Raw genomic sequence first — 127473 nt, forward strand, 5'->3', positions numbered from 1 at the left:
CAATCGCATGTTTCCCCTGTTGTTCCTTTGTTTTGTTAGGGCTCATTTGCGATGGTATTCATCTCGCGAAAGGATGCAAATACCTGGCTCTTGTCTGAAAGAAGAGTCATTTACAATCATCTACATTAACAAAACTCTATTTTACCATTACAATAACCGCACACAATAGCATTTATTTTCCTTGTTCAGTTTTGTGCCGCAAATGAATAGCCTGCACATGCTTTCGATGTTCTAAGAAAAATGCTCCACATGCATCACCATCTCCCCTTGCTCTTTATGTAATTGATAATGAGAAGATGTTGATATATTTCACAATAAACTATTCTTTTCATTGCTAATCTCTTTTCTTCAGCATTGTGATGATCACAATTGTGGGATATTATTTCTCATTCAGTACACAACAATGTTTTAACCACTGACAATTCAACCCTCAGATTACCTAGGTTAGACATGGAGGAGGATGATAGCTCTGCTCGGTGGCTACTGTCTTACAAGACTCAGAATGGCTCAGACTACTAGAAATAAACTCCCCCTAAATAGGCACAAGGTTTTCACTACACATGCTACTCAGATAACACTTAACTCATTCAATTCCAAACATGCATGTACATGTCTTTGTGACCAGACATTCAATCTCATTTATTTTATTTTTAGTATTAGTAATTATTTCAAATGTAAAGGTAAAGGAATGTCTGAAAATAGCTGTCATTGAATGTTTAAAAAAAAAAAAAAAAAGCTTTCTGTCATATTTGTCAAAGTTGTCTGCTTCAGAGATGTGTCATGGTTGTTAGGCTTGGTGGTGAAAGGTGCAGGAAGGTGGACCCAAAAGTAACAAATAAAATCCGAAGCGACTGCAGGGAGACAGCGGCTAAGAGGCAGTGGAACACGTTTGACACAACATACGCAGACAATAAGACTAAGATAATGACCCAATAACTAACTGGAAATAAACTGGGACTTAAACACACTGCACAATAATTAGGAAAACACAAAACAGCTGGACAGGAGCAAGAGGCAGGGAAACTGATTGGATGAGACATAGGGGCAGGTACACACAGATGACAGGTGGAATAGATCATATTAACGAGGACACACACGAGGAGAACAAAACAGGCACAAGACTTGTGAAACTAAATAACCCACCATGTGAAGATACAAAATTTAAAAAAAAATGAAAAAAACAACACAAACCCAAGTAAGTTTTGCAATTCTATTTGACCTTTCAGTTTACCAACTGCTGTTGAGTTTTTTTTTTAATTTTGCAAATGATAGTACCAACTTGAAACCTACTACATCAGTGTTATGGAATGACAATATGATAAATAAGTCATGCCACCAGTATAGCAGCAGCGGTTAATGTCGGCTGGTTTGAGGTACAAGTCAGTGTTGTGGGGGCAATGGTGAAAAGACGCTACATTGAAATCTTGCGAGCAGTTTGGAGACCGCAGACTCCCTTCTTAATTCACTAATTATGTACTCAACCCGAGTACATAAGTAATAATAACAGTAATATTTAGCTTATAAAGTTCATATTCACTAATCTTTCATTTTTTTACCACACGTGTACCACAGTTCTCTGACACTCCTCCCTGAATGAGAAGAGAAATGACACCTCAAAATGATCTTTCCTACTTTTCTCTTTTTATACGCCTTGCTTTAATACATTACTGTCTAATAAGAACTTTTATGATCTCGGCATATGTTGCCTTTTTATAGGTGAAAATAATTGTGTTCTTAGGTTCCTTACCTATTCTTAGCATGCGAATGAGACTAGCGGAGCTTAGGAAATGGCATAGTTTCACAGTGTCTGCACAAGTACTTCTCATTTGCTTCGTTACGCCTCCCGCTTTCTTTCTCTGTTTCATGATACACCTTCATAAGCACCATCCCCCGTTCGCCACTCTCCACTCCACTCCTGCCTGGAGAGGCCTGCACTTGCATGCCAAGAGGCACCCTTCAACCCACAGCCTTCCCCACCCCCAACATCCACACACACAGTCTTGTTTTTGAGTTCCCATTGAACTGTGACACACAGCACTTGACAGGTGACACAGTACACTAGATGTTATCGGGTCCGGCGGAGAGATTTATCCTCTTGAGTGATGAGAGACTGTCACTGCATTGTTTATCTACGCTACAGGATGAAAGTGAGGAAAGCGACAGTGAGGGGTATCCTTTCTTTGTTGCTTTTTGTAGCATGATATAGATTATACCGCCAAATTGGACTAAAAGAACACTTGGGATATTTGGTCATGATTTAACATCTGATCAAACAAAACCATTTTTAAAATTTGTAACATAACACAAAAGGTTTGTCCTGCGTTGTTTCTGTTGGAACTTCTTTACCGAGTCCGCGTCAGATTGGATGCTGCGCTGTTTTGCCTGTCGCTGTCCACCCAATTCTGCCCTCAATCATGAACAAGACCCCAAGATTCTTGATCTCCTCCACTTGGGGGAGAACATCATTCCAACTTGGAGAGGGCACGCCACCCTTTTCTGATTGGCGGCCATGGTTTCGCTCTAGCAAAGGTTAATCCTAACCAACTTGCATGAAAAGATGGCCATAATCCTATACAACAGCAATATTTAAACCAACAGGCCATCAAAGACATTCACTCGATGTAATAAATAAGGGACTTTTTTGTGTGTGTGTGAATAAATCATGAGCATTAGCCCGGATGTGTTTGTGTGTGTGTGTGCGTGTGTGTGCCTTTTTGCTTTTTCTATTTGCTGCACTGACCTGAAACATTACGTAATTCAACATAAAAATGCCCAAGTGATCAGGATTAAGTTATTTGAGTTCCTTATGCAAATAATAATTTGATCAAAGGAGCACTTTTTGTAGTCCATTTTCATAAAAACATATCTTTATGCCAGATGTCGGTCGGGGCAAGTGGAGTCTAATTCATTTTAGCGCTAGAGAATATGGACCAAAAAAAAAAAAAAAATCTTCCAGCTTTCTGGACAATTAGAATTGATATTAATCATTTTATATTTGATTTCAATCAATATCAATCAAAATAATAAACCTAACAAACATTTCAAGTCATTTGAATAAAGTTTAATTTAATAATAATGGTGTTAGTCTATTAAAAATAATTTGAAAAATTGATCAAAAGTTTTCCCATAATTCATCAAAAAAAAATATTTTCTACAAAGTTCATAACAGATGATTACTTGAGTAAAACTTAAAAATAACAATAAACATAATAACATAAAATACCACAATAAACACAAAATAACATAAAATGGTCAAATTAAAAATATTTCCTTTATTTAAAAAAGTTGTAATAACTTTCATTGATGCACTTATGCTTATTTTCCTGTAAAATACAACAGTTGAGCAAATAAATCTGGTATGTCATTAAACATTTTTTTATTGTCCTCTCATGAAATGTGTTCTCAAAATTTCCGACGTAGGTTTAGTTCTGCCCGTCAGCATCACACTCCAGCAGCGTTTGTCAGGCCCTGTGGAAGTAACTTGAGCACGCTGTTTTGCTCTGAGATGGTCCGCCAGAGATGTACAAGTAATATGGTGTTTGAACAGCTTTGCAAAGTGTGCACATTTTTTTATATTTCCAATGAGCCTTTGAGTAAATTTTTAAAACTAAAATTATGTGAACATCCCTTTTCGTCGGTCTTTGTACTGGTGACTCTTCTCTGTTTTGTTGCAAGGTAAGCAAAGTTCAGCAGCCACAGGAAATATATATATATTTTTTTCAACACTTTAGAAAATTTAAATTAATCTCCAAATTAAATGCATTAACTTTGACAGTAACATTAAAAAAAAAAAATAAAAAAATCTGTAAAAACATGTTCAGAGTACAATGAAATATATGTCCCGGTCTTAAATTAGTCTTAACATGAATTTAGGATTTACATATTTTGCAAAAATCAGATATTCATATTGTCTACATAATTTGCTTGGATGTCACTATCTTTAGTAGCTAGTAACTATTATAAACATATCTTGTAAAACACACATCCAGTATTCTGCCACGTGTGCAAAACCTTGATTTCACGATTTAGTTTTTCACATAGGCGAATTTCGATATGAAAAATGAATTGATAAATTTGATTTATTACTCTGCCCTAATTCATTTGCATAAGTGTTGTCCTTTCCTATGTTGGAAAAAGAATCAGTCATCTCACCTTGATCCGATGAAATGTTCCACATCAGTGAAAGAAATCTTTTTCCGATTTTTCCAAGAGATCTCTGTATGAAGAAGCTTTCCATGTAATTAAAAAAAAGGTTTCTTTGACTACTTCCTGTTCACATCTACCGTATATTGCATACTCATGCAGCATTTGTGCAACCACAAAGGATAAAGCAAACGGACAGGGCTTATTGTTACAATAGTTATTTATTAAAGTTAAAATATCTTTAGCACTGGTTAAAAATTAGACACATCCTTCTACCATGAGCGCCTTGAAATTGAATGTTTTAACAGGATTGAAAATAATCACTCTTTGAAATCACACAACCCAACATCCTCATTTTCATTCTCAAGTTATTAGGGCGGAGACAAAATTTACAGACAGAAAAAAGGTGTTTTAGAATAGAAATTGAAATCATGAGATTTCTTGAAATTTTTGTGAAACTGCCATAAGCGCAGCTTCTTTTTTTTTTTTTCTTGTAGTATTGCATTCTTGTTTCAGAATTACACTTTTCAAAATAGCAGCACACTTAACAGCTGGTGAGTTTTTTTTCCTGACCAAAGAATCCATCTTTTGAGCTACTGTGTTCCATTGCCTTTTATCATTTGTAAGACTCTAAGGACCCACAATTATACATCAATTGTAAGCATGTTGAGATAAATGTACCCCCCCCCCCCCCCCCCCACACACACACACACACGCACACATTTTCAACCAAAACATGATTAATGGTCCTTTCTTGCCTCAGTCCTACCTTTACGAAACCTACAAACATGGATTAATAATACAAGCAGAGGACTGTAAATGTCAGACCGATGCATCAGTAAGAAAACATTAACAGTAAATACATATCTTCTTGTTTTCATCATTTACAAACCATATGCTTTTTAATTTTTCACATTTTTTTCTTATTTTTCCCCCTTTCCATGCCATATGAGAATCTGGATTACAAAAGTACCTGAACAAATTGCTTGAATATTAGCATGCATAGGCATTTGATATTTACATACTTTTTACATATGTGAACAATGAAGAAATGGATCTGCTGTTAGTTTACCTTCCTATGTTTCAAATATGATTTTTAAATGGAAAACAATTGTGGTTTGTAGCGTACATCGTACATGCACATTCAGTAAAATAGAATGCGTTGATGATCTAGAAACTTGATTTAATCCTCTATTATTACAAAAAAAAATACCTTAATTCTGTTACAGGCTATGGATTTGACCAGTGCCACAACATTGCATAACAGACTTTTTTTTCTATTTTATTTGTCTCTATTACACGCCAGTCTCTGTGTGCAGGGTACTTGGAAAAGTTAATTTATGATGTTAACTGTGCCGTGAAGGGAAAAGCAAATAGGAAAGAGCATGCACAGCACCAGGGAAGGACATTAAGCTGAGGCCGTATCTTTCTCCCTCTGTCTGTCCAGTGAAAACATCATGTTTTAAGACACATCACCATCCATCATTGCAGACAAACTGAGAGGGTCTTTCGGCGGCGATCTGACTCTTGGCAGGTATGCGCCTCTGACACCGTATTCATTGAAATGCAATGCGAGAAAAAAAAAGGCATCCTTTGGAAAGTTTTCTATACAAAAAGTAACAAAGAAAAAAAAAGATTGTTCATTTAATCAACAATAACAGGGAAATATAATACATTGTTATATTGATATGTACATTTAAGCGTAAGGTACCATCTTGGTAAGAAAAGGAAGACGTGGATATAGTCAGTCTGCAGACATGGTTTAGGATTCATGGCTAAGTAACCCCATCGGTTATTGCAGTAACAAAAGATATTGCTCAGTAAGTAAGAAAACACATGAGCATCATATTCTCTGGTCCCCCCACAAGTACAGGTCCATTGTCCACACTCAGCCTCTCATATAGGCAGTATACTGTGTCCTCACTGGGGGTCCATAAACACTCGATTTCACATAACCGCCTTTGATAAAAGGAGGCTAGTGACTCCAGGAGCATGTTAATATGCTTTCCCATGAAGCTTATCTCAGACTGGGGTCACAGAGGCCAAGTGGCAAGGGGCTGATCGCCATTGCAATAAGACCCTAGAAGCTGTTAGTGCGGCTTACGACCCCTCAGACGATAACCGGGCCAGCCCAGGGCCTGCTTTTTTGAATAATCAAAGTCTTCATTCAAGCCCATGTGGGAAATAATATCCACCTTTACAACAGTATAGGGCGTACTCAAATTAACCTCTGCTAACTGAGATGGGGGGCCCATTGTGATGTGATATGAGAAGACGCAATTGTCGACCAGCAGCAGTTTTTACACTAACTACCGTCCACACTCAATTACCTGCTTCTTTGAGGCTGTGGTGTTTTAATGAGTTTTAAACTGCACTTTATCATTAAAAAAAATGTTTAACAAACATTCTGGATCGACAGTAAACTTTTATACAGCCCCGCCCATCCACATTTTCACATCTTTTTTTTGTCAATTTTGCATCACTGCCAAATATTAGGAATTGTGATTGAAAGTAGCACTGCAACCCATGATTTTTGTTGTAATCGATTAATCGGTCAAGAAATTAAAAATAACAAGTCCCATCCCTTTGTTTAAAAACAAATTGACGTTGCACAATTTTTGTGTGAATTGTTTGCTGCTTTGATCAATCACATATCAGAGCATTGGCCAAAATGTTGATCATTGTTTTCCAATGTAAAAAGAGGTGTTTTCAAATGTTTTTTATTCAGCATCGGGCTGCAACCGTTGAATATTTTTGGTAATTGGAAACACTAGAAAAAAAAAAGTTTAAAAAAAATTCTGGATGGACAGTAATCTTTAATACAGCCCCGCACATCCACATTTACACTCCTGATTTACACTTTCTGCTGTATGGGAACAAATGAAGGGATATCCTGCGCAAAACCGTCTTGAGTGCTACAAACGTTTCACTACTCTTAAACTGAAGGATTATGCCTTGTTCTCAGCAGGAAGAATAGCATGGCTCCTTCCCTATCCTCTTAAGCCACTTGACTCTACATTTTGAACCCTGATGTCCAGCCAGCAGTCGTAACTGACTCTGTTACCTCTGTCTGAATAGGAGCAAACCATCTTTGCGTGGTCTTTCATAAGTCTGTCTCAGCTACCAGGAAGTCCATTTGATATATTTTTTTTTTAAATACATTAGCTTCATCAATTGTGCTTAAAAGCATGCAAATAGCATAGTAAATCAAGCCTGTCAGAAAGTAGACTATACAGCTAAACATTACAGGGTGGAACACCACCTGTTTACACCTTCTGGCCATTTATTCATATCAACAGCAGGATTGTACATATTCATAAATCCCTCTCTTTCTTGCTTTGAACAAACACAATATGTTTTTGCCTTGATACTGTAGGATTCTTTTATATGGGTTCACAAACAAAAAACATGCATTTAAAGCATCTGTTTTCCCCACGATACCTAATCAGAGGCTCAAGATTTGGTTCAGAACATTTATCAATGACACTACTCTCAGGTCTGCCTAGAGCTTCTTTTTTTTTCTTTCTTTCCTTTTTAGTTAATCCGATTCTCTTTATTCCTTCTTAAATCTTCTTGGGTGATCACATCTTAGCGAATGGCTTGATGGTGCACTGTTCATACAAAGCACAAGCTTATGTGCTGGCTAGAAGAAGATGGGAGGATGGGCTTTAAAGACTGTAATATTCATCCCTGTCATTAGCTGTACAGTATGACATAAGGGTGGCTGCTCATTCTTAGCTGCTCTTGGTCACAACAATACAGCTCATCTACTGTTTCTCTATCTCCTCGTTTTGTGTATTATGACAATATGACCGAGTGAGTAGCAGTGTAATATATGATGTAATGGACAGTAAATTGTGTTTCAACAGGTGAATAATTTCTGCAGTGGAAAAATTTTATTCTCAAAATCGGGGATTAAGAGTACAACTGTAATCCTTTGACCCCGCTATCTTAAACATGTCTGGCTTCTGGTCACGGTTAATCGTGCCGCCACACAAGCACGTTGCATCATTGTGAGAGCAAACAAATTTTTGTTACGATGTAAGCTTGGTTTTACAAGTACTTTTGATTGCCAGTAAAACAAAAATAAAGTCGTCATAAATCCACCGAACAATTTCTTAGAGTTAGATTTTAGCACCGTGCAGTCAGTTTGCATGGTATTGTTTTAATTATCCTCTACTTTAAACATACTTTTGAATTATTGCCCCTAGGTTTCACTGGGCCAAAATCTAAAGAGGAATGACAACGATGGGATATTTAGTCAAATAAATAGACATTTAAACTGGGTGAAAGAATGGACAAGTAATCCAATATAGGCCACAAAAGTTAATTAGCTAAATGTGCAAAGGGGGAGACAATTCATGCTCTAAGTGCAGTTATATTCATCTTTAGTAAATATGATCACACTTGGGTTAGTCTGATGAGATGATAAACCGGTGACTTGCTTTACTGATAGTTAAGTGTTTGAATTGTGTTGGAAATAAGCAAGTAGAAATTGTAAAAAATAAGAAAAGCATCTAATAAAGAGATGGATGAAGCCACTGATTAAAAAATAAGAAAAGCATCTAATAAAGAGATGGATGAAGCCACTGATTCAGTGGAACACAAAAAAGGATACAGAGCATAGAAAGGTAGCCTAGTGGGTAACTCTGCATCCGCACAGTTCTCGTTTATTTGCAGCCCAATAGCCCACCCTCCCACCCACATATCCATCATGTTAATATACCTACAACATGGCCAACTGGGTAATATATCTTTGACCTGTGATTACGCTAACAGTTTATTGTTTGCACACTGAACAATCCCATTATGTTGACGATCTGTTTACATACTGCCTTGCTCTTTAGATTAGTGTGTGTGTGTGCCTGTGTGTGCTGTATTCATATGCATATTCTATATATTTCTGCTCTCCCCCTTTGCATGATGACAATAATCTTGTATCTTGGTGACAAAATACTTGGCTACATCAGGTGCCCTCTACTTATATTTTTAACTCCATTGTCTTTAATTAAACAGTAGCGAGAAAAACAAAGTGTTTTAGATCGGAATCATACACAGTAGAAGCCAAAGGTATAGAAACACCTTCGCATCAAATGGTCTCAACACACTTTAAGATATTGATCAATAAGTGTACCTTTGTCTGTCTGTCTGTCTGTCTGTCTGTCTGTCTGTCTGTCTATCTATCTATCTATCTATCTATCTATCTATCTATCTATCCACACAGAGAGAGTTTGTAGAGAAAAACCTGATGGTTGTATCAAAACAAATGTATAATTGATAATTAAAAGGAAATTATTTGTCAAGACAACAAGCATGCAGCAGCCAGTTGACAGCCAGTCTCTTCATAATTGTCTCCCATTCAATGTGTGAAAATCTTGTGGTCAGATTCTGACTAATCTGACCCGGTCTCGGAAATTTCCAGTCAATACTGATGGTTTGAAGTTCATAAATTGTAAATAATTAAAAAAAAAAAAACAACAACCTTTGAACCTTTGAAGGGTGTTTCCAAATATCTGACTAATAATGCACTAACCTAATTTCCAAGCATTTGGTTGATCTGATGGTTGTACTAAGCACAAATTAAATGTCAAGCAAGACAAAGTTATAACAGCTGGGAGAGTTATCAACGTAGCACGCTACCAATTTAATATCAAGGAGGAGATTGAGCTCTTCAATGTTGCTGTTGATCTCAATTACTTTTAAGGTTAACTGGGCCAAGAGTGCACTTGACCAAAATGTGGACGCTGTTTACTTTCCAAACTCCACTTTGGTTTTGGACTTCTCTGGCAGAGGGTTGACTCGCTGAGATGGACAAATCCTTTTGACGTTGGATGAATGGACAGCTGCTGGCTGGTTGCCCTGTACCACTTTGTAAGCTACCATTTAATTGTCGCGCCCCAGTTTGCCTGCCTTCTTCTCTCCCTCCACCCACGCTTACTGTTGCCAGATTCTGTGGGACATTAAAAGTGAGGTTACGTGTCCTTAAAAAACTGACCTATCGACTCTTTCTGCCTTTGTGGATGAGTAGCAACGTTCACTGTTGGTGAGCTAAGAGTGAGTTGTGTTACTTGTGAGGAGAAGTGATGAGGTGTATGGAGTGATCAAGTTCAAACTCAACATGCAACATCTCTGGCTATACATTGTGGAAATACTGTACATATATACAGTGGTGTATTTTAGCATCGCTGTGTTTTGTTGTGAAACACTTAGCATGTGCTAGCTTATTTCACTGAGCGCCAAAGTGGACAATTGTTTGATTTCTTCTAGTGAAATTTTCACCTGGAGTATCCAACAAAGAGCAAAGTTCTCCTGGCGTCATGCGACAGGGAAGGAGATCGACAGAGTCAGAAATATGATGGAAGCCTCTGTGCAGATCACTCAATGAGAGGTAGGGGTGTTAAATGTTGGAAGTGCCATGTTCAGTTCCCTGTTAACCACCCTAAAAGATCCTGCTGAGGTTGTCGGTCCACTGATTTGGCATCTTGTTTTTCAGTCCATTTGATTATTGTAATGTTCCGAAGAAGACAGACGTGTCCCCGTTTACATTGTAATCAGTGAGGTGTTCCCATCTATTAGGTGGGCAGGGCCTAGAGGAACGCTTACCTAGGTCATGAATGAAGGAAACGTCTGAATAAGAACTGCATAAAGAATATTTACCAAGCCATTATCAACACATGTAACACAGACATTTCCCTTTCACCATGGTTTCGTTTTTATAGGTAGAAATAGTTTGTTGTTTTACTTTGAAAGGTCACAAGCTTGTCTACAAATAGTTTTATCTATTTCTACGAGATTAATGCAATGTAGCAAATACACATTGTTGTGTTTTAGAATGTCCATTTTTGAAAGAAGTAAAGTTTTGTGGGAAACCATTTCTAAAATGTCCACATATGGATGTTGAGCTCTACAATATCGTACTGAAGATCTGCAGTGATACATTATGTCATGGTTAGTGCTTCATGCTTTTGTCTTTGTCTCTCTATTTACATGTACTAAAGCGAAAACTGGAGGGGCAGGACCAGACCAGTGATAATTGAAAACAACTTTTGCTTTTTTTTTTTTTTTTTTTTTTTAAAGGTCCCAAACGAGAAATGATACTGCAAATGATAATTACATGGTGTCTGGAGCAAGAAGGATGGTGGCTTCATGTGGAAAGTGATAGACTATGAGGACCATACACAGTCATGAAGGTTTATGGGATGGTGAGAACGACTTGGTATGTGGCCCGCATTAGGGGTGTGTGTAGGATTTTATTATGATCTATTTACAGAAGCATGCATTGGTGAAGCTCCTGCTGATGGGGAAAACAGTCCTCCCGATGTCACTGTCTCTTAAGTTTAGTCTTTTTTTTTCCCCCTTTTTCGTGTTTTGTAGAAAAAAAAAGCTGGAGGTAAAATGTCAGGGAACGAGTCAGAAGTAGCAATCTTGAGGGATTTAAGCAGGTCTGTCTTTTGTCCCTCTGGTGAAGAAATTTTTGAATGTTGTGCTTTGTTGATGCCTTCATGCGATTGGTCAGCCGCTCTGTTGTCCTAACTGCTCAGTTGTGAAGTTGTCTGAGAAAAGAAAGAAGGGAGAAGGGAGGGAACAGACAGGAAAAAATGCGTCGTTACTCAAGTGCGATTTAGACACCCACGCTCACACATACGTATAGTACTTCCATACAACGGCTATAATGTTGCTCATGAGAAACTGAAGACCGCATTACAAACTGTATGGCACTTTTGTCTCAGCATGCAGTGTGTATGGTGACACACCGTGAGTCACGGTCACATTATATAAGGGGTGGGATGGGCTCTGCTGTCACTGATGCCAGTGTAAAAACAAAAGCAGAGTGACCACCCTGTGAGTGTACATGGCGAGCCCACTTGGCAAAGATTCAGAGCGACAGCGTCGTCTGTATGGGGGCTGACTCTTCAATCAGCTTCAATTAAGGCCAAAGGTAGACGAGCGACTTGAATCTTGGTGCTATTCCAAGGTGTCCATGAATCACATTGTATCTGTTTTTATTGTTTTTTTTGTTTGTTTGTTTTTTAACTAGGTCATGCTGCACATACTATATGTACGTGTTTATTAATTGGAAACACAAAATAGCGACCATATATTTGAGACTATAACTTAGTTGTTTTTTTTTTTTTTACACGTTTGGCTGGTTCTGCTACTTATTCAGAAGTTCAACATAATCCACTTTCTACACCATGTAGGTTATAATATTATCAGGTGCGATTATGGGGTTCATTCTTCTTCTCAACCCTTACATAGGGTGGACCATATTAACAAGCACAATGCTCAAGCATACAGTCTGCAATAAAAGGCAATGTATGTAATGTTCTTTGATTTGTCACCAGTTTATCAATCCCAGCGTTCAGAATATTTTCTGATTGGTGTATTGCTGCCAGCACATGTACTGAACTTAATATGTAATGTTCTATGATGGTTTATCCTTGCATAAGTATGCACTGTACGTAATGCGCAATGTTCTTTAGTTGATTTATTGCTGCTAGTATAAGTAGTGTATGTTTTCCCTTCCTTTGTCAGCAGGAAATAGTCTGACAGTCAGTCAAGTCAAGGGCTTCCAAAAATTTGAGAAATAACGTTTTACAGATTTTGGGACTCAATGCATGCACAAGGTGCACCGGATTGTAGGGCACACTGTCTTTTTTTTTTTTAGAAAATTAAATCTATTTTTTTAAATCTGTGATTAGTAATTTTTTAAATTATATTTTTATTTTTCACTGATGTAGTACATGTTCAACTCTTCCACTACATGGCAAAAGATACATTTTAAAACTGCATCGCCGCATTTTGCGTTTTTATGGCCTATTTTACCATATTTTGAGTTGACAACAAAGAATAGACATTTTGTTTTGAAATGCATTATTTCCACCGGCCACATTAATAGTATGGTAAACAAAGTGGTGCTAAATCACCAAAATTATTTGCGAACATGGAAAGAAAAAATACAAGAGAAAAAAAGCCCATAGTCACATAAAATTACTTATTTATAGTATTTCAAGCAGCCATTCTTCTACTGTTTTTTATTTTTATTTTCTTGGATTCTTTTTCTCACTATTATCCTACACATGTTCTACTGTAGCTTGATTATTATTCTTTTTTTACTTATTCTTGTGTTCTTCAATTCATTAAATTATACTAAACTGTTTACAATGGAAAAAAAATCGAGTAGCAATAGGCACAATAACCTATGCTGCTGTTTGCCCATAGACATACAAATGGAGATTGTTCAAGAAGTGAGGCCACCAGCGGGCATTTTACTCTGCTACTGTTATGACTTTTTTTTTCTGAAAATACTATTATCAATGCGTCTTTAAAAACAGAATCTAATGAATGTTTCTCAAAGAATAACATCAACTGTTTGAGTCGACTATTCAGTCACCTAACGATCTGAACATTAGCAATGTGATATAGCCAATGATGGCTTTGCTTGTCGCTACAGTGAGTTAGTGGCTTTGTTAGAGCAGAAATGTATATCAAATTCAGTGCTTTGGTCAAAATGCGGTTTTGTGTTGAAGTAAATCCATTTGTAATCTACCATTATGGGTGTTTGTGCGTGTTTTTCGTTGTTATTTGAGAGGTAGACCTGTGAATACACAGCCCCGTTATTAATGTTACAAAGCAATCAGCTGCTCAGAAGAGCTGATGCTAGAACTACTTCCTGCATCGGGCTTCTCTTTGGAGTATTTTGAATAACAGAAGGGACCATTTTAACAACCTTCAACAAAAATAGACTTAAACATTGTTTATTTGTTTACTTGTTTGTTTTTTTGTTTTTCACAACGCATAAGTGATTGACTTCAACTACTGAGCTATAGTCCGTAGAATGCGACATTTGTTGCTGTGTCACAGACACAGTCATTACCATTGTCACTCTCCATGTGACAATACCCTTTAAACTAGAAATTGCTACAAGCGCTACACCGCTGCATTGTCCACCTTTTGCACAGCAAGAGCGCCAAGTGAGCCAATAACCTCACCGCAGAGATCAGAGCCATTGCCCCGGGCATGCTACATCCACTCACGCAGCAGCAGTCAGGACTCCGCAGCTCTTCAAGAGTCAATGTGGTCCCAGGGTGTGTGATAACAGAGTATGTGATGGGAATGCAGGGCCATTTGGACCTGCAAAGCCAGGTGTTAGCACTTCAGCTCACCGCCTCATCAATAATTGACAGAAGCAAACCAATCAGAACAATTTGCTCCCCACAGCGAAGTGCTAGAGCAGCCTAACACTGGTGAATCATTAATGAGGCAATTAGCAGAAATGGTTAGACAGTTCACCCTCACCGGCAACGCTCTTGTGACGCGACTGCGACAAGTCTCTTTGCATTGGCGCTGCCGATGATGGAGTGACGTGGAGGCCAACCCAAGCTGATGCAAAAAAAGACACAAGATTGCTTCAAGACAAAACCAAGCCACCTCAGACTGCAGCGTAACTTGTGGTGGTGCCAGTTCTCCATCTGTTGACCACAGCTCAGAGCGCCAATAATGGGAACAAACCCAATTGGCTATTACCATGGGAGATTGACCTTTATTGGTGGTTGTTACCATTGCAGAGACCAGCAGATGCTGTCCCCTGGGTGATTCAAGTGTGGGAGAGCCTTTATGGACATGGATAAAATCGACCTCGGTGACATCACTCAGACATGAGGGGGAAACAACAACAACAATAACAGCAAAGATGGCGTTTGCCTTTGAAGAGCAGAGATCCCCGATTGTTCTTTGAGAGGAAAATCAAAGCCTCGAGGGAGATCCTCACAAAGCCTCTTCGATTGACCGTATTGGAACCATTTTATAGTTTATCGATGATCCTCCGCCTGCTTTCTCAGCTATGGGTCTAGTACAGGCTCAATTAAACCAGCAACCTTGATCTCTGGAACAAACCGTAAAAATGCAAATTGCAACTAGGATATCGGCAAATCATGGACCCTTGCTCAGGGTTTCCAGTCTGTACACAAATATGTGGCTTCCAAGTTTGACTCACGGCATAGAAAATTATTGCGCACTGTGATTGGCTGGTTATGAAGCCAGGATCTACCCCACCTCGAACAACCATACTAGGGCTGCACAATATATCGAAGAAAGTATTGTCATTGTGATTATGGCCCATGGAACATATGCATCGCAATGATGTGCAATGAGTTTCATTTTGCATAGAAATCTATGCTTTGTCTGACTGACGAATAAAGTGTACCATTCAATGTGCGTTGTCATGCTGCCATGCTGGGACACAATTACCGTATTTTATCTACTATAAGCAAAAAGCCTTCAATTTTGACAGGGTGCCTTATAATCCAGTGTGCCTTATTCAGTGCATCAACCTCGATTTTTCATTTTTCGTGGACGAAAAAATAAAATAATGACCATGATGTAATCACATTTTGTTACGTTTCAATTCTTTTTAAAAAATTCATTCTTGCAAATTTTTGACCAAACCGAAGAGTAAAAATGGACTTCTCTCTTTCTTGATACAATGCAAATGCTTGAATAAACTTCCTATTTAAAGAAGTAAAAAAAAATAATAAAAATAAAACAAAAAAAAACAACAACACACTTTTCTGTTCTCTTTGCATCCTTTGACTTTGAAGACCTGCTGCACACCATTGATAAGAAGCTCAGTCAGGGTGTATTGCTGATATTGACACTTGTGTTTTTAATGGTTGCCTTCCCCTTTTATAGCCCTCTCTGGATGCCGTTGGGGCAAACAGGAAATTTGGAGGAGGACTTTAGAGAGCCATAACCCTGGAACCTTTGTGTTTTGAGATTACCATATAATTAAGATAGTAAATCAATATTTATTAAATAGTTGTATAAAACAATTGAGAACCGAAGTTTTTCATCATGCGCTTAGTCAGAGAAGCTTTGTTCGAAGTGGCAGTGAGTCATTTATTTACTTTGAGTAAACAATCCCACCTGAATTGTACATCTTTATACAAAAACAAAACCACAACAAATATGCCTATAATAATATTATTATTACATGATAAAATTAAATATGTCAATACTTTTTACATTTTACACAAGAAACGCTTAGCTGAATCAAACATTGGTTGACCTCAATCATGCATTGAAAATAAAGTTCTAAGCCACTGGTTTAATTATTGATGCAGGCCACAAGAGCATGTTGCCAATGGGTTTTTACTCTTTTGCTGATGCTTTATTTTGTATTGATAATTTTTCATCTAACAAGCCTCCAAAGTCTTGATCTGTGAAAGATGGAAAAACACATCAGGGATATTGGAAATCTAATGCAACATTACAGGAAGTGGAAGCTCTTTGGTTTCATTGACAGCCATAATGGGAAGATGAAAACAAAGGAAACATGTTTGGGGAGATTATTTATATACTCATTGGTGTTTAAACAAAGTGAATAACTATGATGGTATAAAGTACTTTTCCCCCCAAAGCTGAACCCATTCTTATTACATTACAAAAAAACTAAAAAACTTTATATTTAAGTCAAGAATATTTACTGATTTTCTCAGGAACTTCAGGACCCTGTCACTAGAGGAAGATCAAAAATTGATTTAAGACAAAATCAGTACCATATTTATTTCCATCAATAATTGTCAACTGAAAATAAAAAGTCGCAAATACAATATCAAAAGGTGAAATAAAGTGAAAGAAAAAAATATGAAATATGTTATGAAATGACTATGTAAAATAAAACTTAGAACATTTGTTCAGTTTTGGCCAATTTATGCTCATGCCTTGCCATAAGATTAATAAGAGCATTTCAGTTCATTGTAAATTCTTATATGGCTACCACATACGCTGAGATACACATTTTCATAGCTCCTCTACAAATAACTCAACTCTATCCTTCTCACTTTTCATTGTCTGTACATATAACCAACTTGCACAGAAAAAAAAAAACCAAAAAAACATTGGACTTTAGATTTGTGAGGAATTCAAAGATTTTCTTTGACATAATTAGGGCACACTTTTTTGTTTGATGTTTTTGTAGCAGTGTGTAACATCATTGGTAATATGTGTCGGTTTTGTTTTAGGCTAAATAATTGTCCCTATTGCTTATCCAGGTTCTGGTCATTATTCATGAACTTTAAAAGGTATTTTTCTTAAATAAAAAAAGAAAAGTGCATTTTTATATTTTAATAATGATGCCTCTGGTGCATGATATGTTTATTTAGTGCAAACAAAGTACTAACCTTTTTTTGAGAGACCTCAAAAATCATTGTGATCGTTCCATCAGATAAGTGCAGTTTTAGAGGCCACTGGGTCAGGTGGATTGTGACTCAGTGCAGCATTGCGGAAAGCAGTTATCATCATTTAATACCCATCTTTCATCTATGAGCAAAAAGCACTGTGGTGGAAACTCTAATCGGATACACTGCACACACATCATTATTTATCACTTATAGATAATACAATGTGTACATTATGATGGACTGCGGAGGAAATTCCCCATCAAATCAAAATGTTTCACTACTAGTTACAGTACACGCTTGAGAATTAAACTGTGGAGAGTCCCAAGTGTGGAAGCACCTTGCACATCCTGGGGATTAACTCACAAATCAAACAACGGTTCTGCCCTCATTTAGGGTCTCACAACGCTGACCTTGAAAAGGTTTTCATGTGAGTCAAAAAAAGAAAGAAAAAGATACAAATGTCTTGTATTAATGACTGAGTTTGAAGGATTTCCACATTTGTTTTTCAAATATTACTAGTTACTGTTTTGTTCAGATATTTTTCACAGTGGTTAATACAAGTAAAATGTTAAATATCAATAGTACTTTGTCTGCAAGTGTACACATTATTTTAAACACTGTGCCATCTGTGAGGGAGATAAGTGAGAAATGTGACTGAAAGTGGAGAGGTGACATTTTGAGCGGGCATTAAAAACGCTCAATGGATCATCTGTCAGGTTTAAAGACGAACAGGTTGAGCGAGACGGACAAAGATGAGGCGTTCAAATGAAGAATAGAAAGATGAAACGAGCATGCCTGTGATATACAGTATGCCATGAAGCATTGTGACTGCTCTGAGCCCGCGGCCGGACACAATCGTGTATTGAGAGTACCTCCTTTTCTGAACACAACGTGCAATTTCTCTATGTCAAGCAAAGGGGACTTTAAGTGGAATTTTAGACTCATATAAACATATTTTTTTAGGTTCATTTGATCACCGAATGGCACATTCCATCCATCTTCCGAGGTAGTGCCACTTTTCCCCCCACAATAAGCAAGTGGTGGTCACGGCGCACTGTTAACCATCCCACTCCTCCACAGCCAATGTTGTCGCGTGTGGGGTGTACGCCTGTCCTCTCCTCTTCCAGGGTTCCGCAATGTTCACCTCTGGAGATCAATACCCATCAGCCTGCTAAAACAAATACATTTATCAAAGCCTGATAGGTGTGCGCTACACCTCGTTGCTACAGCGTGTTACACCTGATTGCAGGCCCAGATACAGAGGTGCAAGCAGCAGCTGGAGAGCCCAAGCCTTTCTGTTAAACTGGTCACATAACACGCAGCTTTGTTTTTGAGCGAGATGATGACAGGCATTATGGCCTCGGCTGGCATAAAAAGAGCTGATTTTTCCCTGCGTTCTCAATCAAGAAAGCTCTGTGGCATTTAAAATTTCATCAGAGGGAAATGTTCCTTATGTCCACCCTCTGCTGCAGATAAAGAACAGGCGTTTGAGTAATTATGGTGCATTATCGCCAAGGAACATTTCATTGCCGCGTTTTAAACTGTGTAGTGAGCGGTGACAAACGAACGACCATTTTAATTCCTATCAGGAGGGAAAACACATTGCCGGAGCCAATGAAGTCAACTCTCACATTCTGTCTCTGACTGAGACCATCTGGACCAAATAAAGTTTTTCCCCTTTGAATCAACATCTGTTAGAAATTACACAACAACACTTAATCTCTATACGTGCCTCCTTTTATTTTTGCACTTGCTCTACAATCAGCTGTGTTTATCGTACAGTTTAATTTTTATGCCAGATTTGATCATAGGAAATAAAGGAGCGCTCCAGTGGTGCGTAGCCCTCCACCAAGAAAAAAATAAATCACATGAAATTGTAGACTTTAATTAATATCATGAATATTTATCCAGCGCGTTGAACCTTAAAGAATTTCAAACATTTTCCGCCATTGATTTGACATAGCCCAGACAACTAAAAAACAAACAAACAAACAATCAAAACAGGAAGAGAAAAAACACAAACATTACTAAAAATGTATCTGGACATCATGTATCTTGAAGAATGGCATATTTTCTGAAAATTATATATATATATATATATATATATATATATATATATATATATATATATATATATATATATATATATACAATGAAGTTTCACATTATATTTTTAGTAATGTTTGTGTAATCTTGTCAACAACAAAGTTTTAAAAAAAAAAAACATAACCTTCCTGGCAGCATTCTGTAGCTACCTCCATCTCCCCTCCTCCTCCTTATCCTCTCTCTCTCTTTCTCTAGCTCGTGGTGATCGACGGCTTGACCGTGTCCGTCAATCTGTCAACAGCTGACAGTTTTACAACATATGCACTATACTGATGGTACCATCACTCAGTAACGATTGAACTCTGCACTAAAATCTAAATACGACAGTGAAAGACCAAATAAACGAAAGAGAAAAATCCTGTTTGTGTCAACAGAAGACACACAGGCATGATTGGTCAGGAAGTGCATCTCAGTTGTACGTGCGAATGTATCATTTCAGATATTTGTCAGAATGTCTCGAGCTAACGTTTCCGCCTGTGGAGGTGGAATCATTGGTTTTGTGTTTTTCCACTGGCCAGTGAATAATTTGTTCCATTCCAGTGGTGAAACCTAACATAATCACAGAGTACAATTACGGCAAAGCAGAAATATTAGATCAGATCCGACCAAACGAAGCATCTTGTCAATGCTTACTTATTTACTGGGCTGATATCAGCAGTTTTGCAGGTATTTATTAATGAGGACACTTAGAGTGGATGGAATATTTGACTATTTACTGGACATTTTTTCCTCTGGCAAATGTGAGCAAACCTGATTTTAAATGTACCATTTTGTAATGAATCTTTTTTTTTTACATAATTAAACATTACATTTTATTTACTTGTATACTACTTTAACATGGCCCGATAGTGAGTGACTGATTTTCAAAATAATTTGAGCCATTTGAATTTGGAATCATTTGAATTAGGAAAGGTTAATTCATATAAGTGTGTCAAATGAAACAGAAATGGAAGTCCCCCATTAAAAGCAAGAGGCAAAGCTGTGTCGAGAATAACAGAAACGGAGCCAATCTGCTTCTCTGTTTGCAGTGAACAGAAAAAGAAGCATCCTGCCACCCCACACTCTCATATGGAAGCCGGGCTCCCGCATACTCAAGCTTAATGACTCGATTTATTCACTCTGTCACCGTCTCTTCATTTTCTTCTGCTCTCCTTTGGCCAACTGTTTAACCCGGATGCATTTTTTCAAGCTCTCGTTTTCATTTCTCAACGAAACCCTGATTTGAATGTGGAAATGTGTTTCTTGCACAGTACTTCTGCACAATCAAAAAAAACAAAAAACAATTCCTCCTCTTTCGTGCCATTCGCGAAACAACGTTGACTGTCGTTCAAGCATGTTGCACTCTGGAAAGCTATATTCTTAAATCTATGCTGACAGGTGATGACATGATGGAGACAAGACTGCGCAATTGATTGCGTCTACTCCCTTTTACTTCCCTTTCTCTTCTCCCTCCTCTCTTTGTCCAATCACTCTCTGCCTTATACGTTTTGCTCCCCCATCACTTTCTGTACTCCTCGCTGCCATGTGTTGAGCGCAAGATGTCAGATTATTTCCCAGCAGACACCACGCAGTGTGACAGAGGACTGGAGCATTATATCACTAGATGACACCTCCTCTGCCTCCCACCACCACCACCACCACCACCACCCTCCATCGCCCCGCAGACAACATCAAATATCGCCAGGCCCTTTTGATCACTTAAAAGGCTTGTATTAAGAGAAGAGCCGCTCCTTAAACAAAAGCAAACACAGTGTTTCATCTGTCATGTTTGTCAGTGGGCCATATGTGTAGTGTAAGAGCTTTTCCATCAGAAAGGCCCTAAACCACATAATATCGTGTATGGGCCTCCAAAGGCTCCTTATCAGAGTTGAGTATTTTGCATTTAAATACACCCCTAGCCATACCACATTTAAACAATCTAGCAAGAACCAATGCAGGAGCTTCTTAGCATTTTTGGTTCAATCAAACAAATACATTAATAGCGGGGTGAACGGGGTCAAATTGTGTTTTGGGAGAGAGTCACATGCCTTATGTATCGTGTTCTGGGGTTTGAAGTATATGTCCAGTGTTGAGTTCTAGTGCTCATCTTATTGTGTCGAAGTCCACTGTCCCTACAGACTAATAACTCCCAGGTCCATGCTTCTTAAGTGTACATGGCCACATACCACAAAATACAATATTGAGGATCCGCCAGGGATTTGTACTGCAGCCACTCGCACGATTTATAGCATATTAGGAAAGAAAGGCAGAGAGGAAGAGGAAGACAAACAAATACTGCTCACTAAAGTGATTAGCTCAATAAAAGAAATTATGCATGAGTAGTCCAGCAATTATTATTGTGTTTCTCATCTCATAATGACTTAGAACAATGCTGTTAATGGTATTATTGGCCGGCCCCCAGAAGAGGGTGTATATAAGCTTGATGAAGTTTTTTTTTTTTTTTTTTTTTAAATCCATAAATCATTTCAATGCATAATTATTTTGATCTATGTGTTGTAACAATACAGTAAGTTCCTTGTTGCTTTTTCTTTTGTGATTGATCGTTTTCATCATAAACATATTTTACATATTTGAAGGTCAGCAAGTTTTTGGATTTAATCCTATCATTGCCCTTATTGGGATTGCCTGCTAGGATTTTTTTTCTTTCAAAATTGGTTATTACCCATTTTTGTCTTATGTATTTATATATTTTATATTGGCACCATATTTGTCAAGTCTATAAAGTGCACCAGATTATAAGGCACTGTCTGAATAGTTATATTATTATATATTATTTTATTTATTATTATTATTATTATTATTATTATTATTATTATTATTTATATATTATATATTATTTTAAATGTCCATACATAGGATGCGTTAAGGAGGAAAAAAACAAAATAGCCAAAAACTCTTATTTATTTTGATCACAATTTTAAATGAAGTCCAGTAATCTAATAAATAAATTTAATTCTATTACCATAGATTTTTGGTAATATGCAATTACACTGTATTTATAGTACCACATTTTTGAGACCATAACATGAAAGTAATTGAGGAGTTTGATGTAAAGATGACAAACTGAACAACCGATCTTCCAAGGTAGCATGTGGCGAATCCAATTATAATCAGGTGGTTTATTCAGTTGCTCGCAAGATGGAACATAACAGGAGTATTCACTCTCAGCAAAAGAACACAGGCGCCGTTTTATGGTCTCCTTAGAAAGCCATAGAATGAAAAGTTAGCTTGACTTTGTTTTAGGCGTCCGCACCGACCTCTCCTAATGTTCTTCGTCCTCCTCCAGTGCCTCTTCCTCCTCCTCCTCCTCTCTCTCTTTCTCTGACGGCTCAATAACAGGTGCCATGCTAAGAGAGCTGTTACAGCCGTCCCTGAGTGGTTGTGTCAGCAGCAATGTTGGACTTGAGCTTTCCAACCTGCTAACCATGCAGGAAAAAGGAAAAGGAGAAGGAGGGGAAAAAACTCTCCCTGGTCCCCAAATGATGCCCGTTGGGAGCCATCGTGTGCTAAATTTCACCGGGTGGTTCTCCGCTGTTTTCTGTCTTTTGGCTTCCGGACTCTGATTAACAGACAGAGCCATATTGGGACTTTCTGCATGGCAGAGCCCCAGAAGCTGCGTTCAGCAGAAAAAAAAATGGCAGCACATAATAAAGAAACATAAACATTCCAACTCAAAGCTTTATGGAGTTTTCATGGAACCAAACTGTACAAACTTTAGCGTTTCAACCTCATTATTCCCCAAAAATGTTTCGGATGATCCGGCAAAATGATTGATAGCTTCAAAAGCGACTCTACTTAAGAGCTGATCTAGCGCAAGTTGATAGGCATATCGTCGACCTTTAACGCAAACAAGAAGATCCGTTGTGGTGATTGCTTTTTAAACTCTCCTTCAAGCACGCCTCAAGATTTGAGAGCTACGTGTCCAAATCTATGCAAATGAAGCTGCTTTGTGAAAAGACACATCAGCGCGCATGAAGCCAGAAGCGGGAAATAATCACTGACGGATTGTGCGCAAACAAGAGCTACTAAGCACCTCTGAAAGCCACAATAAGACGCAGCAGACACATGGAAAATACTTCTGCCAGGTGATTTTTTTTTGCTGATAAGCAACTGAATATTTCACTTCATCCCAGCTTCTTAAAAATTGTATCTTCATATTATGTTTAAACAAAATGCATTTTATACAAAGTCTTGGGCCACTAACTTTGTTTTAAAGGCATCTGTTATATTTTCAGAATCATGTATGTACAGTGCTTGAAAAAATACTTGGGCTGGATATGTGTCTCAGTGTCTCAGCACCTTTTATTTAGGAACTTTGTTGTCGTGGAAGGCAGGAAGGGTAGAGGATATTGGCATATAGGTAATCTAAATTTAGCGGCCATACCATCACGGGAGCGTTTCATTTTACACGCACACAAAAAATGATAAATTTCAAAGGTGACCTGATGGCTTCACTTACAGCTGATTGATCGACTTTTGTTGGTGAGGGTGGCACAAAATGGACAGGGTAGACACAGAACACCTTTGAGAGCCTTTGAAGGACATGCTCTATAGGCCGTCTGACCACAGCAAAGACATCGGACATCTGGGATTTCTGCTACTAGTCGTTCTCAAAGGGGGGTAGGTGAGGACTCTTCAGGGGGTATCTGAGATTTGAACGAGGTTTCTATAGGTAGCAGCAAATTTAGTTGTTGGAGTTGCTCAATGAATATATATCTAGACAAAGTTGTTCTAAAGTTTAACTCATTGAATTTCAAGGACATGTTTTTTTTTTTTTTTTAAGAGTCCAGACATTCAATCCCATTTGTGTATTTTTTTCCAAATCTGGTTAAGGACTTTGTAAAACTGGCTGTCACTTTATTAAATAAAAAGTAAACTTATCACTGACTTTATACGTTAGGGTTAGTGTTGATGGTAAGTAGATATTATTGATTGCTTTTTCACCTAAGGATACGCTGAAAGTTACGTAAAGTAATTGATTACTTTAGCACGTCATTAACCAAAGCAATTCATTTATTTCATACTTCATTCATTACTTAAATCTCCCCAGCCATTTTAAGGCACTCCTACCAAATTGATTAAGTACTAAAGTAATCAATTGCTTTGAGTGATTAATCTATTACTTTATATACCAAAATGATCAATACCGATTACTTTAATATTTAAAGTAATCTGTTACTTTAGTGTTTTTAATAACTATTAGTACCTATTATGAACATTTTTACAGTAAATTGGATGTGTAGTAATGGTAGTTATGTAGTATTTTGCCACGCAAGTGCTAATTACTATATTGGAAGTAAATCACAACACCATGATTCCTCTGGAACTGAAGAAAAAGAAAAAGGAAGTACAAAATAATTTACATTCATTGTATTTATTACCCAAATATTGTCACAAAATTATTTGTTTCATTGATGACCTAATGTAATAATTTACAGTATAATAAATACAAAATAGAATTGGTCATTTGTTTTGTATTTATATTTTTGTCAAGCATTATTAATGGTTAAAGTTTGTCTATGATTTGCAACAAACCAAATCAATAATGCACAACAAAATAATATTTTACACGCAACTAAATCAGTGTTTATTTTTATGGCTGTCATTTATTATATTTGAGTGTTTGGGAACAAAGCAGGGATATATGAATGTCTTCTGAAAATGTAAATAACACAGGTAATTCATCTTAAGAACGCAAAAGAAATGTCAAGGGCACGGGAGTTCCTTTTTATTCTTCTCATGTCAAGGTCGCACACAAAACATAAACAGCAACACACATGCACAAACATACACAACATTTGCATGCTGCATTGTGTCCCTGCCGCGCCACAAATAAGTTAAGGCATTGACAAATCACTGAGACCTAGAAGTGGGGCCGAGGTGGGACTAATTGAAATGAACTTTAGTGAAGGGTGTGTGTGTGTGTGTGTGTGTGTGTGCGTGGGTGTGTGTGTTACCTAATTAAACATGAACTTTCTATGCTGTGTTTGTGTTGACATCCCGCAGCCTAAATTTAAGCTCATCTTGTTTAGCCAAATTTTGCAATGTAGGCAAAATTTTCATGAACATGAAGAAGGAATAAGGTCACCGCGTCTCCTAAGTGAAAAACATTTTTTGCCTCATCTCAAGTCACTTGTGACACTGTTTTGGAAAACGTGTGTGGTATGGAGTGTATGGTACTTGTGCCTTCAGCGTGACATATATGTTCTTACCAACAGCCACATATGCGTGTATACACACATGTAGCGGATATAAGGATGTCTAGTTTGGAAGAGATGAAGTTTCCCAGTAAGAGGCCAATTCCTCCGTGGCTGTTTAGAGTGTCTCTAGCAGTGCTAAGTGTTCTCCCTGCGCCCGATCGGTTTGTTTAAGGTCCCCCGAGAAGACGCTCACATCCTACCTCTACTCGCTTCTTTGTTTTTGTTCTCGCTCACGCTCATTTGCCATGTGCAACTCAGTGGACATTTTCAAATGGATTCAAATTGATGTGCGAATCACTCACGATTCCCCAGCATGTGCACTGTCTGTCATCGTTTTGCGTGGACTAAGTGATGCTTTTTTGTACTGCTTGTAAATCATTCGTATCATCATCATATTGCACTTTCCAACTCTTTGTCATTTGGTGCCGAGCCAAACAATAAGTCAATTTGTCCATCTTCGGTTTTCAAAGAGACTGACGTTGTAATGTATGCTGAGAGTAATTGTGTTTGTGGCACACTATCTATTGAATTTATATTACCTCATAAAACAATGCATTAATCAATCTTTTTCAAAGTAAATTATGTTCTGTGTGTTTCTTAGCTATTAAGTGACTGAAGGTGATACATTTTCTTCTTGAGAATTTTGCACTATATCATTTGGTAACGTGATACAATCACGTAAGCAGCGTATCGATATAGCTTTCAAATGACATCTCAAAGATTTATTTTAGTAATTAGTTATTTAAATAATATTCAAACAATGTATTATTTTCATAGCAAATTACGTATACAATTTTGTATAGTGTGTCCATTAGAAACATTTATGTCACCTACTTTCATTGTGAGTTTAGGCTTTCGCACTATGTAGTTTGTTTACCATTACTAACTAATTAAATCCCCATGCTGAGTGGTTTACCGACCATTTAAACCCGGGCTAGTATTGCAAACTGTTAGTTTCCGCTTTACAAACACTTGATTGTGACCTCACAATTTAATAGACTTCAACAGCTATCATTTCACTTTTATCAAGGGCATTTTATTTATTTATTCATTTATGTTTTATCACTTGGTTATTTTTCTGTCCAAAACGTTTTAGCTTTCAGTTTTCTTTTGGGATTGTATTGAGTATAGAATAAAGAGGATGATGCAGCAGAGAGGAATCTTCATGGATTCCTGCTCATCTATACTACTCATCTATATTAGTGGTGGGTAATTGATTTTGCGAAGGGGCCACGTAAAAAACTGCTATGCTAGCAGAGGGACAAACCAACATGCTAAATTTATGTTTAGTGTGTTTAGAAAAAATATTGTGTTGTTTCAATAAAATGTTACATGTGTAGCTATGGTGGCCCATAAATTATATGCACTCCACAAACTCCACCTTACATTAGGTATTTTTTGCCAGGACTCACGAAGAAGCATAATTTTAACGATAGTAATGTGTACGGAAGTGACTTCCATCCAATACGTTTAATCAATGGAGCTGTAGATTTGCAGTGAGAGACTGGGGGTGGGCCAAATCTAGCACCTAAAGGCAAGTTAATGATGTGCACAAAAAAATAACTATAATACTTTAATCTTATATGTAATATTGTTTAATGGATGGCAATTAAAAAATACAACTTTGTGACACTCATCGTGGCCAGCTTGAATACAACATGTATGGACCATGCATCTTTTCCAACCAGCTATGAACTTGCCAGGACGACTTTCTATCGATACTTTCTAATTGACTGTTAAAGGTTATTGGTGATACATCATATCCAGTGTATGTGAACACCCCCAGGCCTATGTTTATAATGTTCATTGTTTATAAACCTGGTGTCATTTTTTACCCAAATTTGTTTCCCCTTGATTATTCAAACAAAACTCATCACTTTTTGTCCTCCACTTGGGATGTGTGACTCATCTGTGAAGGTTATCCTGCTGACTATGTAGCTAAAGGAACTGAGACGCTGTGCGATCATAGTCTTTGTCTTTGAAGGCCGCACGCTGCGTTCGTATCGCTGTGGCAGCGTAATTGATACAGTCTCATGCTGTTGAGCTTAACGGAGCCTCGCCGCGGCCTAACACTCAGATCTCGCACAGCTGTAGGGCTCGGAGCTCTCGTAAAATCGCACAAGCGTGTGCCGGCGTGCGAACACACACACATCCACCCAGCCGGCTTGCGGTGAGATCACAGCCAAGGAGATCCAGAGTGGGGCTGGTTAGGCGGACACTAATGGAGATGAGCTGCCTGGTTAGCTCAATGGAAAATTGAGCAGAGTTGATGCTCATTTCATCCCAGCAGCAGTCCGCTCCCCTGGGAATACAACTGATTTTAAAGCTCTTGAAAGGAAGAGGAAAGTGAAAAAAAATGAGTGTGAGGAGGCTAGATGGTGCACTACAGAGAAAACTTTATCATGTAAGGTTTTACACGAAACTGCATGGGATAGACGATTGTCTCATAAGAAACATGCTCAAAGCACACATTTGTAAGGGCATGCTGTGTTCAATCAGTGCTCCTTCACTGACAAGAAGCTCTTATCATCCGCCTGCTTAGTAGCAAGTGCATTAAATCATGTCACTAGTGAGAAAATGTGTGGCACACCTGAGTGCATGTATCCTGGCCAGCAGCACTGTTGCGTAGTAAAAACTACAGAGGTTCAGCGGAAAGCAAGAGGTGGTCCTCTACTTTTATCCCGCCGCCTGACATTCTGTGACATTTAAGAAGTCGTTAAAGGTGTCAGCATGCGGAGAGTTCCTCAGGCAGAGAAAGCCCCTCAAAGCAGTCACCAAATAAAACCTCATTGGATGAACTGATTAATATTGATTATGGTGTCAGAAAAAAGAATATCTTTTACACCATTGTCATTGTTTGTGTTGCTGTTTACACATCGTTTTTGCTATTATGATCACAAGATGCTGGCGGAGGTGTAAGAATTGAAAATCAGTCGTGTGGGACACACAAAAAAATAGGCTTCGCTGCTCTTATACATGGTCTGCAGTCCATCTTTGATCTGGGCTTGTCCGTAACGGTTCACCATTGTCAGATTGAACTGTGACACAAACACACAGGATCGACAAAAGATAAGAGCCTCCATTTTTATGAGCCTCTTCCTCTTCACCAACAAACAGCTATTAAAGTGCATCCAGATCTGGCTCCAGCTGATGCTGCTGACCGCTAATGTCCTGCTATTTGTCCATCTCTGGCCCCTGTCTTCTAAGGGGCCTTGCTGTAAAAAGCCCCGCTGACCTACATCGTTAGAGCTCGACCCTGTCTTTACTGCGGTAAATGTTTGTTTAGGGGAAGCCCCCCTGATCTGAAGTGGTGCTTAGCCTCTTGTGGAAAGAGTGGCCCTCAGGTTCAAAGCTCTTCCTCTACTGAGAGGCCGTCACCTCCAATGCCAACAGACGTCACAGACACAGAAGCCAGAGGCAGAGCTTTATAAATCCGCTTAAGGTTCGCTACGTCCCTTTACCATCCAAACAACTGTGACAATAAAAGGAATACTACCATTAGACACTGTATGGTTGTCTCTTGGCCCCCAAAATAAACAACAACAAAAAAAACACACTTTTTTGTTACAGTGAATTCAAAACTGCAAATCACACTTGATTAAAAGCCACAACACCTAAAATTATCCATGAAAGTAGTACTTAGTAGTAATAACCGCGGATCCGTGCATTAATAAAATGGATATTTGCAAAGTGTAAGAGCTCACACAGATCGATTTTTAGATTTGATGCACCTTAAGCAACATTAGATGTTTTTTTTCCCCTCAAAAGCAATGCCAAACACATAATGATAACCTTACAAAATTTTTGTCATACGCTCCTTTTGTCTCTGAGGAGTTTAGTCCAGGGTTGCACTGCAGTGATGGCTATATTTATTGCACCTAATTTCCTATGGTCATTAACCTGATCTCATGATGTTTATTTCTGCTCTCAGTTGCTTCTCAGTATTCCCTCGTACAGCCACGCACATTTCTTTACCGTCTCTTGCTCACTCTCTTACTCTCTCATGTCTAACCTTGCGTGTGTACCTCAGATAGCTATAGAATACTCAGGGTGAGAGTGCATTCAAGACAGTTTCATTGGTCCACTATGACATGCTTGGTTATTTCAGTGGTCAGATGTGAAGGAACTGGAATGGGTGAAGCTATTTGTCTGCTTGTAAAAAAAAAAAAAAAAAAAAAAAAAAAAAACGTGGTAAAACTGCAAACATGTAGAAACCTTTATTTTGGGATTCGCCATACTCTTTGACAGATTCCTCCAAAGTTTCAGAAAGAAACTCAACAAGTTTTGGTATGGGCGTTTTGGAAAATTTACTTGAAAGAATGCGGTTGTAAGATCAGTGGTTTCTGCTATCGAGCCTGCGAGAGACCTGATATGTAGCCCAAGCAGCCAGTGCCATTACCTGATTAAATGATAAGTTATGTATCACAAGTGACAGGGTAAAATTATTATGTCTTGGAGATGTACCAGTGTAAAGTACTCAAAAAATAAACAAATCCAGTTGAACTTAATTGTTCACATGAAGTGCATTTTCTCAAGTTCACTCATCACAGATCAGACCCATCAACAGTTCATATTAAACTTCTTTCAACATGTGCCACTTGAACAAAACATTCTTCCATTGTTTATTGTAAAAGCATGTATCGTGACTCGAGCGCAAATAAACAATCTTTTAAAAAATACAGGGGATCCAATGTGCTTCTAATTGCATGGTTTTAGATGCAAATAGAAATCTGTAAAACCATGCAATTAGAAATCTGGCTCTTAAAATCCCATTTTTTTCTGCAATATATACCCTGAGGTGTTTTTGTGATTTCAGTCGATATGTTCATGTATTTGTTATGTTTCTGTAATTAGTCATATTGGGACTTGCATTCTACATACTGTTATGACTGGTTTGTTTCTTGGTGTAACAACTTGCTTGATTATAGGAGTGGTGTATGACAGTATTCAAACTATATGTTTCCAGCGACACATTTTCAAAATATCAAGCTCTCAAGCTGTCACGTTTCTATCCAAGTGTAGTTATCAGTTTAGTTTCTAATACTCACTGTGGTTATGCTTGATTTTTCTGTATAAAGACATTCTTCTTCCACTTCCTTGTCCTGTCTGCTTATGAGTCCAAATCGTGCTCGTCACATGACAAAGTTAATTGTGTCAGGACATATGTTAATTATTGACATTTTAGTTCATATTTCTAATTTAAACTATACTGCTCATTTCGAAGTCTCATGTGAATATACTGTATTTATAAATCAGTCAATGGAAAGCTCATACCTGACACACAATGCAATGTCTGGCCCCATTTAAATAGGTCTATTTGACAAGAGTCAAAGTCGGTCAGGTCGCACTCAGACCTTTATTCATCATTGTGATGTGACAGCTGAAGTTCCGCTCCCCACTTGGGGAGGCCCTGACATTCCCACCACGCGCACAGAGGTACTTCAGTCCCACATGTGTGTCAGGGCACAGACGTGGCATTGAAAAGCGGTGGTGACTGAGTGGCAATAGTGTACTGCCGGTTGACTCATGCCCTAGGTACATGAGTTCCTGCCTCAAATCCGTGGTAACATTCAGCTCCAGCTCAGGTCACGTCTGCCCTTAGCCACATAACATAGAGGGGACCAGGTGGCTTTTTGATGGATGTTAAAAGGCTGATGTCTTGAGGTTTGGGAGTTCTCTGTGGGACCACTTCTACTCTGTCTTTTTGCGGAATCCCAGCTGCTATTGCGCTCCTAAGAAATATTTCCCCCAATCATTTTTTGACACTAGAGGATATCAAACTCTGGCCTGCATGCTTCATAAATAGCTACAATTTAAGCCGTAAAAGTAATTGGTAATGTTTGAGAAATGACACAAAATGATCTCGAGCACTCTCGGCATTTCCATTTTCTATATACACCTATTTTGAAATAATAATAACAAACCAATACAGCAGTGTCTAATTCAATATACACTTGTATACAGTAGATTTCAAAAACGTTGAGGGAGTTGACTGCTTCAGATCCCCCAGCATATTAAGCAGTTGCATTTTAAGTTTATGGACTTTAACCCTGGATGAAATTTAACACCCTGAATGAATACATAAAAGTACAATTTCTAAAGCCCCGTTGGACCTGAACCTGTCTGAGCTAAAGCCCAAACTAAACACTCAGACATCTGGTAGCTGTAATCCTCTTACAACTGCCCACACACATTGTTGTTAATGGTAAGTCGTTGATGACTCTGACATTGTACCATGGAAATTAACTTTAACTTATGTCCACTGTCTACTCAAAAGCAGCTTACACCAGCAAGGGTCAAGGAACAGACTTAAATCTAAGCATTGAACAAGACGGGGAAACATAGGTCAAGGGGCACTCGCATCCATGTGACCATGTGGTGCAAAAAAACAAAAACATATAGACCCTGACAAATCGTGTGTGTGGACACATACCATTATAATTCAAAAGCCTTGTAACACTTAAGAGTCGGCAAAGCCAGCTGCAATATATTTTGACTTTCAACATCACCGTCATTGTCTTTAGATTTGTAGGTTAATTAGTCTTACTCCTTGCATGCAAATTAAAATATGTGACCTTTGCCTCTGCAGCACGGTCTTCAAGCTTTGCATTTTGATTTAAGTTGCTCACTTAACAGATACACACACACACGCATGCAGACACACAGACAGACACACGCACACACACACATTAAATTAATAAGACTAACACCTCTGCACACGACAATGTGCTGTATATGTTTGGGATTCAGACCATTTATACAGGTGGAAATGTTGGTTGTTCTGCATTCTATTTATTTTTTTTACTTGATCAATGCTTCTTAAATATGTTTCATTACCTTTTTTAACTCTCATTTATTGTACAAATTGTATTTCCTCATGGGGAAATTCAATCAGTACATCAGAATGAAAAAAAAATGTCTCAAGCATAAATGCAAGATCTTGAGAGCAAAATGCTTGTTTTTAAATCATAAAAGATGAGAGGAGGGTTCCATTTCTGAAAAAACAAAACAAAAAGGAACGTCGCAGTGTCCCTGAAGTTACCTGTCCTGGTTCAACCATATGTATGACCTTTTTGTAATCACCCATCGTGACATCCTCCATTCCCGTTTCTTGCCTCACATAGTTTGTAAATCATTCCATGTGCTATGTGTGCGAACCTCATGGGTGCATTTAACAGAACCAAATGATCAACAGCAAATCTTTGTTTCCCTTTGGCAGAGTGCTTAGGACTCGCTATTAATGCTTTTTGAAAGAAACAGACTGGAACAATGGTGGGGACTGCGTGCAAAATGGCTTCCTGTTGTGCATGGAGTAAGAACAAGTTCAAACAAACTTTATGTGAGAAGTGAACTTTAAAGCATGGAGAACTAGCACTTGACACACTCTCAATGTTAATCAATTAAACCAAGGCATACAATTTAGACTGTTAATAATTGTAGACATGGGATAATAATAATAATAACAATAATAATAATAATAATGTATAATAAAGTCTCTTAAGACATCCGGGTAGTCTCATTTTGTGTAATTAGTTTTAAGCATGTATTAAGATGCCAACAAACTACAATTGATGTCAGAGATCTTATTTAGACCAGGAGTGTCCACAATTTTTTGCCTGAAGATGTATTTTTCTAGCAGCCAACTTTTTTATTATTTTTACATTATACCTTTACATTATACTTGAGACCAGGAGTGTCCACAATTTTTTGCCAGAAGATGTATTTTTCTAGCAGCCAACTTTTTTATATTTTTACATTATACCTGACATTGTATACTTTTTACTCTTAACAAAAAAAAAAGGCAAATGCAGTGAAATTAATAGCATACTATTAATAACCTGGTACATATGTGCCTCTGCAGTTACCTTTAAGTCTTGGTTTTGGCTATTTTTTTCAAAATGTCTTCTTTTTGTCATGCCATTACTTTCTTCGCTATCGACCAGTTACCCATGATTGACACATTGATTGTTATGCTTTAGACGTCAACAAACGTCCTTCTTATTTGTATTGGGATGTTGTATAAAACAATTGGCTAGATCTACAAAGTTCTTCAAGGATTTGTTGCCAGAGACATGATCCGGGCAGAACGTATGTTCCAAATTTTTGCCGCATATGGTATCAAGATTCAAGGCTTAGCCGTGTCTGCTTTAACAATCCCTATTCATGTAGCTGCTTAGCCCACAACCCTATTTTAGGTGCCAAAACAGACTGAAGGAGCAATATATTAAAACTCTTCCAGCTGTCATCCCAAAGGTAAAGTGTCCCTCGGCAAGCACAGTGAATTTTGGAGCAGATTTTGTGACAGGACTTTCTGTGGTTAAAATAAGCAGTGTTCCTCATTAGCACCATCTCAAGAAATAAATTGACATGAATTCCCTTAGCGAAAATGCATGGGCACTTTGTTGGATCCGGAGGTGCAGAGGAGATTCACCACACTTCTGGTTAAGGGTATTTAAGCATGTGTACACGGCCATAATAATAGGCAAGGGTTGAAATGTAAATCATAGCCATGCCTTTAGGTGTTTTTTTTTTTTTTTTTTTCTCATGAAATTGCTGGCCACCACTTCACTCGACTATGCGCGCCTAAATTGTTAATGTCAGGTACTGTATGTTAAATAGCTGAATGAGACAGGCTGGACCACTTCAATTTTTTTCTGCCATAGCTGAGAAAGAGGAACGTCACAGATTTGTAATATGTACAGTGTGATTGGAAACGTTATACCCTTTCCTGACTTTGAAGTTCAAGTAATATCAAATTGATGGCTCTCGAAAAATGAGTCCATAGCAACTGTATATTTTTCGTCTTCATATACACAGGAAAATGTGATGTGTTGATGTCAAACAGCTTGGTTCACTCGCAAAGCCAACCCCAGGGTTTTGCTTCTCAGAGTGACTGTGGCCAAAATGCCTTATTTTTTCAATAAGCTTCACAGCATCTAACCCAGCTAAAACATGTTTGGGAGTTTGATACACCGTCTATCCTTATATGTTCTGGTTCATTGTGTAATCACTGTTCCGGGGAGATAAACTGTGTGGGGAAGTAGATCAGTGAAGCACTGAAGCGTATCCCTGGACAGGGCCAAGGTACCAGTTAGGAAGAGGAAATCTTAAACCCACACTGAGCATTGAGTATGTGCAGCAGGACCTCTTTGAAGAAAACTATAAAATATTAAGGGAAAGTGGAAACCTCACCTCGTTCTACATCGACATGAGTCAAGCCACACACGGCTCTCCTAAGATAAATTTGCTTTTTCTCTTATCGCACCCTGCCTCTGATTTTTTTTTTTCTATAATTTTTCCTCTAAGAGGGATCATAGAGATTTCGAGTCTATCCAGTATACCACTTTGAATGTATTGTCTCTCATCAGCATTTACATGATTTCATTTTTGAATAAAATTGTCCTGTATGTGTTTAATAGAGAATGCCCTTTTGAAAGGTTTTTGAATCATTTGGCATTATTAAATGTGTGCTCCACTGTTGGAATGACTTACTCATTCCACTTTCCTGAAAAACTCATCAGTCCAACAACTGAAAAAGACCTTTTGATCAGAATGGTAATCGGAGTGCACTATCTACACTATTTGGAAGGATTTAAATTGGAGGGTTTTTTTGTTTTTGTTTTTTTTTTACTTTTTTGTTTTGCTTTTCCTTTGGTCGGTTTTATTGGTAAAACCATCTGCTTTGTTGTACTAGCCTTATCCTAGCTTCTGTAAGCTGTCTGGTGTGTGTGTGTGTCTTTGGTTTGGGTTCCAAGTTTGCAATCTTTGTTTTCTACTTGGATAACATGAAGGGCAACAGCAAAGGATCAAAGGAGGTGATCATGCACTGCCTGATTTTATTTTTTTTCCTTAAACGTTCATTTACCAGCTGTCGTCGGACCGGCCACGTCTCTATTGGTCAATCGTCTCAAAGGCTGGAGCATATACAGTTCCTCTTAGGTTAAACACTGACTAATCTCCCTTTATTTAATTTGACTATAATACCCATACAACAGCTTTGAGTCAAGTCAAGTCAAGTGACACAGTTCAACTCAAGATGGTAGTTGAGGAATTTGAATTGGTGCATCATCAGCTAAATTAATAACCAATCATGTATTCCTAGACTAGATGGAGCATTTCATGAGTGTCTATTTTGTAGGACGCCACATAAGTCAGACCTGTCAAGTCCCTGTGATGACATGAGTCACTCCCTGGCTCCACCTGAGCAGTGGGGTGTGGCTGGAATGATCGCTCTGTGTAAATGATCCACCCTCAATCGATCCAGACTGTCAGCATAGACCAGACATTCCCCTCTGCCTGTTATCTGTAATGAAGCCCGCCTTGGTCATGACGGCGACCGCAGCTTTCCCGAGCTCGTCATCTCCAGTCAAAACCTACTGTTGCCCAGATGAATCAGCGTTGACTCCCAGCCAAGTTCTTCTTTAAAGTCAGGTGTAACTTTGGTGAAAATTAAGAGCAAAGGGATGTCGGTTGGCTTATATTGTATTAATAGGTTAAATCTATGGTGACCTTATTTTTGGTGAAGCGGTGTGATAATTGGAAGTCCTGCACAGCATTGGGGATTACCATGTTTATCCTCCTATAATCCTCATAAACATTAAGACACAGCGAGCTACATGCTGATTAGCTTCAGGCAAAAGCAGTCAATCAGAGAGTGATAAATAGCCCCTCAGCTTCCCGTCCTTGTGAATGAATACCAAGCTTTTACCTTGGATTTTTCATTACCACCTTTGGCACCTTGTAAATTACATTAAAATCTCTTTTATTGAGAGCTCAGTCACACGTGTGGAGTTACCTTCAAAATACATTAAAAAATGTTGCATTTTCATCCGAATTTGGGAAGAAATTTGTAACTTAAATTTGAAGTGTATTTCCTATAAAAGTTATTCAAATAAGCATCCAGGGCTTTCCCTAATTCCCAAGTTGACAATCAAAACAGTAGACATTTATCACAGACCTCAGGCCTGCTCCTTTGGCACATGGGAATCCATTCTGCCGCGTTGCATATTTGCCCATTCAGACTGGGGAATGGCCCAAATTCCTCAAGCAGAACACATTTAGGGAGGCCCCTTGTAAAGACTTCATGTTTGCCAATGACTTGCAACTACACACATAAAACCTGCTACATGCTCCTGATAAAGTGACTTGTTGAAACCCAGACAAGCACTGCTGCTCAGCCTCCCCCTGCCACAAGCAGTCTGGAGAGACGAGCACCGCGCAAAGCGAAAGGAGGTAGATGGAGGGTTGTGGGGGGTTGAGGACTTGTGCATTCTTCATGTCCGTGCGACGCCACGATAAGGAGACACTAGAGCTTGTTTACATGCAGCAATGGGAAAACAAATTGAAAATTCCTGCCGGGCCGCAGATGCATATCAAAGCAGGATTATTTTAGAAATAATCATCCATGCCACAAACTGTCACCCGCTAATCTCCACTTTGTTAGAATTCAAATTACTTTCCCATGTTTACATTGCCATTACTGCAAGGGCAGGGGCCAGATGCTCTATTGGGGCCTTATTTGCACAAGAGTAGCAATAAAATACTGATAAAAATAAACTTTCCATAAATATTCCGGGACATAAAGAATGCTGCGGTTCAATTGGTCCAACAGGAATTTTGAATCGTGGTAGCTTTGGGAATAATAGAGACCAAATGCAGCGCAAGGTGAGGCAGCAAACACATTGTAGATTTAGTTTTGATGGAAATGTGATTGACAGCAAAAGCGAAAGTCAATCATTAAGAAATCAAAAGCCTATCTTTGAGAAGACAGCTCTGTTTGTCTCCATTAGATAACATTTTTGAATTCTAGCATCTACAAGCGAACCAAAGCAGAACTGTAACCTGGAGGTCAAGATGATCAAGACTTTGCCAAGAAGAAGAGAAGAGCATTGAATGAACTCCATCAGTCAGCTCTGCAACTGGTTTCTGGATCAGGTTGCTGGTGTTCATCACCACTAGCTGTACTTGCGCTGTGGGAAGCCACACGAGCCCTCATCCAGCACTTTCAGTCACTGAATATAGCTCTAAATTAGGGATTCTCAAATGAGGGTACCTGAGGGCATTTCACAGGGTACAAGAAACAGGAAATCTCGAGTAATGCTTTTTAATTCCATTACAGAAAGAGCATTTTTTTCAAAGGGAGAACAAATTAATTGGAACTTTAAGCAATTGCTAAACTGTGTTGCATTCAATCATTTGCAAAACAATCACTGCTTTTATATCAATAAGTGTTCATTCAGATGCACATTGTCTTTAGTGACCCAATTTGTGGCAGATAAGCTAGAAATAAAATCGGTAATGTTGTATGATCTACCTTCTGGAGTTGATGAATAAATTATGCCTACAGATACCACTACAAACCAATTTTACCTTCAAATTTCGCACTGTTTGAAGTTGTTTTGTTCCCATTCCAAAATGTTCTGTGCTGGTTACGAGGTACCTAATTGAAAAACAAACAAAAAAAAAAAATAGAGAACCACTGCTCTAGAACATAGGTGAAGCCACAATAAAACCATATTTACTGCAAGCCTAGCACATGTTTGACTTGTACAAAAATTAAGTGAGAACTAAAGTGAAATGTTTTTAAATTTATGGGTTTTGATGTAATGGGTTTGTAGATACTATAGGTTCTTGTTTGACTGGCTTGTATTCACCTGAGGGTCATACTTGTGAGTTTAGATCATGGAAGTGGTCCTTGAGATTGTGCGAGAGATACTATCAGTGTTTAGGTTTTAACTCCCAACTCCTTAGTCGCGGTCAGAATCTATTTGTTGCTTGACCATACTGCCATAGAATGCTGTCTTTATAATTCCCTGAAGAATAGAGGATGTGTCTTGCGGTGTAAACCGCATTGTGGACAGACATAGAGGAGACATGAAGGAGGCAGCTCTCATCCACATCCATTGCAGCATTGGTCACCTCCAGCTACACTCTTTTGACAATTCTTAGTCCTACGAACAGTGGATCGGGGAACTCTGGTTCCCAGAGAGCAGTATCTTGCCTTTATTTCATCACTCTCAATTTCAACACACCTGATTGAAATGATCAAAATGGTTATCCTGCTTTTAGAGACCTTGCTGATTGCTGGACCCTGCCCCCAACCTCGATACACCAAAACGACGATGGAAGTTGGGAAAAGAATCCTGGTGTCGTGAGGCATGGAAAACAAGCAGGGTATGGACCTTGACGAATCGGAGGACCCAGCCCCTAACCTAAAGTTGGGAAGAGAATCTTGGTGTGGGGATGCACCATCTGATTAGTTAAGAAAACAACGTTAGAGCTGTAGGCGTCCTTTAAGGGACGTTTTCTGCATATTCAGCATCTTGAAACAGTATCGGACTGTTGTGATATTTGATCATTCTGTTTGATTGTTTGGTAGTGAATCAGGTGGCAAGAACAGGAATTGACAAATGCAAACAAACAGTGAATGAAGGAAAGCCTTTACAATTTCTTTCAGTTTGCACATAGTCACCGCCTGCATTTTGACGTGCAATGTCTATTTAGACAGATCAGGGAGAAGATGACTGTAAAAGAGATGGGAGTTGTACGACATTACTCCAAGCGGATTTTGAAAAAGTGAAGTAAGTCACACTAGAGCAAGACATGTCGACGCACCGGAATATGCTAGGTAGAATGTATATTAGGATTATAAGATCCTGTGTCTTGATTAGCAAAAAATGTAGCAGTTTGCATTGTTTATGTTTTAACCTCCAGGCCTTGTAAAGACCTTTCTACTTGGCTTTTCTAGCCCTCAGGAATAGTGTCTACTGGTATGGAGGGGTATTCCTTCTCGCACATGCCAGAAGATACTTAAATAGTTGACGTCATTGCGGCGTATTTTTGTCATTTTCCAGTGTCACGTGCCGACGGTTGAGCCAATACCACAGGGTGTAGGTGTCGGTCACATCTGGCCAAAGTCAAACTGGTGCATTTAGGCCTTTCGATCATAAGAAAAGAAGGACAAATGTTGGTGACCATACGCTAATGGAAGAAGTTATTTGGGTCACGTTGAGGGACACTCCCTGTGATATAAAAAGTGTACAGTCTGCATAGAAACAATGGTTGTGTCTCTGGCTCTGCTGTGACTTTGCTCTTATGTTCCCCAGCCCTTGCCTGAGGCTGTAAATGGCTTTGCTCACTTGGGGAGGGAGGAACTGGGCCCATGGTGGCATGGGAGGGAGCAGACAGAGGTAGGTTAGATTAGCTTTGACAAGGTAAGGCTTTGAACAAGAGGAGGTTAGATGATTTATTCTCCAAACAGCTCACCTTAATGGACTTAGCAGCGCTTCTGTTAAGTCAAATGACAATGGTGCTTAGACACTGTGGTCTACTTTTCGTGTCTCATTCATGGCCGCAAAATTTTTGCTGCCCTGCATCATTTGCTTTGTCTTTTTATGACATCTGTGTTTTCCACTTTATGTGATAGGTTTTTGTGTTATGGCCCACCATCAGACATTGGGCTGTCTTGCTGTGCCTCCTTAGATGATCACCTAAGTAGTTACAGTATATAAACCAAACAGGAAGCTTTGTTTGACATATGTGAGACTGACAGATATCTGAGTCTTGAGAACTACGCTGAGGTTATGGTGAGATATAGATGGCATTGCAGGAAGGAGCAGAAACAGAAACAGATACCATCCTTTGTGCACTGGTTGGAAGGTGCAGCTCATACCCTACAACCACCTTAAAAAGACAAACAAATACGACTTCCTAATAGAAGGTGCATGCCATGTTCCTCCTGTTTCATCAAAATAATTCATCAGCAAAAACAAATAAATGAGTGTATATGTTTTCCTTTGATCACATTTTCTTTTCTTCTACAACCTCACAAGCTTAGACTACAAACATCCTTGACCATCTGCTGATATGTGAAACACTGCAACAGTGGAGGAAAAGTTGTGTGTGCAATTTGTTGGCTCATATCTTTATTTTTCCACTACTTTGTCTATAGCTACACACAATTTTTTAAGATTATTAGATAGAATAGTTTACCTGCATTTGGTTTAGTGTTATTTTCTTTTCTGCAAGACGGCTTGCTTTCTCTCAAGTGTAGCATGTCAGCGTTGCTGTGAATGCTTCTCATCTATCAACATGTTTTAATGGGTCTAAGAACAGCTCATTTGAGGCAATTCAATACACTTATTGCAAGGTTTAGTCTAACATAATATTTACATATAAACTGTCCGTTGATTACACATACACAGGTGTACATTTTGCTCAGAGCAACAATAAATACTCACTTCATTTTCTGCGTTACTTTTCAGTTTCCTTCAGTTTCATTTTTCCGTGACTATCAAGTTAGCGACACGGTTTGTGGTGTCAGAAACGTATTCGACTGTGTTAACTTGTGTCTTATCTAAAAAGTTGCACAAGGTGTGACAAAATGCGCTAAACCCATTCGAGCCCTCACTCCTGTGAACCTCAGTGAGACCACCTAAACCACAAGTTTTCGTTGGAACACAGTGGTTTATGCAAAAGGACTGCCTTTGCTGTTTCTTAATTGTACTTGTGACAGAGATGCAAAATTATATATATATATATATATATATATATATATGTGTATATGTAGTATATATGTATATGCTATAAAATATATAAAACCACACAATGATTACGCTACCTAAAGCTCGTATCCTATTACATATGAAAAATAATTACATGTTAATATTATACATTGTTTTATGTCCTTTTACCAAGGAACGTTAGTTGCAGCAAATGCAAAGAGGGGGTGGTTTGCGATAACAAGGCGAAATAACAAATTGCTCACACCTTACTAGAAAATAGGGCTGAAGAGGTCACGGCCCCCATGCTGTGTACTTGAGGGAGGCAAAGTGTGATGTGATGATGAAATGCCGGATGATTCACATTTTACTGTCAGAGGTTGTAAAGGGAACACTTGCTCACGCCTCAAAGAAAACGAACACTGAGGCTTCTATTGACTCACGTCTCAGCTGTGTTGCTTTGGCAGTTGGCTTTTAGTCACGACAGCAGGGAAACACCGTTATTATTCTTATAGCTATTAGTTTCAGAACACAAGGTTTTTTACTTGGATTTTGCTGGTGAACTCATTGTAATTGCCAATCTTGCATATAGATTATAATAGCCTTGTTACCATCAAACAACATGCTTTATTTAGTACAGTATGGAACAGTCAAATGTCAAAAATTGGTTATGGTTCCAGTATCCATACTTTAGGAGTCCATTGTTGCTGCATTATAGTTGGATGATAGCGGAAATCATAATTATCACAATTATTTCGATTGAAATTGGAATCACAAATAATAAAACAATTATTCATTATCCGCGAAACATAGTATTTTTTTTTTTTTTGCTACAAAAACCCAATGGATCAGCCTCATCATCATTTTTCCCTCATGATTGGAGACACTTTAATTATCTTTAAATGAGCTTTTCTTTGCGTCAAGTACACAATGTCCTCGCAAATATGTGAAATTCAAGCCCCTTGCATTTTTATTTTGCTCCATCCACACCTTTGTGGCCTTGTATTTTTGCACACATTCAAATCATGAATAAAAATATCCCTTATCTCACTCAGTTATAGGACTTCTACTAATGAATATTTTAATAACCGATTAATGTGCCAAATCTTGGTGATTTATCAATAAAATCTGATCAAAAAAGATAATTACTATCGTGCAATTCAGTAAGAAATTAGTTGTTGATTAATCTTTGCAAATCCACAGATTTATTAGTCAAGTTATTGTTCTATCTTTATTTTCACAAGTCTTGGGACTTGCTGGGTTAACCTGGGAGTCGTATTTTCAACCGGTTCTTGTGTGTGTTGTTAAAAATAAGTCAAAGTTGGTTCGGGAAGCTGTTGATTGGGTCTGGTTGGTTGGGAATTTATGAACTGAAGAAAAGCCTCTGTCAACAATAAGCTTCAATCCACACAGACATCCTCTATTCAGGCAGATATGCACAAAAAGAAGAGCATTTGAAGAAAGATTCTTGATAAATCCCTGACGTAATGCACATAATTATTAAATTCATTGTTTATTCTGATTCCTAGAATGTGTCTGTTGGCTTTTTCCTTGTATTTCCAAAAGGGAATATCCATGTGTTTTTGACCTGGCAAAAAGCATACAGTATGTGTCTTTTAGACCGAACAGTATCTGTCTAAACATTGATACAGTGATTCACAAATTTCCTTCTGCAACGACATCACCGCTAAAACAAACACTGACCCATCTATCTGTCAGTGACATGCCACAGGTACGTGTACACCAGGAAGTAACCCGTTTCTCAAGTGTACTGTACATCTACTTCTATGTAGCTGTTTTTTGGTCTTTTCACTGGTACTGTTTAGGTACTGCATATGCTATTATAGAGTGTTGAAATTCAATTTTGCCTTTAGTAGTTGGATAAGCTATTTTTTTGTTGCATGGAAAGGCACATCTTAGATAAGAATGAGGTCCGAACAAACAGGCATCCTTTCACTGTCCCTTATGCTATTCTAACCCCAACTCTGAAAGCAACCGGGGGCCTGCAGGGCAGTATCTTAATGGTCCCTCAGGGCACATAAAGCTGCCAGACCCATGATGCAGGACACGCTTACTCCACTGACCATGTCACTGGAGGCGGGGGGCTTCCCCAACCTTCTTTTGAGGCTTCTCGTGTGAAGTGAGGATGGTGAATGTTTTGATGCTTGTCTCTTGCGGCTGTGCTTAAAGATAACAAACAAGGGTAATGCTCTACTTCCATACATCGGCAAGTGAATTACTTTACGTTTTTGCTACAAAAGAGAATGAATGAAGCGAGAAACATGTGAGAAAACAATAAAGGAAAATGTTGTGGTTGTGGGCAGACAACAAAGAGCTTGATCTGAGACTTTTTTCCTATCAACACGTAGAGAGATCTGAAAGTTTAATTTTAGAAAGCTGAGCCAGCTGATTAAGGGCATCACCAGTATACTATTACCATAACTTGGGCACGGTCGATAAACTCTGTCAAATAACTCCAACGCTGACCTCAATTTAAATCAGACAATGACTGTGTTTACATGCAGTAAATAACACTTTTAAAAGATAAATATGCTCAAGATTCAAGTTTTGAAAAACCACATAAGCGGATACAAAAACCCAAACATGATCATATTTCAGTTTTAAAAAACTGAAATAACACCCCTGGGTTACCATTATTCAAATCTTGTATACGTGTTGCCCTTTCCTCCTTTAATCTGTACATTGGGTTGTGTTCTAATCAAGCTCAAGCTGCAATACATTTTGTTCTTTTGAGTACAGATAAAGTTTAACATATATGCAGCGCTTCCATTTACTTCATTCCATAGTTTACTCTCCGTAGCAGGCATTGATTTCTCTATGGTGTAAAAAATGCCCCACCCCAACTCCTGTCAATTTCATTTTGCTTTTTTTTCGAGCAGAAAATTGTAATTGCTGGCCCGTTGCTCTTTCAGCCAATTGTCAGGCCGCCCCTTACTCCCGTCATCAACGCCACCCCCTGCAAATAATTAAACCTCACATTTTACCGGATGTAATCTGTCTCATACACTATGGGTAAAAAGCAAGGGTTTGCTGTGCTTAATTCGGTAGATCATGCTTTTTCGGAGGTAAGAAGAAGCCAAGAAAGAGAATATAAAATAAAAATAAACTAATCGATATTCCTGCAGCTTCTATGATCAATACTAACAAAGAATTGATCCAATCATCCCACTACATAGTAACTCTCCAAAATATAGGCTTCATATTTGTATGCAAAAGCATATAATGGAACCAAGCAATACCAACTGGTGTAAACTCAGACACTCACTACAAATTGCTGATTGGCTTGAAATTCAAAAATGTTAACACTGTTAAAACGTAGACACGTCTTTTTGTGTCTCAATGCAAATATAGTAAATGCACACAATACTCTTTAGTAGACCTTGGACAGTAGTTTTACTAATGCAAACAAACATCTTTATTGCTTTTTCTGAGAGATGACAGGATTTATGTTAAATGTGCACATCAGCAGAATTTCAGGTGCCCTCAACATGGGGACAGATGCAGGTTTTACTGGAGGATGGATACAAAAGAGTGTCTGCACACACTGCCCCTAGTGGCCAAAGGCTGCACATTTACCCTGAAAACCAACACTGGCATGTATGTCTTATTTTGCTTTCAGATTGTCTTTGCTCCCCACTGATTTAAACCCTTTCATTCATACCATGTAAGTCAAAAGACATAGATCCAGTGATTCTGAAAACTTATTTCATCTACCCTGGTAAAGATTAATGGGGCGCTAAAGAAGTGCAAAATATGGGAAAAGAAAAGTGCTGTGCATGTAGTTTTTAAACACAGACATGCACCACAACATCACACGGGTGCACCCTGAGCGAATAATCCTAAATATCTTTCCAGCTCACTTTAAAGTTTAAAAAAAAAAAGGGGGGGGGGGGGGGGTTGGAAAAGGAGCAGTGATTGTGTCTCCCTAACTTGGATACACATACGTTGAATATCACACAGACTGGCTAATGAGCATTAACATAGCTAAGAGATGCACAGGTGAAAAGGCAGAAGGAGGAACCTCCTGAGGATATTTTTCCCAAATGTCTCCCTTTTTTCTCGCCCTCCTTTATTTCCTCCCCTACAGACTATTAGCCAGTGGATACCTCCCACCTCTCCTCCTTTCTTTCTGTCTGTGAGGTGCAATTAGTGCTCTCAATGAATATTGAAGGTATGTAGAAGAATGAGGCTTTTTAGCTGTTTCTCTTCCGCTAAGACCACGGCTCCACTGAGGGATGGCTGAGGGCTTCGACTAAATCAGGATGCCGAGCTACAGCAACGCCACTTAGAGCCGAACAATCACTGATCATTTATTTAAACAGACTTATTTATTCATCGCCGTTTGCTGTTGCTTAGAGCTGTGTTTTTCCTCGCCGAGGATTATTCTCAAGTGATTTTGCTACCTTGAGGAGAGAAACTGCTCTGAGCTCTTCAAATTAATACAAATCCTTAAGCTTAGTTTGCCAATATAGATGATTTTGTCAAGTGGGCTCTTCCAGGTTGAAAAAAATCAATTTCGAGTAGACATTTTACTGCAATCACAATTACCTTTAAATTAAAATGCTCCTAAAGTTGTGCAATTTGGAATTTGACCTTTGTAAAAAAAAAAAAAATGCTGAACACAGTGCCTTTTCCCTTTTTTTTTTTTGTGATATCAGTGAACAATTAGGGAAATTTTCTTTAGAATTGATACTTGAACTTAGAATATAGTGGAAATCTAATGACAGAATAGAAACATGTATCTGTGTCCGGTGTGATTTGGATAATATGATTACAGTCCATGATAAGTAAAGAAGAATTAAATAAATAGATATTTTATCTGTGTTTTGTCTTTGTTTTTCTTTCTCGCCAGTGACCTTCACAGATCTAGCCTCTGTATATGTTAAACATCAACAAAGGGTACAATAATTTAGTTTTAATATATACAGTACTAACATCATTTCAACAGTAACTTGACTTCCATTGTCTCATAAAATATGATTCACATGTGTGTAAATTCACAAGATGCATGATGATGATAATGATTATTTATTTATGTTATTTATTTATTTTTTTAGTAAGGAGAAGTGTTCCTAAACAGATATGACCAGGGTTCCAAAAATTTTGACGGGAGATGTTTGTTCGGCCTTGTGTGTAAAAGACTCACTATATCTTTATACTCCTCCTTGTCTGAGCACAAATTTGACCTACTGCATGTAAATAAGCCAAAGTGTGCTTACTAACAGTTTGCTGTTTTATACTATCACACATGCGCTCACACATGTAATAATATACGGCCCTTGATTCACACATATGCCTGATCTCACACAGCTCATATTTCCTTCTATAAATACACATGCATTGCTCCGACATGTCCTGCAGTAACAGGCCGCTGCTATGCTGTTCAGCCTGATAACAAAAGTTGATGATGGTTCAAAAAAAAAAAAACTTCTCTCAGCCTTTAAATTTGCGATCACAACAATTTAGTGGCACGTTAGATCACCAACATGTTTCATCTGAATTATATTTTTTAGGTGGTTAGGTATAATTTACAAAGATGCTATGTACACCATAAACATCACAAATAATTTCTTTTGACCTCCACCTTGGATCATGGAGAATTTTCTCTGTGCGAAAAAAATGAAAAACCTGAAAGAAATCTATCTTACTGGGAAACAACTCATGTTTGTTCTTCAGAATGACTCACTCATTGATGTGTGAATGTTTCAGTTTTTTGAGATTTTACCAAAGTATACCAAAAACGTTTTCATGATCGTGCTCAGATGGTATGTAGCAATACTGGAACATGCACCGCACACACTTACACAGGCACACACACTGATAAAGGAAGGAAAGTATTGGTGTCTCCTACCACTTCCTTTCATACAACCCAGCCGTGCGGTGAGAGTCATAATGCAGAACATAAATGCACCTCACATCGGCAGTGATGCAAATACAGGAATCGAACACATACAGAGTCGTTTCCAGGAAGCCGCATCTAACTGCTGTGAAACGGGCCCCGGGCAGCAACAGCCGACCTTTAGCGCTCCCATTTTTGGAGATTTGATGTGTCTCAATGAAGACTGAAAACACATGCAGCCGCAGGTGGCGTCTAATGACCGTGTGTAAATAACTGCTACAGTACGATCAGCCAAAATTGCCTCAACAAGGGAATTCAACTTAAAAAAAAGAAAGAGATCACTTACAGCCAGAGAAGAGACTTGGCTATTGTGGGCTTTAGCCAGAACACAGTGTGAGACAGGCTCCAGCCTTCACTTTAAGCCCCATCAAAGTTTAATGTAGTGGGGCAGCCAGGGGCCAAGCCTGATCTGTCATCCTCATAGAGGAGGTCAGCAGTGGAGTCGCCAGGTTGGTGCATAAGCACAAGTCTTGTTAAGGATTGACAGCAGACACATGAAACTCACACCGCAAACATATTAGGGGTCACGATCGTTTGTAGGATTTGACTCACTCTAGAAGCTTGATCTCCTTTAACAACACTCATATATACAGGATATCACAATTTGTTCAGAACTGGCGGTAAACCTCCAATTTGTCAAAAATAATAGCGCTCAATGGTTTAACCCTGTATATAGTAATAGATAAAAACAATAAAGGAATATTCAATGGCGGAGGTGTAGTGCATTTAAAGAGGGAGGTTAAATTCTCGTTTCTTTTTAGTGTCATAGGAAGTGTAAAAGGAGTTGATGATTAGAAATATCTCTATTGATCAAACCTAATTACTCATAATGTAAGTCTCTTACTTTAAATAACCTTTGATTTATGCCAGTGGTTCTCAACCTTTTTTTAAATAATGTACCCCCTGTGAAATATGTTTGAGGACAAGTACCCCCTAACCAGCGATAAGTAACCTTTAACCAGCACCTCCAGAAGGTAGTTTGTGTAAGATCATATCTTTTATATTTGGTTTGTCTGATGGAATATTGTTTCATTAATGACGATGCACATCCGTATAGAACTTAACCAAATAAAATCATGGAACATTTTGTAAATGAGACCCTATAATAGAAATTATCAATACATTGCTGCATGTTCCAAATACCGTAGTTCCCCAAATATAAGACACATTTTTTTCCACAAAAATGAAGGACAAATTATGGGCGCCTTCTATAAACGTTAACATAAAAAAAAGGGGGGGGGGTTGTACCAAAAACATGCCAGACCTTTCAAGGCTCTTTAAACATCGCATGAGGCAAAGTGAAGTCGTGATGCGGCACTGATCCTTGACCACAATAAACTGCATTGAATCAAATGTTCATTCAGATTGTTCACAAATCACCCCAGCATCCTAAACTGTCAAGAAAATACAGCCCAGCCATGTGTCTTCTGTCAAAGCCAAGAGAGTGTTGATAAAGTTTATGGGGGAGCTCAAGCCTCATAAATTTGAGGCTGTTTGTGAAAGGACATCCTGCCACGATAAACACGCAACAGCAGCCTGCGGTCTGACAGACGTCTGCTTTGTGATCGGGGCAGGAAAAGTCTGCTCTCTTCGGGTCCGCTCTCGTCACAGTGGGATACACTTCACATTCTCCTGTTCCGCAGTTGGAAAAAGTATAAACTCAGGGCAATGGCGGCGGCTAGTACAGTCGGCTACACACACATTATCCCCACAATCTGTGATTACCAGCAACGCTCTACCTTCACTGTCATTATGGTCATCAGGTGGTATGTATTCGAAGTAGTCATAGTGACCTTCATCTGCAATACCGGTACTATAGGCTGTTCTTCGTCAACACTTATAGCCTCGGCTCTAAACGTCTGCGCTCGGGTCGTGCGTCATTACGGGATGTCAGAACTAAAGCATGCAGTTGGCAGATGAGGTGGGAAGACTGAGAGGGAAAAGGAAAGAGAGGGAAAGTGCTGACTCTAACACCATCCCTGTGTTGCGAACACAGGAACCAATTAGCTGGAAGCCAGCTTCCGTTGCCTGTGCTGTTACAGGACCTCATCTGGGAGTCCCCAGGCCTTGACTGCAACTTTGGTGGCGCATATAGCAAAAATACGATGCATATGTGCTTTGAAGGTAGGATGCACGTTAAGTTGATTCATCAAGTAATAGATAGCTTGAACAACATAACAATATCAGCTTAGACGGAGTCTTGAAACAACAATAATTTCCATGTATGAATAATAAAGGAGTATAATTGTTATGACTGTTTTGAAACTAAAGTTTGTTTTTAGTGTCTCTATATTTTATGCATGGAATGTGTATTAGTAGAAAGTGAAAGTGGTCCCCGAGGCTTAAAATGTCAGCATATACTGTAGGATAGCTTCTGGGTAATTCTGTTTGCTTTTCATTTGCCATCATTACGTAAATTGACCTTGAAGACCCCACAAAGAGTTTTTTTCTGTTCTCCAGAAAATATTTAAAACATTTAAGGATAATTTCTGAAAATGTATAAAGACAAAGTACAATGTAGGACTCAAATGTGGTGAGTGTTAAAAGTGGTTCCCGGCATGAGTTGCTTCTTTCCCACCACATTAGAAATTGAGCATGTTGGTTCACAACAGCTGTTATCTTGCACATTTGTGACATTCAATTAGCAAGCTAGATATGCGTGACCACTTCCGAGTTCCACGTTGTTGGCGGTATGTGTGCACGTCAATCAGAGATGGGTGAGTGTGTAAGGCTTGAATTTTCACAATTTGAAAACCTTATTTTGTGTATCATTATTATTCTCATTCTTATATCAATTCAGTTTAAGTCAATCTATTCCCTGTGATATGCCAAGAGATAAATTAAATGCTTAAAATTAGTGTCCCCTCTCTGGCCTGTGCGGCATGAAAATATTTATTTTGCAGCTTCTCATCCACAAATAATCCTTATTCCAGAGACAGTCAGGCTAGTAACAAAGTATGAATGTATGTGTGAAATGGAGCCTTTGTAAAGCACTTTAAGCACCATATGGTATAGAAAGCACTATATACTGTATTTGCATTCCATAGTTTCGATCACTAAAGTAAATGACCCATGTTGTGTGACTTTTATTAAATGTTTTAACACATCTCAAATGACATCAGATGTCACACTTTGTGACTCATTTCTTGTGTTGTAAATACGTTTCATAGATTCCATAATACCAACCATATAAAAGCACATCCTCAGCGTCTCAAAAAAAACCCAAAAGTTAGCACGTGTATATGCACTGTCATTACTTACACAAAGGTCCCTGCTCTCACATGCATGTGCACACTTATTTATGCATGCAAGCAGTCAGAAATGTACACACACGCACACCTCCTTAACCTCCACGCGTACACATAGACACACACATCCTTGCTGTCCTGCATAAAGAGGGCAACGGGTGACGCAGTCCTTTTATGACACGTATTGATCCCTCCGGAGCGCAGTAAAAACTATCCCCAGACAGACAACAGAAATAACTGTAACCATATAACAGCTTCCTGCCAGGGGAACAGATCCCACTGAGCAGCCACGTGACTCAACTATTTCTGGACCTGCAGCACCATCGCTGGTCCAAGGCACGCACCAGGCATATACTCCTAAACGGGATGAGAGAAAAGAGGGCCATTGAGCTGTATGGATATGGGCCTGATTTTAATTATCCGAGGCGAACTATGCAGTGAAATGTAAATGATGCATAAAATGGGCGCAGAGCTGTATGTTTTTGTATTTTTTTTGGGTGGAGGTTGGCGGCAGGGGGAGGGGGGAGTCATGGAAACATCTCAATCGTCTTTTTAAAACCAGTGTTCTAGAGGATCATCGTTTCACTCTTGGCCCTCCCGAAGCATTTCCCTATTCCTTTTCAAAGTCCTTTGGCAGGTAGCATTTGATCTTAATCCCGTCAGTGTGTTGGGACATCAAAATAAGCAATGGAGTTGACAGGTTTTGGGCTGAAGATTCTGCAAGAGGAACATCTAAGAGAGGAGCAAGGCATTTTCAGGTGACATAACACGGTGTGTTGAACCCTTAACATTGTGCCATCGCAATTAATTCCAAGCTGCTATTTTAAAGCAGTTGAAAGCAGAGCGCATTTCAGTTCTGACCATCAAGCTCTGAGAGCAGCAGTAAAGCATCTCACTACAACTACAGGCCTACCCATGGCCGCTAGTATGTTTGCTATCCAAAGAAGCGGCCACCCAGCAATGACACCTGTGCTTGCGCTTATGGAGGCATATCATCACACTCTCACACTTGTCGTGGTTGAAAAATGAGGGTTTCATGTACTTGTGTTCACTGAGAGGCTTTCAGTTTGATTGTTTATGAGCGCTTCCTCTCCCTCGCCATATGGTGCTGTTCACTTTTAATTATGATAATATCAACGTCTTTGTCTTGTGTAGTCCATTTATGTAATAACATTTTCTCAAGCACACTTCTCCCTCAAGCGTACACACACTCGGTGGAAACGTAGTTTGTCAGACCCCCAGTTTCGAATTGTCACATTTAACATGTTGGATGTATTCTTTTTAAGGTTCAAATATGTGCTGTTACATTAATTGCAACAGCGAGTTCCTATTTCTCTTTGAGAACAATTGGGGTGCCTGTAAAAAGGGATTGCTGCTGTAAAGCTGTCTGTCATTAATAGGGTTAGCTAAAACATAGCTCCACGATGGTTGCTGAGTACCTGAGATGGATTAGACAAAGACATAGTGGGACACATGGGAATAGCTGTAATATGGGGTGAAAGTGATTGAGCAGGAACAAGAGCGGGGTATGGAATGTGAGTTTAGATGTTGTATGAGTCAAACTGAGATTTTGACCCCAGGTTGACAGAAACCTTTGATCTGTACTATACAGTAGTGTTCCTCAATAAGTCTGCAGAAGTGTAAGTGCAAGTACTTTTTATTTTACATGTGTACAGTATTTTGATCACATAAAACAACAGCAATGAATGACACTTGATTTTGTTTTAAAAGCCAGGTGCTTTACCTTGCAACTTCTGACTGACCTTTTTCAGGTGCAACAGACATCTGCTAAATGTGTTTCTTCATGTGGTGCTCATCAACCATCACTCTGGTTTTGTGGCCAGGAGTCAAGTCAAGCCCACCAACCATTTAGGACACACATTTGAAAGTCTTATAAGTACAGATCAGTAGACACAATTTCTTAGCGTGTTACAAAAAAAGTTTGAGTAGAAACGGGAGGATGATACTTTTTATTTTCAGAATTTATCCCCGCATTGGTTAAAATGTTGTGTTTGCATGTTCATTCTCTTTTTCAAGAAAGTGATCAGCAATAATTAATGGGAGACTTTGACCCTACAACTGTACTTTCATATACTGGTTTCTCTTTCTTTCTTTTTTTCAACTTGTGTATGCCATAAGCACAAAAACAAAACAAAAAAAGCCACCTTGCTTGAGTTAGCAAACACTGCTAATGTATCCTGCCACATAGCAACATCAACACAACCTCAAAATCATCTTCATTCGCAAATGTATAATAGATAGATAGATAGATAGATAGATAGATAGATAGATAGATAGATAGATAGATAGATAGATAGATAGATAGATAGATAGATAGATAGATAGATAGATTTATTTTCGTATTCAAACATGCAGTTTGTTGAACAAAAAAATCAGCTTTCTAATAAAACAATGATGAAAAGAATCAAGCAAAGAAAAACTGTGTGTAAAAAAGTGTGTAAACAAGAGAAAAGACAGAAGGAAATTGAAAACACATCAGTTCCTTGTTCTAGATCCTATTTCTGTACGCCAAGCCTTGTGCATCTGTATGTGAAATAGATTCCTTTGCCATCCACAGTCCTTCACGCTGTTTGGTATCGCGACATCCCCAAATATAAGGATGGAGCACAGAAGAATTCATGCAGATTAGGTCTAGCGCACAGGGGATGCACCTCCTCCTCCGGAGTTGTTTTACTGGAGGGAAGTATTTTAGTTGTTGGAAGTGAAACACTGCAGGCTAATACTATTCTGCACCACATGCAAAAAAATGTATTAATTTCTGAAGGAGTTTCCTTTCCGCCTTTTCCCCTTTTTTGTATTTTTCAAAAGACTGGGAGGCAAGCTGTGATGCTGGTTTTGGGGATGCTAAAGGGGTCTAGTAGCTGATTATGTATTTAAATAAAGCCCTGTAAAGCTGTGTGATTGTTGAGGGAAAACAAACATGCAACTGTGATTAGGGAAAAGTTGTATTTTAAAAATGTTCAAATGGAGGATGCTGGATTGGGCCTTCAAATGGGAAATTGGCTTTGAATTGAAAAGCTTGTTCATACATTTTAGGCATTTCGAGCACCTCTTTTAGTCATGGAGGAGGCAGCAATGGTCCCCAGAATTAAGTATTACTTTAATTGTGTCCGAAGTAAGTATATACATTAACAAAAACAATTTTGAAAATAATAACACAATTTCTAATATTAGAACAACACACCAGATCACTAATTGTCACAGCTTGAAGCTTAAACTTCGGCACAAATTGCTATTCGAGGAGATAGTTCTATTAGAAAATAGAAACGTGTAATTCATGAATGGACTTTGTTTGGATAATAGGTTTGGCCTTCATAGATTTGGCCATATGATGCGAGGTCCTCCCAAAACAAAAGGTTCGATTCTGCAAAAGTGCCAGCTCATCAGAATGTGTGCAACAAAATATATCAGGTCTAGCATGACAGTATGTGACTGACTCTAAAGGTCTTTTTTTGTTTCCCTTTGTAAACTTTCTCATTTATGGAAAAGAAAAAAAAATGTGGTTATATTGTGCAATTGTGCACTAATGTATGTACTTTTACTTTCATATTTCACTCTCTGTACGGGGGAAGCTGTTTTTTTCCATGTTATAAAACTAAGCTGTCAGAATCATACAAGGTACAGTAGTTTGAACTCACAATACATTTAATTAAATATTTCAACAGGAGCCAATTTCCCGTTAAGTGTCATTACAGTGTTTCTGCACATTCGCGTGCCTGCAAAGTGTCACAATTAATTGGAGTTCATTTCCAGGAGATCATTTCCGACGGTTAGGCAGGCTATAAAAGCACATCACCACGCAGATAATTACACAGGGAAGCAAAAAGAAGACTGCAACATTTATCTTTCAGCTCAAATATGAGAGGCTGCTGATGAGGTGTTTTAAGCAGTGTTTATGTCTTTATACCCGCTCGTGCAGCTTCACTTAATTTGACCAAAATGTTTAGCAGGTTAATTCGACTCACACCCAAAATACAGACCAGTAAGGAAACAATAATTCAATTAGATCCGAATTAAGTGTCCATTCAGCAAGAGGCCTCCAGCTGTCCTGAACAGCTAAAAGCAGAAATCACTGTTGTGAGTAATTGAGCTCTATGCTCAAGTGAACCTTTGCTTACCTTTTGCTTACTATGCAGATGCTTTCAACACAAATAGCATGTTTCTTTTTAGCTGTCTCGGGTGTAAAATCACCATGGCACTGCAATGTTTTTTGACGAAGACGACAAGATGGGGATGCGTGGTGGACACCAAGTGGCATCGCGGGGCGCTTGTCTATCCAGTGGATGTTTGTGGAATAACGAAGTCGAGATGCAAAACTAGAGGAGATGCACCAAAATAAATGATCCACGTAAGTATGCTAGTAGAACGATGCGCTGGAAAGTCAATAAATGGCACGATGTATGAAAAGTAGCAGCCGTTCGTGTGAATGCGTGTACGTCTGCGCGCGTGACAGAAGGTTCCGGGGCTGCTGTGTGCGGTGCCACTTGGCAGGATGACTGTCAGGATGGCCGTGTTTCCTGTGTCAGCTTGAAAATAGGTCCAAACACAGCAGAGATGCTCAGCTCACTCTGGCTATTTACAGCACATGCAGTGCGAGTGCAAGATGCTGCCAAGGTGTGTCATCTCAGAGAGGCTTTATGATTAGTTTAGCATCAACTGATTCGAAAAATGGAATTTGGAAAACTTAAGGACAGACTATTTTACTATTATTTATATTACATTCTTTCTTAGACATACAGACAATGGAGATATGATAGTATATTTTTTTTGTTGATGGAATATGTGAGTGTGAGCGTGCATGACCTTGAATGCTTCATATGTGATGGTGTTTTTCATGGTAAAGGCACTGTGTCCTTCTCGTCTTGATGTACACTAGGCCTTCTGTTTACTGGAAAGTTGCCCTCACTCTCTGGTGTCGGTTGCAGCTAGCAAACCTCACAATTGATGCATCATGTACAGTGTAAGATGCCATATTTGCTAGTTGTGTTCAGACATGACTTAGTGTCACAGGCAAATGAAACATGCGGTATACTAGCTCATATTCTCATAAGACTTTAGTAAATATTTCAGATAATTCTTTTTAGTTAAATAGACTAATTATTTTTCATCAATGTTTGGCCCTAAAATGAATGTCCACACAGACAGCTTAGACGATTGCAATATACAATGCAATCAGTAGCAAGCCAATAGTAAAAAAAGTGACTTCATGTAAAAAAAAAAAAAAAAAAAAAAGAGAAAAACTCCATAAATATGCAACAACAGCTTCTCCTAAGGGTGGTGTTACAAGGTTACAGTGGTGCCATGAGATGCACAATTTGAATTTCTCAAGAAAACATAAATAAAGCAAAATAAATAAACTTAATATTTTTATGGGTTTTAGTTTGAAACAAGACATGCTTTTGCCTTAATAAACTTTTACATTTATTAAGCAATGCTCAATGCCATTCATTGAATTGATGTTCTTTTTTTTGCCCGCAAGACCAAAACAAACATGTGACAAAGTTGTCATAGTAAGTAATCAAGTTATGTTGAATAAAAGAGTATATGGACGATGGTTAATTTGATGTAAAAAAAAAAAAAAAAAATGTGCATCAGAAGGACGCATATTGATTATGCATCCCCGGCAAAACTAAGCACCTGGGATACAGGGAATCAGGCAAACAAGAGGACTGTGAGGAATTAAAAATTAGATTAACGTAAAGAAAACATAACATGTGATATTCACAATCGGTCTGTTATTTTGACGTCATCATGAATTATAACCCGAAGCAACACAAAACACTAAATATGTGCATGTCCTTCATTTTCACACTACTCTTGTTTGTTGTTGTTTTGACAGAAAGGACAATGGCTTTTACTACTACAACCTATTTTCTGTCTCTACCCATAATGTAGAAACAGCACATCAGGTAAACACCAAAACTTCAATGTAAATGATGAGGCAGCCAAGCAGAAAACAAGACGAAGGCATCGAGGTATCTTGTCTGCGTTATCGTGCACTCGTTTGATGAACCCAAGCGCTAAGGTCACTTACATCTAATGTTGGGCTTAAAGCTGCTTTCAATGGGCCAGGATGTGCTCATCTCGTGTGTAATCTTTCTTCTCGGTGAGTGTAAGGAGGAGAAGGGGTAAAAAGAAAAATCCATAGTCTTTTCATCCTCCTGTGGCCACTGTGCCTGCGAGACGGCAGCCGTGGGAATGGAGAAGGATGCAGGCAGCCCTGCCTCTGACCTCCCTCTACTCTGACACAAGGGTGGAGATAAACAGGGCCATGAGGATCGCTAACATCTCTCTCAAGCAGGCAAACACAGTCGCCCATACTGTATACACACACACGAAGCGCGCAGACATCTCATTAAAACCATTGAAGGTGAGTGTTTGCAACTGCGGGATGCCACTGGGAAGGAGGTCTATTAGGCCTACTATCAAGAGACATGGAAGGGAAATGAGAGTTTCTATGCTAGTTACTGTACACATCAAATCTTGGAATTGCATTTGTGTTTGATATGTACCTCGTGATCACCCAAGGGATCAGCGGATTGAGAACTTATTGACTGACACATTATGATATCGTAGAGAACAAGTCATTTATTAATTCCCTCGCTACATCTGCCATGGTCGTGTTTTACTTTTTATTTGTGTGGTTTTCATTTTGGATGGCATATACAATATTTATATTGCAATATTACAATATTACAATATTATATTGCTTACACATTGTTTGGTAATATGACTAATTTATGACAGCTTTAAGGATAAGGATACAATGTGGCTATCCAAAAATGGTACGATATAACTAATCATACTTCATTTATAAATGTACAGTTGATAAAACTGTCAACCCAAAACTCCTTCCAGAGCTCATTGAAAGTGGGCACAATGAAGTAATTGATATGCAATATGGAAAAAGGTCCCTTTAAAGGTCCCTTGAAATTTTGTTGGAGTAGAAGCAATTTTTAGTGTGCTATTCATGTTTGTCTCTATATTTAATGAATATAAAGTCCGGATGGGATTGAACGGATTCATAGTGTCTCATCATAAGAACAATAGCATTCTAAGATATTTTACTTATTTAAAATATAAAGCAATATCGTAACTAATCAAACAGCAAAAAATTAATTCAGTGGACATCGTGCTGCTAATTTGAGTGTCTCAGTCTTGACCAGTTCTAGGTAATATAATACAGGTGTTCAAAAATAGGAACACATGATTGGAAATTTCACAAGTGCATACCTCGAGAATTTTTTTAATGCCTGTCTACATTGCTTCGCCGTATGTTAAAATATCAGCAGATGTCTGCTTCAGAAGCAACGCTAGTCATTAACTCATCTCTGGAGTTTTTGCATCGGTTTTGGCCGAATGGATTATCATGTCTTTTTCATTTATTTCTTTTAGTTTTTCATAGGTCTTTCACACAATTCCTTTTTTTTTATTTTTTCATTTGTCCGAATGGGACACACAAGCCTGCGATCCTGTACTAGAAAATGGATGGATGGATATAATATAATTAGAAATGCATTTATTTAACTATTTTATTTTAGACCTTTTAATGTAAATTTTAAAATTCTATGTTTTGCCAGATGTATTTGATACAAAGAACCTAACAAGGAGTTTATATTGAGGGAAGTATTTATTCTCTTTCGACCTTTTTCCCCTCCTATTTGGTATCAATGTGCAGTTCCTTCCGATAATGTCATCCTACACTGCTGTCCAGTACTCGCAACCAGAGACCATCAGCTGGGAACTCATTGCTCCCGCCACATCACATACGCACTCAGAAGAGATGGTCAATTCTTGTAAGCGCAAAATTGTCTCCAAATAAACATCAATGTCACCCAAAAGACATCAAGGTAAGCAGTGTAATGTCGTTCCACAGAGTAAACCTCAGATGACACGGCAATGTGACTCCCACACATCCTCCTAGCTTGTACGCCTCCTCATTAGGCTTGTAAGGACATATACTCTCTTCATCCTGACACTGTCCAGACTACTGATAAAACCACAGCACGAACATTCCCTGCCTGGTTAAGCAGAAGTATGAGAGAAATTGAGCGATACAAATATTATACTCCCCCGCCTCCTCCGACACAGCCCTGGCATCACAAGTTAACAATGGGAGCAACTGGGCCTTGTAAATACAATAGTTGTGTTGACACTCGCAGAGCCTTGGAGCAGACTCGCAGGCTCCGCTGCACTACAAGCTTCCCTCTCCTCCGTTTATTCATTTCCTCATTCCCGGCCGTCTACTCCGCTTTCCCTCCTCACTGCTTCTTTTTTTTTTTCCTTTCTGCACTTCTGCTTATTCCGTCTTTGCTTTCCTCGACTCCTCTCATTTTCATTTTTCATTCTCTCTATTCCATCTCCTCCTTGTTGGCCTCCTCTCATTTAATATTTATGTTATGTTTCTCTCTTCCAAAGAATTCTCTGTTTATTATTATGATTGTTTCAACTTGCCTAGGGAATAATAAACTATGACGAGATGTATTAATGTGTGTTCAGAACTCTGTATATTAACTGGGCACTCAACAGACCGGTTTATCTTTTCTAATATTTGAGGTTTCTGTACCAAGGCCGACTTGGCTTATTTAAACACACTTCACTTCAATGTTTAAATTAAATGGGTTAAAAAAGTGAAACATTCTTCCCATTAGCAAGAAAGATAATCTAATGTGTCTGAGGGTTATTATTGTTTATTTGTAGCTGTATGACAAATCACTTAAAACTGCATATGTGACAATGAAGTTAAATGTGCATTTTTTTTCATTATGTGTCTGCTGTATGCATGTCCGCTTGCATCTTTCCCTTTTTCCATCATATCTGCTTAAAACAATTACTAACACTCACCTCTCCTACTGTAAGTGTTTCTCTTTTTCTTATGGTTTTATTCTGTTCATTTTTGGTGGTTCACTTTGCTTCTATTTTGGTTTTGCTACAGAAATGAGCGATAACATGCAGCAGCAGCAAAATTCTTTTTTACTGTTGGGTTTTAAAATCAAAATATTGAAGTCTGTCGTGACTCAAGCGTAGAGCTGAACCCTCTAAATGCAGAGGGTGACTGACTGCGAATGCTACGGCATGGCAGGATGAAGTGTGTTCATTTCCTTATTTATCGACTCGCTTGCTTTTCTCTGAGTGTTTGAAATTAATAACAGCCAGCAGAAATCAGACAGAGGGATGAAAATCAGCACTTTCCCTGCAGTGAAGCCATTCATCAAGCTAACGAGGGGGAGAATGGAAGTGGAGAAGGTGTGTGTGTGTGTGGAGAATGTGTGGGTGTGCGTGTGTAATGGGAGAGGGAGCAAGCAGGTGCAATGTGGTGAAGACGGGTCAAAAGTGAGGTAACTCTGTTTTTTTTGGATGGATGAAATAAGTAGAAAGTTTGTTTAGGAAGAGGAACGTGACAAGCTGGGTAAGGTGGTCACACAAATGGTTGATATGGCGTCATTAAATGAATTTCTGAAGAGCTGTTGTGTAGCCTTACTTTTAGTTCAAGGCAGTGTGAGAACTAACATGCACTTTTTTGTTTTTTGTTTTGATACTTTGATAATTTTTTTATTTGCATGAGTGACTTTATTGAACTGTGTTCACGCAGTCTCCTTTTTTTGGTTCAGTATCTGTTCATAGGAGTGCCTTGAGATGTCATTCTAAACTGTTCTGTGATCAGACGATAAACACATATGGAAATGCTATTTATCCACCCGAAAAAAAACACTAACTTACTTTTATTGTACTTTATTTTGGTTTATGAAGAACAGTTCAACAACTACCCACATATGTAAGTGACTCGGTGAGCAGTAGAAATAATATACATAGGCCTATGTATTATTTGACAGAGAACAGAGGATACATTTCTGTATGCATTAAAGTAATGTTATTAGTGTCCGACAATGTTACACTGTTAGTGTTCACATGTTTGACCAACTGTGGTGACTCGTTAGCCTGTCTGTGTTATTTCCCACAATATATTAGCATTAGCCTAGTATACATGAAAGCATATTATGTTCTTGTTTTAATTACACAATGTATAATACTCTTTTTTTGTTGCGTAGTTTGACAGTAAAGGGGCGTGGAATTAAACTTTCAGCTCCTTTTTGAAGAACTGTTCACTATATGCAAAACTGTTGCTATTGTGTAGTGAACGGAGTTGGTTACATTCCATCCAGCCATCCATCCATCCATTCATCCATCCATTTTCCAGGGTCGCTTATCCTTACTAGGGCCGTGGCCTGCTGGTACCTATCCCAGCTGGCGACTATGGGCAGTTGGCGGGGGACACCCTGAATTGATTGCCAACCAATAGCAGAGGTATTATATGTCCAATACACCTTCCATGCATGTTTTTAGAGTGCGAGAAAAAGCCAGAGTCCTTGGAAAAAACCTACACAGGCTTAGGGAGAACACGCAAACTCCAGACAGGAAGGCTGGAGCAAGGTGGTCATTGCATCCATAAAGTGCTAATATGTCAAATTTTTCCATGCAAGTTGACAAAAAAGAGGAAAAAAAAAAACATCCTAATGCTCATATTTGTGGGTCACTCGGATCTCAAGGAACCACTACTTTTATTAATTGAAGCAATTGATTCTATTTTATTTTAAGTACAGAACAAAGAACTTCTCCAGTACCAACCAAATCAGGCCAGTACAGACAAAAGTGTCCCCAACTGCAGAATTTTACACTCCTCCCCTTCACTGATGGGTGATGATGCTCTCTCCCCAAAGTCCCAGGCTGCTCCGCCTCCCTGACAGTCCACCAGAGACCCAACTGTATCTCAAACCCGGAGTCGGCTGACTAAGCACTTAATGTAGAGCCTACCTTGTCTGAGCGAGAGAGGCGCTCCTCGCTTAGACTCAGGGAAATAATTAGCAAAATAGAGCGCTGGCCAAGCACGTTACACTAAATCTAGCAGCACTTCACATACAAATGAAACTCTGCGCCACCCCTCTCGGCTCCTGTAAAGCTCATACTGATATAAGTACTTGATACGTGGTAGTGACGCAAACGGCTCACTGCTCACTGTACACGGTTGTCTTTATTTTTAACTTACAAGTTTCTTTCAGACTATAAATAGTTAACTCCTCCTGCAAAGTGTCCAGTTTCTCCCTCCCACCTAGAAAAGGAGGTGAAAAGGGGTCAGAAGAGATCACAGCCATTCTTGGATTCATCATCCAGAGGGTTGTTTATGTATTTCTGTGCGCCCCCTTTCTGTCTCTCTCAGGCCTCTGCACCTTCATCCGTCTCATTAATTTTCCCCTCCACACAAGAGGTCAATCTGGATCGATGTCACCTGCCCTCGATTGCGGAGAGCAACATCCTGGGACACAGAAATAGACCTTGCTGTGATAGAGGAGCCTGTCTATAACTACATGCAACACTGAGTGTGTGACTGACATGAGCCAACTGTTAGGATGGGCAAAACCCTGACCTTAGTTTTGAAAAAGGAAACTGGATTATTATGTCTAAGTGTGACACGGAAGAAACCACATTTTTGCAGCCAGGTGGATTTAAGTGTAACTTGGGTAAGCCGTGAACACAATGGGTTGATGGTCAGTCGTTGCTCATCGATTCGCGGTCTGAGTGGTGTGCTTTTCCGGCCGATTGGGCCCGTTGTTTTGCCAGGAGTTATCTCATTGGTTGGTCAGCTTTAATAAATCAGTTTGTGAGAAAGCGAAAATGGCAGGAAACAAATTTGTTTGGAGAAAAAAAATTGATCGCCATTTGCTGTCTGCCTGTCTTGTGAGACATAAGCATATATTGAAGGACTTTGTCAATAACGGATGGTTCAACAGAAGAAAAATTGAATCTCCTCCACATAATCAGCATCATACTACGTTCATACCAAGGGCAGGGCATCTCAGGTGGTGAGTTTGAATAAAGTTTATGAAGTTTACGTGGTGGGGCGCGTTTGGAGCTCTGGGACGTGTATGGAAAAATCGCATCATTTCACCTATTTTGTAAAGTCAAATGAACTGATTTTTTTTCGCTCTTCGCCTGACCAACAGCTTTGCCTACACCATCAAACACAGAAGATAATGATGGCTTGTGTATGGACAGCTTGAGGGACACTAAAGACAAACTAAAGGTGCCGTCAGAGAAAAGGTCTCGCTGGTACTGTATGCTTAACAATAGTTATCCACAAAACGACGCCCCTCACCTATACCGTTGCACACGAATGGAGCCGCTGGTTCCCTGTACACCAACTGTGAAATGCCAGCAAACAAAGTGAGGCGAAACCCTCACCCAGTTGGTGTGAACATATATTAGTCTAAAATTTAGTTAAATCCATTCACTGCCAGGCATTTTAGAGAATTTCAACCCACCAAATAAATGCATGGACTCTCACCTTTCTGCCTCTTTCTGTTTCATTATAATCCGTGGGAAAAATGAAGATTTACAAAATTCATGCCGTTTCTCCTAAACGGTGTTCATCTCATATCTACAATGGGCATTTTTGTCATTTACTGGTGGGTGGGTGTACATTGGTAATGTTGAATCCAGGTTAGGCATTTACAGTGAAGCAAAAGCAGAGCCTCCCCCACTCAACCCAATTGGTAAAACTTTAATTTTAATGCAGTGAATGAATTAAATGTGAAGCGACTCATCTCACATGCATTCCTTCTGACTTGTCACATAATGTATTACTTTACCAGACTGTGACTTCTTCAACTACCAGTAAGTCCACCATTATTTCTTTCTAAGTTTAAGCAGAAATTGTATTTTCTTCTACAAATTATTTAGGTTGACTAATTAACTTTTACAATACTGCAATTTACTTCATTTTACATGGCACCAAATTGTTAAAAAGGTTGATATGTTACTGTAAAAATTCTAAACAGATGAAAAAAAAGTAAAAAAATAACATTTCTAATGTAAAAGTCCCACACAGCTAATATCATTTTTTTAATTGCGTCTTGAAATAGCAAAATTATATTTTTCTTGTCTTCAAAGATTGCTGCTTTGCACACAGGGAATGGCCTTCACTGAAAGCTCGCAAGCACAGAATTGTCCAATATGTATTTGAAAGGATGTAAATGCTTTAAATAGTATTTTTATACATTCATTTGTGTGTATCTGTTGTGCATTTACCAAACGATGTATGCCGTCTCTTGCGGTAAGTTGAAGTGCAACACAGATGATCTGAGGTGAAGCAGCAACCGGAGCCCCGCAGCTATTTTGTTGACGTCAATTCAGCTTGAGTTTGCCCCTTACAGACTGCTTAAGTGATCACACACCAGCCGGCTGCAATCTATATTTGCACACATTCATGTCACCTTTTTTTCACAAATATATATATACACAAATATACAGGCACACACCTGGTGTTTTATCTGTGTCAGCATATCTCGGGTCCCTTGCTCTCCTGGGATTCTGAACGCTAGCATTTCTTTGTCTACTGTGTCTAATTTCATAATGCGTATTGGCCACTTGGTGGGTTTATCTGAGGTTATCCCCTCAAAATTTAGCTCCCTTACAGTTCAGCATGGCTTAAGTAGAGGCATGGTGATTTTGGTGACGTATAAGCGATCCTGGCTCCAGTGGGACACACTTTCTGCAGGCGAGGACACCAAGACCTGCCTCCCCATGTCCATCACTCGGCTTTTCCCTATGGAGCTACAGTACGTGGTCAGACTGCTCATAGGCCCTCCCCTCTCAACATATACTTAGATTTGCATAAAACAAATACGCACCTCTTGTACAGTTTTAGACCGTTAAGAACAGACCACACTGTATGGGTCCTCTGTGAGCGCCGTTGGCAGGCTGTGAGTATACCGCATCAGCAACGAACACCGACAGCCAGAGAGCTGAGATTTACGAGAGCGCCTGAGATAGACATCCTCATAGTTTTCCACTTTAATTTGTTTAACATCCGTTCCTTTGGCATTGTTTATACTCCCCACCCCTCAGACGGGAGTAGAGGGCGCCTAATTCACGGTGATGACATGTGGAAGGGGGGGATCACTTAAAACACTTCATCTCAACAAGATTTGTCCTTGTCTCTCCTGATGGCTTTTGTCCTACCTCCTTTCTGAAGTCGAGTAGAGCTGGAGAAAGGCCAGCTTCTGATCCTACACCACACGGCCCACTTAGACACAATCAAGTGACCATAACCGTTAACAACATACAACAGGTCCACATGTGAAGCTGGTATGAGCATTTAAATTCAAAGCTTATCTCTTTCTATGTCCAGCAGTAATAGTTTCAATGGCTGAATGTTGTCATGTCAGTGCAATGTCCGTTTCTTCCACATTATGAAAGTAACGTGAGACACTGACGTTGAAACAAGAGCAAAGACATTGAAATGATAGTATTGCAGCCATCCATTAAAGGATACGTAATATTCAAGATGCATTCTTTAATCGCTTACATACAAAATTTTGAGTCTCTTGGCGAAGTGTTCCCTGCATATGCCATCCAAACAGATCCTCACATTAAATTGACAAGTGTAATTTGGTGGCTTGGAGCTGAAATGCTGACTCCACAAGTGAGAATCAGGAGGACATTCAGCCTGCAGCAGATTTGCACAAGCACGGTTGTGCTCACAAGGATGAACTTCTCAGGACCGGCGAGGGGCGACTTTCAGTAGTAGTAGTGTTATTTTTGTCAGTGTAAATTACGATGAAATATCTTCATCAACAAACGTTTTATCATGTGCATGAGACGAGACAAGATGCAACAAAATGCTTGTCATGTCAAATGATGGTGTGATGCAAAGTTGTTGACAAATCGGCCAGCCAACTGGCAGGGGTGTGTTGACCATCAGGAATTTTAGAAAAATCTATAGAATTTACCAAAAGGGCTGGTTTTCTGTGTCAGTTAAACACAGATTTGAGGGTGAACTGAATAAAAATATACAAAATGCATAAAAACAAATGTATATATACACACACACTCACATACCCAAAAAACTGTAACTGTGTAGCTGTAACTGACTAAAATATTGAAGTAATCCATCACAGCCAATAATCACACTTCGATCAATTTAATGATATTAAATATATCTATATATATCTATATATATATATATATATATATATATATATATATATATATATATATATATATATATATATATATATATATATATATATATATATGAACAATAACATTGTTGCATTGAAGATACCTACATTTTTTTTACATTTTTGGGGATTTTGTTCTAAAAACTGCATTCATATGTGTATTAAATCTTCCCAAACTCTCATGACCTAGACTTTAAGATATTACCAACATTTGGATGGATTTTAAGTAGGCACAGACACTGTTGATCAAATACACTCGATAGCAACAGATGAAACGCAAGTGTATCACTGAACATGGCAAAGATTTGATTGTGTCATAGCACGTTATATTGCTCATGCTATTTAAGGGCTCTACTCTGTTTGGGTAAAAGAAAAAGAACAAAAAAGCTGACTGAATTATTTATTTTTTCTTTTTTTTTTTTTTTTTTTACCTCAGGAAACCAAGGGCGCAGAGGCATGGGGCTTGAAATCACAGATGGAGGAATTTTCTGGACGACCTAGAGAGGCAGATAAGATTGGAGAAAAAACAGGAGAGGATAAATGACTATCAAGGTAAATACAAACTGCTCTCATTCCTCAGTTTCCTCCAGCATGTGTCATTCTCTGCCACCCCTGTCAAACACGCACAAATAAATGCGCTACACAATCACAAAGAAACAAATAGTTCCACTGTGAGCTAAGATTCTCCCTCGACTTGTCTGTCTGGTTGAATACAGTACATGGATCACAGTAAGTGTTTGATGCAGAGGGAAATGTAAAAATTTGCATGCAAATAGACTTTACAGGCAAAGCCCCATGCATCAAAACACCGTACCCACCAGAGACAAAATATCTAAGCGTGCAGTGTGTCGCTGCACAGACAAGACAAAATACATTTTACCTGCTCAGCTCATTAAATGACACAACTAATTGTTCAAAAAGAGACTAAATTTTTCACGCAGAGAAATGAACTGTGACGCTTGGCATTTCTGGCCTTCGCCGCCGACACTTCATGGAACACACTTTCGTTTTCAAGCAGTAGAGCAGGTGTGTGCACTTACTCTGCGGCTCAGTAAATGTTATGTGGAAATGTTAGCTTAGATCGCGACTCCCTGTACTTGGATGCCAAACAGGCCCAGAGAGGAAGATCCTTGCCTTTTCAAAACATAAATTGTTTTTATATATTTCATATCGACAGATTAACAGCCAACTTCATTTTATTTTTGCTGTTATGAAAAACAATTCTCAATACTTGACCTGGAAGCAAATATGGGATTGTACCAAGTGTGTGATTTCCCCCTCCCATCCCATTTTTTTAACAAGTCACTATTATGTGCAAAGGGGTTGCTGAGGGATGATGTTGCATTTATTTAAAAGTCACCGTCTCTTGGTCTGGGTCCATTTACAGACATATAAAATTACCACAGCAGGTCCTGAGCACCTCATTACCAACATAACCTGCAGCCAGTCTTTCAAGGACAACTCTCTAATGACACCACACACATCCGCTTTATGTCTATTTGAAGAACACAGTCACTTCCCTCTTCAAAAAAAGTGCGTGTGTGCGGGGCGGGGTATATAGAAATAGCAAAAGCATTCTCAGATTGAATAAGCACCTTAATGGCTCCCTGATGTCAGTTTAATTCTGAAGGAGTTTAGTGTTTCCACACTCTATCTCACTCATATAGAATGACAGGAGACCGGATTTTCATTATCTTTTTCATCTGCTGGAAATCTGTAAATACCATCCGTGTATGTGAAAGCCATTTGAGAGACTGTGAAAAATTTTAAATGGTTTGAATTAAGCTTTGTGTGATCAGGAAAAAATGTAATTGATTTAGAATTCCACTGGAAAAAAAAGTGTTCGTTAGTGTTCTTGAGAGAGGCCTATAATAAATTTTAATGAGATTATAAAAAGTCTACACACCCTTGTTCATTTGCCAGATTTTTGTGATTGAAAAACAAACAATTATCAAAATAATTTATTGCAAATATTTTCCTTATTAATATGACCACTGAGATAATGTGGCTACACAAGCATGCATAGCCCCCACAATTAAGGATTTCAGTAACCCATTGGGATTAAAATTCATACAAAAACGCAAGTGAGCACACACCAGATAAAAATTAAGTTCAGATGTTCTTGTAGGCTATTCTTGGCACTATTGTTTTCACATCTTCAAATGCCAACCTGTGCAGCGAGCATGCACATTGTGATTATGATTGCATTGTTCAACTTAGATAAGAGTACAGAAAAATGTGACAAAAATTTCCTATCTTCTATATACATGTGGTCTATAGTTGTGAGGTGACAAGACAGAAAGTTTGATATTTTTAAAGATAAACATTCCACTCTAGCTAGGCGAGCTAATACCCTTGAAATGTCTCACGCTTATTTTTTTAAATGTGTTATGGTGAAACCAAAGTTTAACTTTTTGGCCATGAATATAAAAAAAAATTGTTTCATGCAAACACAGCAGTTCTCTTCACCATACGTCAGATTTGAGGCAGTTTTTCTTCTTCCGGAAGTGGGGCCATGGACAAAGTGGAAGAAAATATAAAGTGTTCCAAATAACAGTTAGTACAAAAACCTTTAGGCTTCTGCTAGGAAGCAAGAACTGTCTTGAAAAGCCTACTAGAACATTGTTAATTTTTGTGTGGCTCCTCAGAGCCATTCTGCATAGGTGTGTCCTGACCACAATTTAACATCACTTTGAACTGCTGGCATTTAAACAAGGGGTGTGTAGACTTTTTTATTTTTTAGGTTTTTTTATTTGCCACATTGCTAAGAATGTTCCCATTTCAACTTCTTAAAAATAGAAAGGTTTTTACTTTAGAAAATTTCTCTAAAAAAATGAGAAACAAGGATATGGATTTAAATAAATAAATAAATACATTGGAATTGACGGAGTTGTGTTGTATGCGGGATGTGCTTGTCCGTCTCATTTGTTGGGTTGTGGGCAAAGGAAATGAGTGTGGGCCCCCCAGGGTAGAGATTACTTTAATGACTTTGAAAGCAGCCTTAACAGCGGCGCCTTTTGACCTCTACTCATCCTCGGTTCTGGAAGATGACAAGGTGATTCTGTACATATGTAGACAAAGGCTCATGTGTTGACATCTACTTTCCACTCATGTAACATGCACATTTAGCGAAAACAACATGATGGCACACAAGCAGCAACAGAAAGAAATTGCGGTTCTTTTGAAGCTTTTAAAGACTTTACGTCCACGCTTTGCCCACATGTTGACTGCAAGCCACAATGTCATGCCACAGATTTTACTCTGTACCCGTACTTCAGTGCTTTAGTTAACGGAGATCAGTCATAACGTTTGATTGTGTGCTTTCACGTCCAAAAAGCCTGAAAGTATGTTGATTCTTCAAATGGATGCGTGCGTGCCAACGAGGAAACAATCAAAACGAGTATGCAAAAAGAGTTGAGGGAGGACATCTTAACCAGAAACCATATTGTAATTTTTTACATGCCACTAAAAACCCACAACCCTTGGCTGTAAAATAAATGAAAGAAAGACCAAATATTTGGAAGTTTCCCTTTGAGTTTGCAAAGACGCTCTCTGAATGGGAACGAAAGCAAACAAGAACGCATCCGTTCTAACGCTTTTACATTGTTACAACAAAATATGAAAAAGCCACTGCGTCTGATCAAATCGATGTAATTAGATACAGCGAGGAAGAAGGAGAGCGGCTTGGCCGTGACTCGCGTAGCATGTGCACGCATGCAAAAAGTCGACAGCAGCACAGCTGCACGGAGCTACGCTCTCGATCTATCATCCCTACATCGCAGGAGCTAGTGGGCCACACCACTATTAATCATCAGCAAAAGCATTTAATTCAGCACAAGCTCAACTATTGTCTCAGTCTCTCCCCTCTGTCGGCTGCGCAAAACAGCATACACCTCTGAGAAAAAGCAGACATGCAAGTGTTGGTTAGCAAAATCACCCAATGTCTTGCACGGTACTACCAGTCACACTCATTTTACGGTTACTGTTACTTCATTTTTTTATTTGTGCAGACATGTTTCTTTTTTTTTTCTTTTAATGTAAAGGTGCCAAAGTGATCACAGAGTTTGCATGACGTTTCAAATCACGGCTTAGTAACCATCTGTTTATTTTCCATCTAATGGTAATTGCCCTAAAACATTCAGGAAAAAAAAAAAAAGTCCTCATTGGAATTCCTCGGTCTCACTTGCACATGTTTCTTACGTTTGAGAGAAATGGAAAAAAATAAAAATTGAGATGTCCAAAAAATGACCAAATTACACTTTTTTTTTTTTTTTTTTCTGCACAGTCCCTTCCATGCGCCCCCACCCTTCACCCTCCCGGACTCTGCTCCAAGCCAACATTATTCAACATGCCCTCTGACAATAACGATGAAGTGGGGTGGAAATGAAACATCCACAAATACTGAAGTGTGAGCAAATACACATTGTTCAAATAACAACAAAAAAATCTGACAAACGAGTAAAGCAATCATGTCAAGCACGCAACATGACATGAGTGAGAATTAGCGCATTCACATATCGCATTGTTAAAAAAAAGACTCATTGACTTGCATGCATTCATAAACATGCATTCAAACACACACACACAAACACACAACCCTTAATTGTCGGGAACATGCATTTAAAAGTTTCCATTATACACACCTGTTTTGGAAAAAAAAATCCAAATCCAAAAATTAGACTATTTACAACAGGTTTTTTTTTCTCATTTTTATGTTTTTATTCATGGACGTTTCTATTGTAGTACATCCAATTACAAATTAAGTCTCTTTTTAAAAATAAAACAAAACAAACAACAACAAAAAAAAACAAAACAGTTCTATCAGTTATTTTAGAAAAAAATATGACTATATCAAAATATCAGCTGTAGAATTAATGAAAACAAGTATAAAGGTCACTGCATGAATTAATCAATATAGCATGTGATTGTGTTGCACGTATACTGAAATGTTTACATGCAGGACAAATCTGCTTCTAATAATTTCAACATGCAGTGTGTTTTTGGCATAATAATTTGCGATAAATTCCAGCTGCTAAAACCAAATTCAAGGGTGGTCTGTGGGAAAACAATGCATGAAGAAAATAATAGTCTCATTTTTTTTGTGCTGAAAAACTTTTCATGATGTATTCATCTTCCTGCTTTATTGTTTTACTGACAGTGATATTCTCAGGACCACGTTTAAGAAAAGTGAGAAACTTATTGAAGTCAATTATACATTTATTGCATATCATTGAATTGTATGAAATGACAAAACGAGCACATATGAACATCACATATGGTTAGTGAGTGAAATCATTTTGCACAGCAAAATATATATATTTATATGTATGTATGATGTAAGATTAATTCACATATTTTCAAAGGAGCTCCCTCTTTTTTTTCATTTATGCATGCAGGGTATCAATCCCTGACCAGCTAACAATGTCCAGACATTATCAATTATATGAATTATTGCTTTGCAAATATTGAGTTTCTTAAATTCAACACAGCATCTTCTTTTCTGAAGTTATATAGAAAGTATTGCATTTTACAAATACTGAATATGGGCCAAATAACTTTGGAAAACAGTTGTTCTTAACTCCTCCCTATGACAGGCCTGATTGTTTAGTGCACTGCACTCACAATACTTCAGCTTTTTTTTCACAAAACTCCTTTCAAAGACTTTCAAGCTCGAATGCTGAAAAATTTGTCTTTTTTTAAATAGTGGCATATGCTGCAAATGTACTGTACAATTCCGCTCATGCGAGCCAATCGCATTGAACCGTGTCCAGAAACTTTTGCTCGTGAGCTGTATAAGTCATCTATACGATTCAAACAGAAGCATTTTTTGTGTCTACTCAACTTAAATTTATAAAACTTTGTACTTATATTACACTTTTCATCTTTTGTCAAATGCAGAGGCATAATATTTAAATAACAGTTTAAAAAATGATTTCCTTCACCCTGGAACCATGAATCATGCAGAATCCCCGCTGATATTCATTGCACCCTAATGACGTCGGGTGGTGGTAACACAGCTGAAACGCCATCGCATTGTACACAGGTAGGGAGTCCTGTCACTTTTTTGTAGCTGTCTCAAAAAAGTGAGGAGGCATAAATGAAATATGAATGCCATGCTGGAGTCATCTCATAAAATAATAATTAAAAAAATGACATAGCACAGAGAAATAAAACGGCATTTGAAAAAAAAGAACATACATGTCCAGCATGCGGAAAAGTTCAATAACTCTAAAAAACAATGAATACATAACGTCTCTTAAGAAGCAAATGCATGAAATGGCTGGCAATCCTCCAAGTTTGGCAAACATAACAAATAGATGAATGCTTTTCAACAAATATCACACTATTTTCAAACAAAAAAAAAGGCAAAGGGCACCTTAAGTGGATCCAAATTAGACAGTGCAGTACTAATGAAGGGTGAGAACTAGTGACAAGTGGGTCGTTTATAATTGAAAAGTAGACTAGGTACGAGTTCTGTGAACTCGTACACGTCGCTGTAAAAATAAACCAACAGCTTGTTTCAAATGTGAACGATGGGGGGGGGGGGGGGGGGGGGGGGGGTAAATGTTCTGATCAGGCATTTGCGCCGAAAAGGGGTAAAAAGTTCAAACAGAAAGTTTTAAAGCGGGGCTGAATAAGCCATCAATTCTTTTCTTTCTCTCTCTTTTTTCTTTTCTTTTTTTTGCGCGTATTTGTGGAGACTCACATGAAAAACTCCGGGGATGACGGGTTGTTGTCGCTGCTCGAGCCACTTTCTCTGAAGCCGTTGCCGATGAGCTTCTCATACTTTTCTTTGTACGCGTCCCTCTCCCGGGCCAGCCTGGAGATCTCCTGCTTGAGGTGCTCCACTTGCTGCACCAGTTGCGTCTTCTCGCCCTCCAGGACGTGACGCTGCTGGACGCGCTTGAAGCGACAGGATTGCGCGTAGCCCCGGTTCTTCAGGGTCCTCCTCTTCTGCTTGAGCCGGATGACTTCTTCCTTGCTGACCCCCCGCAGCTGCCGGTTGAGCTCCCGCACGGACATGGTGACCAGCTGCTCGTCCGAGAAGCGGTCGTCCAGGCGCATGTGCGGATGGTGGCTCGTCCCGGAGACGCCGTTGGACTGGACGCCCGGCGCCGGGTGATGGTGGTGGTGGTGGCCGCCACCTCCGCCGCCCCCTCCTCCTCCACCTCCGCCTCCCCCGGCCCCGCTGTGGTTGTGGTGGTGATGGTGGTGGTGGTGCTGAGCCCCGTTCTGCGCGGCGGCCGCGGCGATGACCGCCGACACGACCGCCGCGGCGGAGCCCATCTCTTCGCCGGCCATGGCGCCTCCCGGGCCGGCTGCGCCCGCGAACTGCTGGCCCCTGGCGTAGCCATCGAACGACTGAAGCTGGTGGCTGCTGTTGATGAGCGCCTCGACCGCGTCCTCGGGGCTGAAGCCCAGCGCCTCTGGATTGAGCTGCTGTTGGTAACCGGACATCCAGTAGAAGTCCTCGATGTGTGTCTTCTGCTCACTCCCCGAGCCCGGACTGGGCGCCGAGAAGCTCGGGGAGGGGGGCACAGAGCTGCAGGGCGTGCTCATCGGCGTGGAAGACAAGGATCCCCCGGCGATGAGGCGGCTGCACTGGCTGATGGTGCGATCGGGCTCGACCGGCTCCTTTTTCACTTCAAACTTCATCAGATCGAAGTCATTAACATATTCCATGGCCAGGGGACTGGTGGGCAGGTCGGAGTTGCTCATTGCCAGCTCTGATGCCATCCTCTTGCTGCTGCTGCTCGCAGTCCTCCACGCGGGCTGGAGTGCAGCCGCGGCGCCGGGTTGGGTGGCGAGAACGTGAGCCACTTTGAGAGACTTTGTCGAAAAGCGTGCACAAAAAAAGAAGAGTTTCTCAGCGTCCTGCCTCGGACTACTTTGGCCGGCGCTCAGCGGAGCCTGTCGCGCACACGCACCGGCCCGGTGTCGCGCACACGAGGAGCGGAGTCCCTTCTCGGCGCGCGCCTTCTGTTTCAAACATTTAACACAACTTTTCCACGCGCCTTTTCTCACGGAGACATCGCAAACCCGAGCGAGCGAGCGAGCGAGGGCTGGACACGGGAGAGATTTTTTGAAGCAGGCATCACACAGCAGTTGAGTTTAAGAGCTTTGGAGCTCACATGACGTCAGGCTGCAAGTGGGAAATTGTCTCGGACGAGGAGCCAATGGGGTCGCACACTCCGAGAGCTAATTAGCATATTAGTCGACTACAGAAAACAAACTTTTTTTTTCACCCTTCTATTTCAACTGTCAAAGGCCGTCAGCTGACACTCAGCTAGGAAACGGAATCACCCTGCTCGTTTCTCCACTTTTTTCGCATGAGTACGTGACAGTTGATTCATTGTGTCAGTGAAAAGTAGAGCAAGTTCAGGCAGTTGCTTTATTTATTTTTATTAGTGTTAATTCTGGAGCTAAGGGTCACTTTTAATCAATTTCCATTTGAATATAATGTCATTATTGTTTTATTGCCAATCACTGGCTTATAAACTACAGCGCACGCATATTTATGCATTTATTTCACAATGTTGGCAATAATGACGTCTTTAAACATTATAACTTACTTGACCCAGATGCATGTGCTGCTTTGTATACGCGGAAGAAAATCATTTATAAAGCAAAACCAGTTAATTTAAGAGGACGCTGCATGATTTTGTGCCAGTATAAAACTAAACACTGCCACCTTTTGGACACACCGGGTATTAAAATCCCATCTAATTACCTCCCGTAATAACAATAATAATAAAATTATTAATATTTATAATAATAACAAGAAAAACAAAACCTACTATAACATATTTATATGAGAAGTTTTTTTTTCCTTCTTAAATACGATGACAATATATTATATACATCAGTTTTGATACCATTAGACAGTGTACAATGAAGCATGAACATGAACCCAGTGTTCTATCCAAACTGATATCATGTCACATGGTCATAAAACGACTTTATCTAAGCACTGGCTGGTCATATTGCAGAGAACTCTTATAATCTGCTCACTTTCATTGCACTTTATCTCAGTTCAGAGGTCTCCTACTTTGACTTGACTTGTGTACAAGACAGCCATACGACTTCTGTACAATGTATGACCCTGGTTACCTTCTAACCCCTATGTCCTGCCTCATTATATACACATGGACAATGTTGTTGATACCGCTCTAAAATGAGAAAAAAAGCCACGATGATCACCAAAATACAGAATCTTGAAACTGCTGAGCTAGGGATTTGCTGGAATACCTATTTGGTTTTGGAATAATCATCTTGTGAAAATATTGTAAATATTATGGCTTCAAAGGGGACGTAAAGTCCAAAACTGCCCCTGCAATAATGTTTTCTGCGATTCCCTAGTAGTCTAAGCATGACATTTTGATTGTTATTGTGTTTGTGCGATTTGCATTAAGCAGCAAGATCCACCCATTTTTATGCATATCGGGAGACAGCAATTTTGTCACTTGCTCTCATCGGAAAATGATCAATCACAACTTATCTTACAAATGCCAATTTCTATTCCATGTCCACGTACAGCACATTGTTTGCGGTCTTATAGGGCCATTTGAATAAAGTTGTTTCCCCCAGACATGCTCTATTAGTTCGAGATGATTCTGTTTGAATAAAATCTTATTTTCACTGGTTTAGTTTCAGTAATGTTTGCTTATTAGTTGTGTGTTTTAAGTTGTTTTAGTGATCCTTGCGGAATTTTATTTCATTCAATGATGGCCACCGATTTTGCCCAGATACTGCAAAACAAGCTATGGATATTTTCAGAAGTCAAAGTTTTGCTGTTGATATGCTACACATATTTCAGTGGAGTTGTTTTGCATTAAATATACTAGCGCGATGCTCTCACTTGTGCAAGGAATTTAGGTGTAACTTCTGATAGAGTTCATCATCTACAATGCTCATTCTCATGCAGTAGAAGGACCAGAAAGGCATTGCATTCATGTGGAATTTGGTGCCATGTGCATGAGTTCCCCATTGTATGTGCCATAATGGCAAAAATGCAATAAATGTCAGGCACAAGGTACATCCAGTAAGAATACTGCAGGACAGAGAGGAACTGACTGACTTTCAAATTGCTATTTCTTTACAAAGGAAAGAAAACAAAAAAAATGTCTCTCGGTATTGTCTCATTTTTGCATTTTAACATGTGTTTATTGACTTTCGTATTTAGAGCTAGGTAGCAAGCAAGCTACCCACTACTACTACCTTGACATGAGGACATGTTATCATCACTTTTGATTGTTGATTTAGATTGTTGGAACACACTTCTCGCTTAAAAAAAAACAGTGCATATAATGTTTGTAATTATTTAAGCTTACAATTTGGTCATCGAAATGAGTGTTTTTTGGCAACAAAAACTAACTGCCATTTGAGTTGATTCTTGTTTCCTGTACAGTCTATTGGACTGTACCTGCTTAAAGCTAATAGTTGTGCAAGATAACACAAGTTTATTTCATAGCCTCTAAATATTACACATTCTGCCTCCTGTGTCCGTGACCAAATACTATAGTATGTTTTACATTACAAAGTAATCATTTTTTTAACCAAATGCCCATCACTTCATAATTTTCATGTCAACATAACTAAAATAACAGTCATTTTGTGTGGAGAAAAAGTAAATGTTGTAGTTACTTCATCAACAATAGAAAAGAGTTTTTTTCCAGTGTATCCATTCAGTAAATGTTTGCATCACAATGCACAATACCAAGTAAGTTCATGATCAATACTAGTTCAATTGTAATGTATCGCCTGCACTGGATACTGCACAAACATATCAACAGATGCTATGGATCATTTCAACAATGTCCTATTGATCATGTTGAAGAAAAACCTGAAAATATTGCATTATTTACAGGGGAAAATACATCTGTGACCTCGATGCTTTTTTGTAAACACACAACTGAAATTATACTTTCCCCCATTTTTCCCTTTGATTTTTATTTTTGGTGAATGTGTCCAAGGAAGTCTTCACAAGTAATATTTTGAATCGCACGTCAGCAATGAAGTCAATCAAGAATGGCTGCATATGTAACTGGTGTTTGTGTGTTAGATTGTCAATACAGCGCTCCGAGTTTTGGATTAGAACACAATCTCCGATAGAAGCCTATTGTTTCTATTTCCACTCAGTTGCCCTGTCATCTGTTTGGGCTTACCTGCGCAGCAGCCGCCCGCTCCCTGGGGTTCAACCACAGCAGAGCGAGACTAATACACAAACGAAGAGAGAGCTCATTAGTCATGACAGAAGAAAGTGGCGGGCCTAAATTAGCTGCTTTTGTGTGGCTGAAGTTATTGATGATGCCGGGCAAGCCGAGATGTGCATGGAGAGGAGAGGGAAGTTTTCATACCGGCGAATTCATACAATGTGAAAGAACAAGTGGTTTAACATTTTAATATCATTAAAGTAGCAATGTTTCAAATTTTTGCCATTTGTGATCTCCAAGTACCTGTAAAACCATAGCTACTACATTAAATAGCAGAGGATTACTAAAGCACAGTCATATATATATATTTTTTCTTCCCTCCAATGGCCTCATTAATGCACGCTGTCATTTTTTCCATAATCATTTATCACTTACTCCAGAAAGGGGTCATGCTAAATATTAACATGTCTACAAAAAAGTCAAAACAACAGGATTTTACAACTGTTTGCCCTGTTTTGTGATTTCTAAAGCATATAATATATTTCAGCATTGTTTTCTAAGAAAAAAAAACGGAAAGGTCAAGTTTATCATTTTAGAGTTTTGAATGAATCATAGTGACAGCAGACACATATATGGCAATAATTAGTTACACCTTGATAAGGGATGGACATGGATATCGGACATTTAATGATTTTGACTTGTGTAGATTTGCAGAACATGGAGAACGTTTCATGGTAAACAGTGCTGGGTTAATCAGAACTAGTTGTCCAACATGATGTCAGCTCAGGCTGTATCTATTGAGTATTTTTGGTATTTGAACATCCTAGAGAAAATCTTTAAATTGAAAATGTAACTATTTTGAATTTGTCTTGTGTAGATTTGAGTAATGGAGTAAACTTTGTGCTAAACAGTGCTGGGTTACACCAAACTAGTTGTCATTGTGTCAGCTCGGGCTGTAACTATTGGGTATTTTTGATATTTGAATAGATAGAACAGAAAATGTTTATCAAAATCAAGTTATCAGATGAAAATTCCCGGTATGTATTTTCTTTGATTGGTGAAATAGTACAGTGGGCCCCCGGTCTACGACGTTCCTGCCTTATGGTTAATTCAACTTACGACGAGACCTACAACGTTTTTTTTTTTTTTTTATCCCCTCTTCACGCCATTTCTTTCGCCTTGTGACACATCCAAGATGGCAGCCGGTATGCTTGCGTGACCGCCATGTTGGATGTGTCCGCGCTCATACGTCTAACAACGCATCATAGCTATGTCACTACAATGCCTGTCTCCTATTGGTCGGTGTCACGGTCTAAATGGCCGCATGCTAAAGACTCGATCTTGTCTGAATCCTTGATATATATTTTATTTATGAAGTTACTTTTTATTTATGATGTTATTTAATTGTACACATGTATATCATATATAAGCAGCACCCACTATACTATTTTCATTCCATTTTTTAATATGTATATACAATTAGGATGTCTTTAGTTGGGGTTTTATACGCATCAGCTTTTTAACATAAGTTTGGATTGCTCACCATATGGTGAATTTAGCATTTACTGCTGTTGCTGTGATTGCCTTGACATATTTTCTTTCTGACATGTATACTAATAAGCGAGTATCCAAGGCAAGAAAGAGTCACATCAGGCATTTTTTTTTTTTTTTTAACTTAGCTCCTCGAATTACTGGAGGACTCGTTTTAGCTCTAATGGCAGCTACAGCCAGCCGGGCTATATTCCATTCATCTGATTTCTGCTATCTGCCCAGGACAAAATTACTGTATTAACTCAGTACTGCACTAACATGCAAATAAGGGTCTACAACATTGAAGAATCTGACTACTTTAAAAAAAATATTTAAAAATATTCAATAACACAAGTACATGTAGTAAGGTATACTTATTCATTCTAAAAAAAAATATTCAAATGCCCATTCCTAGCTGCAACATTACAAATTAAGTAATATCAATTTTGCCTGTTAGGTGTTAATAATGTTTGCAGCAAATATAAAACTAATTTCACTGTATCACCAGAACTGTGAGCCGCGAGTTCAGTTACAGAAATGTGAGTTTGAGGCCTGCACTCCACCACGGTGTTAGACGTGGTGAACGATGATAGACGTGAGTGAGTGAAGAGAGCATAGGTCACTGAGTTGTTTGTTGTTCGACTAGTAGACTGTGTGTGTGTGTGTCCAGACAGCTATCTAATCAGCTCCGTTACATTCCATCACTTTTGCATTCAGGCCTTAACACGAGCCCGTTATAGTATCAGTTGTGAAGACTCGCAGCACTGATAATACCACTCCAACTATTCTGTTAAGATTGAACGCCACACAACTTTTGAAAAGAACACAAACTGCATTTTGAAGTTGTGTCTGTAACAAGAAAGACACAGCTTGCCCTATTGCCTGTGCAAAGCTCCTTGCCTGTACAATTTCATCAGCAGTAGAGTGAGAACAACAAAGCCGCAATATTAATTTTCACCCTAGCAACAGAATGTGGCCACAGCCATGTCATAATGACTCTGATCCATTAGTTGAAGGCAGGGTGAGGCTATGGAGGGTGGAACAAATGATAGTGCAGAAAGAAAAGGCCACGAGCAGTACAAAGCCTGGACTCAACTTGATTTTTTTTTGGATGGCCACCCTGACATTGATGACTGTCTTTTATCTTGAGCTCTGCATGACAAATCAGTGCTGCAATAACAAACTGTTGACATTTATTGTTACCCATTTAACCCCATTTCCCAGCAGGCAAATACATATTAATTTGCTAATTTATTAGGCTGTCGACAAATGCTTGTACTGCCCAATCCAATCACATGTAGAACAGTCATAGTCAAGAAGTCAATACTGTATAATTACCCATAATTACATTCAAATAAACATAAAGCATTGGTTTACTGTCATGTGTAAGGTAATGTGTATTGCACTATATGACGTGTTGGATAGATTTCCAAGGTTATCACCACACCTTCAACACGCTTTCACATGACTTAGACTTTGCAAAAAAGGCATGCAAGTGTGTATGCGTTGTCTGCCACGTCATCATATTTGCATGTTTTACGTGTGTAAATGTGTTACTGATTAAGCAAACACATAGATGGCTTGTTCTTTTTAGGTGGTAAATTCAATAACATGGGGTGGCAACCACTTCACTGGTTGGCACGTCTGCTTGGCAGTGCAGAGTCCCGAGTTCAATTCCAGCTTGCTCCGGTCTTCCTGTGTGGAGTTTGCACGTTCTCCCTGTGCCTGTGAGCACCTCCTGAAACATTCCAAAAACATGCATGGCAGGTACTGTATATTGGCCACTCTATATTCTCCTAAGGTGTGATAGGGTGCGTGAATGGTTCCTCACTGTGTGTCTTTGGCCTGCAACCAGTTCAGGATTTCCCCAGTTTACTGCCCATTTAAGTCTAATGAAACAAAATGTATGCTGAGATCTGTATTAGTCATTGGATTTGGCAGGAGACTTGCATGCATCAAAGTGGGTTTAGTGTAACCAAAAGACACAATATTCAAGGCTTTTTGGCATCAAATCCTGCCCTAATTGGAACAACATGTGTATTGAAAGTGAAATTACCACAAAACGGCACTAACCTGGATTCAAAATTCAATTTGAAATCTGACGGTCTCACTGTTATATGCCCGTTATCATACAAACGGAATTCGGTTGAAGTTGGGAAATTGTGTAAAATGTGAATAAAAACAAAATACAACAATTTGAAAATCCTTCTCAAGCCTTATTCAATTGAATACACTACAAAGACAACATATTTAATGTTCCAACTGGTAAACTTAATTGTTTTTTGCCAAATGAGAATTAACTTAGAATTTTATGGCTGCAACACGTCCAGTAGAAATTGGTGGCAAAAATACTGAGAAAGCTGAAAAAAGCTCATCAAACACCTATTTGGAATATCTGACATGTGATCAGGCTAATTGGGAACAGGTGGGTACCATGATTTGGGCATAAAAGCAGCCTCCCCAAACATGCTTAGTTGTTCACAAGCAAGGATGGGGCGAGGTCAACCACTTTCTCCACAACTGTGTGCGAAAATAGTTGAACAGTTTAAGAAAAACGTTTCTCAAAGCAAAATTGCAAGGAATTTAGGGATTTCAACATGTATCATCAAAGGGTTCAGATTATCAGGTTATCAGTTGGAACATTAACTATGTTGTCGTTGTAGTGTGTTCAATTGAATATGGGTTGAAAATAATTTTAAAATCGTTGTATTTTGTTTTTGTTTACATTTTACAAAATTTCCCAACTTCAACCAAATCCGGTTTGTACATGACCATGTAGGAGCTTCATAACTTTCACAGAGGCTACATCAGACATCCTTTGTTATAAGCTCAGCCTGTGGTAGCTCCTCAACGCTCGATCTTTGCAACTCACTACAAATTTAAGGGAATTGAGAGGCTCTTTTAAATGACATTATGAAATCCACTAGAGGGTCGTTTGTTATGAGGAAAGAGGAGCTAGAAACGTTGCAATTCATTGACACAAGATGAGTGCTGCTGTCTTCTTGTGGGTAAATGTCACATTACATGTATTTTATACGGCATATATTATTAGTATTAATATTAGAGGCTGTGGGTCACATAAAATTTGGGGCACATTTGCCCCCCGGGCCGGACCTTTGACAAATCTGCAACGGAATGTCGACCATTGTGGTCAATCTTAGATTCTGCTTCACTATCATCTGCTGAACGATTAACTCATCTTTGTTTTCATTCTCTAAATTGACTTATCAATGCTTACAGTCATTCCACTGAATGGGATCAACTCGTCTTTGTATTCAACACAAAGTTTGTACGAGTAGATAGCAATGCAGGTGACTGACTTGGCAATAATATAATTGCTATCGCCTCTATCTGCATGTCACTTATAATTATAGACATCTACATTACAGTTGCACAAAGGGGAGGTTTATCTACGTGTGTGTTTAGGGGGAGGGCACGGGATAACTTTTTATGATATATTCTGGATGTTTAATTGGTTCAGCCCTTGGAGTTGCATTTTTTGTAGGAAACGTGCTAAATAAATCATGTTGTATTGTTTGATTGAAAGACGGGAATCTCCACGTAAATGGTGTAAATCTGATGTAGATTTAATCCACGCGTACGTAAATACTCATGCTGGGATGCACATGCGCATGCCCGTAGCCTAATGAGAGATTTTCTGACCTTTCTCTGTGTACCCCTGGAGAATATTGATGAATCCCCTTTTAAAAATAACTCCCGCCTTGTAGGGTCATTAAATGATTTACTGTTATTTCACAAATGCATAATTATTGCATTTATTATGCTGGGAGTGTTCAGGGTTAGGACTGGACCTAGTAGTGCACAAAAGCATGAATAAAAGTTGATTTTCGCAATCAGAGCACAGTTTCACATGGCCACTATCAACTTAAAACGGAGAATATATTATGCGGTTACTGTTACCTCAATAACACAGAAACCTTTGCATTCAACCGCCATAATATTTTGCAACTGTAAAAATGTTATCCATTTCTAATTGCAGTCCGAGCAGTGACATTTGAGACTTATATTGTTGTAGATTTTATAGTTTTATGAGGTAAACCTTTGACCTGATGAAACGTGAGTAGATAAATTTTGTCCTTTCTCAGATCATCACTATTATCTTTGTCTAATCACCCTTAATCTAAAATAGTGATTTCAGTCATTACAACTAATGTCATATTTGGTCCTGTGGCATAAAAGAGTAACAACCACGACGGAATAGTCAGGTTATGGAATTATCTTATTCAGAGACATCTGACCCACAAATGTGCACCACCTCCATATGTGTGCTGCCTCTATAATTAGCATTATTAGCAAAGGTCTTTTTCTGTTACAGTCTGTATCTTTCCCTGTTAATGATGTAATCTCCTTCTGTTACATTGGCTGAGATAGTCAAATGTCGTCTGATTGTGAGTTTGAGCATCGGCTTTTTAAATCGTCCCGTGGGTAAAACCCCAAGCACCGCATTGAGCATTCAAACCGGACTTGATTAACTTGTTTGAAAAACATTTAAGTACTTTCCGAGTATAATTGAAGACTCTGAAGATCTCTGAAGTGTTGAGTGAATCTTAATGGAATGTGAAGAGGTAGGAAGAGAATTCAACGGCAGACATATAGCTTAACTCAATGACACCCCCCCATCCTCCAACCAGTTGCACTATGTCAAGTATGTGTCACATATCAGAAGCTAACAATATTAGGTAATCAAAGCAGCTCCCATTATTTTTGACTTTGACATGAACGTGTATAGTATGGCAAAATCAACCAATGAATTGGAAAAAAAGATACACTTATACATATTGGCACTGTAGCAAAGCTTCTTTAATGCCATATACTCATGAATGCAAAATTGTCCGTTTGCTGAATAAAATGCCAAACAACTAAATAAATTGATATCACCTGCTGACAAGCCTTGAGAATTGCATTCTTTCTCCACACGTCACATGTTTTGCAATGCATTTCCAATTAAATTGGCTAATAAATGCTCATCATCCAAATTATGATCTGTGACTCCAGAACTGTGGCATCAGAGTTTACTTGGACAATGACACCCAGTAGTCAGAGCACATCCTTGGACCCATCTGACATTCCAACCAGCAATTACCAATCCAGACCAATACACCTCCTCATCATGACAATAGGCACCATTGTTTGTGTACAAGAGAAACACTCTACATTGTTGTTCTGCTCCAGTCTTGATAACAAACTTAAATGGATCATTAGAGCAACGGTCAGTCATTGCGCACTCTCACGTTAATGTAAAAGCATTGACAATAGGTTAAGCAGTATGTTTGTTGTCTGGAACAAATAAGTGCCTTGGTAATAATACAAGGGTACATTGTCTTATACAGTACTTGTATATTCTATATTATAGGTCCTTTCTGAGGTCAATGTTTATAACACTTTTGCCCAAACTTTCCGCCGTAGTTCCTTCATAGATGCTAAATATGGTGTAGAGTAGTGCACCCATGGAAGAAGTTTTTTTCTTTTTCCTCCTGTACTGCTATTTGAGCTGTCTGCGGCAAAGGTTGCTCACCGCTGTTGTTTCTGTTCAGAAACCATGTCTTGTGTCATTTTCCCTCCAAAAGAATATTTGTCCACCATCTGTGTGCTTCTCACATTCCATACCAAATTAAAGTCAAAACACAGTGCAGTGTTTAATGATTAATGCAGAATTGGTTGCTAGTAGTTTTTTTTTTTCTTCTCAACCGTCATCTTCTCTCAAACAAATATGATCTATTAATTCTAAATCAAAGAATAATTACAGCACAGATTGAACTCTTTTGTCATCACCAAGATCTCTGGCGAGTAGGGTTTGGATGACAGCTATGTGTTTCCTTTTGCGTTCCTTTCAGGCTGCGAGGGGCTGTTAGAAGCATTATCCCACATTGGAAATATTACAAGGATGCCAAATAGTAACACAAGTTGGTGCAAAATTCTTTTTGAAGTCATGAGTTAGGGTTCTTTATTCCACCAGTTTGAATTTGCAGTGCAGGTGTCTTTGCAAGTTTCTGCCAAACAAGGCTCAAAATGTTTAAATAGATAATTGTATTATGATGTAATGGCTGTGTACATGAGTTGAAGAACATATGAGTGGAACTCCACGTGATCATGGGTCAGCGGGGGACAGGGGAGACCCAAGCACGATACAATAGAATCATCCCAGTCTGAGCACGGCCTCAGTCTAAAGTTTGAAAGGGTCCATTATTGATATGTATAAAAGAAAAAAAAACTGCACATCTATTTGTATAGGACATGCACTTTAGCTTGCTTAAATAGAGCCCTAAAAGTTGATTTGTTTGTGTTATTATCTTAACCTATAAGAGCAATAAATACAAAAGACATGGGAGCTTTTACCTCAATATGCATTTTATTCTCCGATATACAACCTCATGTAAAATGTTGCGGCAAACGCTAGCAATAAAAGTCAGCGTGCACATTGTGGTACAGTGTTGCAGTCAGAGCAAGACACAGGTAAAAGAAAGTTGTTTTATTTTACAACCCTGATTAGTGATGTTGTTGTAGCGTGAATGCAAAGAGCTAACATGCTGCTTTTCGCTTTCAGCACTCAAACATGTCCAGTTGACGCTATGTCATTGTCCTGTGCTGTGGGAGCTGTCAGTTGGTCTGTGGCTTTCCACTTTTGTTTGTTCAAGCAGGGGCCCGTGTTTGGCTTTGTTCGCGGTTGTAGGTTTTTTGGAGAATTCTGACCAGTTTTACCCAATGCCTGCTCGCAGTTCAGCAGTCAGAGGCTGTAACTTGTCATTGACCTGGAATCACATGCGAGCAAGCGAGCCATGATACTAGATCAGTTCGCTGATGTCAAAACAGAGGAGAATCTATCTGTCTGAATTGTACAATGATTGATGTTTTCTTTTCAAAAGTCGAATCAGTTTGGTATGCTGATATGTGAATAAACTAAGCAAACATCCAAAGGTCAGTCATCCTCCAATATATTGATTATTTGATTATGTAGTTGAATTGTTTTTGTCTTAGACTAAAACGTTGTCACATTTTAGGTCAGTCTGTTTGTTCATGAAAGAATGGAGGTTCCAAGAAGATTTTGTGGTATGTGGTTTCTCTGATGCCTTTGTGATTTAAAGTGACAATTAATTCCCATATCAGCACTTTTTCTTTTTCCTCATCTTCACCACCGATGGATTCTAACTTGGCGTTCACACCGCTCCTCCACAACATTCAGCTTTGATTTATTATTATTTGTACAACCCTGCTAACTCTATCATTGTCTACAATTTAAATCAAAGATGGGCCAATTCTTTTGCACAGACTTTTATAAACAAATCTGAAATGTGATTGCCACACGGTTCTCCATTTAATTTGCCTGGTACTTGCAGTGACATCACAAGTGTGTGGATTACAGTTAGGTGTTGGCTGGTTTCAATTTATAATGTGGTTTTATAAAGTCAATGATTCACAGCCACCTTTTCATCAATGGTATGACCCAAAGTGGCATGACTCATTCATTACTCCCAAGTTGTTGGAGGATGCAGGTAATGTCATTGAGCCCTACAAATGTTCCTTTTGCCATGTAATATTGGGCTCTTTGCGGAGATTTTGTTTATTTTTCTTTTTTTTTTTTTAACCGTGGCTTGGTAGAGGAAGAATATGCTAAAGATGCTTACGAAGAGTGGCTGCTCGAGACGACACTGTACTTCCAACACAATATTACATTTACAGTATTATTATGGGGTCGTGTGAACGATTATAATTTTGAAGATATACGGATTCCGCTTGAAAGCAGTGATGCATGATTGTAATGTTTTATCAAAACAAATGTTGGACACACGCTCTGAGATTTGCTGTGTGTACGTAACATAAACTGGCTTACTGACTTACACATTTTGAAGCTGTGTTTGTAATTTTATATCACAAAATTTGTACTAATATTGTATTTGCCTAACCCCAATCTGTCAAAGGTAAAAATCAAATTATTTGTCTGGCGAAGCAGTGTGAGCAGGAAAGGTACTTTAATGAGAGGTCAAAGGTCATATTAGGTCAAGATCCCACCCCACGAATGACATGTTAAACACGCTGCCCAGGGGGAAAAGGGGACGTTAAAGTGTTTGACAAGATCAACAACAATGGCCTAATTAGAAGCAGGCAATCCACAGTAGACCAACCCAATCGCTATCTATTTGACATTAACTTATTTTCAATAATCATTCCCTTCCTTCTTCAGTTTGTGCAGTTGTCTTAACAGCCAACAAGGATTTACCGTCTGCAGTGTAATTTGGAGGAAACAGTCTCATCAGGGGGAGAGACAATTAGTCCTTCAGCAAACAGCACGGATCAGTTGCTTTAATTAAACATCCTCCCCCTTCATTGCCGCCTCTCTGCCCCTCCTTACCCTCTCTTTCATCTGTTTTTCCGACTTGTTCCTATATCAACGTTTTTTGTTTGTTTATTTGGTTGGTTGCTTTTTTTTTCGACTGACAGATGACACTCCAATAATTTGTTGTGGAGCTTGGTGAGCCTCTAACCAGTGGATTAGATTGATATCAGTCAGTGGGATAGTTTGTGGAGTTAGCGCTAACAGGATTTACCATCTACTGAGTATATCAAAGGCAGAGTCCTGTGCTAAGCACTAAGCACTTAACCAAATTAAAAAGTGACCCACAGGTGGGCTCACAGCACTTTTTGTGCCGATGGGCCATGACGCTAATTGCTTTCTAACTCTGTTACCAGTGCCATCAAATTACACTTGTCAATTAGAGTGAAGAGGAGTGTATAGAGGGTCTGAGAGCTTATCCCGCTGCTGTGCGTTTTACTTTTGTCTTTATTGCACACTGGGCACTGAGTCAGAGACTTGCAAAACCCTTCTCTTTCTGAGGTTACCATTAACTTAAATTCCTTAGTTGATTCAGCAATATTAAATTAAGGCATGTGATTAGGGTCCAAACCAGAACAGTCCTTCAATTTGCTTATTTCGATCCGAAGAATTATTATACAGGTCATCGTCACTTAATGCAAAAATTTAGATTAAAAAAATGGCAGAAAGACATTCCATTATACATAATTATATAGTATTGTGTAAGCTTATCAGCATACATTTGCATTGGCTATGGGCTTATTCAAATCAATACATTTCTTCATCAAAACATTCCAACTTTTATATTTATTTTATCTTTGTGGCCGTACATTGTAAAGTCTTCACTTCAAGATTTTTTTTGTTGCTCAGTGTACACTCCATGTTTCTTTACTGGAAGTGTGGGGCAAACATTTCCAGAAAGAGTTACCACATAATGGGGGATGGGATGAAAGAATAGAACCAAAGGCAAGATAGCTTTGAAGAAGATGAGTGGGGCAAGTAGCACTGTCAGGGTGGTAATTTCACCTGTAAACTACCACCCGAAGGTATAGGTAGAGGCAATTTGTTCAGCGTTGGAGGAGGGAGATATCTCATTGGCAACCAGTCAAACTCTCTGTGGTGTTTTCAATAGCATTGTTGGACAAGGAGGTGCCCCTAACAAGTTTTTTTTTTTTTTTTTTTTTTTTTTTTTTTTTTTTTGCCTCAGGGGAATGTAATTCTGAATATGCTCCTAATAATTTAGTGTCAAAGAATAGAAGAAATGGTATCGTCATTGCATTTCACTTAAATGTACAGTGCAATTGAACGCGACCACTACTGGCTTGCATGCATACAAATTCATATCTAGTATGTATAATTAAAATGTAATAATGAACATGAAATAAGACATTGAATTATAGCTAATTTAAAAGAAGGTTTACAGTTGTACTAACATGATAGATGGACTTGTTCTCTGGTTGCGCTGGCCCTTGAATGTATTTCTTGTCTCCTGAAGACAGCATTTAGCCACTTGACAGGTCTAATGTAAATTAGGAGGTAAGGCAAAAACAATGAGGATTTGTAGTGATGTTTTTGCTCATGATCCATTGTCAAAGTGCATGTACAGGTACAGTATGTGTATGTACACACTGTCTGCACCTCTTCTTGCAGAGGCATGTCCTATTCTGGGACTTTTGCCAAGATGGAACGCTGTCACTTTAACCCTTTGTGTTGTGGAGTGAAGAGTAGAGTCAATTGTAGGAAGGGAAGGGTTGAGTTAAATGTGCATTAAATGATTACTTCATTTTCAGCTCTTGTAAAGACAACATTTTGTATAGCTAAAATAGTTATTCCAATGTACTCAGACTATAAAATGATTCATCCTACAGTGACCTTGCCCCAAATGGAGTCCATATCAAATGTGCTATTATTGCAGTATCAAATAAATCCATGCAACACTAAAGATAGCTGTCACTACTATTGTGACATATTGCGGAGCAACATTGCACTATAACTAATATTAAAATCCTCACATGATTCCCTCCACCTCAAAAAAAAACAACTGTGAAAACAACACAGCATGTGAAGGTGTTTTTGCGTGAAAATGTATTTGAGTGATGTAATCGTATACAAAACCTAAAAACAATGTGTACAATTTACAGAGATGCAATTTTACAAGGACATAAAAGTATTGTTCTAAGTTTAAAAAAAAAAAAAAAAAAAAAAAAACTGACTAGCCGCAAGATGCTGACCCTCGAGGACTGGAGTTCAACACCTATGATCCAGAGTAAAAGTTAATATTTAGGGAGGGGTTTAAAAAAAAATGGCCAAGAACATATGGACATGCCCTTGGTTCGTCTGCTTTGAGCTGCCAAATTATTTATAATGTTTAAAATGGGCTGCTTATTAGAGCGAGTGGATCGTGAGTGTTCTTTTAGAAAAATACACACAGGCAAATACCCACCACACAGTTGATTAAAAAACAGCCTAAAATTATAAGTTACACCTGAATATAAGTCACAGGACTGGGCACACCATGAAAAAAAGTGTGATTATGATCCGAAAAATACTGTATTAAATGGTATGAAGGTGGCTTTGATCGCAGTTTGACTCACAAACAAATAAATACTTCTTTCAACAGCTCAATGTTAAAGCTACCAGATTTTGACAGACGACGACATGCTGATTAACATTTGCAAAACACAATTATAATCGTTACCCAGATATGACTTAGCACCTTGTAGGCCTCCTGCTCGGTCAAGCATCATATGTAACCCACCCAGAGAGACGTGTCTAATTGAAGAAGACACGATGTTTGTCTTCACAATTTGGACCCAAGCCAAATGATTAGCATCAGGGGGCAAGGTCCCTTCAGGCCACGGACGCTGTAAGATTACCTCCCCACGCTAGCTCGCATCTTTGCTCACTTTTCAGCCGCCCCCCTACCTCCTCTCGTTTCTCTTTCGCCACATGAGGCCAATTTGTTGTGGCAGGCATGCATCTGAAGGTCCAGATCTTGTTACACAAATTTGGCTTTGCTTGAGGATTTTGAACCCAGTCCAGACCTGATAGACGAGGCTGTTGGCGTCTCCGAGGAGTGCCAGACTGAGATGACATGATCTGGGCTGTTATGTTTGATGGGATTTAATATGGTACGGTGTGTTCACAGGCTCATTTGTGGTCTTGAATGTAACAAATTATCCAGGACATATCTTGTAAAGAACCCAAGATCATGCTTTATGACACAAATATTAATATATACAATATGTCTTTAGAAAAACATGCCTCACATACAATCCCGTTTAACTTACAATCCAAATTACTAATGATCCAAGCTGTCAGTACATCTTCCAATAATATTAGCTTTTTGTATGACAGTCTCATAGTGGTCTTAGCCACACAGTCAGACTAATCCCACCAAGACCACAGAAGTAGGATTAGCTAAGCGAATACTCATCCTTTCCTGGATGAAATCCTGTTGCCATCTCTGCAACAGGAAGTGGTGGCCAATCGTTTTTGTGCTTAGGAGGAAGAGGGGCTGTTGCGGTTTACACAGTACTGTTTTTATCTCCCCTTCTGTTGTTTTAGGGATTGGTCGGCTGATGAGGCTGAGCTATAGGGTCAGAGTGACGAGCAGAGATGCCCGGTCGTGATAACCGTATCAAGTCTGAGGTCATTATAGATGGGATAACATTTCTGTCATCGTTCAGTAGCTGCTGCTGCTGCTGTTAACATTACTTTGGTTTGATTTGATCTTCCTAGCAATGGTGAACACTGCATGTTAGTTTGGAGCTTGATATACATCATACATGTCATTGTCGAGCAGATGCAACTATGCATGACCTCAAACTTCAAACAAAGCATTATTCATTTTGTTTATTTTTTTTGTTGTTATTTATATTGTCTATTAATTGTTTTGATGAAGAATAGCTGAGACAGAGAATAACTACACAGGAGTGTAGAGTTCTGCTATCTTGATCAGGCTTGCATTTGAACACGTTCAAATGCACTTTCAAAGCAAATTTATAGTATTCTTATTTCATTTTAGAATACCTTTGGACATTTGACATTAGTTATTCAGGTTAAGTTCGACGAGTCATCGGTAGGTTGGTCAACTCAGTTCATTTTATGGATTTGCGATATTCTCGGTCACTCACAAATGTGTTTACTTGAGTCACTTGAGCTGGTGGCCCCCACTAATCTTGCAACTGACACCTGACAGGAGCATATGCTCCATGTTTGGTATTGCAACATCATCAAGTTTGAAATATTTTACATGTGTTTTCTTTTCAACATCAGTTAACATATTTATAGTGTTATATAACAGATGTGGCCTTAAAATGTAATTTTCAGTTATTACAAATATTATAAGGGTGATAATTTGAACCTAAATTAAATGAATTTGATATTTATAATGGGCAGCTCGTGGTGCGGTGTTTAGCACATCTGCCTCACAGTTAAAGGAACCGAGTTCAATTACACCTGGCTCAGGCCTTCCTGTGTGGAGTTTACATGTTATCCCCAAGCCGGCATGCCGCCTACCTCCTACATTCCAAAAATATGCATGATGCAGGTGTATTGCACTCTAAATTTTCCTTAGATTGGGTTTGTGAATCTGCCCAAAATTAGCTGGAATAGGCACCAGCAAGCCTGCGACCCTTGTGAGGATAAGTGGCAATAGAATATGGATGGATGGATGATATCCATTATGCCCTAGGATGCACAGAACAGAATATGTGACAAACATCAAGCGTGCATTTTGGGATATTTTGCATAACTTGATTATAATGCAGACCTTTTTCACAATACTATATTATTCACTTCATGCTACATGCCACCACCTCACTTTCACATATTCACGTATTTGTGAAACTTTTACACTCTCAACTCTTCTCCTACAGAGTAGTGGGAAGCGAGGCTGAGAACAGAGGGCAGAAAAAAATCTCTTTCGAAAGTAAACAGTCACAGAATTGAAGAAACAAGGAAGAGGGAGGCATCTGAATCATGTGGGAATGATGTGGACGTCACATTGGATGGACAAAGGGCAACTGTGATGGCTGCAAACTGAAATGGAGGCTCACAAGAATGACTCCAGCTATTTTCTCACAGACTAGGTAAAGCATTGTGAGGCCATTTTCATGACAGCTGTCTCTGTCCACGCTCGGTGGGAAGACGTTTATAACGTCTGTCTGAATAGTTATGAATCGTCTGCCATAAAAGCTTTTATTTCATGAGCCTTGTGCTACCCATTTTTTCACCAATACCCATTTACTAATCCAACATTATGCTCAAACTCCATGTATTAAAGTAGTGAGTCTCATGAAAACGTTACATACTATATTGTATGCAGTATGCTCTTAAGAATTTTATCACAGTAGACTGTAATGCTATTAAAACACTGTCTGCCAAGCAGAGGATTTAAAGCGAGCTGTATATATCTGCCAGATTCTTATACATCTCCTTTTCCATTAACATGAGACCGAGAGCAGCATGCGTCACAGACGGACATAAATCTCCTGTTCCTCTTCCCCCTCCCTGGGCCCCAACCAGTAGCCTCTGAGGGAAGTGAATGTACTGCAACAGAAGCCTTTACTTTACACCACAGTATATGAAGACTTTATCCATAATCAACATATTTGAATTTGGCCACAATCAATGAAGTACACCAAATCAAATATGGACAAATGTGCGACAGCTCAAGGGAAGGTTGCACTTCACCTCAGGGCGCTAAAACTAGACCGAGCAAAGCATCCCCTCTCATCCCCTTGCAGAAGTGTTTCAAAAAAGAAGTAATGGATGGATGACTTTCTCCTGTGGCATGGATCCCAATACACCCCACAAACTACGCTCTCTCGGGGGCATAAGGAGTAAGAATGAAAGTACAAGATCCTCTTAAAAAATGGCCAAACTTCTAGATTTCCATCTAAAAAAGATACTAAAAGGTCCTCAGAGAATTAAAAAAGATTCTAAGACGATACAGATATCAACCCCACCAAGTTGCAGTCATATGTATAATACTCAATTGATTTGTATATAAAATGCTGTTGATCAACATTGTTCAATGAGGAATGTTATATTGTCTTAAGATAAAAAAAATATTTCTTACTTCAAATCATAATCCTCTTTTCTGTTTGCCTTTTTTAAGAAACACACTAGGTCAATGAATATTAATGGAATTAATATTTAGCATTGCTTGTTTCAGGTCATGATTTTGAGTAATGTATCATTTTCATTAAGCATCAAAGTCTTTTAGTAAAGCTATAATGTTTGTGTTTTCTACCCTTTACTCAAAGTAATTCAATGTGGCATCATGATAAACATGGTCGCAAATATTACAACACATTTTTTATAGTAACAGAAGGCCTATAAATATAAGCAACCATGAAATTCTTCTGCTTTGAAAAATCTGATGGCTGAATTGTCAGATTGCAACAGATGTACCTACCTTTAAAATGCAATTGTTGGGCATTTTATTTATGTATGTATTTATTTAATTATTTTCAATTTATTTATTTTCAAATTATAATTGACCTTTGTCTTAAATTGATGCATTGACCTACAATTCCAAACACACACGTATGCATTACTTTACCATCAAGTGTACAGTATTCTCATTAGAGATAAATAGTATTAGTAGGTGAGTTTACACAATCCATCTTTTGGCAATCTGCATGGACCCAAGGTAGACTGAAGCAGGAGAGAAGCAGCCCCTCAATTAGATAGCATTTAGAAAGGCTTCTGCTGAGGGGGTCACATTTGGACACTTCTGCCTCCCATTGCAGATTTGTTCCTTCCCACAGGCACAAAGACTTCACTCACTAGCACCTACACTTCAACAATAATCTGTTCTGTGGCAGAAAACACTCACTTGTAAGAGGTCAGAGAAGTAGGAGTCCTTGGAAATGTTAACCCTGTTGATATACAACAAACGAGTGGTATGTTAACTAGCAGAACGTGATGTATTTTACCGGGAAATTTAACAAAGTATAGTATAGTATAGTATAGTATAGTATAGTATAGTATAGTATAGTATAGTATAGTATAATATTGTATTGTATTGTATTGTATTGTATAGTACTGTATGGGGTAAAGATGAAAACAAACAAAATCCATTGTCAGCTGAAGTTAAATATTTATTTTCCCTGGATTGACCATTAATTGATGTGCAGTAATTTCTAATTGCCCATTACTTATTTTTACAGTGGTATTCTGAGAATTCTGTCGTTGATTTGAGAGAACATTTGGCCAAGTATTTTTTTCCAAATGGTTTCTACAGTCTCATGATCTGACTCTTTAGTAGTACGTTGCTCCATTTACACTTCCCTATGGTTAGGTAGTATTTATACTCTTTGGAGGCTGATCAATTTCAAGCTTGTGATTTGGTCCATTTCCTACCTGGCTTCGTCACATAAAAGTATTCAATATACGGCATATTATAAAACAATTTTCAAGACTTGTAGGTGGTAAAAACGATCACGGTCTTGGAAATACAGACAGTAAAGTCAATTGTGCGTAGCAGCCAGGTTGAAATTTATATGAGGTGTGAACGGAAACAAGACAGCCTCATAGAAATGCAGTTAAAAAGCAGAAAAGAAAAAAAGAAAAACTTTGGAGAATATGCTGCTAACTTCAGCTTAGCCCGAAGTAACACCAGACTTACACAGTATTCTATGTCTGGACTGTACAGTATGCAAGTCTTGGGGTACAGCCAGTACCCATCATCAAACACTTAAAGACTAGTCTGAATTAAGAACCACCGCACATATGGCTGTAACCAGACTAGCGGTTGTGCGTTTCTGCTGGCTATCATTTACAAGTAGTGCAACACACTAAATGAATGAGTTAAAATGGAGCGGAAAGGTATGCCCTTTCAGGTGGTTATAATGGTCAGCACATATGGGGAGAGATTTGTCTCAAAATTATTCATGCAAATACAATTGCGATTTTCCGTCGAGTTTGAGATTCTCTAGTTTTTCCATGATTTTCACGTTTGTGAGATCCACAAATGTATTTCCACATGATTTTCAGATCCACAAACATATTTGGTCATTTCAGATTCACAAAAATGTCACGCTCCTGTTTGCTCATGTTGCATATATGTTTACCCTGACTTATCATTCATTCAGAGGTGCTACTTAGGTTTCCAAGCTCCGACACAACACCAATCATGACCTCTTGATTTTATATTTATCATTATACTGTATTACAGATTGTGCACATTTCTTTTTGAAAAAAAAAAAAAAAACACTTCTAAATTTATAAACTCTATCGAATTTCCACGATGGATACGATCAAGAAATGCAAATGTTCCTCGAGTGGAGGACATGAGTAAGGCCTTGTCACTTTATTAATGGGGAATACGCAGTACTGGATCTTATTATAATCCTCAGAGACGACACCACAAGTGGAAACAGGAAAAGCCACGGCAAACGCTCCAATCCCATGTATTCATTTATGTATTCACTGTGCCATTACAAAGCCACAAATATGAAGGAAAATATGAAAATGTCGGTATCATTCTATTTATGAGGACAATCTTTAACCATTAAAGCAATGTTTCATTCATGGCAAGGATGATTTTATTTGCCGTCACATATGCCATCATGTCTAACTTTTGATTTTGATGATATTTTTATGGACTTTTTTTCCCTCCTGGTGTCCAGTACAGGCATGTGTTTAATCAATAGTTAACAGAAATATTTACTAAAAAAAAAACATTCATTTTTAACTTTGCTTACAGGCTCATCTGCCTGGCCTGGAAAGATGTATTTGTTCCCTTTTTTTTTTTTTTTTTTTTTTTTTTTTTAAAGAATTACATTTAAGTACCATTCTATATAGTGAGCATCTTTGTAAAGATTTCAGAGAGGTATTAGGAAAATGGTACTGCTTGTTGTGATAAGTATATATTTTGAAAACAAATAAATAAAATGATTGATCGTGATTGTCACGATTGTCATTCCCATTGCTGTGAGTGGAAAATACTCGACAGCACAGAATAGAGTAGTGCAGCTCTTATGCTCTTTTTTTTTTTTTTTTTGCACAATAAATCTATGTAACGTGTGTTTGCCTCTTACTGTATGGACTGTATTTTCTGGACGGCTTGGCCTCCATGACACCATAGGTGAAACTCAAGTGAAACATAGCGTTGTGTTGAGGGAGTGTTTGCCGGGTGGCCGAAGCTTGTAAGCCATTCTTTGCTACATGCCGTTCCATTTGAGCCTTCTAACTGTAGTCAGGCTTTACAAATAGACTGGTGCTACTGAACTGAGAACTCTAATATGCAGATTAGTAGGCCCAGAGGACGTATAGGGGAAACTAGTAAAACAAATCCGCTTGCTGTCAGCATCTGTTGAAGCTGCACTTTGTCATGTCATCATCAACTCGATTTTTTTAATGTTTAGTCTACCTAAACATTGAATCAATGTGAAGCAGTCATATGTGGTTGTGAAAACATTTTTGAACCTTGTCTTATTTACTGTTCTCTTATCGCCTATGTAATTTGTGTCCGGGGGTCAAGATTGTGTTGGTGAATGTAAAACACTGGCTGAATCGTAGCTAAAGTCATAACTATGCTCATACATTCCAGTGATTGCATTTGTGTAAAAGTTTTTTTTTTTTTTTTTTATACTCCACTTGCCAGGCTTTGCATGCATGATGATAAATTCAGTGCAGGTGACACCTTGGTTACGGTAGGTGAGGATTGATGGTCTGCAGAGACTGGCAATCTATCACCATCGCATCGGGATTTCACAAATCTGTTCCTGATCACAGCCCACAGTAGGGGCCACTTGGTAACGACCCCTCTCAGTGTGACACCACAGGAAATCGATAACATGCACTCAAGGTCAATGTACTGTTGGAAAACTACTTAAGCCCTGACGGATGGAGGGCTTGTCTGCAAATGAGACAAGCCATTGACGTTGTTTCATACAGGAAAAAAAAAGTAAAATCCAACATATACACAAATGTTTAACTTCAAATGGAATGCTTATTATTATTATATTATTATTATTATTATGTATAAAATACCAAGTATATTTTTAAACTTTGTTACAATCACTTACGTACATGTAACAGGTACAGTGAACCCCCAAATTACGGCGTCCCTGGTTTACATTTTAGGCTAGGCTAGGATACGCTCGCTAGGGATTATGGCCGTCAGTAGTTCACGTTAACCTCATTCAAAGGTAAATAAAATTTCATTTTTCCTTTATATATTTTTTTTATTAATGATATTTCCTTGTTTACTTATATATTATATATAAGTAGCACTTACTCTACTATTTTTCTTATCAATTTCAAATATGTATCTAGAATTTTATACACATTAGCTAATTACTATAGGTCTCTACTGTCCACCATATGATGATTTCGCCTTGCGATCCCAACCCCGGAACGGATTAATTTCATGTGTGACATGAAATAGTGTTATACTTCACTTAACAGTCCATTGGGCAATTGTTGAAATATTTGATACTCACAAAATGAATGTAAGATACCGCTTCCTAGTGAGGCACGTGACACCCGTCTCAAGTTTATGTTGTAATAGTTCCCTTCCCTTCTACCGTAGGCAGTATAATGGTAACACAGCTTTTTGGAGCGTTTTACCATTTTATAATGCTAATAAGTCACCATAAACTCTCCTTAAATTTTCCTTTATTGACTCATCCTTGAGAATTTATTTTCATTGCTGCACTCTCAGCACCAGCCCCACCCGAAAATCGGGTCCTCGCTTTGTCCCATTTGTGATCACTAACCAAGGAACGCCCTTTTATCACCTCTGCACTGCCTCTGTACTCCCCGTACTGACTAAACACACACCCACACTTTCATAGCAGTCAACAGTGAACAAGAACAACATTTTGAAAGACATGCGGCAGCCACACTATGAGGTGCAGGTTTTAAGAGAACCAACTTTCATTTCCGAGTTAGAAATTTAGTCACACAAAACAAAACAAAACAAAACAATTCTTCTTAAATCAGCGATGTCAAACATAAGGTTTTATCTTAAGATTTTAAAAAGGAGTAAATTAAATGATAGTACATTTCAAAAACTTGCAAATGAATGTGTTCTTAAAGACCAACAGAATGTTTTAAAAATACTCATAGGTCCAGTGATGAAATTATATCACAAGGGGGGTGACCCTTCTCCGGAGGCGGCCATGTTTGTTATAGCTATGGACACTGGTAAATGCAGCACCTGCAGCACTCCCTGCTGTCCGTAATTAAAAATGGCCTAAATCTTACACACTATCCCTTTAAACATGCTTCCTTGAATTAACTAGCTAAATAATTAACAAATTTTACTCCCTGGCTGTAAAATTAGATATCATAGCTTGCTGTTGGAATATATGTCTTGCCTTGAGTATTCCTTTCCCAAATTAATAAAAAAAAGAGAGAAAATCATAGCAAATACACACTTGTAAAGACTTATTTAGTGTGTTGCTTTTGAAGTTTGCACATCCACAAAACATTAATTCAGTACATTTGATAAATTAATACTGAAGTAAACTGTTTTTGGTTGATCAGTTTGAACACTTTTTTTCCCATCTTTTCAATCTCTTGCAATAAATGCCTGTGTGAGGTTTTTTTTTTTTTTTTTCGGCCAGTTTATGTGTGTTACAACGATCTGTTATAGATACCATGAATTAACAGACTAAAATGTGGGTGAATTACTGTGTTTGTCTCATGGTTGGCAGCTATGAAGAAGCCACAAACCCAGAAGTGGAGTTAGTATCTTTTCTTTTTCCAACCCCCTCTTTAAGTTGCCCTCTTTTGCGTCACATTTGCATTAGATTTCCAGCCACTGGCATAAACACGACTCTATTATTGGGTCTCTATGTATAAGCATTGCCAACGAGAAACCTGTTCTTCCCATAGTCCAGCCACATATATCCATCTGCAGTTCCAGCAATCTGAAAAGTTTTTCGGAAAACCACATATCGGAACGATTACACACATCTATGCAACCTATTATTTATTCATTATGAATCGACCTGGTTGCCCTATTTAGTGCTTTGCATTTGCTCTTATGATACTAATACTTCGATTTGGCCTGAGAGAAAGACCACAAAAGAATAACTATCAATGAATACAAATTATATAACCGGTGAAAATCAAATGAGATGTACATGCACTGGCACATCAACATTGAAAACAATCCATTCCAGCAAGCCACTTGTCATTTTGTTTAATCAGATTTTGAACGTTAGTTTTTAAGTCAAACTTCATTTAATACGTGTATAGAAATGTATAACAACAATAGAAACAAGTAGCATATTTTTGGACAATAACACACACTTAAAATCCATTAATTTTCTTAAAAAAAGCAACAGTTTACCTTATGCACTGGTGCACCTCATAACCCAATGCACACCATATAATGAAATGAAAAATAAATAGACCTATTTATTGAGACAGTGGCCTTCTCCAAAATTGGGCTCTAAAAACATTTGGGTCAAATATAACCCAAGTGTGGGTTACAAAAAAGACCAACTCTATATTTGTCTCAATTTCACTTAACTTTCAGGGTTGTTTTGCTCAAAATAATCTCAATAAATGGGTTGTTTTGTACAAGACAACCTAAAAAATTGATTGTTTTAGATAAAATAAGCCCGAGGGTTGGTTGAAATTTATCCAAATATTTCATCTGTCGTTTTGTGACCCATATATATGTTTTTCACCAAATGGTTTTTAGTGCTTAATCTATCTGGCTTGATTTATACAAAACCACCCAATTTTTGAAATTGTCTTGGAAAAAACGATCCATTATTGATGGGTGTTTTGAGCAAAGCAATCCAGAAAGTTGAATCAAATTGAACCAAATTTGAGGTTGCTTCATTTTTTTTTCTGCCTGCACAAGGGAAAATAGCTGTTAACAATCAATTAACATGTGTATGAACATACACATAACAAAAATTTGACAAATGTCCTTCAAGAATGAATAATTACAGATGGTTTGGTCATCTCTACTCTGATAATTGAAAATTGTCAGTAGTGCATGTTTTCGAAATGATGTGAGCACCTGGCATGATTACACGGTAGACAGGCCATGATTGGAAAAAGGCTGAGATCCAGGAGCTTTTTTAGTAATTTGCTCGTAAATAACAAAGTAACTTCGTCTTATTTGTGTTTGCCTGTCAACTTTGGCGCCACACGCTCCCAAATCGTATGTCTGCAGTTGGACATTTTGCTGGCACTTACATGTAAATTATGCTCCTTATTCACATTCAGACATCTGTATTCTTCCTCTTCCATTCCCTCTGCATGATAGAAATGTCATCAGTATACTGTGATAGCCAAATTCCAGTGATCTTCAAAACTAAATTATATTTTACTTGACTTAGTCATGTCAACATTTTTTAAGGAAACCTTGTTGCAGCTTGTTTTTTTTTTTCCACTCAGTCCAACTGATTTTTTTTTTGTAGGATATGAACATCAGCGCATACCTCTACTGGTGTACACACACAAGCAGTTGTAGACAGTTGTATTGCTTTCTTCTGCATAATGGATTATGTGGGTCAGCAAATAGGTGGTCTATTTTTCTTACTCTTCCTCATCTGTGTGCCTTATTCTTTATATACCTCCAAATAATTAGTGCATCTAGACAGCACCAACACATCTGTGCGAGCTTCTATTTTCCTGCTAACCTACATTATCCTTTGATGCCGCAAAGGCATTCTGTAGCCAACTTTTTAGCTAAAAAATAGAAATAAATGATTGTTTGGTACCAAACAGCACTTGACTTGATGCCTGTTTATTCTGGCCTCAGACAAGTTGGGGTGATGTTGTAGAATTGCAGCAAAGAATGATGTCATGGTGCTGAAAAAAGACAGAGGAAATGATAAAGACCACAACTCAGAGAGCTACAGTTTGATCTCTGGGTTTGTGGGATTTCGAAGAAAATCTAAGTAGCTGGTCTCGTTCAGATGGAGGCATGTCATTGTATAAAGCAAAAAGTATTTCACCTTGGATTGTGGTGAAGAAACCAGCTATCATCCGGTGACAACAATTGTTTGCTCAGTGTTTTCGTGATCAAATATGTGTGAAATAAGTTTTCAAATCTGTCAGTCAAACACATCTTTGTGTAGTCTGTGTTAAGAAATGAGCGGCTTGCTGTGCCGTGTTTTACAAACCCTTCAGGGCACAGCAAACCATGTATTAGCCTCTGTCTGGGCCAAGGAGTCAGTCGCCTGTTTGAACATGAAAAATTAGCCAAGCCCTCAGACACCAGTCATTATGTGGTTGCCACTCTGCTTTTCCGCCATAGCCTGGCCAAATGGGACATGGTGACAGCCCAGGGAGCTGACCTTGGAGGCTGGCTATTCATGGTGGAACCTCTCTTAGGAATGGTAGCGGCACGTTGAGAACCATGCAATTAATGGACGACAAGGAAGGGTGGTGGAGGCAAGATGACTGAGAGAGGAGTGTTATGGGGAAAGGCCGAAACTTCATTCAAGGGAAGCAGAACATTAAGTGTCCAGTTAACTAAGAAGCCAAAAAATGATGAATTCCATGAGTTGCCCACCGTACTTAAAAGAGACACTTTAGGAATCTCTGAATGTTTTCACCATGAGACATTCTGGACAGCATTACAAGCAAAAGCAATTGTAATTATGCACTTTATTATTACTATTACTATTATTGCCAGACACAATATGACATGACTCCCTCTTATGCCTGGCACCAGGTGAAACCTCAGGTCATACCAAAGCTCTAAAACTGAATGTACATTGTTGAACAGAGAACATGTCTCAATAACTTTGCATCCCTAACTTGCATTTTAGAATCTTTATTGCAGCACTATCAGTTGGAATTTTACTAGCAAGTGTAGATACAAGCATTGGCTACTACTTCATCTGTTACGTAGTGAGGAACTTCTAAAATTACAGGAAATATGCTACATTCTTTGTGATGTATGCTCTGTTTGTATGTGCAAGTTTGCAAGTTCAGCAAAACTGGTCCCTGGATACATATCCACAAAAAATAACAAAAAAAACACACAGGTTAAAGCCAAGAATTGTAATAACCCACTTTAACATAGTTTTCTTTCAGTCTGATGGAATCAGTGCATACACTGAGGTTATCTAGGGGGAGCTGACCCGCTTTTAAATACAGACGTAAAGAAACATGTGGTTCTCTGTAGAATTACTTAAATAATTTTGGTGCGACAATAGACGTGTAGTACGTGCAGTACTAAATACATTCTACTGTTGGATGCAAAGAAGTAAAACTTGAATAAGAACCATCATGATCACGCTGGAAATCCCATGCTATGAAGCCATAGAGAGACCTATGTCCATGTCAAACTCTAGCCCCACACACTGAGAACAACAAGTAAAGTACAACAATCACAACTAGATATTGACAAAAATAATCATGTCTCATTCTGACTTGTCAGTTAGTGTGTTAAAAGTATTAAAATAAATGTTACACTAACCGAGAGTCCTATATTTGAAATATTTAACAAAAGTTAATACACTGAATCGTTCTGTCTCCAAACCTTCTCCAAATCTCACCTACACACACATATGCACACACACGCTAAGTTGTGTGGCTTGAGGCACAGCGGGCTGCTAGAAGACCACAAAACAAACAGCTACCTACCCCACAGCTTCACACACCAGGGCAAATTTTCTATCATTAACTCAAGCCTTTTAAAGTATTCTTTACAACACCATATGACCCCACTGCATGAAGGCTCTCCTTTGTGTCTTTGTGTAATAACAGCCTCTTAAAATGTTTTATTGGAGACAGTTAAGTATCGATAACTGATATCACATGGAGGTTGGGCTAAGTTGTTGGCGGATAATAGGAGCCCCCCTTCTAGGTTGCATCTGCCCTGACTCACATATGTCTATGATCAATGAGGATATACTGTATTTTCCTGACGTTATAGTGCACCGGATTGATTGTAGGCATCATTTATGGCTATACTGTATTGTGTATATAGGTCAGTTCTGAGTGATATGGAGAAACTGGTTCTAAAACATTCTTTTTTTGTTTATTTTTCAAAAATCAAGTGATTTAAACTGGGCCTCATATTCAGAAAAATACAATAATTATTAATAACCTCTAAGTTATTCCCTTAGAGGTGTTTGGTACCTTATTTACCTTTTTGGATGTTTACCCAGGATGTGGGTATGTCACCCCAAAACAAAGAAAGAAATGCCCGACACATTCTTTTCCTTTTTGGTTTTTGGACCTATGAACGTTTTTAATGCAACCTAGTTCTTATGGTTGCTAAGCTCCATCAATTTAATTTCACGGTCTGCTAGGGTTGGGGCTTTATAATAGGTAATCATGTGGAACCAGTACTGTATTTCAGTTCTTCATATTTTACAATATCAGTGCCGTAGCTCCACCTGGATGCACAACTCACTTCCGCTTCATCTGGTCTGCCCTGCCGCTTGCGCTCTGCCGGGCGCAATGTGAGGAAGTGACAGGCGGCGACACAGGATATACGTGGGGCCCTCCCCTTGGAGCTTCCTCGGCTGCGATACCTCCTAACAGGGGTTACCTTTCTTGCCCGGGTCAGCCAGCCTGCACCGCCTCGGCCAGTGATTAGCGCTGAAGTCACAATTGCCAATGCTTGTATTAAGCCAAAAAAGTGTGAATACAACTAAGACAGTGAGTCAACACATTAATACATATCTCAATATAATATTTAGTTAAATGGTTAGAGTGACTGCTTGAATTAGATACATTTTCCTTGCTTGCCCTTCAAATGCAGCTTTGGCATGTATGTATTTAACAAAACAAGGCTGGTTTAGGTTATCAATTGTTTAGTAGCATGCTTCAATTGCTGCTCTCCTGATGAGAACAATGAAATGATTAAAAATAGACCTTTGAGTAACTCATGGTAATTTTAAAAACATGTCAAAAGTTCATGAAAATAAAGAGCAGAACAGTTGATACATTTAAATAATAGTGGTACTACCTCCTTTTTTTTAAATTATTTCATTAATCTATTTTTTTGGAACAGGAATCAAGATTTGTAAGGAGCCAGAAACCCAGAATCTGAACCAGAATGGTCAGCATTCAAACAATGCCCAACACGACTGTCAACATGTGCCATAGTGTTGTTGTTCCTGTGAAATTCCACCAGAGTATTGAAGTGATACGATATATAAGCCGAAAAGGAAGTCATAAAACTTGAATGCTTACCAGGATAATGTTTGTATCTGATTTAAAAGCATTGACTGGACAATTTTCGAGATTTCTGTATATGTTTGTTGGCTAACCGTTTACATCATTCAGGCATATGCCAGTGGAAGGTATCAGTGAAGGTACAGTATATCGTACATATCTAAACGGCGATCCTTTGGCCTATGTAAAGGACTGTGCAGTGCTGCATACCATTCATCATATGAGTTTTTCAAAAGTACATGTTCTGGTTTTATCACTGACAGGTAAGGTAAACAATCCATATCGTTGGTTGACTTCTTGCCATGCAAGGTCACTTACCTTGGCTCTGAAACTCTGCTGATTGTTGCAGCCCTGCGGCAGACTCAGTTTCCAGACAATGTTCTACTTTGGCATGACAAGCACACACAGCACTTCACTCTTAGCCCAACGGCAGACAAACACGGGTCACTTCTCATTTGGCATCAAAATCATAAAGCCACGATTGAATAATTTAAAACGTAATGATGACAATAAAAAAGTAAAAACGGTTGAGTCAGTGTTTACCTCGAACTTTTTGCAGCGTGAAAGAAAGTCAGGGAAAATCAGAATCAAGAAGTTCACAATCCCGACGACTTCAGCAACATGTTGCGATGGGAAAATGGTTGCTTGTTGAACTATTAAGAACTGGAGAGAGCATGTACTGTGAAAAGATAAAAAGACTATGTTTACGCTCTTTGTAGATTCCAGGGAGATCTCTCATTTATCTCTCTCCTTAAACAGTGGTTCACCCTGCTACTAAAAGCCAACCTCAGCACTTTCGCTCCCTCTCCTTACCCTTTAATATTGATGATTCTCACAGGATAAAATAAGTTAAGTGGAGATATGGTAATCCCTCCTCTACTTGCTGAACTCATTTGTTTACTCTAGGGTGACTCCGGTGATGTAGCTACGCCTTTCTAGTCGCATATAATTTCACGTTTAGCAAATGCTCCCCTCTTTAATGTGCCCACTATCAAGGTCATGAATAGCTAAATTTTCTTAGCTTCGAGAATTAATTATTCACAGATAAAAAAAGAAATGGAACACCTCACTCCACTCCAAACCCAACACTCCTCTCTGTAATGAGTCACGCTTGTGTCTCTGTCCACAATATATTTGACCACTTACAAATGCAAAAGTATGGAATTAAATCTCCTTTAATTATTAATTTGGTTGTTTACTGTGGCTATTTTATTGGTATTTTTTATAAGCAACAAAGCAAGCCCACTAAACTAATAAGGCACATACATTGAAAATCCAATCCCCTTCTTCAGCCAGCTGTTGAAGAAAAACTCTGAGGGAAGAACAATTTACTTCAACAGCAACAGCGGATTTAGGAAATGTCATCATATCATAATGAAATAATTGCAAAATGGCTTTATCTTTCACGAATATGAGTGACTAATATAAAAGGAAGAGTGTTCCTACTCAAGGTTATGGCTTGGATAGTCGGACACCCTTGTGGATCGTCTCTGACCAAACATGGGAAAGATCCTGTGAATTCTCTTTGTGCAGTCTGTTTGATAAGGGATTAAACTCATGAAATGTATCAAATCATATGCAACGCGAATTATCATTGGACTTTACTTTACTGTTGTCAATTTTTGTCTCATACTTCTTCTATTTTACCATTTTTGGGAGAATCAAGTCAAATGAAATTGATTTACTGTGTATAGCCCTTGTTCACACCAGAGTCTGAAGGTGTGTATATATATATATATATATATATATATATATATATATAAATTACTACTTTGTTTTTGTTTGACTAGAGTAAAAGTCAGAAGAGGTTTATTTATTTATTTTTTTGCCCTGCAAGGGAAATGTGGGTCTGAATGGGTCAAGCCGTGTGATAGCTTGTAATTAACAAAACCTTGAAAAGTCAGACTCAGAAGTCTCGTTGCAGACATGGGAAAACCAAAAAAATGTTATAGTAGTCAAAAAACACAATAACAAACACATTAATCAATGTCTTGGCATCACTAAGCGATAAAATACGATGAATCTGAGCAATATGATAAACGTAAAAAAATATATAGTTCTTGAAATGTTTCTAAATTGCATTTGAGCATAGAGAGAGTTGAGTCATGTCAACGTTTTTACTGAGTCACTTTGAGTAATAGTGCATTTATCAAGACTCAGAGTGGTGTTCTTAAACAGGTGCCAATGATGAGCAGACCCAATCGACATCTGTTTTACCGCAGCTAAGAAGCAGAAAATTGGAAGTCATTGTTTATTTTTGGTAAGCCAGGCCTCCAGGTTACAGCAATTCCATGGATTTGTTATTTCTACAGGCATACTGGTGTATAATTGGGTGTTGTCAGCATAGCAAAGAAACCTCTTCTTGTGTAGTATTTTCATATAATATCTATGTGATGGTATATGTAAATACTGAACAACATTAATTACATGGTAGCATGTAGATGCAATTCATGTCACATCGAATCACATTGATTCATATACAATATATATATTTTTGTAACACATACTTCAAAATACTTAAATCGTGTTTTATCAGGCAATGTGACATAACGTACATACATCCAAGGAGATGTTTTAAAGTTCTCTACCCGTGTCATGTATCAAAATCCCTTTGAGTGGTGTTTAAAATTGTTGATCCATTAGTTTTTTACAAAAGTGTCATCTTGCTATTGGCTAATTGGCCATGGTTCTGAGTTTGAAAACAAACCATGTCTTCGAGAGATATTTTAACTATTGGCTCGAGGTTTCGTAATTTTTCCTACACAGTTAGGCCCAGTTATTATGGCATAGAGGCATGCATCTGTCCCATACTAAACATTGTTTAAGGATATAAATCTAAAGACTGATCATTTAGAGCTAGATAACTATATTCAAATTCCAAAACTGAAGTGTGCTTGTGTTTGTACTCCGTGGGAATTTTGTTTGCCTCCTTCATTCTGTAAAACGTGCATATTAGGTTAATTGAAAACCTAATATTTTTCCTCATCTGAGTATAAATGTGTGGCTAGGCTGCAATTTATAAGCATCCATTCCAGATCGCATCCAGTCGCTCGCCCAAATTTCAGGTGGGTTAGGCTCTAGCAAACCCTTGAGGCGAATGAGTATGAGGTCTACATTCTGCAATTATCAAAAGTAGTTATATATATATTTTTTTTAAAATAGTAATATAGTAGCCACAAGTGCCACACTCATCATGTTGAACATTTCATAATCATATTCTTGTCTAATAACATGGTTAAAAATGTAAAACACTTCAACAAGGCTCTGATCCAGGCAGGAAACATTTAAAATCTGCTTGTTTAAAATAACAGTCCTTTAGCTAATCAGGTTGAAGATACATGATGTACCACTACTGGTGCCTGAGGCCCAGAGATGATTCAATTGACATGGCAACACAAAGAGGCTGAAATCTAGAAAATCTAGCATCCGCATGCATACACTGGAAGCAACATAGTGGAAACACTCCAGAATGAAAATAATTGGCTCCTTCAGAGAGTCATAGAATTTCAAGAAAAATAATTAAAGTTGAAAATGTCAGTCAGGGATTCTGATAGTGTTTATGAGAAGACCTTGTTACATGGCAAGCCGAGACCTTCCATCGCTTTCGCTTTTCTTCAGAGTTTTTGTTTTTTGCAAGTTGTTTCTGACAGATAATACCAATGAGGATGAGAAATACCAACAGGGATTGTTAAGAGTAACTAATTTATTTTGTTTGAATGTATTATTTCCTTATTGAATGAATCACCTGCACAGTTTGATTACCAAATCTTTTCCACAAGCCAGCTCAGCACTAACCAGCCTACAGTACCGCTTGCCGGGTTCATCATTTAACTAAAAAAGTCAATCACTATCTCAAATGCATGCACGCTTTAAGCAAGACTAATGATGACGGATGAAAGTGTTTGAGTGAACCGCTATAAATGTTATGGAACTCTTTGGAAAATGTGAACGTGGGCTCTCTCTCGGGTGAACTTATGACGGCTTAAGGAAATTGACTTGTGTTGGATTAAACTCTGGATGCTGAATCAGCCTGAATCTAGAGTTGGATCATTGCTCTTCTTTTGGAGGCTGTGATATGACTGATATACATTAGACATGTAACAGTATGACAAAATTTGCTGATACCTGTAGGTGGGCTATCTTTTTTTCTTCAGAAATATGTGACAGGTCTGCATGTGGCATGTCTCATTCAGAATGATATGTTCAGTGCAAATGGGGCTTTTGGAATTTCACAGCAGTGAGACAAGTAGAGCCGAGTCAAGCTGGGACTGCGCAGTAGTTTAATGTGTTTTAAAAAATAAGGTTTAACAATTAGAAGATAATGGAATTCAGTCTCGACATACGATCCAATTCCCTCTGAAAGGTTTGGTGGAATTGTTTAGCAATGGGAGCATTGTGGAATTGCTCCATTACATAATAGTCAGCTCAAGTTCCAATATTTGGGCCTTGCGTTTGTCCAACCTAGTTGGGAGTGTCCCACGGAACTGCGGTCAGGGACTGAAGAGGAACACCTCTGCCTTGAATCTCTGTGCTCACTACATTGAATTATCCCATTGCAGTCATGCACCCACCACAAAGACCTGTGCCCATTGGCAAGGCTTAGCCATGCTCAGTCTGGATAGAAGAGGAAATCAAATCTATCTCACCATTACCTTTGGTTATGGCTCGTCTCATTTTGTAAAATGTCTGTTGGGATACTTCTCACTTTTAAGATGTAAGTCCCTGGTCTGGAGTCCAAATCTATGGTGTGTAGCCATAAGTCACGTCTGGGTTTAGCACATCGCTGAGGCTGGCTGAGGTTTGCTGCGGAACCACAGCTTAATTCAGCCGGCACAGTTCGGAGACGGCCCGTCTACAGCCCAGAGCCATGACCAAGCAGTGGCTTTACTGTAGGGCTGTTGGCCAGAATAAAATATCTCCTCTTTCCATCCTTTTTTTGTCTTGTGTGTTTGATTATTCTTTGAACACAAGGTCAGGTATACAGTATTTTTCTTATGGATATTTATAAAAACATTTTGTTTTCATTAGAAACTCACAGTCAACAAACGCTAGCTATGGTGTTCTTTAACGCCTGCAAAAATAAACAAGGTCCCACAAATAAACGTTGAGAGATACATGTGTGGAACATTTTACCATGTGGTTTTCTATACCTGAAATGATACTCTATCCATTTTCTAGAGACGCTTATCATCACGTGGGTCAAAGGCTTGCTGGTGTCTATCCCAGCTGACTTTGGGCAGCAAATGGGGGACACTTTGAACTGGTTGCCAGCAAATTGCAAGGCACACAGAGACGAACAACCATTCATGCACCCAATCACTCATAAGGACAATTTAGTATATACAATACACCTGCCATGCATGTTTTTGGAGAGTGCTAGGGGAAAATCCACACAGGCTCGAGGAAAACATGAACATTTGACACCGGAAGTCCGGAGCAAGGTGGATTTGAACTCAGGTCCCTGAACTTTGAGGTGGACGTGCTAACCACCGCGCCACTGAGCCATCCTATGATAATCCTTGTTCAATTAAAAAAAAAAAGGTGCAGTGTGAGAGAGTTTAGGGTTTAAACAACAAAATCTTTTCAAAGCTTCTCTCGTACATGGGCAGACTTCCTCCCTGCCACTTACTGGGTATATGTGTATGTGATAGCAGTGAGTAAATATACCCAGGCAGCATGTTCCACACACATCCACGAGCCCCTTTCAAATCATTCCCTGGTACCACCGCAGCTACTTTACAAATAATAGCCCCCATGTGTGTTCCGGGCTCCAAGGCTGTGTGAGGCAGGGCGATTGGGCACTGTGCCCAGTCTGAGACCGTGTCAGAGTCACTATAAATTTCTCCTCATTTTCAGCAGCTGTAATTTAACAGCCAGATGTGCAGGAGACCTGAGGACTTAGTCAGATTTACAGTTTACTACATTCTTTTTTTCTTGTTACGCTGTTTTATATGGAAACCAAATTGCCTTATTTTGGTATCAGCAAATTATTTAGAATGGGCAGATGATGCCAAGAATATAGAGTATAATAATGAGCATCAGGTTATGTTTTAATTATAGTGCAAATGCAACTTATATTAACGACAGTGTAATTTTACTGGTTTGAATATAATTGACAGCATCCGTGTTGCTGCAGGCTATGTTTGTGCTGTAAGTAAAGCATGTCATATTAACCGCCCTTCTAGTTTGTATACCACTTATCCTCATTAGGGTCACGAAAGAGCTGACTAGAGGCAGGCAGGGTCCACCCTGAAGAACTTTATACATGCTTAAAACAGTAAATAAACACCTCATTACAGATGAGAATGAGAAATGACCGATTGGTTAGCAGTGAGACAGTGGAATATAACACTGTCTGGGATTATATTTTAGCTTTACTTGAGGTTTCTGTCAACTACTCATCTGCTACTCATTTTGGACAACGACACGGCATTGTATTGCTTTTATGGCAGAAAACATTTCTGTTTTAAATCAGATTGCCATGTCGCACGCTTTTTTTGCACCGATTGCATTAAAACACCAACCAATGTAGTTTTCTGTACATTTCAACAATGTTGCTTTCACCAATGATCCGACTTTTAGAGACTTAAACCAATCACAGTGGTAGATTAAATGTTCTGCCGTACAGACTAAAATGAATTTAATTCTGAAGACCACACTAATTGCGAATATAATGGAGGGTGAAGACGTGCTGCTGGACTTAGTGGGAGGTCTGATGAATGTGTGTGGACTGGAAATGTAGGGGAGTCTCTGTATATTGGCACAGACAAGCAGCATTATGCTCAGGTCTCGTGTGAAAGGTCACTTTATATCAGCTGTGTTTGAACATCCCGTGGCATGCAGTGTACAAGCCATGGTGTGAGTGCATTTAGGGCATGTCAAAATCACATTCACCCCGATTTTACTTGAATTAAATTTCTGTTACAGTGGCAGAATCAGCACATTAGAAAGTCAAAATGCTGTTTGTTGAATAATCAGCATACAGGGGATCCTCAAAGGTAAAAATCATTAAAGTCAGTAAAGTAACAAATGTAGATATCACTCAACTTTCCATATTTTGTAGTTTTGAGGCAGTTTGCGTGATGTAGAATCTGTTGTAATTTGGGGTGAAACAAGTCCTCGAGCAGTTTAAGTATCTTGGTTAAAAAATGCCTATTTTCTTGCCAAGGATCTACGCTTATTAGTGTGCACATCAGAAAAAGAATGTCAAGCTAATCACAGCAGCAATTGACGATGCTCTGCTTGGCAGTAAAACGCTCCTAAAAACTGAGAAGATCAACATAGTAAAAGTGACACTGTTTACTAAATAACAAAAAGGCACGAATGTCTTGGTAAAATTTTATTTTGAAGCTTTTCCTGTCATGGTGTCACAGTAAAAAGATTTGACAAGTCTCTCTCCTGCAAATCCTGATAGAAACAACACAATGTACTAAAATCAAGTTTGTCAATTCACAGCACTAATATACAACTTAATTGCGCCAACATTGACACAATCACTAGTTAGCAGTGCTCAAGCGATCCAGATAGGCTGGCATGAAAGACGTAAATGACTGCACGACTTGATTCTCATAGCCTGAAACAGTGGTTATTCTTACTGATTACATTTTAACAAACCATGATGACTCATATGTGCAGTTATATCCAAACGTGCAGTTATGAGCAAACTTTAAAATGAGAGATTTATTTACATTCTAATGTTTCCATAGAGGACAAATGTGTGCTAAGTTTAATTAAAAAAAAAAATCTAACAAAAGTCATCAAAAATGTTGAAATTTGATCATTCATAATTAAATGGAAATGTGTGTGATTGGAGTTGTTTTTCATCAATGCAGAAAAGAGAAATCTCATGTGAAAACTAATGTCCTCCACAAACTAAAACACTTTTTTTCCATATGATCATGCTGTGCATGTTATATTCGCCATTAATAACGGTGTGTGTGGGTGTGCATCCTATGAAAATGCTTGCTGCGTTGGCCAAGGGCACACTTTTGTTGGCCACACACGGAGTAGTGGTAGGAGGTGGACACCCCCTGTTTTACAACCCTTTGAGGAAGTACAATCTTTTTGGCCCCCCTCTTCATTTTCAAGCTTCCGTACGGGCACTAATATTAGATCAGCCATGGCCACCGCTCGATAGAAAGAGCTTTAGTCTAGATAGAATAATTGCTCTTCGTTTTCTTTCTCATAAAATTGTCTTTGTAATTGGACGGGAAATGTATCTTCTGAGACACTCCGGCCAAACTGACGGCAGCAGTTTTAATTAGACGCATCGAACTTCTATGGAAGTGAATCCTGGCTCCCGCAAAGAGCTGTAATTGTACTCGTGATGTTCTGATTATTAATTGTGCTGCAGTTAAGGGAACATACAACAAGGCGCACAGCACCTTCTTCCGGGGCATTTTTAACATTCCAGTTGGGTGGAGTTAATTCACTGGCTATATGGATAATCATTTTTGCACTCTTGCAGGTGAGCCAATATGAACACATACTCCTAGATGCTCACCTGCTGTGTTGCTAACAAAGGCCACGGTTATATTAGCCACCGTAAGAATTCCGCACAGGATTCTGCTGTGCTGTGAGGCTGCTATGGCTGTATGCTGGATGCTAGCGAGGGCTTTCACAGGCAGGACCCTGCTGGTATAATCCCGTAATCCCCTTGCACAGGGGTCCTACAGCAGGGTTGGAAAGAAGGCTTGGGCAGTATGCTTTAATTAAGGTCTGAAAAAGGGAGCAATAATGTTGTCGAACAGATAAACGAACCTGGTTGAAGACGTTTTTTTTTGTTTGTTTTTGGCAGAGTCCATTGTAGACTTTCTGTAGTGCTAGTAATGAAGTGAAACGGTTGCCAACAATGCTTTGAATTGTACTACACTGCACGTATGTCTAGAAACCAGTCACTTGTAATTTTCACAAATTATTGAAGCGCAAAACTCACAATCTTATTTGAGTCTTCTGTATGACTTCTGTAGTCTTGTTTGTCTGATTTAATTTTTTTATTGCTTTGATTCTCTTGAGATTGTTTCTTGTGTTTATGGTTATTGGCGCATAAAACCATTGAGGAGATATCTGAAAAGTCCAATGGGAAATATCATCTACTTCTGTTGATGAAAATGATGTATCAAGAAAATGGATTTCTACCTTACTGTATTACTACACAGTTAATGATACTTTAGTTTTGAACCATTCAGTCAATCAAAGAATAGTTTTAATACATGTCTGGAAGTCAGTCTTAAACCCCTGTTAAGTAATTTGGGGCTTTGGAATACTGTGAAAAGTCCTTCAAGCAACAGGAAGCAACCCGATTTCCCTTGCTTGTTTTTAGCGCTCTAATCCAATTTTAGTTGGACAGCAGGATAGCTTTAGCTGCTCTTGATGAATATTTCTTCTCCACTATGGTTTTGACTGTTTCTTGTGCATTTAGTAGACCACAGTTGGTCTGCATTATCTCTCACATAGTCTTCAAGGTCCAACATACTAAATAAAATGATTATGCGTAGATCAATTCGAAAAACTCCACAAAGGCTTGTTTCGGGTTACGGTGGAAATGTGAAAAGTTGGAAATTAATAGAACAAGTTGACAATGTCTTCTTGCGCAAGGAGAGCACGGGAATCCACTATCGTATGGGACAAGCACAATTGATTTGGGAAATTATAGGCGACTAAACAAGAAAAAGAAAATATGGCAAATTAAAATCAACCAGTTAAATGATCTTAGATGTGTATTGGAGTTCTCAAAATGAATCGATCAATCACCAACTAATCAATTATCGACAACTATTTTAAGAATCGTGTAATTGCTTGGAAGTATTGTTAGACTTCAAAGTGTTAAAATCTTCAAATTGCAGCCTCTTAACCCTTGCAGTATTTTGACCATTTTTGAGTGCTTTTTCTCCACATCATTTTCACAGTATTTCAGCCAAGGGATGGTATGATCCTAGTATTGTGATAACTAAGTGGTTGTGCCATGTGTAACCTTACCATGGTCTCCCCATCTGGGTGAAATTTCAGCACCCTAGTGTTCTCTTGCAATGCGCTCCCTATGATGTGAAATGCCTATTGTTGTTTGTATATTGTATATTCAACTTTAAATATTTTATGATTTTCATGAAACATCTGAAAACAGGCCATTGCAAAGTTAAATATTTCACATACCGCACGTCCAAGAAATCATTTGTGTGGCGCAATGGACATCGTCATTGCATTATCATGTCTTTTGCAAACACTCTCAGATAGATGCTTACTCCCTCGGCCTTCCTGTTTGACAATCAAAGCCACTGACCCAAAGTGACTATTTTTACAAGCCGGGAGTTAGGGCGGATTGAAAAGCCCAGAAGGCCAAAGGCTGAGTGTTCATTCATCCTGAAATATCTCCCTTATCAGAATATAATGTCGTAAGCACATGACATATACAGTTGACCCCGACACAAGGCTTTTTTTTACTGACTGATAAAATCTAATTACATTTCAAAGGTTCCTAAAGCATGCCCAACAAAGGGAAACACCCTTGTTGCCAGCATGATAGAATAACACGTGTTTCTGTCTTCCTCTATTGATGCTATAAGGATAAGACTATTGTAGTGATTTCCTGCATTTACTGCAGCATTTAAGACTGACTTTGTTCTTCATATTGCAAATATATTTGATGGAGAGATTGCAGAATTATTTATTTTACATTTCAGGAAATGAATGGATAGATTTAGTTTCATCCATTTTCTATCGACGATTATCTTCACTATTGTCCCTGGGGTTGTTGGTGCTTATCCCTGCTGGTTTCGGGTCGTAGGCGGGGCACATAGGAACGAACAACCATTCAAGCAAACTGGGTTTGTTACTCTTATTTGGGCAGATGCAGAGGTAATGAAAAAAAGTGTAATGTAGAGCATTTAAGTCAGTGACCCTGCCCACATTTTTCTGCGATTGACAACGGATGCAAGGTGTAGAGTACCTCTCACTTAAAGATAACTGCTCAGCTTCCTGCACAATATGGATGGATAGTTGGAAGCCCTGCACTTTGAGATGGCTAAGATAAAAGATAAAAACACCCAACACGTGTGTTTTTTGTTGTTGTTGTAGCTAATGTATACTCAACTACTGCTCTGCAATTTGAAACAACAGAGAGAGACCTGTAAAAAATAGCATGCCATGTTTCATTTCTCTGATTTAAATGTTGCCATTAGTAGCTCTTAAACCCCACAGTAAAATGTGAACATATTCTAACCTACATGTGGCCCTTGAGAATTGGACGACAAAAGAAATAAACAATCATGTAAATGTTAAACTTAGATTTCCGAAATGAAAGTATAATTCAACTGATTTGAGCTGTGACTCTTCTAAAACCGATTGTGGTTAGTTAAGAAAAAAAAAAAAGACGGAAAAAAACCCTAGACTTTGTCAGGAACCCTGGTAACAGGGTGCACGGCAACAGCAGCCTATTGTACTACAAAACTACAAGACTACTTCTTCTAAAGTCTTTGCAAAACCACAGCTAAACGGATAATAGCTCGGCCTTAGACTGAAACATAGCTGAGCCAAGGAATGAAAGATATTTAGTCCGATTGCTCTGCTGAATACAGAAACTAAGTCACACAGGTGTAAATTAAGAGACTGCTTAATTACACCGAGTGCGAGCGCAAACCGGTTAATAAGAGCAATTTGAAGAGTAGATGATACCCCGATAAGCAGGCCGGATTACCTCTGTAAGCTCTTCTGTCACATATAGTGATGCCCCAAATCTCCCTTTGCTCTGAGCATTCAAGCCGTCAAATGAAATGAAAGAGACCTTAATGAACACCTCGCTCCCACTCGTGGAGCCGCTATTTAAGATGGGCTGCAGCCTCTCGTCATGGCTGTACGCTAAATCTGGGAGATCAGAGTCCGCTGAAGCGCAGGCTGGCCTTGATTCCCTTATTCCTTTGGAGGAAATGAAACTCTTTTGGCTATCGTAACTTGCACTCGCAACATAAGTCAACAGCGTCATATTCCGGATGCAAAATGGTCATTACGACCCATTTATTAGGGGGTAATGCAATTATATAGATATGTATTATATTTAAGTCAAGTTTACTAAGAAGTAACAAAATATAACAGTAGTGATATGTTAATATGCCAATTCCCAGTTGGACTTATGGGGCCCTGTTCTCTTATGCATTATCATAAATCATAGCAGGCCTATTTAGACATTCAATACCACACTGTCCCCCAGGACCGTAATCTGTTTACAGGAGCACTGCAGCTTTGCATAGTACTCTCAAATCCATACCAAATGCATTTTTAATTGGTAAATAAATGCAAAACGCATGCTAACAGGCAATCGCGGCAATGCTCCTGAATACTTAAATATGGTTCCGAGCATGATGTTCGCATTATGGATTTTGCATCAGCGTGTGTTTCCAAGGTGATTTATAATCAGCCAAGCGTCCAGTCTCTGTTGTGGCATAATGGAAGGTCCCGAACTTGGCTCGTCCTGAACTTAGCTATGACTTCATCACATTTCAACATGAATATTGAAGATTCCACAGGAAGCCTTCAAAGAGGGAGAGAGGGGTAGGCTCACTCTTATTTCCATCAGCAATCAACATAGGTCAGCACCATTCTTTATAACGCCAGACGGCTAGGATGAAAAACATGGGTAGCCCGATCACCTGTTCTGACCGATCTGACTTTTTGGGATGTGAAGACCATTACTGTCATTCTTAATTGGCAGATTTTGGATGCTGCGGCAGAAACACAGAGGTCAAACTAGTGTAAAATAAATCAATTAATTAGCACTTCTTCTAAACTAAGTTGAATACAATTGTTTGCCCAAAACATCGTTTTCTTTTCCCTTGGAATTCTCACAAATCTTATATCTCATGACAGTTCCTCACCGCTCATGAATTCATGCATGCAAGGGGTTTGACATTTATTTAGAAACATAATGTTCTCAAAGTGTATGGTCAAATTTCAAATTTGATTACGGTATGATATTATATACACCTATTATATTATTCTATATACGTTTATATGATTATATTATTTACTTATAATATGTATGATATTACATTATTATTATTTCAACGAATTAAGAGAAAATAAATTTGTTTCGTCACATGACGGTTATTTTAAGTCTTATTGAGTTGGTTGATTGTTTGCTGCATGACTATGAGCATGCTGTGAAATGTGACTGCTGTTACTGAGTCACCCAGCGATCAAAGGCCAAGGCACACCACCATGTGTGGAAACACATGATTCTGTCGGTTAAGGGCGTCAAGAACATCTGTTTGATTGCACAACACTTGTTATCACAACCACTGCAATGCTCCGAGGTGTTTTTGGAAGAAGAAAAACAAGGCAGACACCACACCTGCACAAGTTTGAATGTGAAAATGAAAATGCATGCATTACCTTTGAAGCTATATGAAAATTAATATACCTCATTAAAAACATGCACATTTGATAATTTGCATTATAAAGCCCTTGGATCACAAAAATCCTTCCAGGGAACAACTTTCTGTCAACCTTAGGTCATAAGTAAATTTTGATTTCGTTTTTTTTTTGTTTATGTATTTATTTATTTTGAAGAAGAGGAAACGATGTTAGACATTTGTTATAGTAAAAAATCTAAAGTAAACCTGGGAAACAAAAGTCGACCAAGTCGTGTAAGTCAACTTTATAGGTCGATTGCTGATTTAGTAATGAGTGAACTTTCCTGAAAGACAATATTAACAGGTAGAACTTCCCAAAATAAAGGAAAGAAATCCCCAAAAGCATGAGGGCTGTAGTATCCAAGAATATAACCTATCACTACAATAGTTCAGTTTTAGGTGTTCAATATTCAATTGTTAGGGGGCCGTCAAGCACAAAATGTACCCAATATGATGATCAAGAAGAAGACAAAGAAGGACAGGAAGTCCATCCATCCATCCATTTTCGAGAACCGCTTACCCTCACAAGGGTCGTAGAGGACAGGAAGTCCATCAGTTAAAGTTTACTTATGGAATGTTGTGCAAACAGTTTCTTTTTTTTTTTTTTTTTTTTTACCTCCACCACTCTAAAACATGTTTGTCTGGTTTTGAAAGGCTTTATATATGTCTCTTTTTTTAATCGTACAAAGCCAATTCAAATTTGAGCGTTTGATATTTTTTTTAAACTATCCGAATAGGCCTACATCATCACCTCTCTGAAGTCAACTAAGTATACTGTCATACTAAACCATCAGCCAAGTGTATGACTAAATTTTCAGAGACTCACAAATGTTTATAAACATTGCATTAAATTACAATAGGTGACAAATACAATACGTTGCCACACTAACAACAATGTAATGTTCCCAACTCACAAGAGTTCTTTTTTTTTTGTGCAGTACTCAATAGAAATGAGCGCCCAATTTGAAAATACCAACAAGATGCTTGGCATTCATATGCATACATACAAATATTATCTTTCACTTCATGAAGGAACAGTGTTTTCAGAATGCACAGCTATTATTGTTTTTCCATGCTTCTTGGGGGTTAAATAACACTTCCAACCATCAAATCTTACATGCAATTTATAGGTACATTGTGTTGTGTTGGCATATTTTTTTGTATTTTTTAGAAAATACCTTCAAATGTATTAATTTAGCCAAGATTAAAAGGTGGCAATTGCCTTTTTTTTTTAACTCGCAGCAGTAAATCAATACATGCAAAGATTTAAGATAGTGTCCTTATCATGTTATATTGCATCCTTATCAAAACACAAGCTCCTACAGCCCCCCCTGGATGAGCAGACATTTCTACCGCTACTGATCCAAGCACAAGGACATCCTGTGTTCTAACCATCTTTATCAAAACAAATGATCACATGGCCATAATCCCTTAGTTCATCATTGGTCGCAATGGTCTTCAAATGTCTTCAAGAAATAGGCACTCTATCTAAAAATATTTGCCCCCAAAATAGAAGAAAAATGTCAATGATGTTACTTTGGTGTTCATTCTAGGTTTGTAAAATCCCAGGGTCACTCCTCGAGTGTGAAACATGACCGTACTTGATGACATTCTTATCTCTTGTTATCTCTGGCAGGGTAAAACTGGTGTCAAACATCAGAAGCAGGTAAATGATTAACGGCAAGGATGTGACTGCATGGTTGTTATTGTAAATATCCATACAAAAGTGCACTCATATCATACATATTTAATTTATACTGAGAGACATCAATAATTGTAAAAAATGCATTGAATCATCCAGCTTTCACTGGGGTATGTATGCCTACTTTCCACTTTGCGACACACGTTTATCATTTAAATACATATTATTGTTGTCACATCAATCTAAATACTAAAAGCTGACCCATTCAAAAAAGTACCCAATATTGCTATTTCATCCCGACCTGTTTTGAGGTTATGTTTCACGCCAGTTTTTACATTTGCAGTTTAATGGACTGCTTTATTTTCTCCTATTTACCTATAGTAGCCTACCTACAGTATTAGTGTGTGAGTTTTGTAGAGCCCAACTGATATAGGATTTTGGTGGCCAATATTGACCTTACGTCCACTGTTGTACTATGTAATCATGTATAGCCTATAACTGGTATATTGGCAGACATATGAAATTACATACAATTAGATATAGAATATAGAATGTACACATTTTTAGAAATACTCGAATTATGTCTAATATTTACACTTGAATGACTGACGATCAGAACAAAAAAGATAATATTTCATTATATTTCACTAAACAACTCATCTTCATAGTACTGTAGTTGATGGTAAATATAATCTCTGGAAAAAAAAATGTACAGTCTCTGTATTGGCCTTGTCTTCCATTTGATTAATAAGAAAATGCCTCACTCAAGCAAAAATAACGCACAAAACTAACGCACCACTGACACACGACCATCCATTGAGAGTATGCGCAATACCTTTGCACCAGAGATATGCAAAGCACATTTTCTCAGACTGAGGAATGGTGGCTGAGAGATTTTGAGGATCTCTCCAATACCAAGTCCCAATTCGGTACCTGAGCAAAATGTACTTCCGCTGTTTCCATGGGTGTATAGTAAACATAAAATATACTGTTTGTATTTACAGAAGATATTCTCATGTTCTTTTTGCAATATCTGTCGTTTTCTAGTCCTTAAAAATGACATCTAAAAAGAAAGAAATCCTCAACCCAATCTTTTTCCCTCGTTTCTGATTATCTGAAAATCTGATCGTTTTTTTCGCAATAATGTGATTGACTACTATGTACAGTCACATTTACATTGATATTACTTAAAGACTATTTAATTTGAACTGGAAAGTGGATTTCCTATTAATGAATACAGCAGCCAGAGAGTATTTGCATGTCTTCTCTTACACGTGCATGTGTGTCTGTGTCTGAAAGGGTGCTAGACCCAACAGCATATCACATCACCTGTCAATCAAACAACAGGGAAGTTTAAGGGTAAGGAGGAGACAGGCACGCTGGCTAATCATTTTGTAATCAGGCGTCAAAACAAAACAAAAACTGTTTATCTGATCAGAACAGGCGGCTGCCAGGGCTGACATGGATGTTACTTTCCTCCTGTGTCATTGTGTCAGGGCTAATGGACAGCGGTGGAAAGGGGAGTTAATTACTTTTGACCACCTTCCCTGCTAATTTCCAATTTATATGGAGTCCCTTTTTTCCTCTGACATCCACCAAGTATCTCTCACAATATGCCATCATTGTGTCCAGAAGTACATATTTATATCGTTTATTTTGGTGCTGGTTGTTTTGTATTAGCTTTCTCTAAATGTTACTGTTAAATGTGTTTCTTGTGTCTCATTAACCTAAATAAATAAATTTAAAAAATAAATAAATAAAAATCTGCACGACATTCAAACGTATCAATTTTTGAATTTTTGAAATGGATATTCATCCCCGAATCATGTGCAACCACAGAAATACCCCTCATCCTGTAAATATAGGTAAGAATTATTTCTTTTGTTTTTACTACATTTTTAAAAAAATCAGAATTCATTGCAGGAGATGGTGGGGAAATGATTCATTTGCTAATTGTTCATGACAAATTTTACTCTTTCAAAATAAAGTGTATTTAAAGACGTGGAATTACAATCACACACACGCATCAGTGTGCATAGCAAATTACAAAACATTTTAGCATGACTGAATCTATCAAGATTGAATATGTTTTTGTTCTGGGATGATATTTAATTAATTAATTAGTAATAATAATAATAATAATAATAATAATAATAATAATAATGTCTAACTTCAACCATTATGTCAACATTTTTTTCGGGTTTTATTTTATAGTATTGAGTAACAAAGATTAAGGTTTGAGTAATGATTCCTAAACTTTTTTTTTTTTTTTTTAAATCATACAGCATGTTATGCTGTCGGTAGCAATCGACATATTTAATACAAGAATTGGCCTGTTGGACAGTGGCTTTTCAGGCCACTGATATATGTGGAAGAAGCAAAAGTAAAATGGGGCGTTTTAATTTAGGCCATCAATCTGACTGGGATCTTTGGACAGGGGGGGAAGAAGGTAATAATTCATTTTAAAAGGAACGCGTCTGGCTACAGGAGCCCTAAGGGGTAGTGATGGGTCCTCACCCTGTGATTGAGATCCAAAATGTGAAGCTGTTTTATGGGCCTCTTAATTTAGAGAGGCAGACTCCGCCATAGACGACATGTCACGGAGCTGACCTCCAAGGGCGACAATGATTGACCACAGGTTGAACAATGTCAACCCTTTGTGCATGCACATGAGAATTAATGGGTGTTTATGTGAGAACATTCACGACAGTGGGAGATGATGCTATAAGCCACGTATGTGGTCTTGAAACGTCCTTTGCGGTGATCTGGTTGTGATTGGGTGAGACGTCCAGATGAACTGTCGGTCGTATGCACCGGCCGTAAGACAGCCATGTCCTAAGTGTCTCTGTCCAGGATGTAAAATCAATCAGTTAACCAAAGACTTTGAAAATTTACTTTTGTGAAGATCATGAATTTAACAGTACGACAATGCTGCTTCCCTTAGTGTGTTCGCTCGGGGTTGATTCTTTCGGTAGAAATCAAAAGATTGATAAGCATTTAAGCATGAAGCCGGTCAATCAGGATGACAAATCCTCCGTGTCGCTCTAAGCCCTGGCGCTATTCTGCGTGAGACAGCCATTCTCCATGCATGCCAACAAGCTTCCCAATTTGTCAGCCACACAATGGCTCCCCATTTGCATTACTGTGCGAACAACAAATGTGATTGATCAAGTTATTGATTATTGTTTGTTGAAGGAAAAGGATGTCTCAGGAGAACACTTGAACAATCAGATAATACACGTTTCTTCTGACCTTTCTAAAGGAACAAGTCGGGTTAATGTATTAAACTGAAAAGAAGAAGTGGAAAAATGAGAGAGTGAAGCAATTACACAACAAGAGTTTTTATTACAGGACCATTTCTTCATTTAATGTAAATAATGCATTTAATGTATTATTCAAGGCCAGTGGCAGAGCGGTCTGCATGTCTCCCGCACAAGAAACCCGAGTTCAAATCCAGCTCACGCCGGTCCTCCTGTGTGATGTTAGCATGTTCTCCCTGTGCCTGTGTGGGTTCTCTTCAGCTTTCTCCCACATTCCCAAAACATGCATGTTTGTGTTGGACACTCTAAATTGTCCTTAGGTGTGTCTGGGTGCATGACTGGTTGTTCATTCCTGCGTGCCTGCGGTTGACTGGCAACCAATTCAGAGTGTCCCCCGCCTACTGCCCATAGATAGGCACCAGCAAACCGCTATGAAAACGCTGGAACTATAACTAGCTGCTTCCAGCCGGCCACATCATGGCAACCCTTCCCCCACCGCATCTCCTCTAATGAGATGTTTGTACAAGATACATTGTAGCCTCTTTTATGTTTTTGACATGCCCAGATATTTTTTTTTTCCAGACTTCAGCCATGCCCTTCATTTGGGGCATGGCGGAAGACTCATTTTTTTTCTCTCCTCCCTTTCCTCCTGTAACATGTTTTCCTGCTGTTAACGGAGTGCCGCTCGTGGCGAATACTGTATAGGCCTTGTCATCTTGTCTTCCCGTTTGTCAATCGTGTTGAATATTTGTTGGACGTTCAAGCTCGTTAAGTCAAAATGTCATTGCTTTGTACAAGCAGGTGTGATGATGCTGTGTCATTTTGATTTAATCCTGTAAACTTATTTGATTTATCAGCATTTATCAACTATTAAAGTAACTGGTGGTTACAGCCTTAATTCTTTGATTTATTATTTTTTTTTAAATCCATATTTGTTTAGTGAGAAATGTGATAGATAATGAATGTGAGAACCCAATAACTATGAAACACAGATGAATATCTGCCTATTTTATCTTATCATGCAAGCATTAAACCAAAACAGAAACACTGACATAATGTAATACTTTTATCAACCGCAATGATTGCAAATTAGGCATGAAAACTACAAAAAGTTTAATTCGGCACTAAAAGATTACCACAGGTTCTCTCATCAGCTGAACCTTTCCATTTAAATGCGATGAATTGATGCACTTTGATGTGAATCATCATAGTAAATGCAGTTGCAACTGTGTTTGATTACGGCCGAAGTCATTGGAGATGCACATCTCACTGCAACAGTTGCGTATTATTAACGCACAAAACCGGGGCCAAAGGATCATTAGAGCATCAATATGTAGTTTGCATAAAATTATATCCTTTAAATGGTCTGCGTTTGAGGTGACACAGGGTTGGCTCATCAATAATGTAAATGAGCCATTAAGGCCTTTAAGAGGCTGTCTGTGAGAATGACAGACCACCCAGTGTCAGTGAGTTAATATCCAATACAGCCATCAGCACCACACCCCCAATGGCTACTGGCAGAAACGCTACAGTATTATTAATATGACCCATTTTAACGTTTAAGTCTTGAGTAGACACATGTCTTTTTTGATTCACAATAGGCATTTTTCCATCTTTGTTTGAAGTGATCCATTTTCAGCATTTCCCCTTCCTGGTTTGGTGCCTGGGACACTCTTCCGAGGAAAAGTGATTAGCAGTGTTTTTAAATGCCACGTACTCCTGAGGAGAATTCCCGATGATGCTCATCTCAGACACTGCCCTTTGCCTCAATCCATAAGTGCTCCTGGCTAACACCTGTAACCTTGAGAGTTGCCTTGTCTGGCCCGTATTTCGCCTCGTCTCCCATATCCGCCAAAAGCAAGGAGTCGGATTAAGTGGCAGCAAGAGGAAATGTTCAACATGTTTGCCTCATTTGTGTTTTATGTCCGCCGCCAGTTTATCGGTGTTTCGATTGCTGCAGGATAAAGGATGCAAATTGACCACCTGAAGGTTATTTCCACGTTAGAAGTCAGTTTATGTGCAATAGATTGCTTTCCTCATAATACAATAGGCGCTTCCCCATTGGGTGGGATTTTTTTTTTTTGTGATTATTCTTTTTAGAGTAATCCATTGAGTAAAAATTACAACATGTCCGGGTAGGTTTTGTATAACTCATGCTTAAAAATGATTATTTGTATTACTTGGCCTTATCTTTGCCTGCCATACTTCCCAGATCCCAGCTCTTCCATCTTGCCTGAATGCCAGAGGATAAGAAGGATGGCAGCTCACCAGTGTAAAGGTGACAGGCACATGATAATAGCCCAATTATCCCAAAATGCCAAATTTTACTCCAAAGGAAAAGGAGTGTGCGGTGATTAATGGTGAACACTTAAGGGAAAGAGTTAGACAACGCTGTTGGAGAGGAGAAATTATGTATCGCACTCCCAATGTTACAGATGCTTCCTCCCTCCTGACAAGTGCAATTCATTTGAGAAGCTATTAACATGCATAATTATGCTAATCAAGCAGTAATTAAGTGCCTATTCATTAGAGACCTTTTTGTCTGTTAATTTCATCAAGAGTCGCTGTTGGGGTTTGTTTTCCTGCATATTTCTTTGTGCAATATTTGCTAGATAAGGCGCTCCTGTATCACCAAACATTCCCTTTGCTGGATGTTTTTCAGGCCCTCACACACACACACACATACAGACGCACACACACAGATACACTGATATGATTATCAAGTGTACATAGAACGTTAATGCACCACTCATATACTTTATGTGCCATCAACAAGGATGGAATTTTTATGGATCAACAAAGATGTATGCTATATATATATATATATATATATATATATATATATATATATATATATATAATTTCTGCTTCATTCACGATCATTTGAAATATTTTCTGCATTTTTACAACTGTGATCTGCTTTCCAACTGTGGCTAATAAGGCTTTGCAGTGCTTGTGAAATGTTATTTGCAATGGCATGCCTCTGTCCACTTTCACCGAGTCGGACAGGTGCTCTCATTGGACATGAAAGCCTCTGGTGATGCATGTCAGTCTTGATCATCTGTGATGATGCCCCCAGGAAACCAAATAGCTTCCTTTCATTTGACATCTAAACTGTTTTGTGTTTCAGCACTTTTACGATAGTTTTGGCAGCTGTAACAACCATGTGGATGGTTGAGACATGTTTTTTCAGCCCCAAATGCTTCTACTGATCTACCATTTTGGGTAGGTTTTCAGTGTCATCTGGAGTAGACTTAAACGATTACTATGGTTCTAAGTGACCCTAATAAATATGTTATTGTGAGAAAATGTCAAAATAGTATATAATACAGTGCTATTGTAATAAAATTATGAAAGTAAAAATATTGAATTGAAACATGACCGTAAGGGGGTCTTAGAGAAAAGACTGACTTAATTCTGTAACAAGTGTTTCATGTTATTGTCCGATAGGTAAACAAAAGTGCCCCAATCCTAAATATTTGTGAGGTTGTGGCACCCCTCAAATGTGTGAATAACCCTCATTTCTCAACATACATAGACTGCAGGGACATGGCTTGAGGCTAAAATCATTAATTTCAATCACATTACAGGCCATTAATTATCGATTATCTAATACAGAATAACATGTGATCCGTATGCATTAGAACTTCGAGGGTGGCCAGCCTGAGGTTCAACAGGGCAGAAAAAGGCCCACGCTGACATCGGGCTGCTCCTTTTGACAGCGCGTCAGGGTCGGCTCGCACGCTGCTAGGACTCATCAGGGTGATGGCCGTCATCATTGTGGCGGGCCTGTCAGAACAAACTGGTGTGCTGAGGGAGAGATCCAGCTTTAGTGTCTGGATGGGGAGTATGCAACACATGCACCGCCCTTCCAAGGAATATGTTCCGCAAAGTGGCAAGCTGGTGGCAAGTTAATGACAAGTACAAGCGATGACATCATAGAAAAGGATGATTAGGCTCCACTTAAGACATCTGAGTAACTCCATACATCATGCTCCTGGGCCTGACTGAAAGGTTCATCAAATTCATAACTGAAGCTTTGGTATTACTGTTTATTCCCACCTTCTTTTTAACTTAACACAAAAGTGATACAGCGAGCATAAATAAAGGGTTGGCTCGAACATGACAGGGATTTTATTTGTGATTTATTCCCATAGATTGACAGTCACAGCGGAGGCTAATGTGTAATCATTAGCAAATGCTTTGCAAAATATTTATGTATTGTAAACCGTGATGATTTACTTGCCACTTTTCCCCCCTCACACTGCCATTAGCAAGTGCCTTAGAAAACAATAAATGCCACAATCGCTTTCACTTAATTAAGACAATAGATATCATACTGCAAGGTAAAATGTCGATCATAGCGTTGTCTTGTGCGTGCCGCAATTTACTGCCTAAGTGTTATGAGAGAGGGTGACACAAATAATAGCTGTTAAGCTGTCAGATGGTGGGGGCTGAGTCACATTAGTGAAATTAGCCACAGTTCACTATTATAAACAATGCCAGCATCTCTCAACACGTATATAGAGTACATGGGTACAAATAAAAGCACAAAGGAGTAGCTGCAGCAATAATATGACACATTAGCAATATACATTTATAAGGATATAAATAGAAGGATACCGTTTGTGCAACTTCGTCTAATACTGGAGCCTCATGAAGAAAAATGGAATGAATCATCAAACATCCTCTCATGATAACACAATGTACCCCTTTTTTTCATAGTAAAAAAAAAAAAAAATTGGCTTAACCGTATAGATATATGAACTGTTCAATGAGTGACAGCATAATTAATTTAAATGAAAACATCATGTGGCATTTATACAGTCCTGTTCGCGCCTTGGCTTTATGACTGAAGACAAATTCACAGTCAGCACTGACATCTGCTGGTTGAAGTTTTTAAACACCCTCTTTTTATGGAGTAAATGTACTAAAGTTTTCTCTTGGCCATTCACAAACGTATGAAGACATTAAACATTGCAGTGACTAAAATCAAAATGCAGAGAGCTTCAGAGGCAGAAACCTTTGACATAATGCTACTAAGTAATGAAATAAAGTGGTCTAAAATAGTAGGTGCCAAATATTTTAGATGTCAAGTACCAAAATTTGAAATAACTGTTGTAAAAGAATAGCTATTCGGTGAATCTTGATTTTGAGTCCCACTTTTGGCTCTAAGTCTCTATGAGTCTCTATGAGTTCTATTCACAATATTGATAATATCGTATTTTTCATCCATAACTGAGACAAAACAAACACGGCAGTGTCAGTGTGTTTGTGCAACATCAAATGTCACTTGGTGAATTTACAAACACACATAAGGAGGAAAGAAAATGCTCAGACTGTACCCTGGAGGCAACATAGCTGTCTTTGACTATGACAGACAAGGACTCCAAGGCAAAAAATGTCAGCAAACCTGCTACAATTCTGATGTGATGATTTATGACTACAACGTCTCCTAGTACTAATATATATATATATATATATATATATATATATATATATATATATATATATATATATATATATATATATATATATATATATATATATATATATATATATGGCTGCCGCCATTTTAAATTTGTTATAAATGGCTGCAAACTTAGTTATGACCAAAGGTTATTTTGTTGTTTCCAAATAATTACAAAATAACATTCAATAAAACATCATCCTGTCTGCAGCACACTTGCTCA

The 127473-nt window shown here is 38.6% G+C and overlaps 1 protein-coding gene across 1 annotated transcript; it reads right to left on the reverse strand.

Moving 5' to 3' along the window:
• Positions 1 to 11046: 11046 nt before the first annotated feature.
• Positions 11047 to 73404, reverse strand: mafa (MAF bZIP transcription factor a). The gene is made up of 3 exons (XM_088413929.1): positions 72043 to 73404; positions 65768 to 65833; positions 11047 to 11696 (listed from the first exon to the last, which is right to left on the reverse strand). The coding sequence occupies exons 1-2, from the start codon at positions 73071 to 73073 to the stop codon at positions 65806 to 65808; spliced, it is 1059 nt and encodes a 352-aa protein (XP_088270055.1). The 5' UTR covers positions 73074 to 73404; the 3' UTR covers positions 11047 to 11696; positions 65768 to 65805.
• Positions 73405 to 127473: the final 54069 nt, after the last annotated feature.

This window comes from Hippichthys cyanospilos, chromosome 4, assembly GCF_059441005.1.
Source record: "Hippichthys cyanospilos isolate Australia breed blue-spotted pipefish chromosome 4, RoL_Hcya_1.0, whole genome shotgun sequence".
In the NCBI taxonomy this organism is placed as follows: Eukaryota; Metazoa; Chordata; class Actinopteri; order Syngnathiformes; family Syngnathidae; genus Hippichthys; species Hippichthys cyanospilos.

Bases quoted from the DNA above. Each gene is read 5' to 3' on its own strand.
- mafa (XM_088413929.1), bottom strand. From the start codon at position 73,073: ATGGCATCAGAGCTGGCAATGAGCAACTCCGACCTGCCCACCAGTCCC. The intron at 65,834-72,042 runs GTGAGTCTCCAC...CTGCCTCTCTAG, and splicing joins TCATCCCCGGAGTTTTTCAT to GTCGTCCAGAAAATTCCTCC.